This window comes from Callospermophilus lateralis, chromosome 4, assembly GCF_048772815.1.
Source record: "Callospermophilus lateralis isolate mCalLat2 chromosome 4, mCalLat2.hap1, whole genome shotgun sequence".
Lineage (NCBI taxonomy): Eukaryota > Metazoa > Chordata > Mammalia > Rodentia > Sciuridae > Callospermophilus > Callospermophilus lateralis.
Window position 1 is genome coordinate 71745903 of NC_135308.1, and position 144179 is coordinate 71890081.

Here is a 144179-nt window from a genome sequence, read left to right on the forward strand (position 1 = left end):
ATACCTGATTGTGCAGGTTGTGCACTGCATATTTCTGGGAGTGTGGGGTGCACTAACATTGTCTGTATGAGTGATGCTTTGCAGTGCTGTGCAGAGCAAAATCTTCATGGCCTTATTCAGTGGCCCTGCATTGATGACCACTCTCCTCTAAACTTCCCCCACTGCTATTCTTTTCCCAGGTCTTTCCTGTATCTGTGTCTATCTGCTTCATGAATATTGTTTTTAAGAGCTCAGTTCTTGTCCTTCTGCTTTGCATTAGCCACCCTTGGTGGCTGCATCCACTCCTGTGGCTATAAGTGCTGATGACAGTCCAAACTAGTTCTCTACCCCAGGCTTTAGATACACTGCACACTTCCTAGTTCTGTCCCCAACATGTGGGTGTTCCATGGCACCTTAGACTCACCAGATTCAAAATAGGCATATCCTTCCAATAATCTCATTTCATGTATTTTTGGAGAGGTATGGGGAGAAACCAGTGAGTGGATCAGGATTCTTATCCTTCAGTAACCCTAAGGTCACTCAGATCTTCAGGATCTACCTCCTCAAAATAGCTCACAAGAAGTCTTCCAATGTTTGTAATTTCCTTAAGTGCTTTTGTTTTGGGGCTCATCATTGTTCTTGGATCACTATGAGAGCTGCTTTCCCCACCCACCTCATTTTGCTCACCCCCCAACTCCTCATCATCTGAAACCAATGTTCTTAGATGTGACATGGGGTCTCTTACTTCTCTAACTTCTCACAACTGTGCAAGACATTCAGAACTTTAATTGATGCCTGTTGAATGAACTGCACGCAAAAGTGTGGATCGAAGAACTAGGAAATGCCAAAATAGCCCCTCCTTGTTTGGAGCTAATGTTTTGATTCTCCCCAAGTTGGAAAAGACGGATTGAATTCTTGATACCTTACTTCCACAAGAGAAAGTGCCCTTGTGAAGGAAGGCTTTGGTAGAGGAGAGCACACTGTCCTGCGGGGTGCAGTGGTGCACACCTGTAATCCCAGCAAGTGGGGAGGCTGAGGCAGAAGGATTGCAGTTCAAAGTCAGCTCCAGAAACTTAGAGAGAACCTGTTTCAAAATAAGGAATGGGCTGGGATGTGGCTCAGTAGATTCAATCCCTGGTACCAAAAAAAAAAAAGGTGTTTTCTTTTTTATTTTTTTGATACCCGGTGATTAAACCCATAGGTGCTTAACAACTGAGCCACATAGCCAGACCCTAAAAAAGTGGTAGACAATCACTCTATCACTGAGCCACAACCCCAGCCCCCCCCCTTTTTTTTTAATTTTGAGACAAGGTCTTACTAAGTTGCTTAGACCCTCACTAAATTTCTGTGGCTGGCTTTTTTAAAAAAATTTTTAAAATTTTTTACTTGTATATGGACACAATACCTTATATTTATGTATTTTTATGTGATGCTGAGGGTGGAATCCAGTGCCTTACACATGCTAGGTGAGTACTCTACCACTGAGCCTCAACCCTATCCCCATGTGGCTGGCTTTTGAGCAGGAAGGATCTTCCTGCCTCAGCTTTCACTAGGATTACAGGCATGTGCCATCATGCCCAGTGCACTGGAAAAAACCTTGAAATGAGTTAGAAACCTTGTTCAGCTATTCAGTACAGAAGGGAGAACATAACTCCTGGAAAGGGACTTCTGAAGAGGGTGGGATATATCCTTAGCAGAGGATCCTTAGCACCCAGGGCTCAGGCTTGAGCAGTCACATGGTAGTGGGAAGAAGCTCTGTGTAGGAAGCCCTGGCTCTAAAGACAAAACTGCAGTTCGGCAGCAGAGCTTCCATGTAGGTAGTGAGGGGACCCTGATGCTGAGTTCCAGGGAGGGCAGCATGTTAAGGTGGTGACAGGGTCTGGGGATGTGGCTCAAGCGGTAGCGTGCTCGCCTGGCATGCGTGCGGCCTGGGTTCGATTCTCAGCACCACATACAAACAAAGATGTTGTGTCCGCCGATAACTAAAAAATAAATATTAAAAAAAAATTCTCTCTCTCTCTTTCCTCTCTCACTCTCTCTTAAAAAAAAAAAAAAAAAGGTGGTGACAGGAGGAGGAATCATCTTAGGTATGAATGATCAGTGATAGCCTTGACCCTTGATCACCAGTGGCACTGCAGAAGCCATAGATATCTGAATGAGCTGCTTTCTGGTGCCAGAATGCTGCACTTGTATTGGTCCTGCTCTCATTTGCTCAGACTGGGAAGAGAGAGTATCAGTGCAAAATTCAGCTATGGCTAATGGATAATAAATCAGAAGAGGACTTCAGCAAATAGTGCACTCATGCATATACACACTCACAAAAGGAAATTCACAATGCCAGTAGAGCACAAATGGTCTTCTAGAATGAATAAACATGATTTCTTAATTAAAAATTTCATTAAGACAAAAAGTGAATAATGAGAATCAATGTTCTGAAAAATAAAAAAAAAATACACATATAGAACAAGTGTCAATTGAGGTAAAAAAACCAAACAGACAAGGGATTAGGAGAACAGATCTGGGAAACCTTGTGCACAGAACAATAGACATTCCAAAGGAAAACAAATGAATAGCTGGGCTGCTGGTGGTGCATGCTTGTAATCCCAGCAATTCCTGAGGCTGAGTCAGGAGGATCTGAGGCTGAGTCAGGAGTTCAAAGCCAGCCTCAACAACAGCGAGTTGCTAAGCAATTCAGTGAGACTCTATCTCTAAATAAAACCAAAATAGGGCTAGGGATGTGGCTCAGTGATTGAGTTTGATCTCCAGTACCAAAAAAGAAAAAGAAAACGAGTGAATTAAATAAAAAATATAAAATGCTTCTGAGCTCAAGCCTCGATTGAAAAGTTATACTGAGTTTCATGCAAGATTAGAAAAACTGGGTTCCCCAGGATATTAGGGTTCTGAAATAGCAAAGGCTGTGTAGAGACACCTACCCCCCAGAGCAAGGTGGGCTTAATTACCATAATAGATGGTAAGCCTGGGTTGGTAAATAGGCACCATGACTCATTAAGACTATTGTGATGGGTTAATAGACCACGCTGTTCCCAAGAGTGAGAAAGGTGGGCAGCCAATGAAGGCATCACGAAAGGCTGAAGTCAGCACCACAATGGAAAAAGTGACCCTTTGCCCAGATTCAAGATCTGGGCCAGTTATTGATTGAAGGGCAGGCTAACGCTCTTTGAAAAGAACCAACAGAATAGAGGAAGAAGGGGATTGAGAAGGAGAGATGAGGGGAGGGCATGTAACGTACTGGGGAATGAATTTTATCAAATTATGTGATGTCCATGTTGAATATTGCTTCTATGAGAATTATAATACACTAATCACAATAATAATGAAAGAAGGGAGATCAGTAGAGTAGAGCAAGAAGACCAGGGGAGGGAGGAGGAGAGGGAAATGTTGATCAAATTATATGCCTGAACTTGCGATCCTCCTGACTCAGCCTCACTCAGCCCCCGGAGCTGCTGGGATTACAAGCATAAACCGCCAGCCTGCCCAGCTATTCATTTGTTTTCCTTTGGAACATCTATTATTTTGTACACAAGTTTTCCCAGATCTGATCTCCTAATCCTTTTTTTTTTTAACCTGAATTGACATCTGTTTTTGTTCTAAATGTGTATTTTTTTTTAGAATATTAATGGTACTCATTATTCACCTTTTGTCTTACTGATTTTTTAACTAGAAAATCATGTTTATTCATTCTAGAATGAATATGGCATAATGTAAATATGGCAAAATGAAACCCACTTGTGAATAATTATAATACACCAATTAAAAAAAAAAGAACCTGTGATACCACTAGGATATTCAATAAACACTCCTCAAATCTTCTCTAAAGAGACCTATGGCCATATAGCAGAGTAACCGACTGGGAAAGGAGATGCCCAGGTCTTCAAGGAATCTAAAAGTTCATTTTGACCTTGCTTAATATAGTAGGGACTGAATGGAAGCCAGGAAGTTAATAGAATCCTGACTCAAGTCCTTCTTAGTGTGGTTGTTTCTTTCAGCCTTTAGCTTTTTCTGATTAATACAATGAGTTATTACTAAAAATATTGTTCTCTTTCAGTTTCCCAGACCGGAAACCTTAATTCCCAACTCTCCCTCACTCCCACATTCCATCCGTGATATCAGAACCTTTCAAATTCATTGTTTAATGTTATTATGTAGCTTTTGCTATATATCAATAATAGATTTAACCTAACATGTCACTTATAAAGCACAATAAAGAATGCTATCAATATAACAATAAACAAGAATGTTATCAGTAACATTGAAACTGTGCTTCCCGTTTGTCTCTTTGCCATTTTCTCAGAAGTTACCACTCTCTCGCTTTTTTATAAAATACTTTTATTATACATGTATATTTCCCACATTTATCTTTGAGTTTTCTAAAAATGGCACTATTCTGTTCTTCCCTGGATTTGCTTTTACTTATTTGAAATATTTCAAAGACTCATTCATATTTTAATGTACAGCTGCACTTCACAAATATACCACGAATTATTTGTTCTCCTATTGGTAACATTTAGGTTGTTTCTATTTTTAGCTATGATGAGCAAATCATTGCTATGAATATTTTTGTAGCTGTTGCCTAGTGCACATGTGCAGTAGTTTTTTTGGAATATACTGAGGGATGGAATTGTTTGGTAGTATACCAATTGTTTGGCTATGTACCAAGGGGAGGCATTGTTAATATTTAATTTATTAGGTGATGAAGATTTCCAGAGTGAGTATGCCAATTTCCATCCCTACCATCAGTGTATAAAAATCTCCATTGTTATATATCACTCTGGCACCTAGAACTATTGAGTCCAACTTGTTATCTGACTGGGTAATGTTGGACTTACTAATTTTTTCATTCTAGTGACTTTAGAATAGGTTTTTTTTTTCATATGTGATTTTATTTTATACTTCTTGAATTCGTAGAGATTGAGCATCCTTCCATATTTATTTCCTCATATACCACCATATTTCCTCTTTATTATTGCCCCCTTTTTAATTGAGTTGTGATTTTGTTACTAATTATTAGAATATTTTTATATATTCTGGATACTAATCCATGTGAATTACAAATAAATTCTCCCAGTTTATGGTTTGTATTTTCATTTTCTTTCTGATATCATTTTTTTTTATTAAACAAGTTTATTATAGCTGAATTTCTTACTCTTAAAAAATGATTATGGCTTTTTTGTGTATATATCAAAAAGCAAAAGTCCTTGCTTTTTTTCAAAGTCATAAAAATACTATCCTATTAATTATTCTGTTAATTATTTAGCTCTTACATTTAAAACTTTAATCCATGTCAAGTTGATTTTTATTTATGATGTGAGGTAAGAGTCTATTTTCTATACCTCACATTTTTTCATATGGGTAATTGTTACAGAATTATTCATTGAACAACTTTGCTTTTTTCTAGTACTCTGCAATGCCACCTGTATCATTTATCAAGGGTCCCAGGGTTTCTGGCTTTTTCTTTTGTATCATTTATCTTTTTTTTCTATCTTTGTGCCAATACCACCCTGCCAGAGTGCTCTAACTTTTTCATAATCCTTGGCCTCTGTCAGAGAAAATATCTTCCCCCAGTTTATTCACTTTCAGTTAAACATTCTTTTAAAGCATATGTGTGTGTATACACACACACACACACACACACACATACACACATTTATTTGCAAAGAATTTATAAATTCCATGAAAAAACTGAATGTGATTTTAATTGGAATTGCATTTAGTCTGTAGATAAATTTGGGGAGAGCTGGTATCTCTACAATGATTTTTTTTAATGTTTATTTTTTTAGGTGTAGATGGATACAACACAATGCCTTTAATTTTATGTGGTGCTGAGGATCGAACCCGGGTCCCGCCCATGCTAGGCGAGTGCTCTACCGCTGAGCCACAATCCCAGCCTCTCTACAGTGATTCTTATCTTCCATGAAACTTGTATATATATCTTTCAATATACTTAGATCTTTGTTATTGTTTTAATGTAAAGTTTTATAATTATTAAATTTTTTAGGAATTTATATGCTATTATAAATTCTGTCTCTATTATATGTTAAGGTTCTTTCTGGCATATGAAAATGAAATAGCTTTTCTCTATAATATTTATATTCAGTTTCTAAATCCTTTGACAATAAATTCTTTTGGATTTTCTACATGGACAATCATATCACATAAAAACAATAGCCTTTTTACTTTGTCCTTTCTAACCCTTATATCTATTGTCTAACTTTTTTGTTCTTTTGTTTTTTGTGGTACTGGGGATTGAACTCAAGGGCGCTTAACCAATAGGTCACATCCCCAGCCACCCCTCCACCTTTTTTTTAAAAAAAAATACTTTTTAGTTGTAGATGGACACAATAAACCCATTTATTTATCTTTATGTGGTTCTGAGGATCAAACCCAGGGCCTTACACACGCTAGGGGAGTGCTGTACCACTGAGCCACAACCCCAGCCCCAGCCCCAGCCCCTCCCCAGTCCTTTATTCTACTTGCTCAGGTCATAAGTCCCTTATCCTGAGGAAGTGTTGCCACTTTGGGCCATATCTTTTTGTTCTACTCTGCGCTTAATGCTAGTGAAGTTTTCTAGTAATCTGAAGCTCTTATCCCTTGATACTTGCCAAATAACTTAATTCAAAATGTCACAAAGATAGATTGGGTATGTAGCTTGGTGGTAAAGCATGTGAGAGGCCCTGGGTTCAATTCCCAGTATTGGAGAAAACAAAAATTGTAACAGAAAATCATTAATATGTCACAAGGACACTTCCTGCCTCAAGTTGAGCTAATGTATCTAGCTTGTTTTTTTTTTTTTTTTTGTGTGTGTGTGTGTGTGGGTGGGGTGGAGTGGGTACTGGGGATTGAATTCACTCACCACCGAGCCACATCCCCAGCCCTATTTTGTATTTTTATTAGAGACAGGGTCTTACTGAATTGCTTAGCACCTCGTTAAATTGCTGAGGCTGGTTGAACTCATGATCTTCCTGTCTCAGCCTCCCAAAATGCTGGGATTACAGGTGTGCACCACTGCATCTGGCTAATGTAACAAACTTGATAAAATAAAAACTTAAAGAGAAAAATAGTAAACAATGTTTCTTTATAGTTTGAATATATGGGCTTCATCAGTTCAAGAAAACTTTGTGCTTAGTCCCCTAATAACATCTGGCAACTGCTAATAGGCTGCAAAACCTGCCAATACCACTATTATATATTTACAGTTCTCTTGCTTTTTGATGATTCTCAAAGCAAAATATCCTGATTTTAGGGGCTGGGATTGTGGCTCAGTGGTAGAGTGCTGACCTCACATGCATGAGGCACTGGGTTCGATCCTTAGCACCACATAAATGTAAAATAAATACATTGTGTCCCCCTAAAACTAAGAAATAAATATTTTTTTAAAAATCCTGATTTTGTACCATGTTAGAAGCAAGCACAAATCAGATAATCTCCAACACTCAAACAGAGGTGAATACCAGTACTGTCTCATTTCACATTAATTAGCCAGTTCAATACACCATTTTTTTTTTAGTTTAAATGAAAAGCATAACCTAAATTTCTTTGTTTGAACAAATGATCCAACAACGATGCAAATATCATATGCATATATTCCTATAAGAGGAACCAAAGTGCTTGGAACAGTTAACCTTGGACAAACAGAAGATGGCGCCATGATTCCTGGTTGTCATGTCCTGCACTGTTTATCTCCTTGATAACCGCCATATTTTTCTGCCTTACCTTGGGCTCAGAGGTATGGAGCCAGCCAACCAGGGACTGAACCTCTGAACTCATGAGCCAAAATAAATGTTCCTCCTCTCAGTTGTATTTGTGAGGTCTTTTTGTCACAGCAACACAAAACTAACTAAAACAATCATTATATACAAATTGAAATAACATTCAAAGTTACTGCCTTCTCTATTAATGACCTATTTGCTCTACTTTTTCTTTTTCCTTTTTTTTGAGACCACATTGCCAAAATGTCTTGAACTCCTGGGCAGAAGCAATCTTCCCATCTCAGCATCCTGTGTGCTAAGACTACAGGCATGTGCCACTGTGTTCTCCTCCACTTGTGTGTGTGTGGGTGGAGGGAAGAGAGTAGGGAGCTCATGAAAATCAAAGTGACATCTGTAGAGAAAAGGGACCAAGGGGTAGGAAGTGGGGAGGGTGGGGGGAAAGTGCTGGGGAGTAATATTGGCCGTATTATATTATTCTTTTGTGTGTGTGTATGAAAATGTAACAACCAACTCCATCATTATGTGCAACTACAATGCACCAATAAAAACATGAAAAGGAAAAAAATAAAAGTGAGGTCTTTAATGCCATAAAGTGTGGGTATGAATTCCAGCTCCACCATTTACTAGCTGTGTGACCTGGGAAGTTACATAACTTCCTTGTGTCTCAATTTCCTCTTCTGTTAAACTGGGGACTCTATGCCATGAGTTTTGTGAGTATTAAAGGAGTTAATGCATGTAAAGTATTGGTATGTAATATATTGTATTATGTGCTATTATTAATGTTGATGATGTTAATTCTGTTCCACTTCCAACACAGGTTGGGTATCCTAAACATATGGAGTTGATGAAATTTCCAGTATAAATTCAAATTCTTTATGATCTTGTCCATAAACTTTTTCCCATAGGAGTATGCTTCCCAGTTTGTAATGTTCCACTATTTCATTCCAGCAGGAGGTTCTTGACATCAGAGGTTCTTGTGGTGGTTCACTCATGGACTGGAAGATTTAATATGGCAGATAGGTCCACTCTCCTAATATTGATATATTTAGTACAGTATCAATAAAAATCATAACATGTTGTTTTCATAAAATGTGACAAATGTATTCTAAGATATATATAGAAATTCAAAGGATTAAGGATAGTAAAGATGTCCTTGGAGGACATAGTGGGAGGAGACACTTATACCTATTCACTTTCTTATAAAGTGATTGTAAGGAACACAATGTGGCATTGACAGGAGGTGGATAACAGACCAAAGAAATGGAAAGGACAACCCAGAAATAGAGGCCCTGGGCTTTATCCCTAGTACTGGAAGGAAAAAAAAAAAAGTACCAGGCACATAGTAAACTTTAAATAAATGTGCTCTTAATTTCACTCTATATTTCTTAAAGTAATTTATACTATTTTAGAAAATTAACAAGTATATAAGCCGAGTGTGGTGGTGCACGCCTGTAATCCCTGTGATTAGAGAGGCTAAGACAGGAGATTGCAAGTTCAAAGCCAGTCTCAGCAATGGTGGGGCACTAAGCAACTCATTGAGACCCTGTCTCTAAATAAAATACAAAATAGGGCTGGGGATGTGGCTTGGTGGTTGAGTGCCCCTGAGTTCAATCCCTGGTACAAAAAAAAAAAAAAAAAAAAAAAGAAAAAAAAGAAAAGAAAATAATTTAGACATGAATTCCGATATTTTGAAATTTGAATTTGCCAGTACCTGAAATTCTTTTTTTTTTTAAATTTTTTTTTAGTCAAAGATGGACACAATATCTTTATTTTATTTATTCATTTTTATGTGGTGCTGAGGATTGAGCCCTGTGCCTCACACTTGTTAGGCAAGCACTCTACCCCAGCCCCATGAAATTCTTTGAGAAAAAATAAAAAGATGAATGCATTTCATGATGAAAATAAGTGGATTTTTTTCATTATAAGACACCATAAAGGGAATTAAAGGGCAAGGCACAGTTATTTGCAGTACATGTGTTCAACAAAGGATTTATGCAAAATAAAGAACTACAAATCCATAAGAAAAAGACAAAGAATGTAAAAAGAAAATGGATGGGAAATTTGAGCAGGCACTCCCCCAGAGTTTATACTCTAGTAGAGGAAAAAAAATTAAACAGATAATAAATGCTTTTAAATGGGGCAATTAAATGGAAATATTTCTGAATTTTAGTGGTCAGAGAGACCTAAAGGAGTGACATAAAAAGAGAAGGTAAGAATATTTCAGACACAGAGGGGTTTTGAGTACCCCTCATAAGTGAGTGCATGAACTCGCAAAAAGGTTCAAAATCCTGGAGGAAGGAGAGAGGGAAGGGTGACAGTAAGTCAGGAGATAAGGCATGCTAAGAGTTTTACTGGAAGGAGAGGAGAAGAGGAGTAACTGTTCTACATTATGAGAGACTTTTGTGAAGAAAATGATTAAAAAAATTTTTAAGGAAGATTAGTTGCCTTTTCTATGATAAATCTTCTTTTAGCTAACGTTGGGAGATTGTTCCTGGGAAAGGAGAACAGTAGTCTAAGTATGTCATTGACCAATTTGTGTTTTCTTGGAGCAGGAGGCCAAATATGGGAACATCTGGAAACCATGTCATATGTCAAACGGACTATTTCCAAGGTGTGTAATTTAGAATTAGTTTTTTTTTCTAAATAATTTTTTTCACACGTTTGCTGCATGGAAATGGGAAGAGATGAGTTCTGAGCTCCAAGGGGCAAAATGCTTGACTAAAGGATGGAGGTGCCGGGGAGGTTTGTGGTCAAGCTGAGTTGTCAAGCAATTTCTTCTTTGCGATGCTTTCAGGGAATAAAGAGAAGGTGTTTGTAGAGACCCTCAGTCTTTGTGTCTATTCCTAAATATGCCAGATCTCTTTAGGAACTGGAGGTTAGAGAAGAGGCTGTTCATCAGCATTATGCTCACAAGGATGTTTCCTCGTGGTTCTGTTCAATTCCATCTTGGTGAGAGGCACAAGGTTTCCCTTCATGCCTCAAAACATTCAAGACTGTTGAGCTGATGGGACAGATAGAGTGTCCATGTCCAAGGACATCTTGTCCTTGAGAGCCTTCAACTGTGGCTCTAAATTCTTTCCTGCCACTTTGAATGGGCCTCTTCTTTCCAGGCCCTTCTTCCTATCCACTTCAAGTACCTCTTTCTTTTTCTCTTGTTCTTCTCCCTCCCTCATCAGAGAGGTAGATCAACAGAAATGAAGCTATTGAGGTATAACTCTCTTCATCTTCAGTAGGGTGAATGTTCCCTTCTTTTCGTTTCTAATTCCGCATATTTAAAATAATATAAGTGGAATAAAATTTATTTATTTATTTATTTATTTTGGTGATGCTGAGGATTGAAGCCAGGGCCTTGTGCATGCAAGGCAAGCAGTCTACCAGCTGAGCTATATTCCCAGCCCTTGGAATAAAATTGATACCATTTACATGATCTGGTAGATTAATCCACTAATATGGATTAACTGGGTGGTAACTGCAGGCAGGTAAAATGTGGCTGGAGGAAGTAAGTCACTGGGAATGTGCCTTTGGGTTTATATTTTATCACTGGTGATCTTCCTGGCTCTCATGTACTGAGCTGGTCCTTCTGCCATGATGTTTTTTTGCCTTACCTTGGCCCCAGAGCAATCGAATTGGCTGACTCTGGACATAACCTTTGAAACTGTGAGAAAATTAACTTTTCTTCCTCTGAGTTGTTTTTGTCAAGTCTTTTGGTTACAGTGCCAGCAAGCTGACTATTAATAGAGGCCTAGTTCACAGTCCTGGAAATTCAAGAGTATTGCACCTGCATCTGTTTAACTCCTTTGAGGGTCTCATGGCAGATGGCATCACAATAGTGGGGCCATGTGTGGAACAGAGGGAGAGGTCACATGGCAAGACAGGAAGAAAGAGACTGGGCAGAGGTCAAGCTCTCTCTTTTTAACAACCTGCTCTTAGAGATCTGACCCATTCTCTAGACCACACTGTTCTGTACACAAGGGTGAAGCCCCTTGTGTACATGGTCCCATCTCTTAAAAGTTCCACCATCTCTATACCACCACACTGGGGACCAAGCCTCTGGCACATGAACCTGTAGTGGACAAACTATGTCTACATCTAAGCAACTGTCTTGTTCATTCCCATATTTCCAGATCCCGGAACACAGAGAACATGTTATGCTCGAATTCAGGACCCCCAAAAGACCACCAGAGACCAAGATTGATGTAAGCAGCAAAGAGGTATTTATTGCAAGCTAGCTTGGTCCTCCGCGCACACACAGCAACTGGAGATGCTGAGGGGCCCTGAACCCAGGGTTTGCAGCAGTTTTATACACTCTTTGGGGAAGGCAGGGACTTCACATACATCATAGCATCTCTTAGCAAATCATCACATACTGGAGGAAAATCATAAAACAACTCTAAAACATGATTAGCACATTCACTGGCGGGAACAAGTTGGGTAGGGGTGATTGGTTTCTACAAGAGGGGATTCATTTGAACTGATTGGTTTAAGCCAAGAGGGTGTTCATGCTGAACTACATGGTTTCCCAACATCATAAACTACTGGGAGGGTCATCTGGCATCCCAGGTATTTCCCTGTCTCATGCTGATTGGTGGCTGCTAGAGCTATGGGTCCCCACCTAGCCTGACTGAGTCAGGGACACCTGGTGCAGCAGATCTCTCCTGTTATTTGTAGATAAACAACTTAGCAGGGTGGAATGTGCCTAGGAGTGCTCTGTGGGTCTTTCCAAAGACAAAGGTTTGCCCCTTCCTTGGACAGGCTTTGCTCTGAGGTAGAGGCTGGTTTTTCAAACACTCTATGGATATTTGCTCAATAAATGAATAAGTGAAGAAATAAATGAATAAATGAATAAGTGAAGAAAACCAACTCTAGGCCCTTTCTTAGATGTTAGTGGTGAAAAAATTAAGTTGGTCATAGTGACTTTGAAAAACCAGCTTCTATCTCAGAGAAAAGCCTGTCCAAGGAAGGGACATCACCTTTGTCCTTGGAAAGACCCACAGAGCACCCCTAGGCACATTCCCACCCTGCTAAGTTGTTTATCTACAAATAACAGGAGAGATCTGCTGCGCCTGGTGTCCCTGACTCAGTCAGGCTAGGTGGGGATCCATAGCAACCCCCTAGCAGCCACCAATCAGCATGAGACAGGGAAATACCTGGGATGCCAGATGACCCTCCCAGTAGTTTATGGTGGTTGATAACATGTTGGGAAACCACGTAGTTCAGCATGTACACCCCTCTTGGCTTAAACCAATCGGTTCAAATGAATACCCCTTTTGTACTGACCAATTACCCCTACCCAACTTGTTCCCACCAGTGAATGTGCTAATCATGTTTTAGAGTTGTCATTTGATTTTCCCGCGGTGTGTGATGGTTTGCTAAGAGACGCTGTGATGTATGTGAACTCCCTGCCTTCTCCAAAAAAATGTATAAAACTGCTGCAAACCCTGGGCTCGGGGCCTCTCAGCGTCACCAGTTGCTGTGTGTGCGCACGGAGGACCGAGCTAGCTCGCAATAAACACCTCTTTGCTGCTTACATCGATCGGTCTCTGATGGTCTTTTGGGGGTCCCGAATTCGAGCATAACTACTTAAAAGTCTGATGCTCTTACTTTAGGAACGAGGCTAGCTCTAATGTCTGGGGAAAAGTCAGTTTAGCATAGATGATATAGCTTCAAGGTTTACAGCAAAACAACTAAATTAGCAACATTTTAAAACATTATATAGATTTTTTTTTCACTTAGAATATTTAGTTGCTAAAGAGCACCAAATTAAGTAAGACTTCTTATGCTGTGAACTCAGAAAACTGGAGAGGATAAAGGGAGAGATTCTCATCTTCTAGCACTTGGGAACTCTTAAATATTTTACCTCTTTAGAGCCCAGACTCAAGGGTGAATCCTAACTCTGTACTAACTACAGTCTCTGGACAACTCCTTAACTTGTCTGAGCCTCAGTTTTTCTCATGTGTAAGTGGGGCATACTAATCCTCATGTTGCTCTGCTGTTGTTAAGATTAAGGGAGCTCAACATAAAAAACAATCACCATAAAGCCTGTCACTTTGTAAATGCTCAATAAATTGCAGCAATTACTAATAATGGTCACCAATAAATATTAACTCCCTGACTTTGTTTCAAGTCTCTTGGGCTTCTCTAGTCCTCCCAGTTAACTCTGACTTCTCAAAAGAGGGACCAAGTTCAAACCTGATTGCTAAGATCGTGCTGGCTGACATTAGTTGGACTCAGGAACTGGTTCATTTCCTGGGACAGGTGTTGCCTTTGTTCAGTCTCTACATCAACCCACTTATTTTCTGCCACTCTTATAGCACATGCATGTGCACTTGTACGTGCGCATGCGTGCACGCACTCTCATAGGAGAATTGGTAATAGTGAGGAAGTACATTTCTTATTAGTTACCAGAATCTTTTTGATATTACCATACTTGAGGTGCTGTGAATGACCATTTAATTTCTTTTTTGAATAACGAATTTCTTTCCACTTTGAGACAGTGGTTATTAAGTTATAAATACATCAGGAAGGACCAGATTTGCTGAGCCACTGAGCCTCCTGGGAAAATCCTTAGAAATCCTTATAGAAATCTTATAGATACACACACAACAGAGAGAAGAAGATCCAGAACCTGACTTGGATTCTCTTCTCTCTGTTGTTACCTTTCCCATAATTTATTGTGTAGAATGCTTTGGTGGTCCCTGTCTAGTCTCTGCAGCATCCTTCAAGATTCACTTAAGATGACTCTGCTTTCACAGCATGAAAGACCAACGAAGCCATTTTTCCTAAACAAAAGGGCTCTTTCTGTGTCTTCTCTCCATCATTATGTCATACAGTGTTGCCATACTTTCTAACTAGCTATTTTTCTTCCTGTTTTATTCCTCTGTGGTTTTAATTGAAAAGCAGCCAAATGATAAATTCATTGATAAACTTCCTGTCTCCTCTGGTGTGTCTGATTAAGACTCACTAAGAGGCCCCATGTCTCCACCTGGAGTATGCTGTGGTTGTTTTGTGTATCTTTGGAGACACAGAGAGATTTGCAGCATGTATACATTTGTTGGAGATAAACTGCTTCTGTTTTTGAAAACTGGAATTAGCTTTAGTAATTCTGAAATCTCATGCCTTTGAAATGAAAATGTCAACTGTTTAAATAATGTTCTCAAGACTAGTTTTTCTTACATAATTTCCCTTAAATCTCTGGCACAGTGACATTCATTCAATCAATAAACATAAGGTAAGTATCTATTAAGTTAGAGACACTGGAAATATAAAGTCATATCTTTCATAATGTTTAGGAGAGTAAGAGGCATATACATAAACAATTTAAGAATCCTAGGCACGAGGGGAACAGTGTTGTGTTAGTCAGCTTTTCAACCCTGTAGACAAGACCAACCTAGAGGAGGAAAAGTTTATTTTGGCTCACAGTTTCAGAGGCTCAGTCCATGATGAGCTGACTCCATTGCTCTGGGTCCAAGATGAGGCAGAACATCATGGTGAAAAAGCATGGAGGAGAAGCCCTTCTCTGCTCAAGGCAATCTAGAAGCAGACAGAAAGGGAAGGAGGAGGCAGGGAGACAAGATACAACCCCCAAGAAGCCACCTCCACCAGCCACACCCCTCCGAGTGACCAGCACAGTAGTCCTTTCAATTATTAATCCATCAAATGTGTTAATCCACTGATTAGATTAGAGCTGTCCTATAGAATCGTTCCACCTCTGAACATTCCCACATTAATATAAGAGTTCATATTCAAACCATAACTTGTAACACCTCATTCCAAACCATAACAAGTGTCTAGGAGGTGAGATGGGGCATAAGGGAGGTAAGGAGATATAAATTTCCTTTAGTCTTGGGTCCTGCCAGAGCCTCAACTGATGCCTGTAACCAGCAAGGGTATAGTGGGCAATGCCCAGATTAGGAAGGATCAATAGTAAGGGTAAAAAGAATCTGTTTACAGACTTTTTAGATGTGAAAGAGCAGATGCTTACAAAAATGCTTATTTTTGGTGTTTTTTAAGCAAGTTTTCAGGCAGGACTTTTAAGTGTAGAAAAATACCACATATGGAAGACAGCACCTATGAGGGGTGTCTCGCTTTGAACTCTGAACTTTGAAATTGAGTGCTAATTGTTCGTGGGCAACCTTGGGTTAGCTGCCCCAAATCAGTTCCTTTCTTATTTGAGGTTGAGCCATCTTCTGGGCTAGAGAAGGAACTCTGGTGGTTCTAATCTTGGATTTAAATACCTTAAGGATCACCATCCACAAGAACTCAAAATTCTTTGTGGTTGGTTAATAACATAATAAGCTTCTGACCAGAGATGGTTTAATCATGCAACTAAAGCAGCACAATCTTCGTGGCCCCTCATTGCAGCAGCTGCTTCCTAACACAAGGAGGAGCCCTAACACTGTGTTCACAAGGTGTATGCTTTTTGTAAACTGCAAAAGGAAGCTCTTTTAAATTCTGTCAGCCAAGATGCTTCTTTCTTTCCACTCCAGTCTCCTCTCTGCCATGCTTTCTCTTGCACTGGAGAGGGTCAGATTACTCATGCCATTTTTAAAATATGTATTTTTAGTTGCAGATAGACACAATACTTTTATTTTATTTACTAATTTTTTTTATGTGGTGCTGAGGATCAAACCCAGGGCCTCACATTTGCTAGGTGAGCTCTCTACTACTGAGCCACAACCCCAGCCCCCAAATCTCTTTATTTTGTTTACTTATTTTAATATGGTGCTGAGGATCAAACCCAATGCCTTACATGTGCAAGGCAAGTGCTCTGCTACTGAGTCACAACCCCACCCCATGCAATGTATTCTTGATAGCAATGCTGTCAATTTTTTCCTGCCTTGGAGAAGTTTAATTTCACACTTTAGAGTTCTGTGATTGGTGGGATGGGATGGGGGAAGATGCTGAACACTGCTTTTTTATCATGCATTATTACCAGCTAGCACATATATTACCTCCTAATGCCAACTCATGTAATCTTCACAAGAATTCTGTTTGTTAGGTTCTATTGTTACTCTCACTTTATAGACAGGCCACGGAGATTCAGAGAATTTAAGAAATTTGCTCAAAGTCACTCACCTAGAGTGTGACAGAGCTATGGGTCAAGACCAGGCAGGGTGGATCTGGAATCTGTTCTGACTACCAATTGCAGTGTACTCTCCCAAGTTCACCATGGGACCCAGCTAAATTGGTGTCCTCTCCAAAATCTTCTCTTTCATATATTTAATGAGGTTGTACAATGACATTTCCTTATGTGTCAAATGTCTTACCTTTATCAAAGGAGCGAAGGGATCGCTAGACTCTGGCAACCATATCTATGTCTCATGTGTCTAGATGAATGTGTTTTTGGTGATGATATAGAATCCAAAATTGGGTAAGAAATGGTAAACTAGGACCCCAGGAGGACAGTATCACCTCTAAGTGGCTGAGTAGATCTTCATCCCAGCTCCAGCACCTGGGTTCAAATTCCTGCTGTTTTTTCTTTTGGTACTGGGAATTGAACCCAGAGGTGCTTAACCGCTGAGCAACATCCTCAGCCCATTTTATTTTATGTTTTAAAATTTGAGACAGGGTCTTGCTAAATTTCTTGCTAAGTTGCTGAGGCTGGCCTTGAACTTGTGTTCTTCCTGTCTCAGCATCGTGAGTCACTGGGATTACAGGCATGCTCCAGCATGCTCAGCTAAAATTCCAGTTTTATAATCAAATATTATAATTAATATGTTAACATTATAGCTATAAAGGAGACAGGGTTCATGGATGGCCATGGAGCTTAGGGGTGCAAGGAACAGATGACAAGTAGATGATTCTTAGAAAACTAATAGGTAATATTAGAATATGTAGGGGGAAAATGCATGTGTGCAGTTGCTTTTTCTTTCTTTTCATTTGTCTGATTCTCAAAGAGAAATACATGGGCCTGGCAGTAATGGAGAACCTATAACTGCTGACGGGGACAATGTGGGCCCTACTTGTGGGGAGTGGAACAAGGCTGTAGGTTGACTCCAGCCTCCTTCAGTGTTTGTCCCACTGGGAACTCCAGGTGGGGGATGGGTCAGTCATGAAGCTGTCTCTAACTCTGGTGGGGATCCTCTATATGAGGGTGTGTCACAGATGCTTCCTTCCTATAGCTCTGTGCTTAATTAAGTGCTGGAAGCCACGGTGAGTGCCCTTGCCAGCAAAAAGCAATGTGAGGGCAATGTGCAAGTGCTGGGAAAACTGGAGGGAAACTGTGGGACTCTGCCCTGGCTCCACCTCTAATCTAGTTCCTAGCAACTGGGTTCGATCCTCAGTTTAAATAGTAAAGGTTGGCTGACTCTCCCTCTGGAGATGTCTGCTTTCTCCCTTGAATGCATCTCTGATCTCTGTTTTTCTAAATAAACCTTTGTGTCTTCCAAAAAACAAAAAAAAGGGAAAGGAAGCCAGAAAGAGGATGCCGTAAGATGGTTTGGGTGTACTGCAGTGGTGCATAGTGGGGACACTGAGTTTGAGAGGGTTTGAAGAGTAGGGTGGTAGCAGGTGTTGGTAATGTCATTTGTTTTTGAGGTGGAGGGGGGCTTACCTTGCATATCCTTACTTCCCTTCTCACTCTATATCTAGAGGAGCATCTGGAGGTGTATTATTTTTTTCCCATTGCTATAAAAATACTTGAAGCTGGGTTCTTTATAAAGAAAAGTTTATTAAGCTCACAGTTTTGAGGTTCAAGAGCATGGCACTGCTGAGGACCTTCTGGCTGCATCACAGCATGGCGGATGGCTTCGTGGTGCAGGTATGTGTGAGGGGGAGAGAGCAGCCATGTGGTGTGACAGGAAACCAGAGAGTGGGGAGGGGTCAGTCTTGGTCTTTTATTACAAACCTCCCTAAAGAACTAACCAGGGTACTGTCAAGAACTAAGTGAATCTCCTCTGAGGTCAGCACCCCCACTGACCTAATAGCCTCCCATGAGGCCTCACCTCTTCTCACTTCTTCATATTATTGCACGGAGGCCCAGACTTCCAACACATGAACCCTTGTCAGACAAACCACATCTAATCACTGCGGGCAGCCTCTCTTACCAAAGGAAACCAGAGTGAAGCAGCACTGGCCAAATTGGGCATATGTTCTACCTGGCTTTGGCCTTCCGCCTCACCCAGCCAGTCTTTCATTTTTGCCACCCACCCTTCCTCTTGGTGTTGGAACTAAATGGGTAGGTGCTGATGGTTTTGGGCAGCATCTGCTCCCCTCTCCTTTCTTTGTCTCCAAACCTACAACCAACCCTTAGTAAAAGACTTCTACTTCTTTTGGTCTGGGGATGTAGTTCCTGTAACTTGTATTTTGCTTTTTCTGTAGCAAGGGCTTATAATACAATTGTGTTCTGATTTCTACCAGACCAAATTCTCAATATATAAAGGGGTTAATTTGAAAAGAAATCCCAGATTTTCAAAAGTATTTATTTCGTTCTTCTTCCTCCTCCTCTTCTTATTCTTTTTTTTTTTGGTACTGGAAATTGAACTCAGGGGTGCTTAATCACTGAGCCCACATCGTTAGCCCTTTTTATTTATTTTACAAATTTTTTTTAGTTGTAGTTGGTACAATATCTCTATTTATTTATTTATTTATTTGGTTGCTGGTGGATCTTTATTTATTTATATGTGGTGCTGAGGATGAAAGGAAAGTGACTACAACATTCAGAGCGACCAAGAGAGCTTTATTGTAGCAGTGCAACAGAGGAGAAAAGAGAGAAAGAGAAGTAGAGGAGAGAGAGAGAGAGAGAGAGAGAGAGAGAGAGAGAGAGAGAGAGAGAGAGAGAGAGAAAAGAGGAAAGAGAAGAGGAGAGATGGAGAGGGAGAGATGGAGAGGGAGAGAGCAAGAGCAAGAGAGAGAGAAAGCAAGAGAGAGAGCAAGAGAGAGAGGGGCCCGGCAGGAGGGAGTTTTTATAGTCCAAATCTAATGGAGTTTCTGGGTCTGTAAGCTGCCTTGTTGGCGGGTTAAGAGCTTGGCCTACAGCGAGCAAGCAGCGGGCTGAGTGTTCGGCCTTGAGCAGGGGGGTGAAGTGCTCAGCCTTGAGAGCGGGTGGGGGCTTGGGCATTTGGGCTTGAAGCAAATAGGCGATAAAGAACCAGACAGAGAGTTTGAGTGACCAGGTCATCCTGCAGCTAACTTTGTTTGGCATGCCCTGCAGACAGCTTACTCAGCCTGTCTTGCATCTAACAGAGGATCTAACCCAGTACCTCACAGGTGCAAGGCAAGTGCTTTACCACTGAGTTACAACCCCAGCCCCCTTAGCCCTTTTTAATATTCTATTTAGAGACAGGGTCTTACTGAGTTGCAAGTGCCTCGCTAAGTTGTTGATGCTGGCTTTGATCCTCCTACCTCAGCCTCCCAAGCACTGGGATTACAGGCCACTACATCTGGTTTATTTTCTTAAGACCCCCAAATCCTGTTTTGGTATGCTAGACCTTAATGTTGACTCCTTTCTCTTTATTTCCTGGAATAATAAACTCTTTTCTCCCAATGTATCATTTGGTGACTGTCTGACAAGGGGAATTCACATAAAACACAAATGCAATAAAAACAAAGGGTTTAGAATATTTAAAGATCTCCTCATATAGCTGTAATGGAAAGCTCAGTCCTTGTCCCTAGTGCCAATTAATGCCAATTTAATAATGAGGACACAGTTTTGAGAAAAAGGAAAAAGAAGTTTTATTGCTTTGCTAGCAAAGGAGAAACACAGGGGACTCCTGTTCAAAACACTGTGACTTTCCCCATCAGGAGGGACAGAGGGGGTTTAAAGGAACTCTTAAGGGTGACATTCCAGGTGTGCTCTGGTAGGGGGTCTCATCCCAGGGCACCCTGATGGTGTGCTAGGATTCACTTGTTAATTTGAGAGATATTCACTTCCCAGATCCTCAGCAGGCATCTCCTTCTTGAAGTGAGTGTGTTCAAGTGCAATTAACTAGGGGAAGAAAAGGTAACACTATCTCTCTAATCTTGTTAGGGAGGGGGAGAGGGAAAAAGTGAGAAAAAACATTAAAAAAAAAAAAAAAAAGCCTTAGAGCAACGAGGGCTATATTCAGAAGGTTAAGGGACCACTGTTACATAGCTATTGTATCTTCTGCTTATCTATCTTCTTTTTCTTACTCTTATCACCATTGTCCATCATCTCATCTATCTAATCTATTTACTAATATCTATCTATATTTCTATATCCATTAATTTCTTTCATAATTAAAACAATGATATTTTTAATATTAGGCAAGAGACCATCCTAAGTGTGAAATAGGTATTAACTGTGATTTTAAAAAAGGGAAAACCAAAAAGAACAAACAACAGCAAAACAATTGAAAAAAAGAAAAAGAAAAACCAGGCAAAATTATACTTTGGCTCCTTCAGCTTCAGAAACTTGTCGTTGAGGGTGCTGCCATCTTGTGGCAATCCTATAAACTGCACACCCTTGCAGCCTAGAACCACTAATTCTATAGTCACAGCTATTACAAACTGGTGCTTTCAGACATTGGACAAGTCCACTAATAGATTGGATTACAATTTGACCTTGAATGTTCTTTGTAATAATTAAGTCTTTGAGCTTTTGGAACTCAGAAGTAGAACCAATAAGAGGCTATGTAAAAACCCTATGTTACTTGAGCCCTGGGAAAGAGGGCAGAGGTGGGGATAAGGCAGAAGTCAACACAAGAATCTCCTTTGCTTAGACACACCACACTACGCACCCCTGACTGATAGTGGCCTAGGCCTGGAGTGGGATGAAAGAGGCAGGTTTATTTTTTTATTTTTGGTACTGGGGATTGAACTCAGGTGCCCCGAGCAACGTCCTCAGCACTATTTTGAATTTTATTTAGAGATAGGGTCTCACTGAGTTGATTAGTGCCTCACTGTTGCTGAGACTGACTCTCTACTTGTGATCCTCCTGCCTCAGCCTCCGGAGCCGCTGGGATTACAGACGTGGGACACCACACCTGGATGAGACAGGATTCTTTTTTCCTCCTTCAAGATGAATGAGCAGTTCAGAGGAGAATAAGTAGATTTTCAGGTACCTAACTACATGATTAAAATACAGAGTTTTTGTCATTTGACTAATAGAATTTATATTTCTTCAAATAGAATAATGATAATTACATTTCTGGGTATGTATTACAAGAAATTCTGAAATGTGTACAAAATTGATGTGAAAAGATTTTTATGATAACTATTTATATGAAAAAGAATATAATGAATTTCCCTTTCTACCTTCTTCCTTATTCTCATTTTCTTCTTCCTTTTCCTCTCTGATAATTATTGACCAATTATTACCTTGAGGAAGCTAACTTTTAACATGTTCTTATTTTCAAAAGGATATGAGATGTCTTCAGACTACCACTTATCAGCAAATTTAAAACTTAAATCAGAAGACTTGGTAATGGACTCAAACCCTGAACACCTGATGCAGGCTGATTCAGAGAGAGCAACTCATCGTCTTGGTCCAGGGATGGGCATGAGACCGAAGCCGGGCCAACCAATGTCTTCTTCCGGATTTATTGAACTGGAGCTGGAAGAGAGAGCTCTTTACCTTTTGGGGCAAGGAGGAAAGAGAATTGGTCTGCAGTAGGAAATGTGGCAGCCAGTCAGGAACAAGGGCCACTTGGCAATGGCTATTTCTAGTTTCCTTGGCTTTACAGGCCAGTGAGTTGCCCCAGTCCCTTCAAGTAAGTCTGGCATTTAATTCATCTGCCTACAAGTGGGTTTCTGACCCTGGCAGCTCAGAGTTCTGATAGATAAAAGGGGTAGGACAACCTGATTTCTCCTGTCAGTCTTATCAAGCTTTTGCAATTATCCTTCATTAGTGATTTTCTTCTTTCTATTGGCTTTATCTTCTTTCACTGAGAAAAGTATGTGTAAGACTGTGATTTAATGTTATGTTCTTCCTAAAAGTGTTTAAAGCTGAATGCTAGTTTTAAGGTTTGAATGGTTAGTCAGTGTCAGTTTGAAATATTCCTTGACCTCAGTACCAGTTCTTTTTTATTGTTCTCATCTGCTAGGACAAAGAGGGCTTTTCTTCCATCCCGAGGTCCAACCTCTCCCTCTCATTCTAGATCTCAATTCCCTTTACCTGAATCACCAAGTTCTGGTAACTATGACCACACTCCCCCTTCATCTGAAAGTCTCTTCTCATCTTCATCATTAACTCTTACTTTCATGTGTGTTTGGTGCTGGGGATTGGACCCAAGGCCTTGCATATGCTAGGCATGTGCTCTACCACAAGCTACATCCCTAGTCCCACCTGACTCCTACTTTTTTAAAAACTCAACTCTGAGATTAACTTTTCTTAGGAGCTATGGCAGAAACCAGTAGTGGTCCTCCAAATGTTGTTTCCTCTTCATTCTTTACTATCAGAACCCCCTTCCTGTTCAGGGGCAGCAACATGCCCAGTCAAAAACACTGTGCTTGAATTCCACAACTCCTTACCTTGAGGCTGGTCCCAAGATACAGTTCTCTCCAACAAACAGCAAGCGGAAGTCACTGGATGTGAGTTCTGAGAAAGAAGCACTCAGCTCACAGCACTTTGCTGTTCACCCCTCTCCTCGCTTTTCTTCCTGTCTGGAATATGCTTATGCTAAGAATGGCAGGGAAGGCAGAAATAAGCTGCCCAGATCATCAACAACTTTCAGAATAGCTATGCCAGTCCTAGGCTGTCCACATCCTGACTTGTTATGTGGACATAACAAGTTATTGAACTAAAAAGAAAATATCAGTTGGACAAGTTCACTGAAGTCAGGTTCTGTTACATTCAGCCAAATGCACTTCTAATTGAGAGAAAGGATTTGCACCCCCGTTTTAGTGCTTTCCACCTGTAATGTAAGTTCACTACTTGTATGCGTTTTAGTCTGCTCTACTGATTATCATGCCCCTGTGATCAGGGGTCTGATCACATCTTAATTTTGTTTCATGCAATAAATGACATCTACTAGTTGTTGAATCAATGCTTATTGAATAAAATGAATGAAATCTGAAAGGACACCCTAGAGGGTTCTCGCATGGGATTGATTTTCCCTGCAGAGGGTATTTGGCAACATCTGATGACATTTTTGATTGTCTTAACTGGGAGATGGAAGTTACTAGATTTCTTAGACTGCACAGGGCAGCCCTTCACATCTGAGAATAATCTGGTGCATTAATGCTGAATTGAGAAGTCCTGCTGCATGGCAGTGCACCATGAATATGTATGTTAAGGATGGGGCTTTCTCTACACATACTTCTCTCAGAAAGTCAGGGAGAGGTGAGGAGATGTTCTGCATATCCACACAACAGCATATTTCTTCACTCTATTGATATACAATTTGTGGGGCTGGGGATATAGCTCAGTTGGTAAAGTACTTTCCTTGCATGTACAAGGCCCTGGGTTCAATCCTCAGCACTGCAAAAAAACAAAAACAAAAACAAACAAACAAAAAAACCCCAAAACAACAACAACAACAACAAAAACACACAAAACCCCCACAATTTTGTAATGTGATAAGTACCATTTGATATCTAAAGTTGGAGGCTGGAGGATAAAAGGATTTTCCTTTCTTTCTTTTCTTTTCTTTTTTTTTTTTGGTACTGGGGATTGAACTCGGGTACTTGACCACTGAGCCACATCCCCACTCCTATTTTGTGTTTTATTTAGAGACAGGGTCTCACTGAGTTGCTTAGTGCCTTGCTTTTGCTGAGGCTGGCTTTGAATTCACAGTCCTCCTGTCTCAGCCTCCTGAGCTGCTGGGATTACAGGTGTGCACCACTGTGCCCAGCTATCAATAGAAGGATTTTCTTTCTTATTCTAGGAAGAAAGTCCTTCTCTAAGATAGGATTATGCACTTATTTTTTTCTTCTGCTCAGGGCAGAGGATGAATGCTGAAGAATGCCTGGAAATGCTTCTGAGGTCATGACTGACCTGAGAACAGAGAATGTGAAGCAGTTAAGGAGGTCACAGGAGCTTGAATGTGAAGGAAAAGAATAGCCCTTCCCAACGCTAACAGCAAAGGTTAGAGGTGGCCCATTTTCCTTCCAGGTACGTTGAACTGGTTAGGATTCTCCAGAGAACTAGAATTGATAGGATACACACACACACACACACACACACACACACACACACACACATGAAGGGGCTTGCTATGTAAATTGGCTCACATGATTATGGATGCTGAGAAGTCTCATGATAAGTGATCTGCAAGCTGGAGAACCAGGTCAGATAGTGGTAAAAATTCAGTTTATGAAAGTGAGAGAACCAGATGGGGGTTAGGGATAGGGGCCAGTGTAAATTCAGAATCCTGAGTAATACTGATTCAAGTGCTAAACTTTGCTGGAAACATCCTTGAAGCCACACCCAGAAATAACGTTTTTTTCTAGCTATATGAGCATCTCTTAACCTAGTCAAATTGACACACAAAATCGACCATCACATGCTGCTCTTGACCTGAAATTAGTCTCTAGGTCTTCATGTCCTTACCCATCATTGGGAGGAGGCAAAATCACTGCAAGTTCGACAACCAGAGAAGGGACTGGAAAGAGAGAGGAGACTGGGTCCTAGGGGTAGGTGCCACCTCCTACGTAACCCAGGCACTCAACCCATCAGGCAGATGATACCTTCTCCTTCTTTCTCCTGGAGTTTAGTTCATGGGGTTTCTAGTCACTTTTCATTCTCACATTTTGTTTTCTTTCTGGGTTTCTGCACCCAACAACGGGTCTAAGTTCTCAAGGGAATGGTTATTTTAGCCAGCAGGGCCGTTTTGACCAAGACTTTTCCTGTCGTAAATCACCTTAGTGACAGGTGAGTGGTGGGGAAGAAAAGGTGGTATATGAAGAGCAGCATTGCTAAATTCTGTAGTGCTCTGGGCATATGCAAACTTGCTGTGGACCCCATCCTCAAACGAGCATATCAGTGGCACTTCACAAGAGCATCATCAGGTTGACATGGATGTCCAGGGCTGGGGCAGGGAGGGTAGACTAGACGAATGTGGTGTGGGGGATTGTGTGCATCTAGAAAATCCCCTAAGGTAGTTCAGCAGTGTGAAGTGATCCAGGGTGATATGTGGATATGTGTGAGGCACCCTAGGGGTTTCCTGAAATACAGAGGCTGTGGAACTTTCTAGGATGAGGAGAACTTGTGTTGGGTGTGTGGAAGACTCCTAGGTGAAGTTAAGTTTCCGTCACAGGAGAACATCACGGAATCCCTTATCCCTCCCCCTCCTCTCCAAAGGGGGCCAAGCCAAAGAGCGCCAAATTCAAAAGTTTTCCCTACCAATCCCGGCAGGACACAGCGTCCGCTTGCTGTTCCTGAGTCACCCTGACAATCAGCACCTGCCACGTCACCTACCAATTCTTCTTAAGCCAAAGCTTGCAAGCGAACACTCTCTGCCCTCTTCCTCTCTGCTCTCTGCCCTCTTCCTCTTTTTTCTCTCCTCTCTCTGCTCTCTTTCTCTTTTGCTCTGCTCTCCTCCTCTCCTCTCTCTGCTCTCTGCCTCTCCTTTTCTTCTCCTTCGGGAAGCCCCCCAATAAAATCTCTTGGTTGAATCTCTTGGGTGAGTCACTCTCCTTTCAACTTGGATTACTATGACTCAGGTATGATGTGAATATCTCTAGCCTCGTACTTAGATGTCTCCATTTCTCTCCAGCCCAACTGTCACTCTCAGTGCCTAGATAACCACCATCTCTTGCCCGAGAACCACCTCTCCATTGTGCTGCTCCACTGTGTCCCCCCAAGTCCACTCCTGTCATTGTCCCAGAGTGATTCTTCTAGACTGGGCCTCCTCAGGTCAGTTCCAGCTTAGAAGTCTGCAGTGCTCAAGCTGACACCCCAGCTTTCAGCTCAGGAGGACTGAACTGTCCTCTGCTTATTTGCTGCCTAATTGTTCATCTTTCCCTAGCTCACACTCTATGATCTTGTCACACGAACATCCTATACCTCAGAATATGACAAGATTCTCTTCTTATTTTGGAATTTTCTCCTCTCTCTACCCTGCCCCACATGACTGTGTGGCACATCATTATAAAATAAGAACAGATAGGTTTTTTTTTTTTTCCTTTTTGGTAATGCTGAGGATTGAACCCAGGGCCTTATGCATGTGAGGCAAGCCCTCTACCAACTGAACTATATCCGCCCCCCAGATAGTATTTTAACTGGAAATTTTTCTATGAATTTCCTTGTTACTTAGGGATATCTCATCCACAAACCTCATATATATATATATATATATATATATATATATATATATATATATACACACACACACACACATATTTTTTTAGTTTGTAGACACCCCACTCTCCCACTTTATGGTAGGAACTGTGTTTGAAACTGTGTCAGCTATTTCTTGCATAAGATGGATACTCAATAAATATGTGTTGAGTGAATTAAATAAAGAAAAGAGAAGCCAGGCTGGATTACAAAATTATCCTCTTCTAAAACCCAATGAAATTAATATTAAATAAAAGACTAGCAAAGCATTCACCAGCAGCAAACAAACGAGGAACGAAGGCTAACCCAATGCAATCTACTCCACAAAGGTAGCTAACACAAGAAACAGAATGTTCTAGACACAGTATGGGACCCTATCTATCTCACCTAAGGAGTTTAAGGATATAAAACATAATTATTTATGAAGATTTTACAGTTTTCACTAAACCTCATTTGGTAGCCTTATCATTTACCTCTCCCACTGGGCATAGGAAAAAAATGGCTGCTGAGGAAAATAGTTAAAATGTGCAAGAGAGTAACTGGGCTTTTCTTTGACTGATGAAATTGAAGGAGTTGGAGTCCACCCTGAAATCTGTGAGCCAGAGGGAGAGGGAAGGACTGCTACTCAGATGGGTCAATAGAGTGGAGCCTTTTTGCTTTTTGACCCAGGTTTGAAAGTGAGCCTCTGCAGGCAGGCTTGTTGGCTTCAGAGGGACCTAGATTAGTAGTGGTTAAGACCAGCTAGTAAAGATCGAGAGGCACCTTTGTGTGGGGTGGGGGTATAGCAAAATGGTCCAGCTAGAGTGGGCTGCAGGAGTGGTGGCCCCAAACACAACTCTGATTAATCTAGAAGGACATAGGCTGGTCCTCTGAACCCACCTCAGGCACTGAAGCATGAGAGAACATGAATGGGACCTGAGGTTTGTAGCTACCTTGGGACTGATGGCATAGGATCACTCTTGTGGCATTTTTCACAAGAACCATGAGGAAGATGGCAGCTTCAGTGTCTCTCTTGCTCTGTTTACTCTTTTCAACAAGTTCAATAATGGTTTTGTTCTCTTAGACTCTGGATTCTCTGAGGATGTATGCCCTAGTTCACTAAAATACACCCCTTAGTAATTAAATTTCTAAATTGTCTTCCAATTCTTAGCACATTTTATTTCACATAGAGCAAGAAACTCAAGGAGTAAAGGTATTGATAACCTGAAAGACAGGTATGGTTGAAGAAAGAAAAGTAACTAAAGAGAATAGAATTTCAATATGTAAGAGTTCAGAGGGAGCAGTTACCAGGCACGAGAGGGTCTAGGGAAGGGCCATAGGTATGAGTTGATGAACTTGAGTTTCCTCATAAACTTCAACTCATCAAGCAGGTATCAGCTTGAATATCTCTTCCGAAAAGAAGTTTCCCTTACTGGGTTTGCCCTCCCATTTACGCCCCCTCATTACAACCTCTCATTACCCACTGTGTTTTGCCTTTATTGCTTTTTAACACCTGTTATTAGATAATTTTTATATCTGATGTTTTGCATAACATCTTTCACCGCAAGCTAGATTGTGAACCCCACAAAGTTAGAGATAGCGTCTTTTATTCTCAGCCCCGGCACAGTCCTTATTCGCACCTGTGTGGAGTAGATGCTTAGTAAATGGTGGCTGTGTTGAATCCTGTTGGTGTGTTATGCATGATGCCTTGAAGCTCACGAATTTGACCCCAGTGAACATTCACACTTTGTGAGTACTTGTTATTTATATCTTCCCATGGTGTAAGACATATTTTACTAACATTTTATGTTTTACATTAAACTTTAAAATGTTTTGTAAATAGTAAAATCATTAAAAATAAGAAAAGGACGAGTACATGCATCAGAGATAGAAAGGATAAAATGGGCTTGGGGGGGTCAGAGTTCATGATATACCAAGGTATGAATTAAGAGAGTTTCCAAAAGGTCAGGAGGGTAGAGGCAGGAAGAAAAATGGTGCCAGAGGATCAGCCATTTGGAAGGAGCAAATGAGAAAGAGGTGAAGCCCAGGGACTGGTGTGGGATGAAGAAGAGGTTGGGGAGGGCAGGAGTCCATGGATCCACAACCACCAGCCCAGCTTTCAGGGCAGGGACCCTGGTCCTGGGCAGCTGTTCTGAGAGGAGGAGATTGGATCTTTAAATACCCAGTAGATATAGCCCTATCCTCATCTGGATCAAGCCCCAGGTGACATGTGTGCTGCACAGCATGGTCTTATTGGCTAAGAAAGATCCCCGTGGGGCAAAAGTTAGATTCTGTCAATCTGCTCCTTGCCCTCCACACCTCACTGTTATGAGCCCCCTCTGTGCTTCAGGTTCTTGGCTTCAAATCATTATGAGACTGGGACAAAGACCCTCTGCCATCACCTAATGATTCCCACCTCCCCACTCTGAATTCCCCTGTGGATTCTTAAGCTACTCGCTCCATTGTCTGCTGACTGGTACTTACTCTCATATTTCCAGCCTCCTCATGGTTTTCTGCTTGGGCTATGAGTTCAGTCATAACGGGCTATCATCAAAGACATCCTCCCATAGTCCAAAGGGATGAGGGTAACTGATTTTCAGCACTCTGACCTTGAATGCACCTGTAGTCAATCAGTCAGAGAGTTTGGCCCTTGGGAGTGAGAAAGTCACTCATGCTTTTGAATGCAGCCTTTCTGCTCTGGCCCTGATTATGGGACCCTTCTTTTCCGGGACCTGAGAAACATGATGTCAAAGGGCTGCGTTGCTCATATAAGGAGATATTGAAGATTCAGAACCTAATTGGTGTTTGAGCTTCAGAAAGTGGCAGACGAAGTGTCCCCGAGCACCAGAAATGGTAAAAGGTCTCTCTATTGGCTCTCAGTAAGGAGGATGTAGGGGATGTGTCTGTGTATTCCCCTCCCATTGCTGTAGACTTTGTCAGGATCCTGATGCTCACAGAATTATTTTGCAGCTGAGGCTGTGACTTTGATGTCAGGGGAGGCAGGATGGCTTTAAGCAGATATCTCATTCTCCAGGGACTGTGTTTTCTCTTTAGCACCCTGGTGGGTGCTCTAGGTAAGACTCACCTCTCTTTTCTGGGGCCAACAGCAAGTGAGTGAATACCTTGGTTAAGGAACAGGTCTCTGGAGTGATGTAACCAAAGCTTCAATGTAGATCATATGTATATGACCAAAAAGGAACTACTGTGATTGTGAATATTGGTCAGCTGGTAAGAGTGACAGGTTTTTGTAGAGAAGTGATATTTGATTTTAGACTGAGCTCAGTCAGTTTCAGTACCCTCCAATGGCTCCCTTTCTCAGGGAGCGTTTGTTTGGTCTCAGTGGCTCCCAGTTATGTGGGAACGATCAATGACTGGCCCCAGCTCAGTCTCTGGGTTGCCCCTTACACACTGCATTGCCTGGTTGTTTTTCTGATGCTTTGTAAAGGACTGTTCCATTAGGATTTCTATGTTTTATGTATTTATGCTCCTTTAGGCTGTGTGCTTGTATGTGCATGAGTGTCGTGGGTGTGGAGTGTGTGTGAGCAGTGTGTGAAAGCTTTTGTGAGGGAGAAGCGGGCCAGAAGTGGTTCAGTTGGTTGGTATGTAAAGTGCATGGTGCTGACCCCTTAAGGTGTGTGTGTGTGTGTGTGTGTGTGTGTGTGTGTGTGTTTGTGTGTATGTGCGCATGCGTGCTACTGTATGAAGATAGGCAGAGGTTCTCATATCAGCTCTAACCGGATTATAGATAACCTTGCACCTGCCTGCCTTGTTCTGGCTCCTCTCCTTCAATTCTTCAGTCTCCTCCGCTGCAGTGTTTGCCCAGTGCAGGCTCTGTGAGGAGCTTTGCCTTTGGCTTCATCTCATTCCCACCATGTCTCCTTTGTAGAAGCACCTCAGCCGTAAGATGGGACTTCTTGTTTATAGAGATGAAGTGACAGAGCATGGATCACATAAATTTCTTCCAGTCCCTGCCCCAGCACTCGTGAATTATTTCCTGATCTTGCTTGGATCCTGGCTTTTTTGCTTCCCTCCCCTGGATTTTCTGTGTTCTGAGGGGTACATTTTCTCTCTTATGCGTTCCTCTGTTCCTCTCTGAGCAGAGTCTTTCATTCAGAATGACTGCAGGCTAGGGATTGGGCTGCAGAAATTCTAGGATTTATCCTGGAGGAATAGCTCTTTCAGGTTTGGGTATGTGTCCAGGCTAAGACAATTTTTTTTTTTTTTTTGATAACAGGAATTGAACCCAGGGGTGCTAAACCACCGAGCCACTTTCCTAGCCCTTTTTATTTTTATTTCAAGAAAGGGTCTCACTAAGTTTCTTAGGTCCTTTCTAAGTGGTTGAGACTTGCAATCCTCTCGTCTCAGCCTCCCAAGTCCCTGGGATTATAGGCATATACCACCATGCCCAGCTGACTACTTATTTTTTTTGCACATTAAAATATTTTATTGTCATATTATAATATAGACTATTTAAGACTAATAAGGACAATTTTGATTCAGTCACTGCATGACTGAAACTCTATACTTGCCTGTGTTGGACATTTTGGTATTCTTGTTATTACGAAATAGCTGCTCTGAAATTCCTTGTATTTAAATGTAAGGATCATTAATGATTGTTTCCCACAACAACATGCTGTTATAGTTTGGATATGAAGTGTCCCCTAAAAGCTCCTGTGTTAATGCAGGCGTGTGGGAGGTAAGATGATTGGATTGTGAAAGCTGTAACCTAATCAGTCCATCCTAGTTTGAAAGGACTGACTGGGTGGTAACTGTAGGTGTGTGGGGCATGGCTGGAGGAGATGAGTGACTCAGGTGTGCCTTGGAAGGGTTATTATTCCCTTTGGCCCCTTTTGTGTCTTCCTCTCTCTCTGCTTCCTGGCTACCATGTCCTGTTCAGTTTCTCTACTATACCCTTCCTATCATGATGTTGTGCCTCACTGTGGCCCCAAAGCAATGGAGTTGGCTTGGCCATCTATGAACTGAGACTGCTAAAACCATGAGCCCCAAATAAATGTTTCCTCCTCTAAGTTGTTCTTGTCAGGTATTTTGGTCACAGCAATTCAAAGCTGACTAAAACATATTCTTAAAGTAGAATCACTGTTTTGTAGAATGTAAATAATTTTAGGACTTTTAATTCATGGAGATTGTCTGTCAGACATGTTTATTCCAAACTTTACTTCCACTAACATGGTATTAGTATTTTTCACAGATCCTCATCAATATTTTTTTAATCAAGTTTTAAAACTCAGTATATTAGGCAAAAACTGGTGCAAATTAACTAATTTAATTATTAATTTGTGAATTACTTGCTCATGACACTCATCCTTTTTAGTTGAGATGTTTATCATTTTTGTCATGATTTATACTGGAGCTCTTAATTCTACTACTATTTCTTCTTTTTAAAAAATTGTTTGGGGCTGGGGATGTGGCTCAAGCAGTAGCGCGCTCGCCTGAAATGTGTGCGGCCTGGGTTCGATCCTCAGCACCACCTACAAACAAAGATGTTGTGTCCGCCGAAAACTAAAAAAAAAATAAAAAAAAAAATAAAAAAATTTTAATTCTAGTTTGTTTTATATGACAGCAAAATGCATGACAATTCATATTATACATATAGAGCACAATTTTTCATATCTCTGGTTATATGAAAAGTAAATTCACATCATTTGTGTCTTTATACATGTACTTAGGGTAATAATGTCCATCTCATTCCACCATCTGTTCTCTTGCCCCCTCCCTTCCTCTACCTCCCTTTGCCCTATCTAGAGTTCATATAATCTTCCCATGCTCCCCCTCCCAACTTCACTATTAATCAGCCTTCTTATATCAGAGAAAACATTTGGCATTTGTTTTTTTGGGATTGGCTAACTTCACTTAGCGTTATATTATCCAACTCCATCCATTTACCTGAAAATGCCATGATTTTATTCTCTTTCATTGCTCAGTAATATTCCATTGTGTATATATACTTCATTTTATTTATCCATTTATCTACTGAAGGGCATTTAGGTTCCACAGTTTAGCTATTGTGAATTGTGCTGCAATAAACATTGATGTGGCTGTGCTCTGTAGTATGCTGTTTTTATGTCCTTTGGGTATAGACTGAGAAGTGGGATAGCTGGGTCAAAAGGTGGTTCCATTCCCAATTTTCCAAGGAATCTCCATACTGCTTTCCATATTGACTGTACCATTTTGCAGTCCCACCAGCAACATATGAGTGTGCCTTTCTCTCCACATCCTTGCCAGCACTTATTGTTTTTTGTATTCTTAATAGCTGCCATTCTGATTGGAGTGAGATGAAATGAGTGAGAGTAGTTTTGATTTGTATTTCTCTAATTGCCTGAGATGTTGACCATTTTTTCATATATTTGTTGATTGATTGAATATACTCTTCTGAGAAGTGTCTGTTCAGGTCCTTGGCCCATTTATTGACTGGGTTATTTGATTTTTTAGTGTTAATGTTTTTTAGTGCTTTATATATCCTAGAGATTAGTGCTCTATCTGATATGCTTGTGGTAAAGATTTGCTCCCATCCTGTAGACTCTCTATTCACCTCACTGATTGTTTCTTTTGCTAACAAGTTCTTTAGTTTGGAATCTATTCAATTTATTAATTCTTGATTTTAATTCTTGAGCTATTGGAGTCTTATTAAGGAAGTAGGGGCCTACTACTACTATTTCTAGTATAATAACAGAAACAAGTCTCTGTTATGTAAGTGTATATAATTATAGTAGTATAATTGCATCCAATTATACCAACTCATTTAGTTGATTGCACAACAATCCTTTAAGATAATAATGTGTGTGTGTGTGTGTGTGTGTGTGTGTGTGTGTGTTTGTAATCTCAAAAAACTGAGGCAAATTAAGTTAAATCACTTGCTCAAGGTGAAACGGGTGTAAGTGATAGAGACAAGATTTTATTCTATCTTCTTTTCTCTTTTTGAATCTGGATCTAAATATGTGTTTTTTAACTTTGTGCCACTATGATAAAATAACTGAGATAATCAACTTAATGTGGGAAAATTTTATTTGGTTCACAGTTTTGGAAGTTGGAGTCCATGGTCACTGGTCCTTTTGCTTTTGGGACTGTGGCAGAAGCACATGACAGAAGGAAACTGTTGACCTCATAGTGGCTGGGAAGCAAACAGAGAGATAGGAAGGGTCCAGGGTCCCAGTAGTCCCTTCAAGGGCACATTCCCAATGAACCTAGCTTCTTTCCTTTAGGATCCACCTCCTAAAGGTCTCCCTCCCCATGTACTGCAGGCTGATGACCAACCCTTTAGCATATAATTCTTTGGGGGGGGGACATATTAGATCCAAACTATAACATTCATAATTCCAATCCCTTGATAATCCAAGACTCTTTTTCCTATAGTTTGCATACTTTTATTTCCTGGCATTTAAAACAAAATTGAAATCAGATCTATTGTTTATGTGTTCTTGTAGTATGGGTTTTGGTAATCACACCATTTTGGTGGAAATTAACATGTTTTTTAGTCTCTTGTAGATTTTGCAAACTGGTAGCTGGTCTACAGTCTTGATATACTCATGTAACACTCAACCATATTAAAATTCACAGCACATTCTATCCATGCAGAAGACCCCTTTGGAGCTCTTCCCAGTCATTTCATCCCTGCCATAATCTCATTTCACTCACGAAAGCATATTTCATATTTAAATCTTACCATATTTCGTTTTTCCTGTTTCAGAAACCTTTTCAAATGGAATTATATACAATATAATCTCTTGAGACTAGCATCTTTCATTTAGATAATATTTTCAGACTCATCTATCTTGTTAATGTATGCTTGAGCCCATCCTTACTCCTTTTTTTCCCCCTGCTAATTCTTGGTTTGATTTAATCTTTCTTTCTTTCTCTCTCTCTCTTTCCTTCCTTCCTTCCTTCCTTCCTTCCTTCCTTCCTTCCTTCCTTCCTTCCTTCCTTCCTTCCTTCCTTCCTTCCTTCTTTCTTTTTGTAGTTTTAGATGGACAGAATGCCTTTATTTTATTTGCTTATTTTTATGTGGTGTTAAGGATTGAACCCAGTGCCTCATGCATGCTAGACAAGCACTCTGCCACTGAGCCACAACCCCAGCTTAATCTTTTTTCTTATGTTGGATGCTTAGTTAATTGATTTGGCCTTTGGTTTTTTTGGAATTGACTTATTTCACTTAGCACGATAATCTTCAGTTTCATCCATTTACCAGCAAATGCCATATTTTGCTAATTATTTTCTTATAATAGCATGATTTTTTATTGTAATGTTTGTTGTTTTGTTTACATATCTAAGAAACTACTGCCTATTTCAATATCACAAGTATTATTTTATTTGTTTTTTTCCTAAGGATTTTATTGTTTTAGGCTTTATATTCAGTCTATGATCCCTCTGAAGTTAATTTTTTATATCATGTGGTGAGGAGCTCCAATTTCTGTATTTTGCATATGGATATTCACTTTTACCATAATAATTGGTTGGGAAGACTATTCTTTCCCTATTGAATGGTCTTGGCACACCTGACAACATTTTCTCTAATTGTTCTTTGTTTTGGTTGTCTTGGTTCATTTGCATTTTTATGTGAATTTTAGAATCTGCTTGTCAATTCCTTCACAAAGAAAATTGAGATTTTCACAGGTATTGTGTTCATTCTTAGATAAATTTGGCCAGTAGTGTCACTTTAAAAATATTTAATTATTAATAGTCTTGAAATTCATGGACGTGAGGCACTTATTTTGGTTTTCCTTAATTTATTTCCATAATATTTTCTGGTTTTTTAGAGTACAAGTTTTGGACTTCTTTTGTTAGGTTTATTCCTAAGTGTTAACTTTTTTTTGATATTATATTAAATGAAAAATTTCCTTTAATTTCATTTTTAATTACTTATTGATAGCACATGGAAGCTCAGTGGATTATTATGTGTTTATCCAGAACCATACAACCTTTCCAACTCAGTTTTCAGTGGATTGCTTATGATTTTCTATATATAAGATCATGTCTTTGAATAGGGAAAGTTTTGCTTCCTTTTTCTCGGTATAGATGTCTTTTATTTCTTTTGCTTGTGGATTGCCCTGGCTATAATCTCTAGCACAAAGATATGGATTCTCTTTTTTTCAGATCCTCACCAACTTGTGATGTTTTGTCTTTTTCATATTAGCCAGCCATTCTAACTGGAGTGACTGGGATGAATTGATATCTCTTTGTTTGTTTTTTTTAGATAGGAGATTCATATTTTATTTCTGCAGTGACATTTTTACATTTGAATATAAATTAAATCTCTTGGTGCTTGCCCACCAAGAGATAGCTTGAATAACCAAGACTTCTGTTACCAAAATCTGTTTGTTGTTTTTTTTTGTCCTTTGGGTAGTTTAGTCAGAGGTAAGACATTTAACTGGTTCACGACAGAAATGCCCACTCCTTGGTACAGGTTTTGAAATTTTCCCTGCTTTGAGCTCATTTATAATTTCTTCAATATCCTTAGGTTTGAAATCCTCATGGTAGTTACTATTTATCAGTGTATTTACACAGACCACTAAACATTCCACCGCTATAAGAGTGAAATGTTTTTTGAGTGTAGTCTCTCCAACCTATTCCAAGCTTCTTTTAAATGGCCTCCAACGTGCTCAGTTTCAAAGCATGCAAGGTGTGGTAGTACAGACCTAAATGTGATGGTTTCCAACTGGCTTTCCTTTGTACATGGTATAAAAAGTCACTGCTTCATATATTCTCCTTGGAGGTACCTGTAAAACTTCTGCAAACTTGTTCATAGCAGAGATGGGGAACCACACATTCTGTCTTTGGGTTAAATCCAGGACTGGAAGCAGAGTTGCTGCCCTTGTATATAGTTTTTTTTTTTTTTTTTTAAACAATTGCCTCTATCCTCTGGTGTGAAATCAAATGAAGTATCTGGGTTAGTCTCAGGAATCTCTCTGTGTACATATAAGGATGGTCCTCTCGCACCATTTTGCACAGCTGTCTTGTGCAAATTCCTTATATGTCCTCCCCACGGGGCAGTGAAGCCTGCCCCCAGCCTGGAGCAACAAGGAAAAAAGTCTTTATGGTTTTAACTTGCATTTCCCTGATGATTAGCAATTCATAGTTCTGTAGCTCAATGATTTCCCAGTTTATCTTCACATTTAGCTTAATTTTTTATATTATCAGGTCTTTAATATATTAAACAAAAACTTTTAGTATATTTTATTCTACTTTTTATTTTTGGCAGGAGAGATAGCTTGAATAACCAAGCCTGCTGTTACTGAGAAAAGTCTTCTGGAACTTTCTACAGTAATGAAAACATCTATTTCCATGTCTGGGTCACCAGCTAGATATAAATTCCATGAAGGCAAGAACATTGTCTCATTATGTTCTGCATTTCTAGCACTTAGCCTAGGGCCTGCCTCTTTAACAGATAATTTTAGTATTAATAAAGTAGTTTTGTGTGAACTTTCAGAATCCCATTCATGTCCATCTCAATGTCAGATTTTTAAAAAAAACTCTCCTAGGTTGTCTCTTCTTCTACTATCTCCTTAACCTCTTTCCATTTATCTTTATTTTCTTTCTCAAATGGACCTGCCTAAGATCCATTTTTCTTTTCTTTTTTTGTTTAATAGTGCTGAGATTGAACCCAGGGCCTTGTGTATGCAAAGCAAGCACTCTATCAACTGAGATATATCCCCAGCCCTCCCTAAAATCCTTTTTAAGTTCCGCATCTTCCTAGAAGTTTCCCTCTTTTGATGTTTCAATTGTTTTCAGTGCAAGCACACAAACCCAGACTGAGGCCTGAGCAGTGTGAACGGGTACAGTAGAGACCAAATTCTTGCTTAGATTTAAAAAAATTCTCATTTTGCTGATCCTAATGCATATGATTCTCAGGAAAACTGACTTCTCCATTCCTGGCAGGGAAGCAGAAACCTAGGCTACTGGATAAGAAAGTGAGATGGCAAGAGTTAAGTTGTTTGGATCCTCATTCTAGGCTAGATTAATGCAACGGAATTTTTGTCAGCCAGAAGTCTTATTTGGATAAAAAAATTGAGGCAGGAATATAAATCTCTGTTATGCTGTTCTGCTACTCTGGAGAAAGCCTTTCAATTAGTTATGTATTGCCCCCATACTTGACAGTTTCTGGGGGTCAGGAATCTGGAGATGGTTTAGCTGGATCATTTGGCTCAGGGTATCTCATAAGTCTGCAATCATTTAAATTTTATTTTATACTGGTTCCTTTTAGTCCTACATAACATTAGGATTCATTTTGACAAAATTATAAAAGCATGTAATTTGTTCTAATTCAGTCCCCAGTACTTTCCCTTTCCCTCCCCTCTACCCTCTCCCTATTCCCTTTCTTTTATTCTACTAATCTTTTTGCTAATTACTTACAGTTTTTTAAAAATAGTGTCTTATGGCCAGGTGTCATGGCTCAGGCTTGTAATTCCAGCGGCTTGGGAGGGAGAAGTGAGTTCAAAGCCAGCTTCATCAGTTTATCAAAGTGCTAAGTGCCTCAGTCCAGCTGGGCAAAGTAACCGAGAGGTGACAAGCAACTGTGAAGGTTGAAGCAGGAATTGCTTTATTGCAGAACAGCAGCGGTATATATATCTTACTGATTTACATAAAGCATGACTCCATCAGCATTATCCAATCATAGCATTGCTCCCCTACAGATACAGCAATCAGCCAATAAGGAGTCCCCACCATCTTGATGGCTCGGTGGTGTTGCCTCACAAACCACTCCTCCTGGCAAACTGCCAGGCACCATCTTGACTTGGTCGCGGCCTCCAACATCTCCCCCTTTTTGTTTTATTAAACAACAAGTATGTGGTTTAGGGACCGTGCCTGTCTTAGGTTGTCCAATACTACATATGGTCCTTACCCATCATTGGATGGTCTGACCTCAAATCGTCAGCGTCCTGGCTTAGGTTGGTACCATTGTAATTGGATCTTACCTGTCTTTGACTACCGGCCCAACATATTTAGCCATACTTGTGGATCTTGCCTGTTTCTAGGGCCATCATGGCCTGTTCAATGACCATAGTGGTTTCTTTTTGTTGTCTGTGTAATCTACACAAACACCATAAAAACCTGCCACAAGCAGAAGGAGGAGGATACAAAATGCCACAATACCAAGCCATTGATGGCTCTAAGTGAGAAACCCTTGAAAAAATTGTACCACTGATGACACCGTTGGCAAAGACATCCTGGTACTATTAACAGTTACAATTTGTTGTCTCAATAGATTAGTTAAATTTTGAAACTTTACATTCCATGTGCCACTAAGCATGGCTCCTAGTTGTCTGGAAAGATCTGCTGCTTGAGAAATATTATCATAATGCATAGAAGTGATACACAGTTCAGGTAAGTTCTGTAAATAGCTTAAAGCAGAGGAATCCATCAATATGTCTATTTCTTCTTGAAGTAAACCGACTCTTTTGTTGAACATCAGAATTCCATTTCTAAGATGATCATTAATAATGTTTTGTGTTTGTAAAGCTTATGCTACTTGTTGAGTTACATTGTTTATTGTTGCAGCAGTTTGTACAGTTTGTGTAATAGCTATCGAAGAAGCTGTAGTAGCAGCAGCAGAAACAGCAACAGCTGTGATGATGGCAGCTGTAATTCCGAAGTTTTGTTTGGTTCTCAGTAATACTGGAAATTCTTCTATTTTTGTCTTCACTGGCACTGGGATGAAGGCAGGAATTCTGGCAATGATGGCTAAAGAAAATTGTGTAGCATTCCAGCAGGCACTAAGAAAACAATTTTCTGAACAATTTAGTACATTATCCTGAACAGAATTATTAGATATAATGAAAAGGAAAGGTTAAAGTAAACAAACAGGAGTAGGTTTGAAATCTATATATTTAGTCTTATTTATCTGTACATTGGTCTCAAACGTAGTACTAGTATTATAATTGTAAGACCCATTAAACATTGATCCTCCTTTTATAAATCCTACAGGTGAAATATCCATACAAGCCCTTTGTCCACAAAATGATCAAATATTAAGTGGATCTGATGTAATGACTTGACTAGGATTTTGATAAGTAAAATTGTTTCCTTTAAATGTTTCATTTGAAAAGGTGTTAAATCTAGGAGTAAATGTAAATCCAGGAGTTAAGTAACGGGTGGAACCTCGTTCCAAGCAACCTGACCATGTCGGTGGCCAGGTTTGTTCTGGGCTCCAACATCGCGGAGCCCAAGATTTTTTGTACTGGCTCAGTGTGATTACTCTTGCTACTAAACCTAGGAGTAACTCCTGTAATACCAGTTACATTACCAAATCCAGCATAGGTATTATTTATGGACCAGAACTTTCCTACAGTTTGATTCCCTAATCTAATGCAAGGCTGGGTAGTATTAATAACTGTGCAATCCTATTTCCTGGTGAAATTATTGAGATACCCCTTGGAGAACTAGTTATAATTTTTATCTCACCTTCATAATCAGGATCAATTACCCCAGGACTTATCATAAGTCCTTTTAGAGTAGAACTGCGTCCTAATAATAAGCCTACTGCTCCTTGGGGAAGAGGTCCTTTTACCCCTGTGGGAATGATTTGAACTCCCATCTCTGGAGTTAGTACTGCTCTGGTGGAGGTGCAGATGTCTGATCCTGTGCTCCCTCTGGTTTGTCTGATAAGGGAGTTAATGGATAATGTGTCCTGGGCACTACCCTGATGGTGTTGCTGGGTTCCTTCAATGCCCTGTATATTTGTGGTTGTGGGCCCCGGGGCATCGGGCCCCCCCTGTCTGTTTTTTGGCAATGGAGTACCCTCTACAGTACTCTGAGAACGGCATTCACTAGCCCAATGTTTTCCTCTACGACATTGTGGGCAACACCTGGTATTTTTTTTTTTTGATCATCCCCAGTTTTGTTACTTGTTTTAAACCCTCCTCCTATGGGGCAACTCCTTTTAAAATGTCCTGCTTGACCACAATTATAACATGTTTTTGGCCTGGTACCTAAAGCCTGTTGTACTCCTTGGGTTACTGCAGCTGCCAAGGCTTGCCCCTGTACCACTGACTCATTAATATCTCTACACAATTTAATGTATACATTTAAATCTTTATGTTTCCAAGGTCGAATAGCCTCCCTACACCATCTATTGGCTTGTTCATAAGCTAGCTGTTTTATTAATGGCATCGCTTGTTTTACATCCCCAAAGACTCTGCTTGCTGTTTGCATAAGCCTATCCACAAACTCTGTGTAAGGCTCATTGGCTCCTTGTATCACCTTAGATAGCTGACCTTGTAAATCCCCTTGTCCTTGTAGGGTTTTCCATGCCTTAACTGTGGCTGAAGCAATCTGTAAATATATAGCAGGATCATTCCAGCTTGTTGTTGTTGACCCTCATAAGGTCCTTCTCCTAGTAATATGTCTAAATTTCTCTGTGGATACCCGGCTGCTGCATTTCTCTTGGCAGTCTTCACACACAATTCCTGATTAGTAACTTTCCATGACAGATATTGTTCTCCATTTAGCACAGCTTTGCACATGCTAGCCCAATCTGCTGGTGTCAAGTTTAAACTTGCAATGGATTCAACCATGCTTATGGTAAAAGGGGCTTGAGGACCAAAGGCTGCTACAGCTTCTTTTAACTGCTTTACAATTTTAAAATCCAAAGCCTGGTGATATCGATGCCCTTCCACATCCTCAAGTACAGGGCATGCTAATCTTCAAGGTCCTGTCTCAGGATTCCATCTATCAATTACAGGAGGTGGGGGCCACCCAGCATATGTTGTCCCCATATACATAGGTGGAGCTGTTGGTTGAATACTTACGCCCTCTGGTGATAGAAAGGGATTAGTAGCAGCCTTTTGTTGTAACTCCTCCCCTGATAGTCCCTCCTCTTCTGAACTTTATTCCCCTTTCTGACTAGCTCGAGAGACTTCCTCTTTTACTTGGTCTAAGATGTCTTCTCCTTACTCTGTTATAGTCTGAACTGAAGGCTTTGGACTAAGCAAACAAGATCGTATCAATGTCCATAATGGTAATGTGCCAACTGGCAGAGTTCCTGGGCTTTTCTTTTCTATCTTTTTAAAATCTTCACCATGATGGTCCCATTGTGGTATATTTAACAACCCCTCCTCTAAGAACCATGGGCTACATTTTTGTATTGTGTCAACGTATGCCCTAACATGTTCTTGGTTTTACTGGGGTGCCTCCTTCCTTTAGCAATTTACTTAACACCCTTTTGGTTTGATTTTTACTAACTTCTGATCCCATATTTCCATAACAAAGACAACACAACACACTAAGATAAAATGAAACAAAAACACACTGTATCAATATTTTCTATTTTCTTGAAATGGCCATCCGTCCTCTTGCCCTATCTGCTCCCCAGGGGCGAGCAGCTTTCCTCCCATCCTATCTATTTCTAGGGACAGGCAGCTTACCTTGTCTCTTACCCCCAAGCATCCCGGAGTTCCCTGTACGGGCCACCACTTGCCACAGTCCAGCTGGGCAAAGTAACCGAGAGGTGACAAGCAACTGTGAAGGTTGAAGCAGGAACTGCTTTATTGCGGAACAGCAGTGGTATATATATATATCTTACTGATTTACATAAAGCATGACTCCATCAGCATCATCCAATCATAGCATTGCTCCCCTACAGATACAGCAATCAGCCAATAAGGAGCCCCCACCATCTTGATGGCTTGGTGGCATTGCCTCACAAACCACTCCTCCTGCCAAACTGCCAGGCGCCATCTTGACTTGGTCACGGCCTCAAACAGCTGAGCAACTCAGTGAGACTCCATCTCTAATAAAATATAAAATAGGTCTAGGGATATGGCTCAGTGTTTGAGTGCTTCTGAGTTCAATCCCTGGCACCTCTCCACCCCCACAAAAAGTGTCTTATGGATATACATGATGGTGAGATTCACTGTGGTATATTCATATATGTACAGAGGAAAATTAGGTCAGATTCATTCCACTGTTCTTTCCTTATCCCATCCCTCATCCTTCCTCTTCAATCCCTTCATTTATTCCATTGATCTTTCTTTTATTTTTTATAACCCCTTACTTTAGATTAGCTTTTGCATATCAGAGAAAACATTTGACCTTTGACTTTTTGGTACTGGCTTATTTTACTTAGCATGATAGTCTCCAGATCCATCCATTTGCCAACAAATGCCATCATTCTGTTCTTCTTTATGGCTTATACTCCATTGTATTTATAAACCACATTTTCTTTATCCATTTATCTGTTTAAAGGCACCTCGTTTAGTTTCATAGCTTGGCTACTGTGAATTGTGCTGCTATAAACATTGAGGTGGCTGTGTCACTGTAGTATGCTGATTTGAAATCATTTGGATAAATACAAAGAGTAGGATAGCTGGGTCATATGGTGATTCCATTTCTAGTTTTTTGAGGAGTCTCCATACTGCTTTCCAGAATGGTTGCACTAATTTGTAGTCCACCAACAATGTGTGAGTGTACCTTTTCCCCTACAACCTTGCCAATATTTATTGTTATTTATATTCTTGATAATGGCCATTCTGACTGGAGTGAGATGAAATCTCAATGTACTTTTGATTTGCATTTCCCTATTTTCTAGAGAAGTTGAACATTTTTTCATGTATTTGTTAACCATTTGTATTTCTTCTTTTGAGAAATGTTTGCTTGGTTCTTTTGCTATTTTATTGATTGATTTATTTGTTCTTTTTGGCATTAAGTTTTTTGAGTTCTTTGTATATTCTGGATATTAATGCTCTATCTGAGGAGCAGGTGGTAAAGATTTTCTCTCATTCTGTAGGCTCTTCACATTCTTGATGGTTTCCTTTGCTATGCATAAGTTTTTAATTAGATGCCATCCCACTTAGTGATTTTTTAGTTTATTTTTTGAGCTTTAGGAGTCTTATGGAGGAAGTTGGTTCCTAAGCTGACATGTTGGAGTGTTGGGCCTACATTTTCTTCTAGCAGTTGCAAGTTTTATGGTCTAATTCCTAGGTCTTTGATCCACTTTGAGTTGATTTTGTGCAGAGTGAGAGATAGGGGTTCAATTTCATTCTGTTATGTATGAATTTCCTGTTTTCCCAGCATCATTAATTATAAAGCCCCCCCCCCCATGTATGTTTTTGGCATCTTTTTCCAGTATGAGATAACTGTATTTATGTGGGTTTGTCTCTGGGTATTTTATTCTATTCCAGTTGTCTTAATGCCTGTTTTGGTGCCAAAACTGTTTTTGTTTCTATAGCTCTGTGGTATAAGTTGAGGTCCAGTATTGAGATTTCTCCTGCTTCACTTTTCTCCTTAAGGATTTCTTTGGTTCTTCCTCTTCTTCAATGCCGCAGTCTGGCTGGGCACAATTCAGGAGCCACTTGTCAAAAGAGCCCAACTGCCACCAGCGGCTTCCCACAAGCCTCTCAACCTCCCCCATTCCTCCTGCTCTTGAGGTCGATTGGCTGGGTCACGTGGGCGGAGCCAAAAAAAGTCCCCCATGAGCAGCTCCATAGTCTGAAAGGGCAGGGAAACAGCCCAATGAGCATCACCGCAGAGGAGCCAATCAGCTAGATGTTGCTGGGGCCGCTGTGAACCAATCATCAGCTGGCAGTCTGAAAGTTTGCTGGGGCCCCTTCGGCTGTGGCTCTCAACACTTCTTTTTATTTTTTTCAAATAAATTTTATAACTGCTTTTATAATTCTGTGAAGAATATCATTGGAATTTGATGGGAATTTCATTAAATCTGTATAGTGCCCTTCATAGTGTGGTTATTATGACAAAATTAATTCTGCCTATCCAGAAACATGGGAGTCTTTCCAACTTCTAAGGTTTTCTTCAATTTCTTTCTTTAGTGTTCTGTAGTTTTCCTTTGTAAAAGTTCTTTACCTGTTTTGTTAGTTTGAGTCCCAAGTATTTAGTATTTTTTTGAGGCTATTGTGAGTGGGATAGTGTATGTATATATATACATACACACACACACACACACACAGATTGATCATTGGAGTATAGGAACATAATTGATTTATAAGTGTTGATTTTGTATTTTGTTATCTTGATGAATTCATTTATGAGATCCAGAAGTCTTCTGGTGGAGTTTTTTGGGTCTTCTAAATATAGGATCGTGTCATCAGCAAATGGAGATACTTTGAACTCATCTTTTCCTATTTGTAATCTCTAATTTCCTTCTCTTGCCTTTTGCTCTGTTAGAGTTTCAAGGACTGTGTTGAATAGGAGTGGTGACAGTGGTCATCCTTGTCTATAGAGGAAATGCTTTCAGTTTTTAGAGGAAATTCTTCCAGTTTTTCCTCATTCAGTATAATGTTGGCCTTGGGTTTGCAATATATCCTTTACAATGCAGAGGTAAATTCCTTCTATCACTAGATTTTCCAGTATTTAGAACATGAATGGCTGCTGTACTTTGTCAGATATTTTTTTCTGTATGTATTGTGATAATCATGTGATTCTTGTTTTTAATAAAATCTGTTGAAATGGTGAATTACATTTATTGATTTCTGTACATTGAACCAACATTGCATCTGTGGACTGAAACCCACTTGATCATGGTACAATATATTTTAAATATGTATTTGTATGCAGTTTGTCAATATTTTATTAAGAATTTTTGCAATTATGTTTATTAGGGATATCAAAGTTTTCTTTTCTTTGATGTGTCTTTGTCTGGTTTTGTTATGATAACTGGTTTTGTAGAATGGGTTTGGCAGTATTCTTTCCTTTTATATCTTATGGACTAATTTGAGGGGAATTATCTTATGGACTAATTTGAATAACTAATTTGGTATTAATTATTCTTTAAAGGTGTGGTAGAACTTGGCTGAACTCACCTGGTCCTGCACTTTTACTTGTTGTAAGGCTTTTGATAGCTGCTTCAATTTCATTACTTGATATTTATCTCTTTAAGTTTTTTATATGTTCCTGGTTCAATTTGAGTAGGTCATATGTCTCTAGGAATTTGTCAATATTATCAAGATTTTCTAGCATATTGGAATATAAATTTGCAAAATAGTTTCTGATGATCTTTTGGATTTCTGTAGTGTCTATGGGGATATATCCTTTTTCATCTCACATTTTGTTTATTTGAGTTTTTCTTTCTTTTAGTTAGCTTGGCTAAGGGTTTATCAATTTTGTTTATCCTTTTAAAAAACAAAATTTTTGTTTTATTGATCTTTTGTATTTTTTAAACTCTCTGATTTTTAATTATTTCCTGATTTCTACTAATTTTGGTGTTGGCTTGTCTTTTTTCTGGGGCCTTGAGATGTAATGTTAGATTATTTATTTGTTATTGTTCTATTCTCTCTCATTAAACTTTTGTTTTAATGGATCTCAAAATTCTGTGACAGATATTTGGTCAAGTTGTTTCCATTAAAAAGTACTGATTTTAAAAACTAACAACTTAAAACTGCCACACATAAAAAACAAGATAGTCCACAGAACATTTTCGTTTCCTTTTGAAGGTTTTATGATGCAATGCTATCATTAACCAGTCTTTTACTATTAAACTTAAATGGCCAATTGAGACAAACAGTTCTGGACCATTCTTCCACCACTGATTAAGACTGGGGTGGCAGGTATTAGGGATAATATTCATTTAGCCTTCTGAGCTTTCTGGGAAGACTTGGTGACCTTGCCAGCTCCAGCAGCCTTCTTGTCCACTGCTTTCACACCCACAGCAACTGTCTGCCTCATATCACAAACAGCAAAACGACTCAGAGGAGGATATTCAGGGAAACTCTCAACACACATGGGCTTTCCTGGAACCATATCAACAATGGAAGCATCACCAGATTTCAAGAATTTAGGGCCATCTTCCAGCTTCTTTCCAGAATGGCAATCAATCTTTCAGCTCGGCAAACTTGCAAGCGATGTGAGCTGTGTGACAACCCAGTACAGGAGCATAGCCAGCACTGATTTGGCCTGCATGGTTCAGGATAATCACCTGAGCAGTGAAACCAGCTGCTTCCAATGATGGTCCATTTTTGCAACATTGCCACGTGGAACACCTTTGACAGACACATTCTTAACATTGAAGCCCCCATTGTCTCCAGGAAGAGCTTCACTCAGAGCTTTATGGTGCATTTCAACAGACTTTACTTCAGTTGTGACATTGACTGGAGCAAAGGTGACCACCATGCCAGGCTTGAGAACACCAGTCTCCACTCTGCCCACAGGGACAGTACCAATATCACCAATTCTGTAGACATCCTGGAGGGGCAGATGCAAAGGCTTGTCAGTTGGATGAGTTGGTGGCAGGATGTAATCTAAAGCTTCAAGCAATGTGGTTCCACTGGCACTGCCATCTTTCAGGGTGACTTTCCATCCCTTGAACCAAGGCATATTAGCACTTGATGCCAACATGTTGTCACTATTCCAACCAGAAATTGGCACAAATGCTACTGGGTCAGGGTTGTAGCCAATTTTCTTAATGTAGTTGCTGACTTCCTTAATGATTTCCTCATATCTATTCTGACTTTAGGGTGGCTCAGTGGAATCCATTTTGTTAACACCAACTATTAGTTGTTTCACACCCAGTGTGTAGGCCAGAAGGGCATGCTCACGGGTCTGCCCAGTCTTGAAGATACTAGCTTCAAATTCACCAACAGCAACAATCAGGACAGCACAATCAGCCTGAGATGTGCCTGTAATCATGTTTTTGATAAAGTCTCTGTGTCCTGGGGCATCAATGATAGTCACGTAATACTTGCTGGTCTCAAATTTCCACAGGGAGATGTCAATGGTGATACCACGCTCACGTTCAGCTTTTAGTTTATCCAAGACCCAGGCATACTTGAAGGAGCCCTTTCCCATCTCAGTAGCTTCCTTCTCAAATTTTTCAATGGTTCTTTTGTGGATCCCATGACATTTGTAGATCAGATGGCCAGTAGTGGTAGACTTGCCCGAATCTACGTGTCCAATGACAGCGATGTTGATGAGAGTCTTTTCCTTTCCCATTTTGGCTTTGATTTAGCGGTGGTTTTTATAACACCTATGTTCTGGCAGCAAACCCATTGCGAAAAAGCTCTATTCTCTTAATGTGTGAGCTCCATGCTATGAACTTTACTCTTAGAACTACCTTAATTCTGTCCCAGAAATTTTGATATGTTGTATCCCTAGTCTTATTTACTTCTAAGAAAATTTTTAAAATTTCTCTCTTGATTTCTTTTGCTATTATTCATCAAAAGCGTATAACTTAATCTCCATGTATTAGAATGGTTTCTGTCATTTATCATTGATGTCTAATTTCATTCATTGTGATCTGATAGAATGCAAGCATTATCTCAAATTTTTATAATCATCTTAAGGTTCAACTACCAGTGCATCCCACTCAAACTCAGTCACATTGTTATTGATAAGATTTAGGCCTTCATGGGTTGTTGAACTGAGAACAGTTCCTTACTGGCTGTTGGTTAGAGACTTCATTCAGTTTTTTGCCACATGAATCTCTAAAACACAACTCACAACATCGCAACTGGCTTCATCAGAGTAAGCAAGCAAGAAAGCAAGATAGGTCAACAAGAGAGAAGCCAGTCTTCTTTTTTATTTTATTATAATTTTTATTAGAGCATTGCAATTATACATATAGTTGGGCTCATTCTGACAAAATCATACATGCATGGAATTTGATTTACTCCATTCCAGTCCCTGGTGTGCCTCCTCTTTTCTTCCCTTTCTTCCTTCCTCCCCCTATTCACCTTCCTCTACTCTACTGACCTTCCTTTTACTTGTTAATTGGTTTATTTGTGATTGGTAGTCTATCCACATACATAAAGTTGGAATTCACTGTGGTATATTTATACATGCACATAGTGTGATTTTGTTAAGTCTATTCCATATTCTCTCCTTTTTCCTGTCCCTCCTCCATCCCTCTCAATCACCAGAGTCTTTTTGAAGCCTAATCTCTTATGTGAAGTCTCATCATTTTTTCCAAATTCTATTTGTTAGAGTCAAGTTATTATTTCAACCCACACTCAAGGTGGGGATTACACAAGGGCAAAAATACCAGGAGGCTGAAATAATTGGGGCATTTTAGAGGCGCCTGATAACTACAGTCTATTTGTTTCTAAGATAAATAAGAATGCTTCCTAAGGGATTGAAGAGGAGAGAGAAGATTCTTCCACTGGCCTGATGAATGTGTGATCTGTAACTAAGATGGGGAGGCTGGACCCTTCCCAGCTTTAGACACATTTATATCCAGAGTTTTCAGAAGGTCTGTTCCCAGTGGTGTGCCTAGAGTTGGGTCCTACCAGCTAATGAGATATAATTGTGAGGTCTTTCCAACTCCATGTTTAGTGATGCCATAAATGCTTAAATGGCCACGTTATGGGCATTATGGCTCATGCCTATAATTTTAGCTACTTAGGTGGCAGAAGGATCACAAGTTTGAAGTCAGCCTTGGCAACTTAGTGAGACCCGGTCTCAAAATGAAAAAAAAAAAAGGATTGGGGAAGTAGTTCAGGGTAGAATGCCCTTGGGTTCAATTCTGAGTATCTCTCTCATACACACACACACATACACACACAGCCACAGTGGGGATATTTACATACACACACACACACACACAAAAATCAACAAATGATATATGTCAGGAATTATTTTTTCCTCAGAGTTAATTTTAGAATATTATCAGCATACCACGTATGGTCTTCTAACCTCATGCACTGTGTCTGTGTCTGTCTTGCAGGTATGGAGCTGAGGTTGAAGAATGGAGGCCACCGCTGTGAGGGGAGAGTAGAGGTGAAGCACCTAAACAAATGGAGCAGTGTATTTAATTTCCAGTGGCACTTGACGGAGGCAGCTGTGGTGTGCAGACAGTTGGGATGTGGAGCTGCGGTTGAGGCTGTTGGAAACGCCCATTTTGAGTCAGGGGTTGGGCCCATTTTGTTTAAAAATTTTCGCTGTCAAGGGACAGAGCTAACTATCAAAGATTGTGCACAAATTCAATACAACTTAGGATATCACTCTTCCCGTGGTGTGGAAATTGGAGTCATCTGCTCAGGTAAGGCCTGTATGGTCTGGTGGGGATCCTGAGTAGGAATGCCTGTGTCATTCTTGGGAAGACTACGGAATATAGCACTGTTGCCTTTTTAGTATACTTGAGCCTTCTGTCACAGAGTGATTCCTAGAGTGTGAGGGGCTCAAAGGAAAATAAGGGCTTACTTAGCCCTAGATAGTAAAGATTTCAGACCTGAGGGTCACTCCCCGCTTCAAATCTCTGTGATGCATCTTAAGCGGCAGGGAGATGGGGAATCCCAGTCTAACTTGGAAGCTAGGTGATCTGTGTTGTGAAGCTGCTCTACAGCTATCTACCTTAGAACATGGAGATCTCTGTGAGTCTTTTTTCCTTAGGTATTTGAATGAAGCTCTGGGCCTCAGTTTCCCCTAGTGTACTTTGTAAGCATGAGGATCCCTGATTTATGGTCAGTCATGTTTTGGTAGAAGTATTCATGGTTTTGAAGTAGAACTTGATAGGAATATTTAGAAGATTGGACATAAAGTCAGGTCTAAGCCCTAAGAATCCATAAAGGGTTTATTTTATTTTTTAAATATTTATTTTTTTTAGTTGTACACAATACCTTTATATTGTTTATTTATTTTTATGTGGTGCTGAGGCTCGAACCCAGGGCCTCGCATGTGCTAGGCAAGTGGTCTACCGCTGAGCCACAACCCCCGCCCCCCCGCCCCCCAGGGTTTATTAAAATGCATTTGGGGTAAGTAATTCCTAAACATAATCAGAAGACTATAGGACATTCCTTATATCCTAGTCCTGCTATAAAACTTGTCTGTTTTCAGTTTCCAGAACCATAGGCAAGAGTCTAGTCTAGAGCCAGGAACTAACCCAAAGATATTAGTTCTCTTTGACTCCACGCATCTGAGCCCTGCTAAGTAGGATGGGTCTCTGGGACCCTAGCCAGGGCTTCAGGTAAAGGAGTATCTGTGTCTTTTCTGGGTTATCTTATAGGATGCAGCCAGTTTAGCTTTGTGGGTATTGTTGGTAGTGGGTTCTCAGATTTAACGTTTTAGGGAGTTATAGTAAAGTTAGTTTAAAAGGGATAGTGTTTTTTTTTCTTCCTACTCTTTTGATTTCTTGCTACATTGGTCCATTTGAGTTCCTGAAAGTTTAGGCTAAAGCAAATTATGATGTGAGTTTTAGAATCTCTTAGCAACTATGAGGTGTTGATGCGGGTATACCTTCAGCAGCTGCTGAAAAGTTCTCTAAAATGTTATGGTAGTGACAAAATTTACATTCTTAGGAGATAGATGATAGATAGGAGCAGCCACTAGTGTAAATCCCATCTTGCATTCCTTTACTTTTGCCAATTCTTAAATGAATCCACATTAAGTAAGTCTCTCTGGTTGGACAGTTTGGGCATGGCTGGAGGAAGTAGGTCACAAGGGTTGTGCCCTTGGGGACTATATCACGTCCTTGACCCATCCCTTCCTTGTTTTTTCCTTTTTGCTTCTTGGCTGCCATGAGCTGTAAAGCTTTCCTCTGCAGTGCCCTTCTTCCATGACGTTCTGCTTCACCTGTGCCCATAACAATGAAGCCAGTTGACTATGGATTCAAATTTCTGTAGCTATGAACCAAAACTAATTTTTCCTCCTTTAAGCTGTTTACATCAGGTATTTTGGTCACTGTGATGAGAAGCTGACCAAGACAGAAAATTGGTACCAAGAAATAGGGTCATTGCTGTGACTGTACATGAACATGTGTTTCAGAAGCCTCTGGAATGGTTTGTGGGAGGAATTTGCGAAATTTTGGATCTGCAGGCTAGAGAGCCTTAGAATGTTGTATGTGGATAGGGCTTATTGGATGATTCTGGAGTGAGCTCAGAAGACCAGAATGCTAATAGGAATGCAGATAATAAAGATTGTGCTCATAAGGTTTGAGATGGAAATGAAAATTCTAGTGGGAATTGGAGTAGGCTATTTGTGTTGCATCTGGCAAAGAACTTGTCTACATTTTATCCATATTCAGAGACTATGTGAAACTGAATTTAAAGGTGATGGATTAATTAATCTGGTGGGGAAAATTTCAGGGCAGCAAAGTATTTGGACAGTGGCATGGATATTGCTGGAAAATTTTAGCCATATTTAAAAGGAGAATCGGGAGCAAAAAGCAGATTGGAAAGATTTGGAAAATTTGCTGTTTGGTCACAAAAGTGGGTATAAAATTTGGGCCAAGGAAGTTGTGGTTGCTGAGGAGATTAGAGCCATTAAAATGAAAGGATTACTTTGCAACAAGACAATGAGAAAGAAGCCTGAGGTTATCTAGAAATCAGGGAGACCATACCCATGGAATGCTCAAGGGCCTAGAAATGAAATTTCATTTGAAAGACTTTACTTTAAGAGGAGAACACTGGCTGCCTTGGAAGATGTTTCCGTAGGAATATTTCATCCATGCTCAGCCACCCAGGCACTCAGAGACCACTGCAGCCATGCCCAGGGGGACCTGGACACTGCTTGGGTTGGCAGTGGATTATCATTCATATGATGTTGGTTTTTCAGGCATGAAGAATGCAAGAGTTATGGGATCACGGAAGCTTCCACCAAGATTTCAAAGAAAACACTGTGAGGCCAGACAGTGTGTCCCAGGGTCAGAATCCCTGCAGGCAGCCCCAAAGAGGGTGATGCATGAAGCTATGAAAGTGAAGCTGTAATGGAGATCCTAGGGTGTTAGCAATGCCAGGAATGAGGAATGTCTGCCAAGAAAGCTGTAAAGAACAAGCAGAGCCAGCCCAAAGGAGAGGCCTGTGGACTGCAACCAACAGGGCCAAAGGCGGCAGAGTTGGTTAAGCCCCTTGGGACTCACATCTTGCCACCAGCTGCTCCAGATGCCAGATGTAGAGCTACAGGATTTATTGTTTGCCTTGCTGACTTTTATCTTGCTTTGGTCGAATCCCTTCCTTGACCCCATTTCTTTCTTTGGAATGGGAATGTTTACTCTGTGCCATTGTTAGTTGAAGGTATTACCCTTTGATTTTTTTTTTTTTTGTGTGTAGAAGTATCCTGACATTTCTGTTTTTCTTTTCTTTTTATTTGTTCTTTTTACTTATATATGACAGTAGACTGTATATTGACATATCATATGTACATGGAGTATAACTTCACATTTTTGTGATTCTACCTGATTTGGAGTTTCTCTGGTAGTGTGTTCATATATGAACATAGGAAAGTTATGTCTTATTCATTCTACTGCCTTTCTCATTCCCATTCCCACTTTCCCTTCAATTTCCCCTGTCTAATACAGTGAACCTCCACTCCTTCCCTGCCATCTATTGTGAGTTAGTATCTACATATCAGAGAGAACATTTAGCCTTTGTTGTTGTTGTTTTTTTTTTTTTGGATTGGCTTATTTCACTTAGCATGATGATCTTCAGTTCCATCCATTTACTGGAAGATGCCATAATTTCATTCTTCTTTATGGCTGAGTAATATTCCAAGTGTATATGTATCACATTTTTTAATCCATTCATCTGTTGAAGGGCTCCTAGTTTGGTTCCATAGCTTAGCTATTGTGAATTGTGCTGCTGTAAACATTGATGTGCCTGAGTCACTATAGTATGCTGATTTTAATTTCTTTGGGTATATGCCAAAGAGTGGGATAGTTGGGTCAAATGGTGGTTCCATTCCAAGTTTTCTGCGGAATCTCCATACTGCTTTACACGATTGCACAAATTAGCAATTTCAACAGCAATAATGTATGAGTGAACCTTTTCACCAACACCCTCACCAACATTCATTGTTACTTGTATTCTTGATAATTGCCATTCCAACTGGAGTTAGATGAAATCTCTGTGTAGATTTAACTTGCATTTCTCTAGTTGCTAGTGATGTTGAATATTTTTTTAATGTATTTATTGACTGATCATATTTCTTTTTCTGTGAAGTGTCTGTTCAGTTCCTTTGCCCATTTATTGATTATTTATTTATTTACTTTTTGTATTAAGGTTTTTGAGTTCTTTATGTATCCTGGAAATTAATGTTCTGTCTGAGGTGCAGATTGGTTTGATTTTTACTGGGAGATCATAGATAAGAGCTTTTCTTGAGTCATAGAGGAGATTTTGGATTTGAATTTTTGAGAAATTCTAGAACTACTAAGACTATGGGGACTCTTGGAAATGGCCTGAATTTTTCATTGTGAGATGAACATGAGTGTTTTGGGGCCAAGGGTAGAACATTTTGTTTGGATCTGGAATGCTCCCAAAATTTCATGTGTTAAAAATTTGACCCACAATGTGACAGTTCCAGAGGTATGGCTTTTGGAAGTCATTAGCTTGTAAGGGTTTGAAACTTATCAATGGATGAATCCACTGGTGGATTAATAATTTGAATGGACAACTGGGAGGAAACTGTAGATGGTGTATTATGGAGGAAGTAGGTCACTGGGGTTGTGCCCTTGACTATCATACCTTGTCTCTGGCCTCTCTCCCTTTCTGCTTCTTAGCCACCATGAGCTGCAGAAGTTTTCCTCTGGAATGTGAGAGAAATTGTCCCCTGAAGCTGTGAACAAGGGAGGGGATGAGCAATTACAGAGAAGCATAAGACACTGTCTTGGGAACTTTGGGGAGAAATGCAGATGGTGACATGTCTGTGGAAGCTATTGTGTCAGTAGTAATTGTCATGTCAGTGGAAGCTACTGCATCTCACTACCTCCACAACTGACCTCTGCAACTTTCTGAGAATATTGGCACTGACTTTATCTTTGTCTTCCAGATCACACCCAAATTCCTTCTAGTGGCAAAATCTAACCTGGAAAAGAATTCTGGGATACTGAGACAGATAATTCTGTAGAGAGGTGGTATTGATACCAAGGAGACAGAAACTAGTAGAGTAGAGGGACTTATAAGTTCTTATGACAGGAACAGTTATGAGCAGAACTTGTTTTAGAGACTTTAGACAATCGTGGCCATCATTTCTCTTTCTTGCTCTTTACTGGATAGGATTAAGTTTCTATGATTGGATCCCATCAAAAACACATGGGGCTAGGGCTGTAGCTCAGTGGCAGAGTGCTTGCCTAGAATGTGTGAGGCACTGGGTTTGATCCTCAGCACCCCCTAAAAATAAAGACATGTTGTCCATATGTCCAACTACAACTACAAAAAAAAAAAAAAAAGGAAAAAAACAACAAAAAAACACACAGTTAGTAAGGAGATTGTTAGAAGAAGAGGTAGAGTGATTTTGATGAGTCAAAAACCAAAACAGCAAAAATTTTCCCCAAACTCCCTTAATCCCCTATAACTTATCTCAGAATTTCTATTATGTTTGCTTTTATCAAAGACTGTTTTTTTCAACTTAACAATGTATCAAAATTATTTTGGCATAAAATAGATTTTAAATTAGATTAAAAATGGTTGCTTGAAAGCCAATTTCTTGTATATATAACTGTCTAAAGGAACTTAAATATGATGTATAAGTATAATGCTCTAATAAAAATGATTGCATTATTTTCAAATCTAGAGAAGGAATAATTATTTGGCAACTCCTTTACTGAAGATTGAAACAAACTTCATGTTTCTCATAGCATAGAAGTTAGCAGTACAAATTCTGGAAGACAAGCTGCTTGGTTTCTTTCTAGATATGTAACCAGGGAAAAAATTATTTGTTATCTGGCAATATGATAGGAAAATAATGTTCTTTTATTTTGGCATATAGAATTTTATATTTGGAGAGGAAAAAATGTTTTAAAATATGTATATTATTCAAATAATTAAAATAATTTTTGCATAGATTATATCTCCCCCATTTTTTTGTAGTATTTGGGATGAACCTAGGGGTGCTCTACAACTGAGATACACTACTAGCCCCTTTAAAATTTTTTTGAGACAGGGTCTTTCTATGTTGTGAGGCTGGCCTTGAACTTGAATGTATAATTTAGCTTGTGGTATCAGTGAAAGAAATGATACCTTTCTAAAGAAGGGGTTTATCATAATATACTGCTTCTTAGGAGATTGCACTTGTAAACTTGCATTCCCTTCTGTTGTGTTATCTCTTAAAAAGCTGTTTCTTCTTTAAAGATGATGATCTTAAAAGATCATTGCGATAATGGAAATCTCACTAACACACATCATTGGAAATACAATTTATGGTCAGGTGCAGTGGCACATGCCTGTAATCCCTGCAACCAGGAGGCTGAGGCAGGAGTGTCTCAAGTTCAAGGTCAGCCTCAACAACTTAGTAAGACCCTGTCTCAAAATAAAAAAAATTTAAAGGGGCTGGCAGTGTATTTCAGTTGTAGAGCACCTCTGGGTTCATCCCTAGTATTGAAAAAAAGGGAGGGGGTATAATGTATGCAAAATTTTTAAATTAATTGAATAATACACATCTCTTGAAAGATGTTTGTCTAAGTTTGTCCATGTGCACAGTTGAAATCAATTACAAGGTATGGCCTAACAGATGCTAGGGTAACTTAAAAAAATAGTTTTTATAAATATTAAACAACTTCTTGCACAACAAAGTCATTATACATATAAGGCAAACTCAGAGCTTTTATACTTGCATTTATTTTTCCTTTAATTTTTAAAACACTACTATAATTGAATATTAAAACAAAACAATAAGAAGTGTAAGCATATTTTGTAGTCCTTCACTCATTCACTACTGCATATAAAATGCCTGCAGTGGGTGTTATTTACTGGCCCCAATAAGAGGTCTTACACTGAACACCACCTTTGCCATGTTGTTCATCATAGTCATATGCTTCTTCATTATAATGGCACCATCTTTCCTGATTGGGATCAAAGTCTACCAGTCTTACTGGATCCATTTCATCAGTTTCTTCTACTTCCTTCCTCTCAAGTAGGAGTTTTTCTAGCAGAGTTTGTCAGGAAAGAGAAAGCCATTTTCAGAAAAGTTTACCTTAAACTTGATGATTAAGCAACCCTTTCCATATGGTCTGTGATAAACTGGCATAACTTTATTTAGCACACACTTTATATCTCCATACTTCACAATCTGATCTGGATGAGAGGTGAAGACTATGATTTGATTATGAAGAGTGGCTATTGGCTTCTGGAAGCCACCTGGTGTTTCAACTAGTTATAGTCCATACACATGAAAAGGTCTTCTCCTTGTCCAGTAAAAATAGCAGGATCGGGCTGGGATTGTAGCTCAATGGCAAAGTGTTTGCTTACCATGTATGAGGCACTGGGTTCAATCCTCAGTGCCATATAAATTAAATAAATAAAATAAAGGTATAGTGCCCAAGTACAACTGAAAATTGTTTAAAAATCTATTAAAAAATCCCCCAAACCAGAATGGTTCTTCAGATCTTACACAATGATAATATCTCCTGTTTCCAGTCTTGGCTCTTGGTCTCCTTCACCATGGAATGTTATCTTCTATTCATCTTTCCATACTTTTGTCAATATGAACTTCTAGAATCTTCTCTCCAACTATCTTCTGTTGCGGCTTTGACCTCTATCTTTAGGACTGATCTGTTCCCCATGGCCCTGGGGCTCATGCACACAGAGTGGACTTGCTGAACCATTCTAGGTCCTAAGTGATGAATTCTTATTTGCATTCCAGTACCTTGGTAGTTGGGACAGCACTCTATTGCTCCTTTCTTGTCACCTTGGCCTTCACACTTGTCACAAATCACATTTTTTTTTTTTTTTTTTTTTTTTTTAGAGAGTGAGAGAGGGAGAGAGAGAGAGAGAATTCTTAATATTTATTTTTTAGTTCTCGGCGGACACAACATCTTTGTTTGTATGTGGTGCTGAGGATCGAACCCGGGCCGCACGCATGCCAGGCGAGCGCGCTACCGCTTGAGCCACGTCCCCAGCCCACAAATCACATTCTTTTGCAGAGCCAGTTCTTTCGTTGCACCATTATTAAATCTTCTAATGTTACTGAGAGCTGATACACAACAAAATTACCTCTCCTTTCTCTCTGCATCCTTCCTCCTCCTCCTCCTCCAAAAGCCATATCAAAGATGTCCATGGGGAAGCCAAAAACCACCATCTGCTCCACCCTCCTTAATTGCCTGTTCTCCTCCTTTGTCATATAATTCCCTTTTCTTGGCATCAGAGAGAACTTCATAAGCTTGAAAAATCCTTTAAAAAAATCTCCTTCATTTGGATTCTTATCAGGGTGGTACTTCAAGGCCAGTTTCCTATAAACCCTTTTCAATTATTCCTAGGTGCCATTGGGTTTGACCCCCCAAAACATCATAGTATTGTTTTCATTCACCATTTTCTACAGCTGGGGAGTGGGCTGGGACTGGTGTGGGGGAGTGGGATTTTGTTCAGCTTGGGCAGCTGCCCCTTCTCTGCTCTCACCAAATGTTTTGAAAATTTCCAGAAATGTTTTCTCTGGCTCATAATTTTGGAGGTTTTAGTTCACTGTTGGTTAGGCTATTGATTTTGGTTTGTGGCAAGGCAGTATAATATGGTGGGAATACGTGGCAGAGGAAGTTGCTTACATTGTGGTAGCCAGGAAGTGCAGGGGCCAGGGTGTCAGTATCCCTTCTAGGGCATGCCCCGGACAACCTAACTTCCTTCCATTAAGCCCTGTCTCTTAAAGGTTCCACTACTGCCCAATAGTATCACTAGCTGGGCCATTGGGGACACTTATCCAAACCAAAGCATGGTGAATTCATACTTAAGATTGTCAGTTCTGGGCTGGGGTTGTGGCTCAGTGGTAGAGCACTTGCCTCTCATATATGGGGCACTGGGTTGATCCTCAGCACCACATAAAGAAATAAAATAAAGGTATTGTGTCTACCTACAACTAAAAATTAAAAAAAATATTGTCAGTTCTTATAATACATCAAACATATTTATCCTTTTACAGTTATATATTTCAGTTATCAGCTGGTAATTTTCCAGTAATTTTATTTCTTTTCTCATATAGATATGCCTAATTTTAATATAATCAAATATATCCATCTATTACTTTGTGATTTCAATTTTGTCAGAACATTTGGAAACCCATACCTGCCACAGTCTGGCTGGGCACAAATCACGAGCCACTGAAGCAGGAACAAACTTTATTTCTGAACTCCACCAGCACACTCCACACATGCTCCCCGGGAACTCTCCTGAACGCCACGCGGCTCCTCCAGGAATAAACAACCAGAAATCCCTCTTCCAGAAATCCCTCCTCCCACACTTCCCCAATCAATGGGAACTCTCTGGTAATCCCCCCACCCCGCCCCAGAGAACTCCAAAGTAGCAGGCCGAGGTGGACAGTAAAGTTCTAATATACAACCAAATCAATCCAGCATCATCTTAATGGCTTGCCTCTCAACCAATACTATTGGCAAAATGCTAGGGGCCATTCCGTCTTGGCTGTGGTGCTGAGAGCCACATATTATAAAATATTCATCCATATTTTCTTTAAAAACTGATGACTAATTTTCACTTTTAAACTTTGATTCATTTATAATTAATTTTGGTTTGGTCAGCTTTGGTGAGGGTGGAATCTAACTTAAATTTTTCTAAATAGACTATTAGTTTCTAATAGTCATTTCTTTTAGAAACTTTGCTGTCATACTTGCCTCAAAGTTTGCATGCCTATACCGTCACAGTCCTTTACCAGAAAGCACTCTAGCATATGCACAGATAATCATGAGTATGCTCAGAAACCAGGAGATTGTGCTGTGTGAAAAATTTTACTATTTTTCATTGTTACCTTTCATTCTTTTCAAAATATGTTTCTTGGGTGACCAAATATATATATGAAAGGATATGTATATATATGTATATGCATATATATACACATATATAGACATATGTGTATATATCCATATATATATATATACACACACACACATATATCCTTTAATTTCAAAACTTCCAGCAATCATACTTTTACCTGTCGCACATCCCACCCACACTTCACTTTTTTCTTCTTATTTTCCAGGTGCTGGAGATTGAACCCTGGGCCTTGCACGTGCTAGACAAGCACTATACCAATAGTTGCCACAGCTCACAACTTCTACCACTGTTGCTTCTCACTTTTTAATCTTTTTCACAAGCATCTGTATCTAATTTTTTTTTTGTAGTGCTGAGGATTGAACTCAGGGCCTTGTTTATGTGAGGCAAGCACTCTACCAAGTGAGCTATATCCCCAGCCCACATCTGTATCTTTTTTTTATACTTTTATTTTTTAATTTATTTTTATGTGGTGCTGAGGATCAAACCCAGGGTCTCACATGTGTGAGGTAAGCACTGTACTGCTGAGCCACAACCCTAGACTGTTTCTCCTACTTTAAACAAGACTGTTTTTATCTTGTTTAAAGTAGGAGAAACGGGAAAGGATGGAGGGGGTAGTTATTAGGAAAAAGGAGCAGAGGGTGATGGAATGTGTTAAAAATGTATTTGACAAGTATTTATGTCAAATAAATATTTATGTCTTTCATCCATACTGAGACTTTTAAAAGAAATTTTATTGATACATTATCATTATACATAATAGTGGTATTTTTTTATGCCATATTAATACATGCACATAATTTGATCAATCTCATTCCCCAGTACCTTTCCTTTTCTGTCCCTCCTCCCTCCTCTCTCCTCAATCAGCTTCTTCTACTCTATTGGTCTCCCTTCTATTATAATTGTTATTATTTTGATTAATGCAGTATAAGTATATAGACAAGCAGGATTCATTTTTTGTGGTGTATTGAGGCTTTTTCAAAGTGGATTTTACAAATTATGAATTATTTATTTACATTCTGCTTTATCTCTCTCTCTCTGTCTCTCTCCTCTCTCTTGCAGTGCACAGGTTTAATGTGAAAACTCAAATACTAGAGGGGTACACAGAGAGCATAATGATTGGATTAAAGCCAATCACTATCATTCCTTAGCAATTGCTAAGATTCCTGTGTCTCAGAAGAAAAACTCCTAGGGTTAAACTATCATCAGACTCAGTGGTCTAATATATTCCCAGTGAGAACTCATTCTCTCCAGGTTCATTGATAAATCCCAGGGTTTCAACAGAGATAGCTAGGACCACTAGCACCCTTTTTCCTCAAACACTTCGGGCTTTCTCAATATCCAGACTCATCTGTGTGCAACTTTTCCCCCCACTTACTTCACTTAAGAAGTTCATGGAATTTTTTGCCATGAAAAATTATCTAAGAATGGAATGTAAAACCATAAAAATGGACTAGCTATAATATTTATATTTCTTACCTTGAGTCATCAGTCTGTCTATAGTTGGATATGCATTCATAGATCCAGGTCTCATGAGTTTTCCTTGTCCTCAGTCACTTGAAGACTGGCTTCTGGGAAAGAAAGCTGATCTAAAGTTGAGCTCCAGAAGTCTCAGGATGGCTTTCAAACCTTGTCTTACTTATAGGTCTCTTCCCTCTTGTATACTGATTTCTTTTTACCTCTGAATTTTTTCCCCATATATTTTCATACAAGTTTGAAAGCCCATCAATTGTGCAGTTTCCTTGGATCCTGCAGGTTTAGGTCCCTAGAAAAGGAATTCTCTTTTCTGACCAACACCTAAATTTATGTTCCTAGGAGTCAGCCACTCCAAATGATTTCTCTTCAGATGCTTGCCCATGGAGGTCCCATTCTGAAACCAACTTTTGAATCCGTTCCTGAGATACTGTTCTTGGGAAAAGAAAAATTTCATACCATTGCCTGTGACATGTTGCTTCCAAATTCTAAGACAGACATTCACTTGTTTGTTTTCTCTCCCTTAGGATTTGTGCGTCTGGTTGGAGGACATGGACCTTGCTCTGGGCTAGTGGAAGTGAATTCTGGAGGAGGATGGACTCCAGTATCTGATGGGAATTTCACATCACTCACAGCCCAGGTCATCTGTGCAGAGCTGGGTTGTGGCAAGGCTGCATCTGTCCTGGGGAACCTGCCCTTCAGAGAGGACACTGAACAGGTCTGGGCTGAAGAGTTCCAGTGTGAGGGGCAGGAGCCTGGCCTCTGGTTCTGCCCCAGAGTGCCCTGTCCTGGAGGCAACTGCCCTCACAGAGGGGCTGTACATATTGTCTGCTCAGGTGAGATAGCAGGACTTTAACTTCTCTGCACATTCTGTTCAGGTAAAAAAAAATGTCTGAGGTTTGCTGAAATCCTGTCTTCTCCTGTCAGAATACACAGAAGTCAGGCTCATGAAAAATGGCAGCTCTCAGTGTGAGGGTCAAGTGGAGATGAAGACCTCTGGAGGCTGGAGAACTCTCTGTGCCTCCCACTGGAATATGGCCAATGCCAATGTAGTTTGCCGTCAGCTGGGCTGTGGAGTCGCCATCTCCACCCCAAAGGGAGCATACTTTGTGGAAGGGGAAGATGAGATCTGGAGAGACCGATTCCACTGCTCAGGGTCTGAGTCCTTCCTGTGGAATTGCCCTGTGACTGCCCTGGGTGTTCCTGCCTGTGCCCATGGAAACACAGCCTCTGTGGTCTGCTCAGGTAAGAGAGGGCAGGGCTGGCTGGTACTCAGTTTGCTCATTGAGTGACATGTTTCTAAGAGCAGAGAGCATGGAGAACAGACTTCAAAAGTGAGACATTCTGAGGTGAAATGTGGTTCTTCTACTGATCATATGTATTTCAGTTCAAGTCAAGGAGTGTAAAGAGTGATGTATTTAAAAAAATTATTACTTAAGTACAATTCATAGAGAAAAGTATAGAATCAATAATTGTATGACTTGATGAATCAAAATAGAATGTACCCAGTCATGTAACTCCAATCTCAATTAACAAAGAACATTAACCAGCTCCAGAAGCTACCTTCACACCCACCAATTACTAATACCCCCCACCCCCCTAGGGAAACCACTCTCCTGATTTGCATTGCCATAGAATATTTTAAATGTTTTGTAAAATCATGCAATATGTTTTTTTCATGTCTAACTTCTTTGAATCATTATTATGTTTGTGATTCATCTATAGTTGTGTTGATGGAAGTGCTTCTTCATTCACTGTTATGCTGTGTAGTGTTCCATTGAATGACTACATGGCTGCATGTTGATCCATTCAACTAATGATGGAGATTTAAGTTTTTTTTTTCCCAATTCTTAACCATTAAAAATAGTGATGTTACAAGTAATCATGACTCAATGACTCTTGGTGCAAGTATATATGTATTTATTGTACATATTTGACACTTGGCCTTTTGTTTTCACTCTGTTAATGATGTTTGTGGGTGAGCCAAATTATTTTAACATCTCATCAACTCTTTCTTGTAACCATAGCACTTCTTATGGCCTTTAAAAGAAAATTGTCTGTCCCAAGATTCTGAGTAATTTCTTGTACAGTTATTTTTATTTCTCATATAATTATATAATCTTTCTAAAAATTTTTTTTTGATATTAGGAGTTAAAACCAGGGGCACTTAACCACTGAGCCACATCCCCAGCCTGTTTTTCTGTATTTTTCAAATTTAGAGACAGGGTCTCACTGAGTTGCTTAGGTCCTTGTTAAGTTGCTGAGGCTGGCTTTGAATTCAGGATCCTCCTGCCTCAGCCTCCAAACTGCTGAGATTACAGGCGTTTGCCACCATGCCTGGTTAAAGTTGAATTTTTAGCAAGATGGAAATATAATTTCATAGAATCAGAACTCTTTCCTGAAAAGACTGGTTCTGCATTGCATTGCCACCTCTGTCACATACAGAGTACAGACACGTCTGAGTCTTTCCAGATGCCATTCTGTATCATTGTTTCAGTGTTTATCTTGCACCAAGACCACACTACCATAATCATTATGACCTTTGATATCAGGAGTTGAAACCAGGGGCACTTAACCACTGAGCCAAATCCCCAGCCCTTTTTTTCTGTATTTTTCAAATTTAGAGACAGGGTCTTACTGAGTTGCTTAGGTCCTTGTTAAGTTGCTGAGGCTGGCTTTGAATTCATGATCCTACAAATACAAATCTTGACATAGTAAATTTGAATTAAAATAACAGCTCCAACTTTGCTGTTTTTCTTCCCATTCTTGGTCTTTTCCAAATAGAGTACATTTTGAATTAAGTTGTCATTTTCCATCAAAAAAAGCATAATGATAGTTTGAGGTTTGATTTTAATCTAAAGGTAAATTTGAGAGTAATTTGCTTTGACAATATGGAGTTTTTCAATTCATCTATGTGTTGTTTGTGTCCATTTATTTACATCCTTAGTTTTTTGGAGATTTTTTTACATCATTGATTAGATTTTCTCCCGGGTCTTCTGTCATTTTTTTTTGTTGTTTGTTTTTGTGAGTACTCCAGCTTTTCAGTTTTGTCTTATAATTGTCTATTGTTATTAGTTGAGGTAATATTTTGCTTTTATTTTGAATATTGAACTTGTGAGTGCTGTTATAATTGAGCCATAATTTCTAATCATATAATTGTAGATTTTGAATTTTCTGTGTTTGTAAATTTTCTGCAATCATGTAGTCAGCAAATTATTATAGTTTCATTCTTTTTAATTTTTATAATATTTTTTTCCTGTTATTTGAAGTAGTTTTGATGTCTGGTAGTCTACTAAGTAAAAATAGAAATAATAGATATTAATGTCATCTTTCTCATTTTAATATGCCACTCTAACAGGTGATAATTATTCCAGGTTTTATTTTTTTTCTGATAATTGTTTCTCTTCATTTTCTTCCATATTTAATCATGCTCAAATAGGATTAATTTTATGTTTTTTTTAGAAAAATTTGGCTTAATTAATTTTTCCTGTATATTTTCCCTATAATTCATTGATTTCTATCTATAATTCTCTTTATTATTCATTACTTCTTTGGGTTGAGCTTGATATTCTTTTGCCTTCCATATATCTAAAATATTTGCATTTTTAATTTTCAGATCTTGTTTCTTTATTATATCCATTAATTTGACTCCAATCACAGTTGGTTATATATAAATTTTTAGTTGTTATATGTTATCATCAAGATAAGAATTTATTGTAATTTCTGATGTTTTATTCATAATTTAAGTTCCAAATCATTAAAATATTTCTAGCATTTTGTTATTAATATCTAGCTGAATTGCATTGTGAGGAGAAAAACTACTCACCACGCTTTCAACCTTCGAAATTTATTTGTGTTCCACTATTATTTTTTATTTTTGTGGTGATGGGGACTGAAACTGGGCCTTGTGCATGTTGACAAGTATTCTACCACTGAGCTACATAACCAGTCCTGGGTGTTTTTTCATAAATGCTCCATCTGAACTTGAAAATGTATTGTTTATACTTTTTATTTCAGAGTTTTATATGTATAAATTCATCAAAGTTGTTAATCATTATTCAAAAACTTCCAGATATCTTACTCATTTTGGTCTATTTTTTTCCCATCAGTTATTGACACAGGTATGTAAAATTTCTTAATCTAATTGCCTGTTTCTTTTTCATGTTTTTTTTTCAGTTTTATTTGCTACATATATTTTGAGGCTTGTTTTTAGTTTCATACAAATTTAGAATAGGTTTTTAAGTTTTAGTTCTATGATATTCCTTTATAATTTTGAAATATTCTTCTTTATTTCTAGCAACTCTTCTTTCCATAAAGTCAAATTTGTATGACAATAATATAATCGTACCAAATTTCTCCACATGGTATTTTCCCCCCATTATTTTGTGTTTGACCTGTGTGCTAGTATTTACTGTGTGGGTCTCTTAAAATTAATGCAATGTTGAATTTTGCTCACTTCTAATATACTTTGACAATCTTTGATTATAATGGGTATATGGAGTTCATTTACTGTTAATGTATTATTGATAAATTTGGAGAAAATATGGTATATTCATTTTTAAAATTTTTTTTATTGGTTGTTCAAAACATTACAAAGCTCATGACATATCATCTTTCATACATTTGATTCAAGTGGGTTATGAACTCCCATTTTTACCCCAAATACAGGTTGCAGAATCACATCGGTTACACATCCACATTTTTACATAATACCATATTAATGACTGTTGTATTCTGCTACCTTTCCTAACCCCTACTATCCCCCCTCCCCTTCCCTCTCATCTTCCCTCTCTACTCCATCTGCTGTTGCTTAATTCTCTCCCTTGTTTTTTTCCCCCTTTCCCCTCACAAGCTCTTATATGTAATTTTGTGTAACAATGAGGGTCTCCTTCCATTTCCATACAGTTTCCCTTCTCTCTCCCTTTCTCTCCCTCCACTCGTCTCTGTTTAATGTTAATCTTTTCCTCATGTTCTTCTTCCCTGTTCTGTTCTTAGTTGCTCTCTTTATATCAAAGAAGACATTTGGCATTTATTTTTTAGGGATTGGCTAGCTTCACTTAGCATAATCTGCTCTAATGCCATCCATTTCCCTGCAACATCCATGATTTTGTCATTTTTTAGTGCTGCGTAATACTCCATTGTGTATAAATGCCACATTTTTTTTATCCATTCATCTATTGAAGGGCATCTAGGTTGATTCCAGAGTCTAACTATTGTGAATTGTGCTGCTATGATCATTGATGTGGCAGTATCCCTATAGTATGCTCTTTTAAGGTCCTCAGGGAATAGACCGAGAAGGGCGATAGCTGGGTCAAATGGTGGTTCCATTCCCAGCTTTCCCAGGAATCTCCATACTGCTTTCCATATTGGCCGCACCAATTTGCAGTCCCACCAGCATTGTACAAGTGAACTCTTTTCCCCACATCCTCGCCAGCACTTATTGTTGTTTGACTTCATAATGGCTGCCAATCTTACTGGAGTGAGATGGTATCTTAGGGTGGTTTTGATTTGCATTTCTCTGACTGCTAGAGATGGTGAGGATTTTTTCATGTACTTATTGATTGATTGTATGTCCTCCTCTGAGAAGTGTCTGTTCAGGTCCTTAGCCCATTTGTTGATAGGGTTATTTGTTATCTTATTGTTTAATTTTTTGAGTTCTTTGTATATTCTGGATATTAGGGCTCTATCTGAAGTGTGAGGAGTAAAAATTTGTTCCCATGATGTAGGTTCCCTATTTACCTCTCTTATTGTTTCTCTTGCTGAGAAAAAACTTTTTAGTTTTAAGTAAGTCCCATTTGTTTATTCTTGTATTTAACTCTTGGTCTATGGGCGTCCTATTAAGGAATTTGGAGCCTGACCCCACAATATGTAGATCGGAGCCAACTTTTTCTTCTATCAGGTGCAGAGTTTCTGATTTGATATCAAGCTCTTTGATCCATTTTGAGTTAACTTTTGTGCATGGCGAGAGAAAGGGGTTCAGCTTCATTTTGTTGCATATGGATTTCCAGTTTTCCCAGCACCATTTGTTGAAGATGCTATTCTTTCTCCATTGCATGCTTTTAGCGCCTTTATCAAATATAAGAAAGTTGTAATTTTGTGGATTGGTCTCTGTGTCCTCTATTCTGTACCATTGGTCCACCTGCCTGTTTTGGTACCAGTACTATGCTGTTTTTGTTACTATTACTCTGTAGTACAGTTTGAAATCTGGTATCGCTATACCTCCCGATTCACACTTCCTACTTAGAATTGCTTTTGCTATTTTGGGTCTTTTGTTTTTCCATATGAATTTCATGATAGCTTTATCTATTTCTACAAGAAATGCTGTTGGGATTTTGATTGGCATTGCATTGAACCTGTAGAGAACTTTGGGTAATATTGCCATTTTGATGATGTTGGTTCTGCCTATCCATGAACAGGGTACATTTTTTCCATCTTCTAAGATCTTCTTCTATCTCTCTCTTTAGGGTTCTGTAGTTTTCATTGTATAAATCTTTCACCTCTTTTGTTAGGTTGATTCCCAAGTATTTTATTTTTTTTGAGGATATTGTAAATGGGGTGGTTTTACTCATTTCCGTTTCAGAAGTTTTGTTGCTGATATACAGGAATGCCTTTGATTTATGCGTGTTGATTTTATATCCTGCCACTTTGCTGAATTCATTTATTAGTTCTAGTAGTTTCTTTGTAGACCCTTTTGGGTCTTCTTGGTATAGGATCATGTAGTCCGCAAATAGTGATATTTTAAGTTCTTCTTTTCCTATTTTTATGCCTTTAATTTCTTTTGTCTGTCTAATTGCTCTGGCTAGTATTTCAAGGACTAAATTAAATAGAAGTGGTGAGAGAAGGCATCCCTGTCTTGTTCCAGATTTTAGCGGGAATGCCTTCAGTTTTTCTCTATTTAGAATGATGCTAGCCTGAGGCTTAGTATATATAGCTTTTACAATGTTGAGGTAAGTTCTTGTTATCCCTAGTTTTTCTAGTGTTTTGAACATAAAGGGATGCTGTACTTTGTTGAATGCTTTTTCTGCATCTATCGAGACAATCATATGGTTCTTATCTTTAAGTCTATTGATGTGGTGAATAACATTTATTGATTTCCATATATTGAACCAAACTTGCATCCCAGGGATGAATCCTACTTGATCATGGTGCACAATTTTTTTGATATGGTTTTGTATTCGATTTGCCAGGATTTTATTGAGAATTTTTGCATCTATGTTCATTAGAGATATTGGTCTGTAGTTTTCTTTCTATGAAGTGTCTTTGTCTGGTTTTGGGATCAGGGTGATGTTGGCCTCATAGAATGAAATTGGAAGAGCTCCTTCTTTTTCTATTTCTTGAAATAGCTTGAAAAGTATTGGTATTAATTCTTCTTTGAAGGTTTTGTAAGACTCCGCTGTATACCCATCTGGTCCAGGGCTTTTCTTGGTTGGTAGTCTTTTTATGGCTTCTTCTATTTCTTCCTTTGTTATTGGTCTGTTTAAATTGTGTGTGTCTTCCTGACTCAATCTGGACAGATCATATGACTTAAGAAATTTATCGATATCTTCACTGTCTTCTATTTTATTAGAATATAGGGTTTCAAAATACTTTCTAATTATCCTCTGTATTTCTGTAGTGTCTGTTGTGATATTGCCTTTTTCTTCCCGTATGTTAGTAATTTGAGTTTTCTCTCTTCTTCTCTTCGTTAGCATGGCTAAGGGTCTGTCGATCTTATTTATTTTTTCAAAGAACCAACTTTTAGTTTTATCAATTTTTTCAATGGTTTTTTTTTTGTTTCAATTTCGTTGATTTCTGCTCTGATTTTAATTATTTCTTGTCTTTTGCTATATTTGCTGTTGTTTTGCACTTCCTTTTCTAGGGTTTTGAGATGTAGTGTGAGTTCATTTATTTGTTGGTTTTTTTCTTTTTTTGAGGAATGAACTCCAGGAAATGAATTTCCCTCTTAAAACTGCTTTCATCATGTCCCATAGATTCCGGTATGTTGTGTCTGAATTGTCGTTTCTCTCTAAGAATTTTTTGATTTTCTCCTTTATGTCTTCTGTAACCCATTGATCATTCAGTAACATATTGTTTATTTTCCATGTGATGCAGGATTTTTCCTTTGTTCTTTTATCATTGATTTCCAGTTTCATTCCATTATGATCAGATATGGTGCATGGTATTATCTCCATGCCTTTATATTTACTAAGAGTTGCCCTATGGCATAATATATGATCTATCTTTGAGTAAGATCCATGTGCTGCTGAGAAGAACGTGTATCCACTTGATGATGGTTGATATATTCTATATATGTTGGTTAAGTCTAGGTTATTGATTGTGTCATTGAGTTCTATAGTTTCTTTATTCAGCTTTTGTCTAGAGGATCTGTCCCTAATGGTGAGAGCAGTGTGTTGAAGTCACCCATAATTATTGTGTTGTGGTCTATTTGACTCTTGAACTTGAGGAGAGTTTGTTTTATGAACGTTGCCACACCATGGTTTGGTGCATACAAATTGATAATTGTTATGTCTTGTTGGTGGATGGTTCCTTTTAACAGTATATAGTGTCCTTCTTTATCCCTTTTGATTAACTTAGGTTTGAAGTTGATTTTATTCGATATGAGTATGGCCACTCCTGCTTGCTTCCGAGGGCCATGTGAGTGGAATGATTTTTCCCAACCTTTTACCTTCAGCCTGTGTATGTCTTTTCCTATCATATGAGTCTCCTGAAGGCAGCATATTGTTGGATTTGTTTTTTTGATCCAGGTTACTAGCTTGTGTCTCTTGATTGGTGAGTTTAGTCCATTAACATTTAAGGTTACAATTGAAATATGATTTGTACTTCCAGTCATGTTTATTTATTTATTTATTTTAGTTTGGCTAGTTTTTACTTTTTGGTTATTTTCCTCTCCCTTTACTAAGATACCTCCCGCTGTTAGTTTTGGGCACTATTTTTCCATTCCTCTTCTTGTAGAATTTTTCCCAAAATGCTTTGCAGTGCTGGTTTTCTGGCTGCGAATTCTTTTAGCTTTTGTTTATCGTGAAAGATTTTAATTTCATTGTCAAATCTGAAGCTTAATTTTGCTGGATACAGTATTCTTGGTTGGAATCCATTATTTTTCAGCGTTTGAAATACATTGTTCCAGGATGTTCTCGCTTTCAAAGTCTGTGATGAAAAATCGGCCGTTAACCTAATTGGTTTACCTCTGAATGTAATCTGCCTCCTTTCTCTCGTAGCTTTTAATATTCTCTCCTTGTTCTGTATGTTGGCTATCTTCATAATTATATGTCTTGGAGTTGGTCTATTATGGTTTTGGATGTTTGGGGTCCTGTAGGCTTCCAGGATTTGGCAATCCATTCCATCTTTCATCTCTGGGAAGTTTTCTAGGATTATTTCATTTAATAAGTTGTCCATTCCTTTGGTTTGAATCTCTGTGCCTTCTTCTATCCCAATGACTCTCAAATTTGTTTTTTTGATGAGATCCCATATCTCTTGGATAGATTGCTTATGAGATTTAAGCATCTTTTCTGTGTTGACTATATTCTTTTCAAGTTGATAAACTTTGTCTTCATTATCTGATGTTCTGACTTCTACTTGATCTAGTCTATTTGTAATATTCTCGTTAGCGTTTTTAATCTGGTTTATGGTTTCTTGCATTTCTAAAATTACTGTTTGGTTTTTTTAAACATCTCTATCTCCTGGTAAAGCTAGTTCTTTGCAGTTTGAATTTGTTTGTTTAGTTCGTTTTCAAAATATACTTTGAATGCTTGGACTTGCTGTCCCATGTCTTCTCTAATATACCGTTCCATCTGAGTTAGGTATGCCTTGATTTTTTTCCCTGTCCATGTTTCTGATGCTTCTAGGTCCTCCTGTAGATTTAAGTTGTCCTGCATTATCTGTAATCCCTTTTTCCCTTGTTTTTTCATGTTGTTCACGTTACTTTCCAGCTCTGTTTGACTGCTTTGTAACTGCTTTCTCCTATACATTTGTTTTGGCTTTGTATTTCTCTGTTGTCTCTCCTTTGTGGTGGGCGATTATGCCTAGAGATGTTGGGCTTTATTGTACTTTAGAGCTGATTCATTCAATTTATAAAGGGCTTCTGGATTTTGTATGCATATAGTGATTTGTTGTTTGTTCTTAGGACTTTAGGTTAGGTGCTATGAAGGTATAAGGGTTAGTATGTCTAGGCTACTTTAGAAGATTGCTCTACTGAAGGGGGATACTAACCGTCGATTGGATCAGGGTGTTGGTAGTAGCTAGGTACTTAGGAGCACTATAGAAGGCCTTGAAACATTCACCTATTTGCATTTAGACAGATACACGAAATGGAGGACGTAATGCTTGGGATGAACGTTGGGGGGAAGGGGAAGGAAGGTGCTCTTGAAAAGAAAGAAGGAGAGGGAGATAGATAGCATAGAGGAGAATGGAAAGAACAATAAAACTTGGAAGGGGAAAGAAAGAGGGAAAAAGGGAGAGAAAAAATAAAATAAAATAAAATAAGAAATAAAATTAGGTCTTAGAGATCCATTTTCTTCTCTTCCCGTAGGCAAGGCTGTGCCCTCCAGGCTGAGTTTTGCCCTCAATGTGTCGACAGCAATCCCTGTAAGGCGGCTCCTGGGAGTCTCTCAATCCTGTTGGTCTAGAGCTGTTTCATCATTTTTTTTCACCTTTTTTTGTTACTTTTTGCCTCCTTAGTAACATTTTCTTTTTGGTCAAACCCAAATATATTTTATTATTGCATTTTCTTCTCCATTATGAACAGAGAAGATGCAAGAAATTATATCAAATTTATTTGTATCAGCTAAGAGTTGTTTTGTGGACTAAAATATGGTCTATCTTGGAGAAGGTTCCATGAGTTACTAAGAAGAAAGTGTGTTCAGATATTTTTGGATGAAATATTCTATGTATCTCTTAAGTCCATTTGATTTATAATATTTTTTAGGTATAAAGAGTTTTTACTGTGTTTGTATCTGAGTGACCTATCTATTGGTGAGAGAGGGATGTTGAAATCACTCAGTATTATCATACTGGCATTTATCTGAATCTTTATTTTGTGTAATGCCTATTTTATGTAATTAGCTGCAGCAATGTTTGGAGCATAAATATTTAATATTGTTATAACTTTCTGTTATATCTTTCACTTTACAAGTATAAAGTGACCTCTTTTGTCTTTTCTGATAATTTTGGCTTGATGTCTGCTTTGATGGTATGAAAGTAGCTACTCCTGATTGTTTTTAGGCTTCATTTGAGTGGCATATCAATTTTCATTCCCTTTCAGCCTACAGCTGTCTTTGCTTGTGAGGTGAGTCTTGCAAACAGCTTATAGTTGGATCTTGTTTTTTAATCCATTCTACCAGCCCATGTCTTTTAATTTGAGAGTTGAGACCATTCATATCATACAATGAGAATTACTGTTGATTGGAGTTTTGCCCAGACAGATCTGATAGAAACATTTCCAGGGTGGGGTTGCTGCAGATTTCTAGGAGGGGAGTTCCAGCAGCTGGATCAGGCCTTAGGGATTTTTCTGGGTGGTATCTGTTCTGGAGAAATTAGATCAACATGTCCCTAGGGCCAGGCCAATGCTGGTCTGTCCTAGGAGTCTGGATCTAAGAAGAATTCTATTCATGGGGCAGGAGAGTCAACTCTCTACAGGTCTCACACACTCTGATGCCCAGGAATATGCAGCCTTCCTCTATTCTGCCATCTTGAAACCATGCCAGAAGGTTTTATTTTGGCTCATGTTTTCAGAGGCTTCTGTCCATGGTTGGCTAACTCCATTACTCTGGGCCTGAGGTGAGGCAGAACATTATGGTGGAAAGGTGTGGCAAAGGAAAGATGCTCAGTTCATGACAGCCAGGAAACAGGAACACAGAGAGAGAGAAGGTAACTAGGATAAGATATAGTCCTCAAAGTCATGCCCACAGTGACCTACTTCCTCCAACCATGTGCTACTTGCCTACAGTTTATACCACCTCCCAGGAGTTCATTCAGCTATCAATAGGTTAATCCACTTATGAGGTCACAGCCATAATGATTCAATCATTTCCTAAAAGTCCCACCTCTGAAAATTGTCATTGCTGCATTAGGGACCAAACCTTTAACACATGGGCTTTTGGAGGACATTCTAGATCCAAACCATAATGTATTCCCTGCTCCCACACATGCACAGCCTACCCTTACCACCTGCCTCACCAGAGTTTATTATATTTGTTACAGTTGATGAACCTACATTAATACATTATAATGACCCAAAGTTCATAGTTTACATTAGGGTTTTCTTTTGGTGTTGTATATTCTAAGGGTTTGGACAAGTGTATGATGTTATGTATCCACAATTATAGTATCACGTGGAGTGTTTTCAGTCCCCGAAAGTCCTCTGTGCTCTATCTATTCATCTCCTATCCCCAATCCCTAGAAACCCCTGATTTTGAGTCTCTTCATAACTTACCTTTTCCAGGATGTCATATAGTTGGAATCAAACAATATGTAACCTTTAGAGATTAGGGTTTTTCATTAACAGCATTGCTGAAATCTATCAGGTTTCTGCTAATAGTCTTCTTGAGCCCTGTAGTAGTGTGTTTTCCAGTGCTATAACAAAATGCCCACAGCTGAAAACTCATAAAAGAGATTTATTTAGCTCAAAGCTTTGGAGGCAAAAAATCAAGGTCAGGTAGCTCCATCTATGGGGGCTTCATGGCAGTTGCATCATGGTGGGGTTATATATAAGAGGGAGAGATAACATGGTGAAACAAGAAGCCAGAGAGAGACTTGGGGATAAGGCTGATCCTTTATAACAATTCACTTTTGTGGGAATTAACCAGAGTCTCAAGAGAACTATACTAATCCCTTCCTCCCGAAGGCATCATCCCCAATTACCTAACCAGGCTCTACCCCTTAAAGATTCTACCACCTTTTAATACTGCCATGGTGGGGGTCAACCCTCCATTGCATGAACCTTTGTGGGGCAAAGCACATCTAAACCATAGCAAGGCCCTTCCAGCTTTTGACCCAAAAGTAATAGCAATATTTTAGGTAGCATCTCAGTTTTGGGATCTTGTGGGTAAAGTGGCTATGAAGATGCACATACAAGTCCTTTTGAAGAAAAGTATTTTCATTTATCTTTAGTATTTTCATTTACTTTTTAATATGGTCAGTGTAAGTGTCCCACTTAACTCTTGCTGCATAACAAAACTTCAGAAGCAACTTGGCAACTGAAAAGCAACCAACCAACAAATCAGCAAATACATTTAATTTTGGAAGATTTCATGGTCCAGAAATTTGGAAATGACTCAGTTTGGCAGTTGTCTCTTGTGGTCTTTCATGAGGTTGCACTTAGATGTCATCTGGGGCCAAGGTCATCCAAAAACCTGGGAGTGTAAGTTGGATTGCCCACATGGCGACAATTGGAAGTTCAACTTGACTAAATGTCCTTTCTAGCAAGATAGTCTCAACAGTGTCAGATTCCCCCTAGAGATACTGTCGTAATTGAGCCAGGAGGTGGCTGCACAACTTACCAGCCCTTTAAGTAAAACAGTGTTACCACAAATGCATTCTGTTGCTTACAAGCAGCTCACTAAGGTCAGGTAAAATTCAAGGAAAAAGAGGAATAGACTCCAATTCTCAATGAATGCAGTATCACAAATTTTTTGGATGTATTTAAAAACAAATCACTGTAGGTCTATTAAATATTCCACACAATAATTGCAGTATTTCTAATTTCCATTTTAAAAATACATAATATAATTGTGACATTATGCATTTAGGACTTAATGAGCTTTATTCTGTATATTTTCTCCTGGTCCTTCATTTTCCTATTTCTATCTTGTGCTGATTTCATGTGTTTCAATGCCCATCCTTTGAGTTCTAATTGAGGTATTGTCTTTTTCAGTTCTACAGATTTTCATTCTTATATTTTTTTTTCTGCCAAAATTTAAGCTTGTCATTTAATTCCTTGAATATTTTAATTATGGTTACTTAGGTAACTCCACTACCTGAGTGCTTTGAGAGTTTCTTTATAATGCCTTGTCCCCCGCCCCCTTTTTTGTACCAGGGATTTGAAACTGGACTGCTTAGCCACTGAGCCACATTCCCACACCATTTTTTTTGTTTGTTTGTTTTTGATACTGGGGATTGAACTCAGGTGCACTTGACCACTGAGCCACATCGCCAGCTCTTTTTTGTATTTTATTTAGAAACAGGGTCTCACTGAGTTGCTTAACACCTTGCTTTTGCTGAGGCTGGCTTAGACATCCTTCTGCCTCAGCAACCAGAGCCAATGGAATTACAGGTATGCATCACCTTGCCTGGCCCCAGGCCTTTCTATTTTTTATTTGAGACAGGGTCTTGCTAAGTTCTTAGGGCCTCGCTAAGTTGCTGAGACTGGCTTTGAACTATCAATCTTTCTGCCTCAGCCTTCTGAGTCATTGGGGTTACAGGTGTGCACCATCATGCTGGGCCCCCTCTTGGTTTTTGAGAAGTCTCTTATGTCTGGATATTTTTTTGTTCATAAAGTTTATTGTAATTGAAAAGAACATCCCAAGTCTATTTTGTTTTTGAAAATTTTAATGAATAAGTTATAATTGTATATATTTATAGAATACAGTGTGGTATTTTGATATTAGACATTATACATATGAATTTAAATCAACTAATATCATATCTATTACCTCATCATTTTTTTTTGTGTGAGAACACTTAAGATCTATTTTTAAACCAATTTTGATATATACAATTCATTACTATTAGCTATAGTCACAGTGCTAAACAATGAATTATGAGAATTTATTCCTCTCTTTTATCTGAAATTTTGTATCCTTAGACCAACATCTTTCCTTTCCCCATTTTTATCTATTCTCCAAGTGTATGATAACCAAGATGCTACTATGTTTCTGTGAGTTCCACATTTTAAGATATGCTTGAATAGTTTTAATTGGCAGACATAAAATTGTAGAAGTCCTTTCAAAAAGACTGCATTTGCTTCCTGCTTATTTAGGGGTTGTTATTTTAAAGGATGTGAAGTAATTAGAAGTGTTCTCCATGAGGAGAACTATTTTTAGTTCATGCTTCCGTTCATGGTACCCATTTTTCTACTTACAGGGCCCTCCTCTTTGGTTAACTCTCAATTAAACTTGTGTACTTCAATCCTGTGAATCTGGCAGAACTTCTGCTGGGGTGTTCAGCATCACAGTTGTTACTCCTGTAACAAATGCCTCAGGGAAAAATGGCTCATCCAAGTCCTTTACTTATCTCTGAACTTGACTCCAAATTTTTTGCTGCCTTGAGAGCTCTATAATGCTTTCAAAGAGCATCGATATAGTTCCACTTTGCTAACATCATTCTTAGTGTTAACTTAAAACAGAAAAGTCTGTCAGAGGAGAAGTAGAAATCTCCATTAGAAGATTAGCTCTGAAGATATGAAATGATTGCTCCTTAGAGCTTTCATCTCAGATGCCATCACTAGATTATCATCTAGTTTAATTCAGTTTCCTGCTTTCTAACCCTTTCCGTAGGAAACCAGACCCAGCTGCTGCCCCAGTGCAACGACTCCTGGTCTAACACAGCAGGCTCTGCAGCCTCAGAGGGCCACGCTGCCAACTGCTCAGGTGAGCAAGGCTCCCAGCACCTGAGCCTTCCCATTCCCTGTGCAAATGCCCACTGACATGACCCTGTCTCCCCTCAGACAGCAGACAGCTCCGCCTGGTGGATGGGGGCAGTCGCTGCGCAGGGAGAGTGGAGATCCTGCAGCAGGGCTCCTGGGGCTCCATCTGTGATGACAGCTGGGACCTGAGTGATGCCCACGTGGTGTGCAGACAGCTGGGCTGTGGAGTGGCCCTGGAGGCCACCATCTCTGCTCACTTTGGAGAGGGATCAGGGCCCATCTGGCTGGATGAGCTGAACTGCACAGGAGAGGAGGCCCACGTGTGGCAGTGCCCTTCCCAGGGCTGGGGACAGCACAACTGCAGGCACAAGGAGGATGCAGGGGTCATCTGCTCAGGTCTGTGGTGCACACTGTGCACAGGCTGAGAGGTCTGGGAGGGTCTGCAGGGTGGTGACTGAGCCCTACTTCAGGGCGTGGGGATTACTGACAGGTCCCAGGGGGAGGAGGCCCCTCCCACAGTGCCTGTCTTCCCAGCAGAGAAGATGAGGTGTTTTCATTTCCTGCAGCAGCAGCTGAGCTTCTGCTGACACAGTCATTCTCTACAGTGTCCATTTGAAAGCAGATCTCTTGCTTCAGTCACATGTGGGTGCAAAATCTGTCTAAAATCCACTGGATTATTTCCCCACTGTTGCTCTTACAAATTACTACAGAGTTAGAGGCTTAAACCTACCCTTGTTATTTTAGATTAGATAGAAATCCAACCCAGGTCTTCCTGGGCTAAACACAAAGTGTCAGTAGGTTGCATTTCTTTGAGGCTCTGGGAAGACTAATTTCCCAGCCTTTTCCAATTTCTAGAAGCTGTCTGCATTCTTTGGCTCATGGCCCTTTCTTAATTTTTTCAAACAATCACTTTGCAACTGTCTGACCATTCTTCCATTGTCACATTCCTTCTGACTATGGCCTAAAGAGGTTATTTGTTTTTAAGGATACAGGTGTAGGGGTGTGATCACATGTTTAATCCAGATAATTTGGTATAATCTCATAATGAAAAGATCCTTATCTTAATCCTCTCTTCAAAGCCCCTTTGCCCCATGAGGCAACCAGGATTAGGTATTCACAGGCTTCTAGGATGAGGAAGTGAATGTTTGGGGCTCCACTATTCTGCCACTTCACTGTCCACACTGCCTTTCTTAGGGTATGTCACATGTTTACCCAGGAAACAGGATTCAGCTTTTCCTCTTTGCAGAGCACCTAGGTCCATGTTCCCACTTGTCCATTTTTCACTACATCATTAAGGTAGAAATAGAAAGATGGGTACAAGCTGGCAAAATCAGATAAAGGAAGAAGAATTTCATTATTTTCCATGGGTTCTTTCTCAGCAGCATCAGCATTGTGTATTCACTACCTTTGAGATAGGAAGAAAAACAAAACCAAAACTAAAAAACAACAGAAAGACCAAAACATGAAGAGTTGAATGCTCACTGAACCCTGATGTTTCCCTTTCCATTTCAGAGTTCCTGGCCCTCAGGCTGGTGAGCGAGGAGGACCAGGAGTGTGCTGGGTGGCTGGAGGTTTTCTACAACAACACCTGGGGCAGTGTCTGCCACAGCCCCATGAAAGCTGTGACCTTGTCCGTGATCTGCAGACAGCTTGGCTGTGGTGACAGTGGGACTCTGGATTTCTTGGTTCCTCTCAGGGAAGGTTCTAGACCCCGCTGGGTGGATGGAATTCACTGTCGGAAAACTGATATCTCTCTCTGGCAGTGTCCTTCTGACCCCTGGAAACAGAGATCTTGCTCTGCAAAGGAGGAAGCACATATCACATGTGCAGGTGACCTACTGTCTGTTTCTGTGTTTGTCCCATCCCTGCAGGTTACTGAAGGTATTTGGTAATAATTTTATTCAACTAAAGAAACTGGGGTTAGGAGACATTAAATACATACCAACACCTTTAAGTTAGGATGAGTTTTGGGAATTAAATTCCACCTTGGTCCAGTTCTTAAACCTGTGATCATTTACTCTGAAATGTGTCTATACCAGTCAGACAACTGCTCAGGTCAGTCTGTTGGCAGAAAATTGTTGAGAGCTCTGTAGGTAGAGACTTAATTCCAGGCCAGAGAACAGAGAAGAGAAGAAAACATAGCTACTGCCCTCGTAGAGTTTATACTCCAGTGCTGGCAACACTTATTACACAGAAATCTGAGTGTCATGAAGAAGTAGAAGATGCTGGACCAGAGTTAGAGACCACTCTTAGGCAGACCCCACCCCCCTGCCTTCCAGTGACCATCCCGTTGAAGAGGCATTTGTTTGTTTTCATCTGCCACATCACAGGGAACTCCTGAGTGGTCAAGGGGCCCCCATATAATACTGATTGCATCTATGTCTTCTCAGAATTCCAATCATATGATATCTATCCTTTTATGTGCGCCTCCATCCTACTTTCACAAACCAAATGCTAGAATTTGGAGTCCATTATCATCAAATTCCCCTATATCCTCAAAGTTATCCAAACCCAACTCTTCTCAGAAAACACTGGTTTCCCTATCAACCGGAGGCTGTTTCTCTTTTAATATACTTCTCTCTTGTAAAAAGCATTGCGTAGGTTTAGTCCTTGCTCTCACTAGTCATTTCAGCATCCAACTACTTTGAATGCTGTGAAGTGGTCAAATCCTGTGGGTTAGTTTGTTGCTATCCTCCCCATCCTTTTGTTTGTCCCAAGCATCAGGCTCACCAGAGTCTTCTTTGTTTTGCTCCAAGGACCATTAGTAGTCACTTTAATAGCTTTAAATACAACTGAGACAACACCCTGACCTCTCATTCCATTGAGTTTCTCATCTCTAATCACCTTTCCTTCTGTCCCACTTCTGCCTACCCATAAACTATTGACCATCAACAACTGTCTTTCTTGGGTTCATTGTTCCATTCTCTGACCATTGTCTCTTAACCTTAGAGTGCATAACATAGAATGCTGCTTTTCTCATAATTTTCATCTTCTTTGAGACACCCAGTTATTTTTTTTCCCTATCAGTTTTTCAGGTCATTCTTTCTATGATTCCACATAATTTTAACCAGATTAAATGACATGATCCAACATTATAATCAACCTCCTTTAAGTACATTCAACTCCATTGCTTCTTTATCTGTCTCACTCAGCAAACACAAGGATAAAGTCAATTAACTACTACTTGCTTGTACTAGACTAGTGAAAAGGACTAGAAAAATAGTGCATAGTTACATTGCTGGTTTAGTTCTAATGGCCACTCCACGCTGCCCACAAATTCTGTGTGTTTTTTCTGGCATGTTTTTTTTTTTGTTATCGTTGTTGTTGTTTTGTTTTTTTACTTGCTCTGTCTTGATGCTATTTTGCATATTGCTATTTTGCATATTGCTCTGTCTTGAGCGATTTTGCATATTCTCTGCTGCTATCACCTCCACCATCCTCTTTTTTCTTTTGTGTTTCACCATTCTCTCTTGAATGAGATCCTGCCTTACATATCACTGGGAAAATAGAAATAGTCAGTTGTGGATTCATATTCCTTTCTTCAAGTCTAGCAACTCTGTGTGTGTGTGCTCTCTGCTTGGTCCCCAGGATCAGGCCTTAATCCTTAACATTGGACAGTTCTTCTCAGGCTACAGATCCTAATCCCACTCATTTTGTGGGAAGATTTCCCTGCTTCAATTACACCCTCTTGCTCTGTATCACCCATTTCTTCCTGTCTCCTGATTCACTCTTGTTGTTATGGTTGGATATGGAATGACCAAAAATAGCTCCAGTGTTAAAAGCTTGGTCTCCAATGCAGTAAGGTTCAGAGGAGAGGCTTTTAGGAAATGATTGGATCACGAAAGCTGTAATCTCATTGTGATCCATCAAATGATTTGCTAAATTTGAATGGACTACTGGCTGGTAGCTGTAGGCAGGTGAGGTGTGTCTGGAGGAGGTACATGCCCCTGAAGTAATGCCCCTGGGGACTATATCTTGTCTCCTCTATTATATGCTGAGTAGCACCTACCTACCCCATACCCTTCCACCATGATATTTCTGTCTTGGAGCTGGCTCAGCCTCAATTGAATCCTCTTATATTGTGAACAAAAATAAACCTCTAAGTTGTTTTTGTCAGGTATGAAAGTACAAAATGATGCAAAGCTTATAATACACCCATCAATGTACCTAAGGGCTTGATTCCTGATATCTTGAGAAGCACACAAATGAGTATTCTTTCTCTACCTTACTTCCTTCTCCAGCTGCTGCCCTCTTTATCCTTCTGCCTCCTCTTCACAACCCCACATATTTACCAGTATTGCCAATAGTCTCTGTCTGGGTCTACTGTGCTGAACTCATTTCAGTTAGGTTTTAGATCTCATCATGCCTCAAAAGTGGTAAAAAAAAAAATAACAAACTCAGGCTTAAAACATAGGCCTGAGTTTGTTATATTGTTCTTGACATCTTAGTAGCATTCTCTTTCCTTCTCAAAATTATTATTATTTTTTGCTTTTGTTACTCTACCTCATTAAGTTCATATGCTGTAACTCCTTAGCTCAGATTCTAGATTTTAGACACTCTAAGGGATATGAATAAGATCTCTACTTTTTCTTAGTTGTACTCTCATCCTGAGCCACATGGACTTATACGACATCTATATGCCAACTTTTCCTAAATATGTACCTCTACAGCTTAGCTCTGCCTGTACTGAAAATTCTTGTATTCAATTGTTGCATGACATCTTCACTTGTATATATAATAGGCAACTCAAATTTAATTTCTAAAAAAGAATGCTTTATTCCACCCTTCTATGCTTGCTCCTAACCCTTTCTACCTGCTATATTCTCCATTGCAGTAAATGTCACTATTGCCCAGTCACTTAAGATCAATACATAGTAGTCAACCTCATTTCTTCATTTCCCTTTTCCTCCACATCTCATATCATAGCAAACTCTGTTGCTTCTATCCTCAAGTATATCCTTAATCCTTGTACTCCTTCCATGTCATTGTCAGTCCAGGGAAGATCATCTGCTGCCTAGATTAAACAAGTGTCTCTGGTGATCACCTACTTCCACTCTCTTTCTTCTATAATTGATTGTCAACCAGAGAGGTGTTTTAAAAATTATATCATTTTCTCCTTGATTATAAGCCTCCTTTCAGATGAGCTTAATATGAAATCCAGAACACTTATCCTCTTTTTTTTTTTTTTTTGGGATACATGAATAGACTAAATTTATTACTTATCCTCTTTTTTAAAAAAATATTTGCTTTCCAGTTTTTGGTGGACACAATATCTTTATTTTATTTTTATGTGGTGCTGAGGATCAAACCCAGCACCCCATGCATGCCAGGTGAGCACGTTACCGCTTGAGCCACATCCCCAGCCCTATGCTTATCCTCTTGACAAGGTCCTTAAGACCTGTTCTACAGCTTTCCTCTCCTGTTACTCTTCCACTCATGTACATATTGACTGTCTTTGTTTCATTGAAGAGGACAGTGGGTTTTTTTTAAAAAACGAAACAAAACAAAACAAAACTGTGTTGTTTTGTTTATTCCCCAGGAAACTTTCTTTCTAATGTGTTCTCTTCTTAGGGCCTTTGCACTATCTGTCTTCTTTGCTAAATATTCTGGAAATTTTAAAGAAAAGTTGGATAATTAAATATGTCAAAATGTGTTGCAGCCATAAAGTAAATAAAAACAGAAAAGTGCCCATTAGATTAGGTGATTAGGTAATTGTATGCCACTGAGCATCCTAGTGAGGATTTTAAACACATTTTAGAGTGGAGAGTTTGAATGGGGTGCAAATCAGAAATAAAAGTACCAAAGAATACTAAGTAGATGAAAACTGTACAAAGTCCTTTTGAAAAGCAGACTATGAGGGTGAAAGAGTGAGAAATATGGTGCTGGAAATAGATTTATTTGATTACCAAGTAGATTAATGCGTTGATGTGGGTTGGGTGAGTTGCCTTTAAAAGTAACACTGGCACATTTCATTGTGTGTCCCAGGTGCAAAAACAACTAGAAACTGAAATGCCAGGGAAGCTGTGGTCAGCATATTGTGCTTAGACATTGAAGGACTTCATCAGGAAAGAGGGAGGAGATTGTTCATGAGATGTTCCAGGGGACAGAGTTGTAACTGCTGCATTGAAATTGTGGGGGGGGGCATACTTGGGTTTACTCTAAGAATAAATAACAGAAGAACCTCATTCCTGTGAGGTCCACAAGGAAGGGATGGCCAACCCATATCCTCTTAAACCCTCCCATCTTTCTCTTCTTCCCCAAATAGGCCACACTTGCTTTTGCTAGTTTTGTGCATAGAGGTTTGTGCAAGGAGATTTATGTTCCCACCAGTTTGTATTAGGCTTAGAGAGAAACCATTTCCTTTCTATTTTACTTAAGTTACAAAAACATTATTTATCCATTATAAGCAAGAAAGACATGCAAAAATGTAAAAGGATAACTTAGTCATATCACACCATCCTTTGTCTATTAATATTACCCTGAAGTAAATAGGATAAATAAACTGGTAAGTACCATTTCCTTCATTTTCATGGAGAATAAATTATCAAAATTATCAGCAACTCCTACCATATCACTTAAGATAAAAATGAATGAATTGTGAGAATTGCCCAAATATGCAGCTAGGAAGAATGTGATGATAAATATTTGAGAGGCAGATGTTTATATTCTCTTCTGTCTCTCTTTCCTCACTCCCCACCCCCTGACCTTTTTCCTATGGCAGCTAAAGAGATATTAAGCAGTAAAACTGTATACTAAATATTTTTTTTCCCTGAAATAAGACATTATGAAATGAGAGGTAGGCATGTCTACCATCCTGAAGGTGATCAACCACTCAAGAGAAGTCCTGCCTTCGTTTTCAGAGATGTTCCTGCATAAGACAGATGTGACAGGATAAAAGGATAATAATATATATCAATACTGGTTTTTAATAACAAGTGCCATGTAGACATTTATTTTCTTGGTATTATTTTGCATGTATATGTACTTCTTTTGGTTTCAATTTTTATAACTTTTTGTTTCTATGTTATCTCTGTGAACTCTCATGTATTATTTTTTTCCTTAATATATTTATTTGAGTTTTGTGCATATATTTTGTTCTTACTGGCTAGTTATTGTTCTACTGTTTTTTACCTGTTTTTTTTTTTGTACCAAGAATTGAACATATGGAATGCTAAATTATTGAGCCATATCCCCCCAGTCTTTTTTTTTTTTTTTTTTTTTTGGTACTGGGGATTGAATTCAGGGGCACTCGACTACTGAGCCACATCCCCAGCCCTATATTTTTAAGAGACAAAGTCTCACTGAGTTGCTCAGCAACTCGCTGTTGCTGAGGCTGGCTTTGAACTCCCATCCTCCTGCCTCAGCTTCCCTAGCCACTGGGATTACAGGTGTGCGTCATTGACCCTGGCCCTAGTCCTTTTTTTGTTTTGAGACAGGATCTCTTTAAGCTGCTGAGGCTGGCTTTGAACTTGGAATTTTCTTCCTTAGTCTCTTAAATTGCTGGGATTACAGGTATGTGCCACCATGTGCCATCATGCCTGGTGCTCTATTACTTTTATAGAATAGAAATCTTTTATTCTTTTGATCTGTTTTACAGTTTTCTATTAAAAATTAAGTGTAACATTAAACACAAATTACTTTTGTGATCATGCATTAATTATATTTTTAATGCCCAATATTTATTACCACAAGTTATGGACATCAATTTATATTTTATTTATTACCTTACTGATTAGCAAGAATGTAAAGGAATTGCTTTTTAGCAGAATAAGAGTTCTTGAATAAATGGAGAATAAAATTTGTCCATTCAATAAATATTTATCAAGTCCCTATTCATAACATTCATAGAAGGGCTGGGGATGTGGCTCAAGTGGTAGCACGCCCACCTGGCATGTGTGGGGCCCGGGTTTGATCCTCAGCACCACATACAAAAAAAAAATGTTGTGTCCGCCGATAACTAAAAAATAAATAATAAAATTCTCTCTCTGTCGCTCTTTCAAAAAAAAAAAAAACAAAACAATTCTGATATGTCGTGATGTTGATTTTCTAAAAAAAACAAAAAAACAAAAAAACATTCATAGAAGATTCTCCACATATATGTGGATGTTCCAGACACTGTCTTGATAGTAGGATCAGCAGGAATGATATAGGCAAGGCAAAGTCCTTCCTCTGGCAGAGTTTACATTGTGGGGAATGAGTGAGAGAGGGCGAGTACAAGACAACACGTTTGTGTTTATGTTTGTTCAGAAAATGGGGAGAGTGAAAAAATGGAAACTGATAAAAATAATGTCAGCTGCTGATAGGGATATGCTCCAGGAAATGTCTTGGTAACGCAGGACCTTAGACTGTGTGTGAAGCCTGATATCTCCACCTGTCACTTGATCTGAGCCCAGGACTTTCAAGAACCTTGTCCTGGGCAGGACCACTCCAGTTGACCCTGACCGGTGTGTCCTGTCTGCTCCTGCAGGAAACCGACCCAAGAGCTGTCCAGCCACTGCTCCCTGCACAGGTACCTCATCCCCTCCCACCTTCCCCATGGCTTCCAGGGGCTCCTTTCCACCCACCAGGGAGTAAGTGGAGGTGCTGCTGCCTTTTCAGACAAAGAGAAGCTCCGACTCAGGGGAGGAGACAGCGAGTGCTCAGGGCGAGTGGAGGTTTGGCATGAAGGCGCCTGGGGCACTGTGTGTGATGACTCCTGGAGCCTGGCAGAGGCTGAGGTGGTGTGTCAGCAGCTGGGCTGTGGCTCTGCCCTGGAAGCCCTAGGGAAGGCTGCGTTTGGCCCTGGAAATGGAGGCATCTGGCTGGACGAGGTGCAGTGCAGGGGCAGGGAGCCCTCCCTGTGGGCCTGTGCTGCAGCACCCTGGGGACAGAGTGACTGCAAGCATGAGGAGGACGCTGGTGTGAGGTGCTCTGGTGAGTAGCAGGATAGGAGAGGGGGCCAGGGTTGAAGGAGTGTGTTTGCATCCAGAGGGCTTCCAAGACTACTTTGCTACCCTGAGCTCTGGCTGTGGAAGGCTGTGCCTAATCTCCTGGCTTCTGGGACAGAACCATGTGCCAGAGGTAGTGGGTGGGACACAGTGACATTCCCAGAACCATTTCAGTGATCTCATTTTCCTTCTCTTCTCTTCAGGTGAAAGAACTAGAGTTTCTCCCAGCTCTAGAAGTAAGTGGTTCTTCTGCTCCGACCCATGTGATAAGGGAGACATATTTTCAGAGTCCTGCACTATGAAGTCTACGTATTTTTAACACAATTATAGTAGGCCTGATGATCAGGGTTAGAACAGGCCATGCAGTTTATTAAATTGTAGTAGCCAAGGGCTCCAAAGCCTCACCAATGTTCACTTTACAGAAATTCCTTAAAACCAAACTCAGAAGATCGTTGACATAGGTCAGAGCAGGATCTCGGGGGATAACATCTTGGGGTTCAGGCAGATCCATTGCATCTGAGCTAGGGACTTCATGGTCCTGAAGAATCAAGAGATGGCCAGGGTATTGGATTCTCCTGGGCTTATGGTCTTCTCCAAAGACTCATGATCCTTTACCTCCTCAGGCACCAGTTCAGTCTCAACCCCTGTCCCTGGTATCTCCTCCTTACCTGGAATCCTTTGCATCATCCTGGGAGCCCTTCTCTTCCTGGTCCTTATCATCCTTGGGATTCAGCTGCAGAGATGGAGAACAGAGCGCCCAGGTGGGAATTAGGGATGTTGTGACCTGGAAAGTATTCAGGGAGAATGGTAGAACCGTTGTGATTCCTTCAAAAGTATGTTTGAGTCTCCATTCTTATTATTTGGGAAACTGCTTTACATACTTTTATCATTTAAAGCACTGGAATCCTTAGTCCTGGGTTAAATATGGAAACTCTGAAAAATAATGGCTTCTTGTATGGACAATGTCAGTGGAGATTGAGTATAGAATCCAGGTAGAGTCAGGACCCATAGTTTGAACTAACAAAGCAGAAGCTAAAGAAAGGGACTCTGGTAGCCCAGAGGAGTGTCTCCAACAGGTTTTTCTGTTGGTAAGGGAAACACCTCCAGGAGCAATCTCTGAACTCATTCTGCTTTCCTCAGACTTATCTACTTTTGAAGATGCTGTTGATGAGGCCCTGTACCAGGAGATAGATTACCTCATGAATCCAGAGAACGAGGACCTGCAGGACAGCCCAGGTGTGTTCCCTACCCTCCTTTCTGTTCACGAGTTGGTCATGGGTATGGCAGTCTTCAGGGAGCACAGACCCCATCACTACCCAACCTCATATGGCTGTCCTCCTCCTAAGGCAGGAGCTCCAAGCCCTCTCTTACAAATCCAAAGCTTCCATATTTCTTCCGAACCCTGACACGTGTGTTTGCCTGTGATGTTTTTCTCCCTACCAGGAAATCTGTCTGATGACTCAGCGACTAAGCTGTCATATTACACAGGGCACCATGAGGAGAATGGAGAGCCTGAATCTGCCCCAGGTAGTAGAGACAGGTGTTCCCTTGAATGGTGGGGTGAGGAGGAGGTTATGATGTGAGAAGAACATCTTCCTGTGATTAGGATGGAAAAGATATCTTCTGTCCAATTAACAACTATTTTTCTTCCTCTCTGACCACTCTGTCATCTCAGAAAGGGAAAGCTCAGGTGCAATTTTCTCAGTATCCAAAGCTACTTCTATGGGATCATAGACATGTATCAAATGTATTATTGTAAATTCAAGGGCTATATTTAAAAGAATAGCATCTGAACCTGATCCTATAAAAAATTCCATGGTGAGAGAAAACATTGGAAGTATGATATTGACCCTGAGATATAGTAACATATGAATAATTTTGTGGCTTATGTGAATATTGAGACAAAAAATTGATTATTCCTGGATACATAGAATGTGTAGTGCCTATATTTATCAACTACCAGGATCTCTTTTCTATAGCCAAAAATGTCCACTCTAGACCTTTCCCCAAGTGGTCAATGTGGACAGCTCTTGGAATGAGGCATGTTCAGGACAGCTCTGTGGAGATGAGAGCCTAAGGCCAGCAGAGCACTTAGGTGTATTGAAAACCCAGGTCTCCTGTGATTGGGATTGGTGGGATTACTTGTATGTGCAATGGTTGAAAGCCATGCTTCCCTTTATCTCCTCCTGCCTCTAATGGCACATGAACAGCCTGGGTTCTCTTGGTTCCGATTCATTGCCTGCAATTACAGATGTGTACATATTATGTGTTTCAACTCTGGGTCATATGCCAGAAAATAGTACCTGACACTTGTAGTACAATAACTTTTGTTGATGTTTTTTGATATGAAACACCATTTTAAGAAAATGTTATTTATCATAATATATTGGAATATTTAGAGCATTTATAGGGTTTTTAAAAATATTGAGATCAAATGTATGCTTTTGGAACAGCCTTGGTATATTAATATGCCTATATTAATTAGCTACTAAAATCTCAGCTTTAGAACATACTTAAGGCATCACCTAGTCCAATGCATATTTTGCTTTTTCACATTCTTCTTCTTTTATTTTCAGAACTACTGGGACAGCATGTCAGTATCACAGGATATGGTTATGATGATGTTGAAGAGTTAACTGTTTCTGAAATTCCTTCTGTCCCTGGGATGAGTGAGAAGTATTTTTTCCTAGAAAAGGGAGGAGGTGCTAGGTATTCTTATTCAGGTGAGTGGACAGCTCTGTCTACAGTAGTCTTACTTCCTTGTCATGGGAAAGATGACAGTGAAACTATCAATCATCAGCTTTTCTTTACTAGAAAAGAATAGTCATAGAATAGTCTCTTTCTTATAGTGAAGAAATTTCAACCCTTAATTACAGCCATTGCATTCTGCATTAATAGAGGGTAATATCAACTTCAAATGTTTGGTTACATGGTTTCCCCGAAACAAAATTTTATAGCTCATAGATTTAACTCACATTTCTATTTAAAGACCTCTCAGATTACTTCTCATGATCTGAAAGAGTCCCTATATTTGTTGTCAGAACACATATGTTTTAGATTTAAAAAATTGAAATAAATCCAAAAAGTTTCTGCAACTCATACAAACATGTCTACATCCAACATGTGGTGGGCAGCGACTCAGGAAACACAATATGTTTCTCCTTTCAGAAGAGATGAAATAGCTGAAACAAGCCAGGAACAGGGAAGAGCTCATGTAGGTATATGAGGTTAGAAGGAAGAGACTGTTTTCTCTCATTATTTCAACGGACATATGACATTTTCCTCTAAGACCAGGCTTGCTGCTTATGTATGGGTATTGGTGGGGAAATGGTAGACTGGGATGTGGTTGAGCTGCCCTCCTTGGGCATCTGCCAGAGGACCCAAAATGTTTTCATAAATACTTTGTCAAGTATTTGACAAATAACAAATTGTTATTGAGATACTGAAGAATCAAGACAAGTCATCTACTGCCTCCATTTTTTAAGGAATCAGTCTAGCCTGCTGTGGAAGAGAGTGCCCATAGCTCTTTTGTATTCCTTACTGTTATTGAACCATCTCTCTTGTTGACATCAAACCAGATTTTGCACAGAGCCCTCAGAATGAGGCAGCTCTGTCTGGCCTTTCAGACAAGCTCTGGGCCCACGTAGGTATTTTGCAGCCACTATGTACTTGTCTTTCCTTCTATAAGAGGTCTCTACTGCCTTGTCACTGATGAAACTTGGGTTTTCCTTACTGTTTCAGGCACCTCTCCTCAGTCTCCCAGAGAAGCTGTCAACTCTAGCATGGAAGGGACAGGATTCTCTCTGTTCCTGGGACAAGAAGACCCTGGCTATGATGATATTGAGCTTGCTGCCATTTAGTTCTATTTTTTGGAGCAATCAAATCTTCAGAGAACCCGTTGTGATATTGTTTCCCAAAACAAAAGAGAATTCTGTCTTCTTCATTACAGTATAGTTTGTACATTTACCTACGATGGAAGAAAATTATTCATAATAAATGATTCCATGTATTATATTTTCACAATCTCTTTAAAAGTGATATTGTACCTGATATGCAGGTGAAGTAAAAGAACTTTGCCACAATATAGTTCTAGCTATTCCGTTATTTCCATCTTAAGTGTTACTGCATATTTATACATATATATATTATATTTCCTCAGAAATAATAATATATCATATATGTAAAATATATGATATGTTCATAAATTTTAACATATATTCTACAGTTTTATTGTTTTATGCCTTAAATAATCATATATATTTTATTTTTAACTTTCCACATTTTTTATTGGTGTATTATAGTTGTACATAACGATGGGATTTGTTGTTATATGCTCAAACATTCACACAAAATAATAATATAATTTGGCCAATATCATTGCCCAGTCCTTCTCTCTCCCCACCCTCTCCTCCCACCCCTTGGTCCCTTTTCCTCTACTGATCTTTGGAGTTTCATTGGATAACCCCTTTATTTTAGTCATATTATTTTTAAAAAATGTTTATTCTTAAGTTTTAGATGTACACAATATCCTTATTTTACATTTTTATGGTGCTGAGGATTGAACCCAGTACCTCATGCATGCTAGGTGAGCATTGTACCACTGAGCCACAACCCCAGCCCCTAGTCATATGTATTTTAAAGAAAGAGGAAAAATAAGAACTTTCTTTTTTATGTTTGCTGTTTTTAATTCTTCTAGATCCAGGTTTCCATCTATTGTCATTTTCTTTTAGCTTGAAGAATTTTCTTTAGCATTTTTGTAGTGAAAATTTGTTAGCAAATTCTCTCATTTAAAAAAAATTTAAAAAAATTATTGGTTCTTTTAGTTATCGTCCTATTGTCTTTATTCTGCCATTATGTTTGAAGGACATTTTCACTGTATATAGAATTTTGTATTAGTAACTTTTCTTATGTCACTTTGAAAATATTACATTGTCTTCTTTACCTTTATCTTAAAATATTTAATTGACAAGGAATATTCATGGTATACAATGGCATGATTTGATATATGTATATGTTATGTAATGATTATTTCAATAAATTACTTAGCACATTTATCACCACTCATAATGTATATTGGATTTCCCAGAACTTTTTCATCTGATAAGTGAAAATTTATACCCTTTGGCCAACATTTTCTATTTTCTTTGCCTCTAGTCCCTGGCAACCTCCATTCTACTCTCTGTGAATTTAACTTCTTTAGTTTCACATATAAGTGATATCTACAGTACTTACCTTTCTTTGGCTTATTTCACTAAACATAATGTCTTCTAGGTTCATCTATGTTACAACAGACATGAAAGAATTTCTTCTTTTTGGGGGACTGAATAGTATGCGTGTGTGTGTGTGTGTGTGTGTGTATGTGTGTATTTCTCTCTCTCTCTCTCATCTATCTCTCTCTCTCTCTTTCTCTCTCTCTCTCTCTCTCTCTCTCTCTATATATATATATATATATATATATATATATATATATATTTAACCTAATTTTTGACAAGGGAACCAAGAATCTGCAATAGGGAAAGGAAAATACCTTTAAGTGAAGATGTTGGAAAAACTAGACATTGGCATGCAAAAGAATAAAATTGTGCTCTTGTTTTACACCATAAACAAAACTTCACTTGAAATGGATTCAAACTTTAAATATAAAGTCTGAAACCCTAAAATCCCTAGAAGAAAACCTAGAGAAAAATCTCTTTGGTTTTGGTCTTGGAGTGATACTTTTGGATCTGACACCAAAACACAGGCAACAAGAGTAACAATAAGCAAGTAGGACGACAACAAGCTGAAATCTCTGCACAGTAGAGAAAACGATGAACAAAATGAAGAAGCAGCATGTGGAGTGGGAGAAAATATTTACAGACAATATATCTGATAAGGAGTTAATATCCCAAATATTATAAGGAAATCATAAAGCTCAATACTAAAGTAAATAAATAAAAACAAACCCCCAATTTATGTGCTTATCTATGATCTTAGATTTTTTTCACCTGCCAGATTTATGCCTTTCTTAATCCTTTTGCTATATTTTCTATCAATCGAATGTCTTAATAGGTTGTTGGTGGTGTGTCCTTGGAGAAGGCCACATGCGTGACATTCAGGGGAGTTTGGAAATAAAGTTTGTTCCTGCTTGAGTGGTTCGTGATTTGTGCCCAGCCAGACTGCGGCAAGTTTAAAATAATAATCTATAATTATTTTATTATTAAAGTGTGAATTTTTATCTGTAAAAATTTAAGTTTGTGTGAAAGGATATGTGGATAAGAAACTGATACAGGAAATGAACGCTTGAGTAAATCAGAAAACATAATAAATCATAAAAAAAGTCTTAATAATTCTCTTTTAGTTTTTTTAGTTTTATGCCGCAGTCTGGCTGGGCACAATTCAGGAACCACTTGTCAAAAGAAATGAACTTTATTTTTAGAACACACACACCAAACCACACACTCCTCAGGAAAAACCCTCAGAGCCCAACTGCCACCAGCGGCTTCCCACAAGCCTCTCAACCTCCCCCACTCCTCCTGCTCTTGAGGCCGATTGGCTGGGTCATGTGGGCGGAGCCAAAAAAGTCCCCCAATGAGCAGCTCCATGGTCTGAAAGGGCGGGGAAACAGCCCAATGAGCATCCCCACAGAGGAGCCAATCAGTTGGCAGCTAGAAGTTTTCTGGGGCCGCTGTGAGCCAATCATCAGCTGGCAGCTGGAAGTTTGCTGGCAGCTGGAAGTTTACTGGCAGCTGGAAGTTTGCTGGGGCCCCTTCGGCTGTGGCTCTCAACAGTTTTACATTCTTTTTTCTTTTCTTTTTTTTGTGGTGCTGGGGATTGAACCCAGGCCTTGTGCATGCAAGGCAAGCATTCTACCAACTTAGCTATATCCCTAGCCCTATACATTCATTTTTTTTTTAATGTGGTGCTGAGGATGGAACCCAGTTCCTCAAATGTGCTAGGTGAGTGCTCTCACAACCCCAGCCCCTATACATTCTTTTACTATGCTTTCATAATTGTTCTAGATATTGAAACATGCACCTATGGCTTACTGAAGCTTTGTACAAGTTATTGCTTTTATCACTTCACTTAACGTTAAGAAACTTAGTAGACTTTTAAAGCCTTTAAATCTAAACTTCTTGCTACAGTACCATATGAAGAATATCTAAGAAGAAAGAAAACTTAGTTATACAATGATATATAAAACTTATACAAGTTAAGATCAGAAATGTTGTTGTCCCTCACAGAAGACACATGATGATATATAACCATGATATGGGAAAATTGATTCAATTATTGTTTTTACAGTCTCTTTTGGAAGGAAAATATAAGATAGTTTTATATTTGCATGTATATATACAACAGAAACAATGTGTGTATATATATTTATTTGTAAGTGTACATTTTTTTCCAGCTCTATTCACTGAAAGGATCTATTAGTAATTAAATTCTAGCGGCAATAAGCAAACCAAGAGAAAAACTGGTTCATTTTGGTATTGGTTTATGTGTAACATACTTGTAAGCATGCTTAATTCTAGAGCACAGAAAAATAAGATGAACCAGGATCATCTCCTTTTGCTCTAAAGTAACAAAGGAGAGAGAATTCTATAATAGTAGTGGAGAAGCTCCACAGACTCTCTCCCCAGAGAAATATTGGAACAGATGAAAATAGTTTCTTATAAAACCATAACAACCATTTAATATTTCTGGATATTGTTCTAAGGGCATAAAGCAAATGGAAAAACATTCAAGGAAATTGACTAAATAAGAAAGCATGGCCTAATGCTCTTGAACTAAAACCCACATCTACTCTTCATCAGAGTATAATGGAAGTTGGTGAATGCAGCTGAGAATGCCAGGCCCTCCCTCTGCCATACTCTCATCATGTATTGCAGTGTCTCCCCAGGTTGGGTGGGCTATCGTAATTTCTCATCCCCTCCAGCTAGCTCAGAGGTTGAAGTTCCATGCTGAAAAAAACAAGAAAGGACAAGATACTGCAATTGTCCAGTATCTTGGTTATAAGGGAGGAGTCTAAGCCCAAGGTAAGTGGTTTTTACTCCCATCAGTGGCAAGTGCTGCATAGGGGTTTTGTTCTATAAGAATAGATTCATAGTTGGCCCTGGGATAACTAACTCTGTTTGGAACAGAATGTGAAGACAAGTGGGACCATACGAAAACAAAGAGCTTTTACACAGGAAAGAGAACAGTACACAAAAGAAAAGGCAACCCATACAGTGGGAGAAAATATTTGCAAACCATATATCTGATAAAAGGTTAATATCCAAGATATATTGGTTGTTCTCAAAAACAGTAGATATATTTTTTTCTTGGTAAGCAATTAAGAGGATGCTGTAGTTTTACAAGAACAATAAGCTAACCATAGTCCAGCTAGAGATTAACCAAGGAAAACAGGGCAATAGATAACCAAAATGAGCACTCTTGGTGTCAAAGCAAGTCTGAAAAAATGGTGCAAAGACGACTGTTTCAAATTTAATTGGATCAGACGGTGGAGATATTTATAACCCAGGACTTTACTGTGACTTAGACCAAATTTAAATTTTTGCTATATTTACTATTCTAAGTTCAAAATTTTGTTTTTAAAACTCTCAAGAAATATTTTACCTTCTTATTTTCTTATAAGTACTGTTGCTATTGAGAAGTTTAGAATCAACCTGATTTTTCTTGGCAGATGATGTTCCTTTTTCTCTGGAAATTTTACCTTGCTATTTTAAAAATTTCTCTATATTTACCTTGACTTGTTATTTTCATTTATCTTACTTGAGAGGCAATCTACAAGTATTTTTTTCGTTCTTAAATGGGATGTTTTTTATATGTTATCTATTCCTAACAAAATGGTGAATTAATATAACTGACTTTAGTTGTGTGTGTGTGTGTGTGTGTGTGTGTGTGTGTGTGTGTGTATCTGTGAAATTCCCATCTCTCAGTTCTTCAAATTTCCTTTTTTTCAGGTTTATGTTTCTTCCCTTCTGGGGATCCTGATAAGTAGATGCTATCTCTATGTTCTTTAGCACTTCATTGATATTTTCTACCTCTATTATTTTCTCTGGCCTTCTTGGTAGATTTATAGTTCAATGCACCAATTTGTTCTTCAGCCTATCTATTGTTCCTTTTTTCACTGTTTAGCTTCTCAACTTAGTAACCTTTGTATTTCCCTGAGTCACAACATAGAAAGTAGTGTAGGTTGCTGCCACAAATTTCTGTAGCTATAGCACAAGTAATAAAATGAATTAGGGAAATGCAAATTAGAACTTTCATTGTCTCCCCTACAGCCCTCTTCTGAGCTTGATGCCCTTCTCTAACCCAGCCACACTCACTGCTCTCTCACTTGCCAGGTTAGAGTAGGCTTCAGTTCACCCAAGGAGAGATTCGCCCTAGTAGGTCTTGAATACCTATTCCCATATCACTACTATTTCTCTAGAGTTGATTTTGGGAGTGGTCAGCCCCTGTTAGTTTAGCATTTTGTAAGAAATAGGGAGGCATGGTGTATAAAACACCCTATCCAATTTAAGAAGATATGTTTAGAGAACATGCTATAAGTTGTTGTCATTTTGTGAGCCAAACTACATGAAATATTATTAATTATTATATCAAATTGAAATTTCTCAAGTTAAATGCCCCTTTATCTCTATGATTGATCAATGGTGATCAACTAGTTTAAGAAATTCTATAGGTGCTATGGATCTTTCAAAGCACTCAAAAACATACCCCACAGTTACCCCACAATTTTCTGCCAAGTAGAGATCAGCAAGGCCTCTTACATTACTGTTAATCAGATATGACCAAAGGTGCAGGATGTTTTTCTGCTCATCATTAGACACATTTGCATTTATGACCATAGTGGTATATAACAGGAAGGAAAATCTTGCTATATCAAACAGTTACTTTTGCATTCAGGAAAAGGGGGTGGGTTGTGGGTAGTAGTAGCAAAAGTTAGTGCTGTTATGTTTGTTGTATTACAGTACTTCAGTCAGTGTCCAATTTTTATAATTAGATTTAAATTCCTTTCCTGAAGTCTGCTATGTGAGCATGGTGCTTGTTAGCACTCACAAACCAGACTTATCTGCTAAACTGCTGTTGTGTTTCTATATAGAAATTGGGCAGTTCCTCTTGGACCAGTGCAAGGCTGGCCTCAACTCAGATTAGGCAAAATGAGTAAATTCTGTTTGACAGTTTCAGCTTGTGCATGAGACCTCAACTATGAGAATCAGAAAATCAGACTGGTAATGATTACTGGGAACATAACACTTTCCTGTGATTTTCTGCTCATGAGCAAAACTTAGCATTCTAAGTAGACAAAATTTTTCTGCTTTGCCTCTATTTGAAAAAAGTGTGTTTTAATGGATTATTCTCCTGTTACCTCTCTATACCTGAGGATGGAGGGGGTCAGTTTCAAGAGGCTTATGTAAGCCATTTCAAGAGGCTTATGTAAGCCATTTCATTGTAAAAGAAAGGAATTAGAAAAGGCCAATAGAGAGAGTAGACTAAGTAATGGTCACAGAGTGAACATAGAAAGAGATCCAAAGAGAAATTCCCTTGAGTGAAGGGCTGAAGTATAACAATAGTGGGATATTAAGATTAGGTTGATTTGTTAAGATCCATGTCTTTACTCTTAGCTCTCCTTTAACACAAAACATCAGTAAAGGTGGGTTATGTAAAGAAAGCTTTTTTTAAAAAATATTTTTTTTAATTGTAGATGGATCCAATATCTTTATTTATTTTGTGGTGCTGAGGATCGAACCTAATGCCTCACACATGTGAGGCAAGCACTCAACCACTGAGCACCACTTCAGACCCCAAAAGCTTTTAAGAATAATATTTTAGAGAAGGAAGAAACAGTAAAATGTTCATATATTAGGTAAAACTGGGCAGGGAAACGATAGGAGGAAGAGAGAGGAAAGGCAGAAATAGACTAAAAATTCAAGTGGTTAGCTCACCTAGCATGCGTGAGGCACTGGGTTCGATCCTCAGCACTATATAAATATAAAATAAAGATATTAAAAAAATTCAAGTGGTTAGAAGCATGATAGTTCAAACACATCTGAGAGCTGTTAGAAATATTCCAGAGTGTATATAGGGATAGTGATTCATCTTCTTGTTATCTGCAGCTGATGCCCAGAAAATGGTTGACTCTGATAATTTTCCTGTGAAGCTTAGGAAGTCTGACCCTACTCTGCACAGTGTACTACTCTGTTCTATTGACAGCAGGACAGAAATTACCTCATTCCCCTTCCCTTCACCGACAGGCATATGTTGGGAAGTGGGGATAAAATTAAATAAATACTTTTAGCATTTAAAACTTATCATTTGACTTTTCTGTACCTCTGGCTTGAACCTAGAGGATTACTTCACTTTGTTCAAAACACATAATTTGAAGAATATAGAATAATTTAGAGAGAGTATTACTTCTTACAATAAAACTATTTCCCAAGATGTCATACATCAGTATCTTCTAGGATATGAGTGGAGATGAATATCCACATTCATCCTGGTTACAACATGCTGAGGAAACAAGAACAGTCGAGAGCCCAACAGAACATCACTAACTCCAACTGTAACCCACTGCTAGGACTACTGTTACCTACCAAGAAAGAGGTGAGTTTATGATCTTTTCTCATAGACAGAGAAAGTGAACTGGGAAGAAACAATTATTTCTCCAGCTAAAACCCAACTGTGCTATGGGTTCACTTGAATTTGTTTACATTTTTTGATATCAGTATAGGGAAGGGGGAATAGCTCAGCAGCAGAGTGATTGCTTAGCCTGTGCAAGGCCAGGGGTTCATTCTCAACATAGAAAAGATAAATAATAAAATAAAATGGAAATCAGTATAGTTGAGAATATATGAAGGTCTTCATTGAAAACTCTTAAGAGACAAATGCTCATTATCCATTGGCAGATATGAGATGCTCAACCCAATAACTCCACCATGAAAAGGCAGAAATGTGCTTAGAAATACATTGGGAAATTTATTTATTTTATATATATATATATATATATATATATATATATATATATATTTATAAATGTCTTTATATTTAAAATATATAAATTTATTTACTTATAAAGAATCTTCACAACTAACATTTCAAGTTAACAACTTAAAAAATTCTGTTTATACCTGAGTCTTGTATTTTCCTGTTCCAATTTATGTTTCTGAGAACATTTTAGATTTCCAATATTTTCGGTTAGTTTATTTTTACAGGAAATTCTGTTACACCTGCATCTGCCTTTATGAAACCAAATTCTAGTCATGATGGGGGGAGGGAACAAAATTATGCAAGAAAAGATGATGTAATAGCATAGAACAATTCTGGAATATTCAGGTGTTTTTATTGTGACATCATCTGTGGGGAGAGAAAGAGCGGCAGTTGGCATCTTACTCAGTCTGAGCACAGGTTACTGGTCTAGGATTTCACCCAGGAGAAAACAAACATCTCTGCATTATAGTAGCCATATTATGAATTCTATGAAAGAAATTTGTGATGACATTTCTAGATGTTCACAAAGATTTCCCAGTTACACAGAACTGGTCTAAAAGGACCAAAGAATTTATTATTGGTAAACATATAAAAATGGACACAAGTCAGCATTATCCTATCTGGACACATACTGTGATGGATTCTGAACCTCTACCCTGGACCACAATGTAACTGTGTCAATACAGGTACATTGGGATTTGGTATGGCATTCCACAGGCTCTGTTAACATCCTCACATATGGGGTCCGCTTCATCACATCTGGGGTCCGCTTCATTCAGGAGTTTCTTCTCCTCTGAGAATGTGAAAAAAAACAGATAGCAAATTTAGGGTCTGATTATAGTTATGACCCAGAGACAAAATAAAGCTCTCTAGAGTCATCAGAATCAAGGGCAATAAAAGCACAGCAACCTAGGGATACAGATTGAGATAATTTCTACCAAACTTTAGATGCATAGGACAATATCAACTATTGATCAAGAAGTCTGTAAAGAGCTGTTTCTCAGTCTGTACAATTAGGGAAATGGAATCAGAGAAAGGAATTGTGAACAATGTAGTTTTCCCCTGACAAAATCTTAAGGAAATTGATTGCAGGAAGGTTAACTCCATTACTGTCTCTTCTTTAAGGGCACAAAGTGACAAAATCTTGGCTTCCCAAATGCCCACAGGGATAATTCTAGCTTTTCCTGAAAGTGCTCAAATGGATACTGCTGCTATGATTTTTATCTTCACAAGGGACAACACCACCTTGACATAGGCTGTGGTTTATTTTGGTCTTCCAGCTCTGAAATTCTGTGGATCAGGTGTGGCTTCATGGGCACTGTGACCTAAGCAATTGTACAATGCCCCCTGCTTAGAAGGTCTGGTCCTGGGGGAACTGTTCCAGACCCGCTTCAAAGTTTTAATAATTTTTGAGCATTTTCATTTTGCATCAAGCTCTGAAAATTATATAGCCCGTACTTCTATTTTGAGTGTTAAAGAACTTTGGATTAATTCACTTGCCCCAAACCTGCCCCGCTGCAAAGAATACACACTTACCAAGGTAATCTTAATATATTAATAACTATATAGTACCATAATACTTTGTAAGTGATTTGTCTTTTTAATGGTATTTCTCACTTTGGTTTTTACATTCTGAATTGGCCCCAAAATATCATAATCCATGTGATGGCTGTAACTGGGTGGGAAGATATGATTTCAGTATCAAAAAAATGCATAGATGGATGTAACTGTAGGAGGATGCCTTTCTCAATCTCGAATTTCTTCCTATTCTCCCCAAAGGTGTCAAGAAATAACACAAATGACTTGGGAAGGTGATCCTGTTAAATTAAAAATCATGAACCCACCCCATCTTGCCTTTGTTGGGAGGATTGGCAATTAATGGCTCAACCTCATCTTCCCAGGAAATAAGTCTAGGCTCCTGGATACGGAACCTGCTTTTTACCTGTGTAGGAGGAACTGTCCTCTTGGGTACACTGAGGCCCATGACATAATTAAAACACAGAGCTGCCAGTTGAAAAACTAAGAATTTCATGATGATGACAGGTGATCTAGAAACCAAGCACTATGGCATGCTGTCACTAGATCACATTTCTCTGAAAGTGGTCCTGGGTGTCTCTATCTCATCCATTTCACATATAAAGCTCAGAAGAATTGAAGGTCTTTCATTTTTGTAATTATATTTTCTAGTTTTTTTTTTATCTGTCCTCTGAGAGGAGAAAAGGGTCCCTGGTAGAAAGCACGGAAATGGGGTGGAACATTTGGATCTAAAAGTGATTTCTGTGTGACTCTGAGAAGTCCCGTTACCCACTTTCAGTGACTTCATGTGTGCCAAACTATTTGGCTAGGCAAGCCCAGTGATCCCTTCAAGTAGTGATAATCTCAAAGTCTGAAATTAAAGATACTCTAAATTATTGGTAGATATGCCAACTTCAAAATTTTAAACAAAATGTTCACCAAATCCTTGTATCTTTTAAAAAAATGATATTCAAAAAATTCTCCCACTCTAAAATTTTGTGACAATTTTTTTTGGTCAAATCAGATGTTTTGTTTGGGAATACAGACACATTATCTCCACATGAACACATATCTGAAACTATCTGAACAGTTAAGGATATGAAGAGCCCAGACCATTTCTTCTTCTCTGGAGTCAAAAGGCAGGCACAGATCTCTGTCTGTCTGTATCTCTCTCTCTCTCTCTGTCTCTCATACACACATAGAGTTTAAACCAGCTGGAGAAATGCCCCTTAATTACTTGAAGAATGGTCACCCAGAAGGCAGACTCTCCCTCTCAGAACATGGAGGTTGCAACTTCTCAAAGCTCTATTCCTTTCAGTGTCTCTTTTACATTTAGCCATATCCTATCTCTGTTCTTATTCCCAAGAGTGGATTTGCCCACATTGCATAGGACATTTCCACAAATAACAATCTCCACACTCCCATTGCCAGTGGCAGCTTGGCCACTGCATCATCAGACAGTAACAAACATTCCAGGATAGACATGAGCAGAGAAGCTCACACATGTGGAAATGAGATTTTCAGAACAAAAACTCAGCCTTGAAATATTTTCTTTCCAAAGAGAAGACTCAATGTCCATAGAAAGATCTATGGTATCTTGAGACTAGAAAGTCGCTTCTGAAGTGGGATTTAGGAATGCCATGTGCAGATAGTGGACACACAGATCCTGTGAATCACCCCAGATGATGACTGTCAGAGAAAGCATGCTAGGGAGGACAAGGAATATCCACCTGATTGCCAGCTCTTTCTCCTCCCTGGTCTCATGGTCATAATGGATGACCTCACATAATGCTGCACACAGAAAATATTCATATGGAATCAAAATTGAGACCAAGTCACTTTCTGAAACACCTTCATATAGACCACATGAGGACTGTGGGGTTGCTCTCAGAGCATCAGAGGCCACTTTGTTTTTATGGTTTATGTGCATACTGAAAATTCCTGGCCAAGTCCTAACCTATTCCAGTCCTAACCTAGTTTCTGTTCTTAGGCTGCCTGCTGAACTTACTGTCATCATACATGACACCATCTTTCCTTGGCACTTCTAATCCAAAGTCACCGAGGCATGGGGTTCAGAGAAAAACAAGCATCATTTCCCAGAAAATGTAGTAAGGATAGGATGCAGATTCAGTAGGCTCATCACAGTGGACCTCTTCTTACCCATGGTCTACTGCTCTCCTTATCCCAAACTCTTGGTGTTCTTCAGTGCCTACCTTGATAATTTTTCTTTCTGAACTGATGAATCAGCAGGAAAATGAAAAAAAGGAAGAGGAAAGGTCCAAGGATACAACCATATACAATTGATATAAAGACGATCCCAGGGATAGGATTTGTGTGGATCATTTGCAAAACCTTATTTTGACAATGGGAAGAACATGGAGAATCTAGCCCCTTGCTGTTACCTGTTGGTGCTCAAGCTGGTGAGGTCACAGCTTCAGGCACAATGGGAGATTGTGAGAACCCTGAGGGAACTGGATCTCAGTTCCATCTCATGCTGTCCTAGGTGTTTAATAAGAGAATGCTCATGAATACCTGGAGGCTTCATAGTTGTTACAAAGTTGCAGGTTCAGAGGCACAAATCCAGCACCTTCCCTCATCTGAGCAGGGAAGGAGAAAGCTCAGAGTAATGCATGGTAAGTGATCTGTCTCCCCAGCTGTTCTGTACTAAGTCAATCCAAGGAAGGGAAAGTTTTTCTTCTGAGAAACTGCTGATCTTTCATTTTGAAGGACTAAGGATCCCTCAGGGTATATACAGACCCATATGTTCTTACTGGTTGGAAACACAGCACCATATCATTGTTACTAACTCAGCTTAAATATATTGTGCCCCAGAGGACAGACTCCATCCTTGTGGGTATCATCTCTAAGCTGATGCTTCAGCTTTACCTTCAACAGGCGTTTTTTATCACTTGGTTAAAACGGCAGATTTTGGGTAGAAGGTAGGATTTGGGTTCCATGATCATAAAATCCCTGCTAAATATCCTTTGCTACAAAGTAGATTCTTGGACTGAAGCAAAGTGGTATAGGATCCCTTATCAATGGAATACACCCTTAATAAATCCCCTCCAAAAATGCAGTGATGTTGTCTGAACGTTGCAGGCAATAAAGACCAACCTACACATAAATAAGTGCAGGTTTTACTCATACATTGCTGGTGGGACCCCAAATTGGTACAGCCACTCTGGAAAGCAGTATGGAGATTACTAAAAAAAACTAGGAATGGAATCATCATTTGACCAAGCTATCCCACTCTTCGGTATAGATCCAAAGGATTTTAAATCAGCATACTACAGTGATACAGCCACATCAATAGCCTATGGAGCCAACCTAGGTGCCCGTCAACAGACAGAAGGAAAAAGAAATGTGGTACATATGTGATGGCAAAACCAGACCTGGTTGTGAAATGAAATTATAAAAAAGGTTATGGTAAGAAACCCATGCCTGGGGAAGTGGTCAGTTCCCCTCCCCTCTCCAGCCTTTCACCAGGAAGCCTGACTGTGGGTCTCTACCTTTTGGATTGTAGATAACTCACCCTGGGAGTCTGATTACTTTCCTTTGAAGTATAAATGCACCCATGGAGGCTCCTGAACCAAGGTTAGAGATTTATGGAAGGCCTTGGAGGCAGAGCCAGTTCTTCTCTTTATAGCACTTTGCTTCTGTAAACGTGCTTCCTAATGGAAACCCCATGCACAACTGTATCTCGGTAGACTAGAAAATTTATGACCCCAGATAGCCCATAAATTATTGTGAGAAACAGTAGAGGGGAGCTCAGAATTTGGAGTTTTGTTTTCCTCTGGGCCCGCTGCATAAAATAAAGTTTGGAGTTCTCCTTCTCTCCGAGTGCTGCTTGCTGCTTCTGGACCAGTCTGTTTCCTGCAACATATATACACAATGGAATATTAGTCAGACATAAAGAAGAAGGACTTTATGACATTTTCAAGTCAATGGGTGGATCTGAAGTCTATCATGCTAAGTAAAATAAGCCAGTTCTAAAAAGCCAAAAGTTCAAATATTTTTGCTGATATGTGGAAGCTTACCCACAATAAGAGGGGAGAGTGGAAGAATAGATATTCAACAGATTACATGAAGGGGAATGAAGGGAAGGGAGGGGATAGGGAAAGGAACGGCAGTGGAATGAGTCTGAAATAATTTTCCTATGTATATATATGAATACACCAAAATAAATCCCACCATCCTGTACATCCACAAGAATGGGGTCCTCATTAGAATAAAATATATTGCATACTTAATTATATCAAAATGAATTCTATCATGTATAACTAAAAAGAATCAATAAAAAATAAGTGCTGATTCTTTTTATTTTTCTTCAGGGAGGGGAGAAAGCATTTATTTTATTTTAAATGAAAGTGCTAATTCTTTTTAAAAATTTTTAAAATTTGTTCTTTTTTAGTTATACCTGACAGTAGAATGTATTTTGACATATCATACATACATGTAGTATAACTTCCCATTTTTGTGGTGGTCCATGATGTGGAGTTACACTGGTCATGTATTCGTGCATGAACATAGGAAAGTTATGTCTGATTCATTCTATTGCCTTTCCCATTCCCATCCCCTCTCCCTTCCCCCCAAATCCCCTTGTTTATTCCAGTGATTTTCCCCTCTATTGTGAGCCAGCATCTGCACGTTAGAACATTCAACCTTTGCTTTTTTGAGATTGGTTTATTTCCAATAAATGCTGATTCTACTGAAGAAAAATCACTGCACTTTCTAGGGTGAAAGAAGAGGACCCAATCCAGTCACCCTGCCAGACAACTTGTGGGCATCTGTGTGTTTGGAGAAGATGACAGGGCTTTGCTTTTCTCTCTGTTATGGTTTAGATTAGAGAAAGTTTAGAGGTGAAATAATCGGGTCATGAGGTTCTTAATCCAATCAGTGCATTGATTTTTTTTTTTCGGATAGGGATTAACTGGATGATAACTGTAGGCAGATGTAGGGTGCAGCTGGAGGAGGTGGGTCTCTGGGGACCTGCCTTTGGTGTATATATTTTCTTTGTGGTGAGGGGACCCTCCTCTCCTCTTGCTTCCTGGTGTATTGTGCAGAGTCATCTTCCCCCACCACTCTCTTCTATCTCAATATTCTGCCTTGCCTTGGGCCCACAGCAATGCAGTGAATGACGATAAAATAATAGATAGTAAAATAATCAGGCAGTCAGGATAAAGGACCCCATTCAACCACACCTAGAGGCTAACCCGTAGACATATTAATGAGCACCAACAAGTCCTTTTTCAAATGTACAATACCGTGAGGGTAACCTGTGGGAACACCTCCAGTCACCTCCTATGTCCCAGAGGTGGAAAACGGAAGTTGAGGGTGACCTCAGGTGGAAGTTATAAAAAGGAGGATGGAAGTGAGCCTGGGGTAGTCAGGGTGCTTTTTCAATACCAATTTTACATAGATTTTGCTCCATGCTCTGCCCAGAATCATATATAAACTCCTAAGCTGGCACACCAAAATGGGTTTTTCTGCTATTAGGTCCCCTTCTGCATGGTGGGAATTCTATCTTTTTTCAAATAAATTCTACTCTGTTTACTCTTCCCTTCCATGATTGTCCATGGATTTTATTCTTCAAAATTTGTGAGACAAGAACCCAGAAGAAATTGGTGAAGTGGGGAACCTAGTCTCATCTCAAAACTCTGGATTCATCTTGGCCTCTATGGGACCTTCAGAAGGGTGAGTGAAATGAACTCTAATGCTCTATCACTTTGCTTTTCTTCCAGGAGTCCTGTACTCCAATTTGTACATTGTCTCTATCAAAAATTACCGGGACCCTGTCAGCCAGTTAAAAGAGAATAGTGGGGCTGTCAGATTTAAGATTCAGGGGAAAGGCTTTGCTGGAGTGAGGCTTATCAATCCCTCTCTGCCTTTGGTGGAGAGAATGTTGGTCTGATCTTGCCTCAGTCATGGCCATCATGGGAATCCATTCACTGAGAAACTGAAGTCTCTTTTTGAAGCACCGTAAGTCTCTGGCCAGTACTACTCTCTAGTGTGAATGCAGATGGTCGAAAGCCAATGGATTGGCAATGGAAGCTCCATCTCGGCTTTAATCTCTTTTCATGGCCTTTCGCCTGAAGGTGGAGGGAGGATCTCACTTGGTAGCACCCTGGATCCCAGGCTGAGGTAGCTTCTCAGTGTGATCTGAGACTCCAAGGTAGAGCAGCCTTACCTGTCCATCTACCAGTGTGTGAGTGAGTTTCCTCTTTTTCTTTGCTTCTTTTTATCTGCCTTGTAGCAATCTCCTCAGGAAAAATGGAGCTCAATCTCAGATCCTGTCTGACCAATACTTGGTTCTGCCAGTTTACACTTTATCAGACTAAGATAGTCTTTTCCTACTAGGAAGAATAATAGGTCCCTAAAATTTAAACTCTGCCTGTTTCCCTAGGAAAAGCTCTATAATCGCTCTAAGACATTCTGTCCACTGCCCCCTACCTACTAGATTAAGTGTAGGGTCACAAATCTTGAGTCTATTACATTGTTTTTCAGATGGGTAACACACCATCTGGCACAGAACTTGGACATTGGGATTCCTTTGACACTCAAACCCCGGGGAAGGATGCCTAATGTTTACTATACTCAAGCTTGGCCCAAATACTAGTTGGAGGACAGGGAGAGATTAACTCTTGAAGGGAGCATAAACTCTAACACCACCTTACAGCTAAAGTTGCATGAGCAATTGCCCCAAACAGTTCAGACCAAAGAGAAAAAAGTGCCAACTTTAAATCCAAACCACTGTGGCACTTTCTCATAACTTTGGGTTTTATTCCCTAAGTTACAGAAAAGGGTCCGGAAAAGCCAACTGCTCTAGTCCTAAACCTTTTGAAAACATTTAAGAGGCTACTTTGATGACAACATTGCAGCAAGGACTTAACACAGTAAGCCAGGAATATCAGGGGACACCCTAATTCTCAGGGGATATTTTTTTCTCTCCAGATGGGCACAGGGGGAAAAAAACCACAAAAATCCTGTGTATGAGGATTTCACAGTCTCCCACATTCTTTTGATATCTGGGCTAACTCTAATCTGATCCAAAAGTGCATGCTGATCTGATAAATGTGTCCTGCATACTCCTTTTTATTAGAGTAATTTTGGCCATTTCATTTTTTTGGGGGGGAAAAATCTTTTTTGAGCTCAATTTTTACTGGTGAACTCACCTCCAGTTTTGTGCACCTAAATGTATAATCCTGATTTTTCTTCCTGCTGTATTTTATTCAGAGGCCAATTTTTTCAAGGATTAGTTCTCAATTACCTTAAAAAAACTCCTTTTACAAAGTTCTAAGGAGAGCATAAACCATGGTGATGTTGGGAACAAATCTTATGGTCATTGAGGACAAATGGCCACCTAAACCTTGATTTCAGTGTCTGCCATGACCGTCAGAGTTTATGACTAACATTTCCAACTATATAGGCCTACTCTATGTGTAAGTCATGTGAAGTCTGATTTGCTCTATTTTAATTTCTAAAGACTTTAATAGAAACTTGAGTGAACATTTGTAGCATTTTCTCCTATCTGTGGAGATCTAATACTTACTAAAGAACAACAAAATTTGTTTCCTGTTTTATGTATGTGTGGACATCTGTGTATTATATTGTTGTGTCAATATGTGTGCTTGTATCCATATATTATGTACATGGGATCAAAATTGGCTTATAGGTAAATGAGTACTCATAAATTTAATTAGTGGATCCAAATGACTTTTAAGTTTATTTGACTTATATAAAGCTTTAACCAAAGGGTCAATTAATATTGGTAAGAATAAAAGACATCTTTGAAGTTAACTCACATGTTTTTCTAGGTGGTCAGCCAATCAAAAATGTTTTCTAAAAAATGTCCATTGCTTGTAGGATTTTTTTTCCAGCAGGGAAAATGTGGCTATACTTGTCTGATATCTTGATTTTCACAGATAACCTTAAGTTAAAGTTAGAAATGAGTAAATTAGATCTAACAAACAGCATTAATCTTCATAAATGTGTTTGTTAAAAGAGACATATGATTGATTTGCAACAGCTAAATATAAACTCAAATACTTTTCTAAATTCTGTAAAGTAACGCATTTGGATTTTTCGTGTGTGGGAGGGTGTGTGTGTGTGTGTGTGTGTGTGTGTGTGTTTTGTGGTGCTGGGTATTGAACCCAGGGCTTTGTGCATGCGAGGCAAGCACTCTACCAACTGAGATATATCCCCAGCTCTGTCAGGTGTGTTTTTATAGATTCAAAAATGGGATAACAGTTTAAAGATTGCTTTGTTCTGGGTATTCACTGAAAGCAAGGTTATGAAGAGTTAAAATTCTAGCAGAGTTTAATTCTATGTGCACAAAGAGTACAAAAAGTTTCAACTGTGTCAGGTATGGTAATGCATGCCTGTAATCCTAACTCTGGAGGTTGAGACAGGAGGATTTTGGGTTCAAATCCAGCCTGGGAAATTTAGAGAGGCTCTGAGCAACTCAGTGAGATCCTGTAACTAAATAAAATATTAAAAAGGGCTGGGGATGTGGCTCAGTGGTTAAGCACCCCTGATTCAATCTCCAGTACACCCCCCATTTTTAAATTAAAGTTACTCGAGAGTATTTAATCTTGTTAAAAAGGCATAATTTATTTTAATTCAGAAATTTCACAGATTGTTTCAAAGTGTAAATTTATGAAAGTCATAAGTATAGCAATATATTTTGGTTAACTTGTTGGGTAAATAAGCTCTAAAATGTGTAAGCTACAGAAGGCTTATGAAAGGTGAATCTCAAAAATGTTCATATGTGACTTAGTTAACTATAATCAAGTTTTACTAAAGTCAAATTTTAATATACTGATACAGAGAAAATATAATTCTCTAGGTTTAACAACAGGGTTTCTTAAAACATTGATATGCTTATCTATTAAGATAATTTCTAGTGGCTGTTAAGTTTTGTTAAATAGGAAAACTAAGTCTTATGAATTTGGACCTATTTTAAAGTCCTTTAAATAATATCACCATCACTGGTTAAATAAGCAACTTTTGTTATTTCAGGTTGACATCCTAGATATGTATGTCTAGAGAGAATATATACTAAATTCTCAGGGTTTGTCTATGTGCTATATAAAAGTTTTAAAAATTCAGGAAAGTTAACCAATAACTACTGCCTCTTTTTTAAAAAATAAATTTTCAATTTTAAATCTGGTTTACATCTGTTTGAGTACATAAAGGCTTTATCATATTAATGAGATGCATTTATGTATCAAATAAGACTTTCTGGTCACTAATACTGTTTCTCTTGATAATTTCATCTTTTTTGTATTTTTATTGTAAAACTTTATAACTCTGTTGCTTGTTGTTTCTTATCTCATCTGAGTGAGTTTGAGATAATAAGCCATCACCTACAGGACAGATAGGTGCTACTTTCAGTAAACAAAAAGGGGTTACTATAAGATTGTATCATTAACGTACAACCCATTACTCTCACTTTAAAACTAATAAAACTGGCCTACTGGATGTTTAAAACCAGGGGACCCAAAATTAAGGAAGTCAAAGGGCAAAGAATAACCAATATTTCTCTCTTGCCCTTTGTGGTCAGCTTGAACCCAGGGAATGAGGGGGAATTCTCTAACAGCTTTGAAACTCTGGGCCACATGACCTCCAATCAAGGGGATTGATGGGACTCTATAGAAAGGAAAACAACAAGTACATTTGCTGCAAAGAGGGGAATAATTGAAGAATAAAGTGCCTAATGCTTCCAAGGGAAGTCACATGAGGTCATCAAGACTTTGACCCTTCCTGGTAGATAGCACTATAGAAGCTTAAGAGATATTTCACAAGTTCCCTAGAATGACACCCCGAGGAACCTCAGCTGACTGTTAATAGTAGGTAAGAAAGATGTTTTGACTCATTTGATCTTAAAAACCTGGCAGAAAGGTTTAACAAAGCAAGTTATATATGAATATTTAAAAAGAAAGATAATGATTCTTTTAGTGCAACTTAAGATGCACACTTGCCATTTCTCTGAAAAGTAAAGTTGAGAGGTTATACAGCTAAAGAAAATCTCTCTACTAGACAGACGTAACACCAATACAAAGGCTGTTTTACAAAAATCAGATGGCATTATAGCTCAAGAGGAATCCTTAAGCCATTGTGAAATCTTAATGTAATGTATATGTTTCTAACAACTTTACTAATGTTTCCAATAAGAGGCCCTCACTCACAAATCAGTGACATGTTAGTCCACACCCTAAGATTTAATAAGTCACTTATAGTTTTCAGGGACTGGTTAATAATAATGGTTACTTTTGTGCTAATTATTTCATAGAAAATAATGTTTGCTCTCTTGTTTATTGTCTTAATATGACTCTTGCTCTATGAATGCCTTGTCCATTACCTGCCATGAGTTACCTGCCAACAACCACCATGGACCTGTGAACTGCACTGATGTGTGAGATGCCCAAGCTCCAAATGGCCTTACCCATGGAATCCAAGACAAAGCACTCTTTCTACTAGGAGTCTTTAGACAGGTCTCTGTGGAAGGACCCTGAATGCTGTCCTTTTCAATACCCCTTTTCAGCCTGAAGCAACTGGAATGTTCATTTTTACTCTAAAAGCATTTAGAGTGCCTTCTTCAGAGGGGGGGAAGGAATGAAGATAAAATAATAGATGGTAAAATGACTAGGCAGTCAGGATAATGGACCCCATTTAACCACACCTAGAGACACATTAATGAGCACCAACAAGGCCTATTTCAAATGTAAAAGACCATGAGGCTCACCTGTGGATTTACAGCCAACTCCTTTGTCCCAGTAGTGGAAAATGGAAGGTGGGGTAAATCCAGGTGGAAGTTATAGAAAGGAGGATGGAAGTGAACCTGGGTGGCAGCCAGGATGATTTTTCAATACCTATTTTACATAGATTTTACTCCATGCTCTGCCCAGAACTAAAAATAAACTCCTAAACTGGCACACCAAAATGGGATTTTCTGTTATCAGATTCTCCCACATGGTGGGAGTTATGTCTCTTCTCACTCAAATAAATCCTACTTTGTTTACTCTTGCCTTCCATGATTGTCTATGAATTTTTTTTAAATCAAAGTTTGGAATACAAGAACCCAGAGGAAATTGGTGAAGTGGGAAATCTAGTCTCACCTTAAAACTTTGGTTTCAGTCCATCTATGGACTACGACTTCTGAAACCATGAGTCCCCAAATAAACCTTCCCTCCTTAAATTGTTTTTGTCAGATTTTTTGGTTTCAGGAAAAAAAAAAGATTAAAACACTCCCCTATTGGTGTTGATCACTTCTTGAACTCTGATATTGAGGATCCCCATATTTTCTCCTGTGTTCCTCTAGTTTTTTAAGAGAGCTCCCAGTGGAGTGCCAGGAAGAAGATATTATGAGTGTGAGGTACCCTTGTTTCTGCTACCTCAATTCTTCCAGACTGAGAAGGCAGCCCACACTTTATTATGAACAATTTGTTAGAACTTTATCTTATGTCATATATACATATTTGAGTAGACCATTCATTTTGGAATTTGGATTCCTTGGATGATGTGTGGCTTCAATTACAAGAATAAACTGAAAAAATAAAAAGTTATGATTTTGTAGTTCATTTGCTTTTCCTCATTTTTGAGGCAGGAAAAACATTTTAATTTTCTCGATGCACTCAGCAGAGGTAGGAGTCTGGATAATTGTTATTTTCTAGTTCTTATCTGTTCATGTCAGACTTCCATCATCTGTAGATTTATTTCTATTGTTTATTTTATCTTCCACTACTTTATTCTCTCATCATTCCTAAGCAGTTTTTATTGAATTCTAGATTTTTCAAAAATAAGCAGTTTTGTTCCTATTGAAATTATTTTGCTCCAGAAAATAAATCTTTGAATTTTAAAGCAGGAAGGCAGATCCAATCAGAATAAATCAGTTAGGTAATTTTGTTAAGGCTGAGACTAGTTCTGGTTTACCTCTTTTTAGGGTTTAACCCTCCTGAAATTTCAACTAAATCTGTAGTTTAGGGGATTCCAACACTTGGAAGAGCATGAGTTTTAACCTTAGTTTCCACAGCATCAGGTATCCCTTGAAACTAAATATTTTAACACTTTAATTATTTTTTTAAACACCCACTACAATTAGCATTTATACCTGTTCTTTTTGTGACCTGGGGTGTGTGTATACGTGACTTAAATGTACTTATTTTTAATTACCTAAATTCTTGACCATAGTTTTGATGTTTTATTTTACAACCATTATGAATTTTAAGTTTGGTTTAGTTCACTGTAATACCTTGGGTTATAAATTGCTCCACAGCATGTGATCCAATTAAATTTAGGCCTTTTGAACCCTTAATTATCTATTTCTCTGTTTTTCTATACTTATCTTCCAGGTGTACTATGGTTAACTTGTTGATCTTATGGAACTATAATCCTAGGTAAAAGTATGGCAGAGAGGGGCCTTGTACCTACTAGCTTCCATTATACTGAAATAAGATGTGGAGATGAATCATGATTCAAATATTTTAGACTCATCCTTTCTTACGGTATGCATTCCTTGAAAAAATGTTTATGTACGTTAAATGCCTGTTTTGTTTTTATAAAATGTAATTTTCACATTATTATTTTAGAGCATAACAAGATGGTCCTGGTACATCTTATTCTTCTCTGCCTTAGAATCAAGCATGGTTACAAGTATGGTATCTATCTATCTAATCTATCTATCTCTCAAGACCAAAATAAAGAAAGTTTGTCTGATTTGGCTTATTGCTTGTGGTAGTCACTTCTAGATCCTCTCAATGGAAAGAGATGCATGGGCTCTCTCTCGTCCAAAAAGGAGGTCCATGGAACAGGGTAGAGGAGAGAGTGGCTGCGTAGTCAGGAATCAAGACCTCTGGAGACTAAGCTGGAAGCAGTTCTGATTTTATTGTGTAGTTACCATGTATATATACTTGGGCAGTATATGGGCAGATTATGGGCAGCCACCAATACAATTCTTTGCCAACTCTCCTTGAGGCAACCAATTGAGGAGTGGGCTGCAGAGCAAGCACTGTGACTGCAACGTGTAGTCTTATGCCCAGGGCTGTGCCAATGGAATAAGCGGTTTACCACTCATGCCCGTAGCAGGAGGGGAGTGGTTTGTCACTCAGGTGCACTTAATGTATGCCAAGTATGCAGTACTCCATGAACTTGTCCCCACAAAGAGATAGAAAAATGAACACACAAAAATAAACATATACACACATCATTTCTTTCATGTGATATCTTAAGAAATTAAACTTACAGACTTAATGAGTAGAATGGTGGTTGTCAGGGTGCATAGGAAGATAAAATGGAAACACGTTGGTCAAAGGGTCATGTTGGTCAAACTTTCATTTATAAGATGAGCAAGTTCTGGGGAATCTCATGTACACCATGGGTGGTGGTAGATGTGGCAGTGAATTTGATTATGGTTATTATTACACAATGTATACATATATAAAACCATCACATTTTATATCTTTAATATATTCACTCCTTTTTGTCAATTGCATATTTTAAAATAAAAACAAGGAAAAATAATTGAATGATATTTCTTAAGTTATATAAGAAAAAAATAATATATATTCCAAATATGTTGAAAATATCCTTCAAAAATGAAAGCAGATTGCAATTAACCTAGTTGTTCTATGTGCATCTTTGAATATGCAACAGTGATTTTACTTTTATATATCTAGGTAGCATATAACTATAAAAGCTCTAATTAAAATCTATATATCTATAAAGATATATGAATATATGAAATTTATATATATATATATATATATATATATATATATATATATATATATAGCATTAATTTGAAAAAATATAAATAAACAGAAAAAAGACCAGTAGACTAAAGGAAAGGGAACATGGGATAGAAGGAGGGGGGAGGGAATGAGGAGGTACTGGGAACTGAAGTGGAAAAAATTATGTTTCAGGCATGTATGATTATGTCAAAATGAACCCCAATACAATGTATAACTTTAAAGAATTAATAAAACCATACAAGTGAGGTGAGATAAATATTTTATTATGAATGAAACATAATATTCATTAGTAGAATTTTATTATAAATGAAACATAATATTCATTAACAGAATTTTGCTACAAGGAATAACAAATAAAATCCTGCAGAAAATGGCAGATGGACACCTGAATCTAAAGGAAGTAATAATAAAGACTGTAAGTGACAAACACACAGACACAAACAACAACAAAAATAATTGAAAGATACTTATTTTTCTTAATTTTATTTAAAATGCATATGATTATTTGAGGTAAATATCATAAACATATAATATGATTAAAATCCACATACTTTTCATAAATATAAAACAACATTGGCACTTAGGAAGGGAATAAATCAAACTATATTGTTGCAAAGTTCTTACGTTTTACTTAAAGTGTTTGTTATGGTTTAGATGTGGTGTCCCCCAAAAGCTCATGTGTGAGACAATGCAAAAAGGAGAAATGATTGGGTTATAGCCTTAACCTAACCAGTGAATTAAACCCTTTTGCCATGATTTTCTGCCTCACCTTGAACCCTGATGAATAAGAGCTGGAATTCTATGGACTAAGTCCTCTGAAACTGTGAGCCCTCAAATAAAATTTTCCTCCTCTACAATTGTTCAAGTTGGATCTTTTAGTCACAGTGGTGAAAAAGCTGACTAAAACAGAAATTTGTACCAGAAGCAAAGTAGTTGCTATGACTAACCTGATCATGTGGTTCAGAAGCTTTTTGTAGTTTTTTGAAATTGGTGGGAGGAATTTTAAGATGTTTAGCAGTGCAAGCTGGAGATGCTTTAGCTTGTTGTAAGTGGAACTTAAGGACTAATTCTGGTGGGAGCTCAGAAGACCAGAATGCCAATAGGACCACGGACAGTGAAGACAGGGACCAAGAGGTTTCAGAGAAGGATTCTATTGGAATTGGAGTAGAGGCCATTCCTGTTATACTCTGGCCAAGAAATTGTATTTTGCTTGTCTCCTGAGACTCTCTATGATGCTGATTTTAAAAGTGATGTACTACTTAATGGGCAGAAGAAATTTCTAGGAAGCACAGCATTCAGGTGATAAAATGGATATTGCTTGCAGCTTTTAGCCAAATTTGTTGTGATAATCAGGAGAGAAAGCAGAGCAGAAAGATTTGGAAAACGTGAACTTAAAGGCAGAAATAAAACTGGGGCTAAAGAAGTTGCAGTTGTTAAAGCTGTTATCACCACTAAAGAAATGCTATAGAGAGCCCACCTGCCCTGAGCCACTGCGGCCCTTAGGAGTTCTGAAGGCAGAGCCAGCCCAGCTTTCTCGCGTCACAGCTGGGAGTTGTGGGGGAATGCCACCCCACACCCATGTGGAGAGCCACCTGTGCACAGAGTCACCCTGTGCTGGGGTTCCTGAATCACCAAAGCATGGCTCCACAGTTCAATATCAGAAAATATATAGGCTTGAGGCTGCCACTGCCAAGAAACTGAGATATTGCTGCTTCTATAAAGAGACAACAATAAGGATCTGGTAAGATGTCACCAAGGGCCCTGTGGCTGGCTGCACCAGAGATGTCTTTACTAGGGGTGCTAACAGTTATCCTGTTGCTGAGGTAACAGGAAATCTTACATGGGGTTGCCTATCTCTTGCTTCTCTTACTAATAGCCAACTTCTTATGATTATCTTCTCACTAGTCATATAATCTAATATCTCCGTATTCTCACATTCTACCTCATAAACATCTCAGCCAACCTCCCAGTCCGCCTTCCACCATCAGAAAATGTAAACCATTACACAAACCTATTGATTATATGGTTGAAGATAACTGAACTCATCATTTCTGTTTATAGTGACAAAAGTGTAAATGTAAAAATAGAAGCTAACTGATATTTGGCTGCACGTTGGGTATATTGAATGCTATAATATTAATCTCTCCCTTAAAAGGTATTGGTAACTTGTGGGCACACTATAAAACATTGGGACAGAAGCTGTAATACCTCAGATCTATACTGCAAGAGAGGAAGTCACACAGACATCATGAAAAAACAAGGGAGGAAAGTGTCCCAAACAAACCAAGACATTACAACAATAAAATCCATAGATAGTGAAGCAGGTGAAATATTAGAGAAGGAATTCAATATATATAACTAAAGTAACCTAAGTGAGCAGATACAGGCAAAAATTGAACATTCCAACAAAGAGATAAGAGAACAAATTTAGGTGACCATTGATCACACCAACAAAGAGATAAGAGAACAAATACAGGTTGCAAGAGATTACTTCAAGAAAGAGAGATACTGAAAAAAAAACAACAAACAGAAGTCCTCAAAATGAAAGAAACAATAAGCCAATTAAAAACTCAATAGATAGCATCATCAATAGACTAGATCACTTGGAATATAGAACCTCAGACAATGAAGACAAAATATACAATCTTGAAAATAAAGTTGACCTCACAGTGAATGTGATAAAAAAAACCATGGACAGAACATCAAAGAATTATGGGATACCATCAAAAGACAAAATTTAAGATTTATTGGAATAGAAGAATGTTCAGAGATTCAAACCAAAGGAATACACAATCTCTTTCAATGAAATAATATTAGAAAATTTCCTAAGCATGTAGAATGAATTGGAAAATCAAATACAAGAGGTCTATAGGACACCAAATGTACAAAATTACAACATATCTACACCAAGACACATTATAATGAAAATGCCTAGCATACAGAATAAGGATAGAATTTTAAAGGCTGCAAGAGATAAAAATGAGATTACCTTTAAGGGAAGACCAATTCAGATCTCAGCAAATTTTTCAACCCAAACTCTCAAAGCTAGGAGATCTTGAAATAACATATACCAAGCTCTAAAAGATAATGATGCCATCCAAGAATCTTATATCCAGCAAAATTAAGCTTCAAATTTGATGATGAAATAAAAACCTTCCATGATAAATAAAAGCTAAAAATTTACAGGAAGAAAGCCTGCACTACAGAACATTCTTGGCAATATATTCCACAAGGAGGAAATGAAAATCAACAATGAAAATCTGCAAAGGGAAAAACTACAATAAAAGAAAAGTCAACCAAAGGAGAAACCAAGTCAAGCTAACTACCAAAAATAAACAAAAATGTCCAGTAATACAAATCATATCTCAATAATAACCCTAAATATTAATGGCTTAATCTCATCAATCAAATGACATAGGCTGGTAGATTGGATTTTTTTTTTTAAAAAGACCCAACAATATGCTGCTTTCAAGAGACTCATCTTGGGGCTGGGGATGTGGCTCAAGCGGTAGCGCGCCCGCTTGCCATGCGTGCGACCCAGGTTCGATCCTCAGCACCACATACAAACAAAGATGTTGTGTCCGCAGAAAACTAAAAATAAATATTAAAAAATTCTCTTTCTCTTTTTTTTAAAAAAAGAGAAACTCATCTCAAAGGAAAAGACACAGACTGAAGGTGAAAGGTTGGGAGAAAATATACCATTCACATGGCCTAAGCAAGCAAGCAGAGGTTTTCATTCTCATATCAAATAAAGTAGACTTCAAGCCAAAGTTAATCAAAAGGGATAAAGATGGACATTTCATACTGTGTAATGGAACCATATATCAACAAGACATAACAGTTATAAATATATATGCCCCAAATAATGGAGAATCTACATTCATCAATGAAACTCTTAAGTTCAAGAGTCAAATAGATCACAACATAATAATTCTGGGTGACTTTAACACACCTCTTTCACTTCTAGATAGATCGTTCAAACAAAAGCTAAACAAAGAAATTAAAGAACTCAATAATAGAATCAATAAGTTAGACTTAACTGACATATACAGAGTATATTATCCATCAACGAGTGAAAACACTTTCTTTTCAGCAGCACATGGATCTTTCTCTAAAATAGACCATATGTTATGCCACAAAGCAAATCTTAATAAATACAGAAGAGTAGAGATACTACCCTCTATTCTATCAATGGAATGAAGTAGAAATCAATGATAAAATAAAAACTAAAAGCTACTCCAACACTGGGAGTCTAAGTAATATGCTATTGAATGAACAATGGGTTTCAAAAGTTATCAAGGGGGAAATTAAAAAATTCTTAGAAGTAAGTGAGAACACTGATAAAATGTATTAAAATCTCTGGGACACTATGAAGGCAGTGCTAAGAGGAAAGTTCATTGCATGGAGTTCATTCCTTCAAAGAAGAAAAAGTCACCAAATAAGTGGCCTTACATTACATTTCAAATCCCTAGAAAGAGAAGAAGGAATCAACACCAAAAGCAGTAGTAGAAGGAAATAATTAAAATTAGAGATGAATTCAATCAAATTGAAAAAAAGAAACAAAAAATTGACAAATCAAAAGTTGTTGGTTCTTTTAAAAAATAAATAAAATTGATAAACAATTAGCCATGCTAACAAAGAGAAGAGAGAGAAAACTCAAATTACTAAAATCTGTGATGAAAAAGAAAATATTACAATAGACACTACAGAACTACATAAGTTAACTAGAAATTATCTTAAAAATTTGTACTTCAATAAAATAGAAAATATTGAAGGCATTGTCAAATTTCTAGAGGCATATGATATGCCCAAATTAAATCAGGATACTATACATAATTTAAACAGATCAATTTTAATTGATCAATTTTAAGCAAGGAAACAGAGGACACCATCAGAAAAGCCCAGGACTGGATGGATGGATACACAGCTGAGTTATACAAGTTATCAAGGGAGAAATTAAAAAGAAGAACTAACACCAATACTTCTCAAACTATTTCATGAAATAGAAAAAGAGGGAACACTTCCAAACACATACTATGAGGCCAATATCACCCTGATTCCAAAACCAGAGAAAAACACATCAAATAAAGAAAACTTCAGACTAATAGCTCTAATAAATATAGCTGCAAAACTTCTCAATAAAATTCTGGCAAATCAAATACAAAAACATATCAAAAAGATAGTGCACCATGATCAAGTAGGGTTCATCCCAGGGATGCAAGGTTAATTCAACATGCAGAAATCAATAAATATAATTCATCACATCAATAGACTCAAAGATAAAAATCATCTGATCATCTCAATAGATGTAGAGAAAGTATTTAATAAAATACAGCATCCCTTCATGTTCAATATACTAGGGATATTAGGAATATAACTCAACATTGTAAAGGCTATCTATGCTAAGTTCCAGGCCAACATCATTCTAAATGGAGAAAAATTGAAAGGATTCCCTTTAAAAACTGGAACAAGACAGGATGCCCTCTTTCACCACTTCTATTTAACATAGTTCTTGAAACTCTAACAGAGCAATCAGACAGATGAAAGAAATTAAAGGGATATGGATAGGAAAAGAAGAGCTCAAATTATCACTATTTGCAGATATGATTTTATACCTAGAAGACCCAAAACATTCCACCAGAAATCTCCTAGAACTAACAAATGAATTAAGCAAAGTAGCTGGACATAAAATCAACACCCATAAATCAAAGGCATTTCTGTACATCAGTGACAAATCCTCTGAAAAACGAACTAGGAAAACACCCCATTTACAATAGCCTAAAACAACAACAACAACAACAACAACAACAACAACAAAACCTTGGGAATAAACTTAACAAAAGAAGTGAAAGACCTCTATAATGAAAACTACAGTACACTAAAGAAAGAAGTTAAAGAAGACCTTAGAAGATGGAAAGATCTACCTTGTTCTTGGATAGGCAGAATTATTATTGTCAAAATGACCATACTACAAAAAGCACTATACAGATTCAATGCAATCTCAATCAAAATCCCTCTTAGAAATAGAAAAAGCAATCATGAAATTTATCTGGAAAAATAAGAGGTCCAGAATAGTCAAAGCAATCCTTAGCAAGAAGAGTGAAGCTGGTGACATTACTATTCCAGACCTTAAACTATACTATAGGGCAATAGTAACAAAAACAGCATGGTATTGGCACCAAAATAGACCTGTAGACCAATGGTACAGAATAGAGGACACAGAGTCTAACCCACATAGCTATAGTTATCTTATATTAGACACAGGCACCAAAAATGTACATTGGAGAAAAAAACAGCCTCTTCAACAAATGGTGCTAGGAAAACTGAAAATCCACATGTAACAAAATGAAATTAAACCTCTATTTCTTTCTATGCACAAAACTCAAAGTGGATCAAGGGCTTAGGAATTAAACAAGAGACATTGAGACTAATGGAAGAAAAAGTAGGCTCAAATCTCCATCATGTTGAATTAGACCCTAACTTCCTTAATAAGACTTATAGTGCAAGAATCAAAACCAAGAATCAATACATAGGATGGATTCAAGCTAACAAGTTTCTTCTCAGCAAATAAACAATCAGTGAGGTGAATAGAGAGCCTACAGAATGGGAGCAAATCTTTACCACAAGCACTTCAAATAGAGCACTAGTCTCTAGGATATATAAAACACCCAGAAACCTTAACACCAAAAAACCAAATATCCCAATCAATACACGGGACAAGGAACTGAACACAGACACTTCTCAGAAGAAGATATACAATCAATCAACAAACATATAAAAAAGTTCAACATCTCTAGCAATTAGAAAAAAGTAAATCAAAACTAAGATTTCATCTCAGTTCAGTCAGAATGGCAGCTATTATGAAGACAACAATAAATGTTAGCAAGGATGTAGGGAAAAAGGCACACTCATACATTGCTGGTGGGACTGCAAATTGTGCAGCCAATCTGGAAATCAGTATGGAAAACTGGGAATGGAACCACCGTTTGACCCAGCTATCCCACTCCTCAGTCTATACCCAAAGGACTTAAAAACCGCATACTACAAGGACCCAGCCATATTAATGTTTATAGCAGCACAATTCACAATAACTAAATGGTGGAACTAACCCGGATGCCTTTAGTAGATGAATGGATAGGGAAACTTTGGTATATATATACTCAATGGAACATTACTCAACATTAAAAGAGAGTAAAATCATGGCATTTGCAGGTAAACAGATGGAGTTGGAGAATATAATCCTAAGTGAAGTAAGCCAATCCCCCCAAAACAAAGATGGAATGTTTTCTTTGATATGAAGATGCTGACTCATAATGGCGATGGTGGGGAGCATGGGAGGAATGGAGGAAATTTAGATAGGGCAAAGGGGAGGGAGGAAAAGGGAGGGGGTAGAACTGATGGTGGAATGAGATGGACATCATTACCCTAATTACATGTAGGAAGACATGAATGGTGTGAAAATACTTTCTGTACACTCAGTGACTTTAAAAATTGTGCTCTATATGTGTAATACGAAATGAATTGCATTCTGCCATTGTCTATAACAAATTAGAATAAATAAATAATTTAATGAAAAAATGAATTAAAAAAAAAAGAACTGCAAGACAATAGTGACCTTTATCTTTATAGATTTGTGTTGGCACTCTTATGGGTATAGCAAATTTGAATCTATTCTGTGGATATTCTAGGACTGAGCAGTTGTGCAAACCTTTTAATGTTACTGGGAGCTAATGGTATCACTGTTGGAGAAGAAAAATTCTGGTTAGAATAGAAAGATGAAGGAAGAATCTTGTTTTGTTGGACTGGGATTAGAAGTTTATGAATTGATTTATATTTTTGCTCTGTCTGCTCAGTGGCCTTAAAGTAATTTTATCCCAGTAGGAAGAGCTCATCTAGGCCCAGACCTTGATTTACATATCTCACTTTCCATTAAAATGAACCAGGGGTACAAAGTAAGCCTGGGTAATTTTGCTAGAAAGTAAAGAAGAACTAAAAGGCTGAAGAGCAGGGATCTCAAATAACACAACAGCTGGTTTGATGGTGATTCAACTGCTCAATTGGAATGGAATTATTCTATTCTTCTCTCCGATTGGCTTGTCTTTAGTCTCTCTTTTTTTTCTTTTTGGTACTGGGAATTGAAATCAGGGGCCCTGGACCACTGAGCCACATTTCCAGCCCTATTTTGTGTTTTATTTAGAGACAGGGTCTCATTGAGTTGTTTAGTGCTTCACTTTTGCTGAGGTTGGCTTTGAACTTGCAATCCTCCAGTCTCAATCTCCCAAGCTGCCACTGTGCCCTGCTGTCTTTAGTCTTATTTAGGAGTCTTATCTGATTATCAAATCTGTGGGAGTCCAGCTCCCGCAGGGGGTCTCAGGAGACAAACGGATGGTGAGGAGTCCGCTCGCTGGGGTGGAGAAACAACACAGACACAAAAGTGAAGGTGCTGAATCCCAATCTTTACTTGTGAAGTTAATCATATATACTTTTCATTTTGGCAGGTTCACAGTATTTTGTGGTTACAAAACAGGAATCCTTATTCAAAGAAACAAAATATTACGTAGCTACAATTAGATAAGAGGAATCTATTTTGACTTATGCATAAGCAAGCATTTTTACTTTCAGTTCGCATTTTGCTTTAAGCTATTTCTGCTTAGTTAGCTTTTAATAATAGTTAGAAATGTCCTAGACTATTGGCCTATACCTTGACTATTCTTTCTTGACTTACTGACTAGAATCGGCGCTGAGGTTATGGCAAGTGGTTAACTTGAAAAGAGAGGCTACTAATTTTAATCAAACAAGAATAAAAGCACCAAACCATTGTGCACAGGAACAAGAACAAGTTGTCCAGTACTAAGCACTAATCTGTCTTCTTAATATTAATTTTTCTTCTCTAGATTTTAATTTAATTTCTCAAAAACTTCCTTGACTGTTTTTCCTACAGGGGGTTTCTCATTAAACATTAACAATTTACGTTCCACAGCTGAATCATTGCATTTAGGGCAAACAGATTTATTCTTTAGAAGTAGTTGCATTAATTGTGAAAGTCATGTTTTTTCCTTCATACTTAATGATCATATGAGAAGTCACAACTATAATTATTAACAGAATACAAAAACAAACCAGTCCATTCCCAGAAACATAGTGCACTCCTCCAGAGGATGGCTGCCTTGCGACATCCATCTCAGTAGGGCTTTGCCTTTGCCTGAGTCAGGGGAGGGGCGCTGCACAAATTATTCTCACTATAATTTATGCCTTATTTTTTATATCATTTTAAATAAAAAAATTTACATCTTATTTAAAGTTAATGTCTTATTTTTATGTTCTAGAAAATGCCAATTGCAGATCCTAGTCTTCGTCTTTCATCTTGGTCTTGACTCATATGTGTTCTCTTTGTGTGATAACTGGGTTTTTACCTACCCTAGGTGTCTGACTGTGTTTTGACTGACAGTTGTCACATCATGAGGATGTGTTGATTTCCCTTTCTCATCCATTGACAACTAGAGGACTGATGTTGCAGAAGCAAACTTTCCTTGTAATTTGGTATAATTTTTCAAGTTCAATTTTCACTGCTTTTATAAAAGTAGAAATGAAGTACTTTGCAGTTATTAATAGAGGAGATGACTGAGTGGCAAAGTGTAATATTAAACTTTCCAATTGTTCACATTTACACATGTACTTCTTTGTTCATTTCTTTCACCACATTGATTTCACAGTGGCGAGTAGATTTTTTATTGTGGTTATGTAATTGTTTACATTTTTAAATGGATACTATTTTTTAATCTTAACTTTTGACCATTCACAAATAACCATCCTGATTTTACTCAAAAAGAAATAAAAATTAACTCCTCATTTAGTAATCTCTCAGTAACATTTAGTCTCTCTGCCATTTTAACTCTGGACCTGTCACATAATGCATATAGCTGCTTGTGAAAACAATGAGGAATTTATTTCTGTATAGTTATATTCTTCATTGATATCTTGGGAGGAAATAGGTATAAAAATTTTATTCTGCCAATCTCCATTACATTTTCTTTGCCCAAAAATTGTTCTTGATTTGGATTTGTAAATTATATTCCTGGGTTTACATTTAAAGGAGAAATGAATATGGTTGTCTCCATATTTCCCCATTGTCTCAGATCAGTTTACCTTACTCTGGTGCACAGAGTTAGCTGGGATCAGTGGGTTTGTATAGACTTAGATCAGAGGGGGAAATGACAGTAACTTAGCTCTCCCACTGAAGTTGATGCAAAGTTATTTTTCAGCTCTCTTTAGAGTAAGAGAATCAGGATCTCAATCAAATAACTTCACTTTTCTTCATTCAGGCTCTATTCAGAGTCTGATTGTTTTAATAGACAAGGCTCATTTCCTTTCAATATTAATGCCTCTCCATGGAAACAGGGTCTTCTCTGACACAGGCAATTTATTCTGTATAGTGTGGCTTGGACAATTGTCAACAATTAAAACTCAGATTTTCTCCAGAAAGTTATTACCACTTGGAAAGACCCAAGTAAATTTCTCTAATAGTTTTCATAAAAAGATAAAAAGTGATGTTTTTGAAAAGTCTGTGATCATCAATGAATGATTTTGTATTAATGTTGATATGATGAGTTGTGGAAAGGTAGCCCCAGTGGTCTGGAGCTGGGCTATGAACATGGGCCAAGGCTGTAGTAGTGTCTGCCACACCAGTGTGGACCCAAGGCACTGCAAGCCAGGGCACAGGAGAGCCAGGGGACATGGATCTATCATGCTATGGAGGTCTGTCTGGCCTGATGTGGATGCCTGCTCCACACAGGCTGCAGCCAGAATCCCTGAGCATCCACTATCCAATGACCTCAACTTCCTGTTTCCTGGCCAACAGTGAGGAAAAGGAGTGGGGGCAGGTCTGAATGGAAATTCAGACTCAGGAGTTAACCAACAGCATTAGTGCTTTTCCAAACCCTGATTAGCATACATTTGGACCAATAGCATTGACCCAAGTGCTGTATAAATCTCTAGACTAGCACACACTGCTGGTAACCCCTACCTGTGTCCTCTCTTGCCCTTATAAGAGTTCTATTTTTTAATAAAATAAGTCCTACTCCTTTCACTCTTACCTTCCACGTTCCATGAATCTCATTCTTTGGATTTGCAAGACAAGAACATGGAGAGAAGTTGGCAGTGAGTTGCTAGAGTCTATTGCAACACTGGAAGGCATATCCCCCATTTAGAGCTCCAATACCGAGAGCTGTAACACACCACTCAGTGGTTGTAGAGAAGAAATAAGATTTGCCAACTCCACCAGCATCCCTTGATGTAATTAGCTACTTAAACTAAAATGGGTTTTCTTAGCTGCAGAGGCCTGCAGCTTGCACAGGCCCCAACCGGCCAGCAGAAGTGGAGAATCAAATTTTGTCTTGAACTCTAGTTTCAAAATTAGCTTTGTGTGAGTTAGCTAGAGTGCATGTCATTCCTGTCTGTCCTATGTACTTGAAATATATAGGACACAGGAATAGAATCAACTCTGGTTTTATAATTTCTGGAATAAGGAATGGTGATAGCAAAAGTTGGTGAACATTTAAGACATCCACTATTAAAAAGGTGATAGGGCTGGGGTTGTGGCTCAGTGGCAGAGCATTGCCTCACACACGTGAGGCACTGGGTTTGATTCTCAGCAACACATTTAAAAAAACAAAGCAAAACAAAATAAAGATATTGTGTCCATGTATGACTAAAAAATATTAAAAAAGATGATAAAACACACAAAAATATTTTTCTGGAGTGAGAAATTTATCTACTTAAAAATCCATTATATTCAACATTGCAAAACAAATAATATGTAAATATTGTCCAATAGAACTCCTAGTCATTAAGTGTCTGATTATGACGTTAATCCAATTTAGTTTACTGGATTGATAAGTGATATGAAAAGCATACCCCTCCCCTCCCCCACCCCACCTCAAATCCTCCAAAACAATGCAATTAAAACTGGGAGAAATGGGGTAGGAAAAGGTGAGTACCACAAGGGCCATTCCAGAGACATGTATAAAACACATATTTGCAAAAGAATCTTACATGCTTAGAAAACAGTTTGTTATTGATTATTCTTAAAACTGACTGAATGTGTAGCTAATGAGGCTCAACATGAAGATAGAATTCCAAATGTGGATACTTCATATCCTAAGCTAAGGGCTTTGAACTTTTTAATATAGTGAAATATTTCCAAATTTTGAATTATAGATGTATATGGAAAGTTTTTGAAAAATAGTTGTACATATTGTTTATGATCGTAGAATTTTTTTCATAATTTCATGTACATTATTGATAGGAATATACATTTTATTTTTAAATAATATTTAAGTTAAAAAAGAATAGAGAAAGTCAGACTCAGAAAGTCAAAGTCAAATGTTTTCTCTCATATGGGGAAGCTAGAGGGAAATAAGGAAATGTATAAAGGGGGTATCCCAAGAAAATAGAAGTGAGTTCAGTGGAGTAGAGGAAGAGAACTGAGGGGGGAGGAGGAGGGACAGGGAAAAAGAAGAAATGCAGGATGAAATTGACCAAATTATTTTATGTACATATACGGACATACCACAGTGAATTGAGTATCTATGAAGCACCAATTAAAAATCAATAAATAAACAGAATGGAGACCAGTGGAGTAGTGACCAGGAATAAGGGAAAGGGAGGAGAGGAGGGAAAGTGGAAGTACTGGAGATCATAATGGAGCAAATTATATTATATGAATATATATATTAAAATGAACCTCATTATCATGTATAATAAAACACTAATAAAAACATAAAAAAACTCATAAAGGAAAAGGGAGAAATCACAAAAAATAGTAAAGACAATATTGACTTAATATTACACAGAAGGCAGATATGGAAACATTCATTCTGCTTGCATGTGTATAACTAAATTTTGGAAATGGCTGTAGAGAAAAATGAGCCTGTAGCATAGAGAATTGCAGTGTTTAGTCTGCATACTTACTCCTTTCTGAGTCCAATAAATATGTGACCGTCTGGGGTGGAAAAATTTCATAGTATGTACAGCCACTTAGAAAGTTTTTGCAATTCTGGGAAAAACTTTGTTCAGGACTGCATTTCAGTTTTATGATATTCATGAGAAGAATGAATATCTGTCCATCTAAAGGAAGCAACTATGGGACAGAACTGTGGGAGATCCCATGTGAGATCCATTCAGTTCAAACACTGAATTTTCAGAGGTTGCTGAGAGTAAATGTACTCACATTAAGAGAATTAAACTCATTTTTGAGGCTCAGAGTATTTATTATGTATAAGAAATACATGTAAAACATCACTGAAATGAAGACAGAATTCTCTTTTATTAGGGAAAAATATCATAAGGTGTTCTCTGCAGACTTGGTTGCTCTAAAAAATAGCACTATGTGGTGTTAGGCTCAACATCATCATATCCAGGGTCATCTTGTCTCAGGACCAATGAGGATGCTGTCTCTTCTGTGTTAGAATTATCAGCTTCTCTGAGAGACTGAGGAGAGGTGCCTGAAACAGAGATTCTTGGTTTCAGTGGTGACAAAATGACAATACAGAGACCTCTTGTATGATGAAAGACTAGTTGAATGGCTACAAAATATCTATGGGGAACCTGAACTTTTCTGGAAGGATTAATACAGCTACGTCACAGGAACTCTGCTCTGTGCAAATGCCTTCATTTCAATGAGAAGGAGGATGGTAGAAGTGCCAAGAGACATGAGCACTCTCTCTTCCATACTAGGCTGATTCCTTAATCACTCCAAGCAGAAGATGACCTCTCTTGATTTCTCAGTACCTCAATAATAGACCACACTTGACCTCACAGTATTCATGACAACAATTTGGGTCCTTTGGCAGATGCTGAAGGAGGGAAGCTCAATTAAATTCAATAGTTTCCTGTTTCCCATGGACCACATGCCCACGAGCAAGTAGAAAGCCCAATCCCAAGAAATAACACCATATGTTATCTGAAACAATAAGACAAAAATCATTCCTTCTAGCATGGAAATTTCAATATTCTCTAGTTAAGGCTATTGCACATTATGCATTAATAGTGGGAAATGTCAACTAGAAACATTTAGCTATGTGCTTTCCTCAAAATAGGTGAAAGGTTGTTCAGTACACAAAAATCAATAAATATAACTCACCACATAAATAAACTTAAGTACAAAAATCACATGACCATCTCAATAGACAGAAAAAGTCATTGACAAAAATCAGCACTCACTCATGTTAAAAACATGGAAGAGGCAGAGTGTGGTGGCACGTGCCTGTAATCCCAGTGGCTTGGGAGGCTGAGGCAGGAGGATTACGAATTCAAAGCCAGCCTCAGCAATGGAGAGGTGCTAAGCAACTCAGTGATACCCTGTCTCTAAATAAAATACAAAATAGGGCTGGGGATGTGGCTCAGTGATTGAGTGCCCCTGAGTTCAAGTTCAATCCCTGTTACCCCCCCGCCCCCCCCAAAAAACATGGAAGACACTAGGAATAGAAGGGAAGTGCCTCAAACTCATGAAGGCTGTAAGTGAAAAACTGAAAACCAACATCATAATGGATGGAGAGAAAATAAAAGCATTTATTCTAAAATCAGGAGCAGGACAAGGATTTAAACTCTTGCCACTCCTATATATTTCTTGTAGTTTTAGCCAGAGAAGTTAGGCAAAAGGAGAAAATTAAAGGGATAACAAAGGGAAAACAAGTAAAATTATTTTCATTTGCAGATGATATGATTCTATACATATAAGACCCCTAAATCTCTACCAGAAAACTTTCAGAAATGGTAAACAAATTCAGCAAAACAGCAGGACACAAGATCAACATACAAACATTCATAGATTTTTCATGTTGAGTGCTGTGTTGCAAACTATAGTCCCAGCAGTTGGAGAGGCTGACAAGAGGATTGCAAGTTTAAGACCAGTCTCTGCAACTTAATGAGGCCCTAAGCAACTCAGTGAGACCCTGTCTCAAACAAACAAACAAACAAACAAACAAAACCAAAAAGGGCTAGGGATGTAGCTCAGTGGTAAAACAGTCTGGTTTAAATTTCTAGTAACAAACAAACAACACCAAAAAACAAACCAATAAAAAGAAAAACCAAAATCTGAGACCAAAAGCAAAACTTAATAGATTTGCTATATACCAATAGTGAACCAAATACAAAATAAAAAACCCCATAAAAATGATTCCATTCATAATATCCTCTAAAAACCAAAAACCAAAACCAAAACCTGGTAATAAAGGGTAACCAAGGTGGTGAAAGACCGCTAAGATAAAACTATAGATCGCTGAAGAATGAAATTGAGAAAGATCTTAGAAGATGGAACGACATCCCTTGTTCTTCAATTAGCAGATTTAATATTGTTAAAGTGGTCATACTCCCAAAAGCAATCTACAGATTCATTGCAATCATCATTAAATATCAATGACATTATTCATAGAAGTAGAAAAAAATCAGTCCTAAAATGAATATGGAAGAATAAAAGATCCAGAATAGTCAAAGCGATACTGAGGAAGAAGAACAAGGCTGGAAACATCACAATTTTCAATCTCAAATTATATTACAGTTTTATAGTAACAAAAATAGCATGGTACTGGCATAAAAACTGGCAGAAATAAGCCCAAATAAATATTTTCTTCTAATACTTGACAAAGGTGCCAAAAACATATGTTGGAGAAAAGATAGCATTTATAACAAATGGTGCTGGAAAACTGGATGTCCATGTGTAGAATAAAACTAGATTCCTATCTCTCACCCTGAACAAAAGTCAACTGAAAATATATCAAAGACCTAGGAACTTTGCAACTGGTAGAATTAAAAATAGGCTCACCTCTCTAACATGTTGTTATAGGTACCTTATTAGGACTCCTAAGACTCAAGTAATAAAAATCAAGAATCATCATGTGGGATGGTATCAAATTAAAATGTTTCTGCACAGCAAAGGAAACAAGAGCATGAAAAGGGAGCCTATGAAGTGGGAGAAAGTCTTCTGTCAGCTACTCCTTTAACAGGGGATTAATACCTAGAATAAATGAAGAACCTAAAAAGTTAACACCCCCCAAACAATTAACCCAATCAATCAATAAATAGATGTTTCTTAAAAGAATAAATACAAATGACCAACAAATAATGTCTCTAGCAATCAAGGGAATAAAAATCAAGACTACATTGTGATGTCATCTAGCCCCTGTTAGGATGGCAATCATCAAGAATACAAATAATAAATGCTGGTGAAGATGTGGGGTAAAAGTACATTGTTGGTGGTATTGCAAATTAGTACAATCATTTTTGAAATCAGTATGGAGATTCACCAAAAGACTAGGAATCACAATATGACATAACTCTCCTTTTTTTTTTCTGTACCAGAGATTGAACCCAGATGTGCTTAACCACTGAGCCACATTTCCAACCCTTTTTAATATTTTATTTAGAGACTGGGTTTTGCTGAGTTATTTAGGGCTTCACTAAATTGCTGAGGCTGGCTTTGAACTCCCGATCCTCCTGCCTCAGGCTCCAAAACCCCTGGGATACAGGTCACTCCTTAGTTTTTATCCAAGGATATAGGCATATCAATGTTTCTAAAATCACAATTCACAATAGCCAAGTTATGAAAATAGCATGGGTACCTGTCAATAGATGAATGATAAAGAAAATTGGCAAATATACAAAATGGAATTTTACTCAGCTATAAGAAATGAAATTATTGCATTTGCAGGTAAATGAATGGACTGGAGAATATCATGCTAAGTGAAATACACCAAACTGAAAAATCCAGAAGTTGGATATTTTATCTACTACACAGAAGCTGGGACAAAATAAGGGAATAAAAAGGGGGGTATCCCATGAAAGTAGAAATCAGTGGAATAGAGTAAAAAGATTGACATGGAGGGAGGAAAGACAGCAAAAGGGAGGAACTATGGAATGAAATCCACCAAAGTTTGTTATGTATATATATAAATATACCACAGTGAATTTCACCTTTATGTATGTCTATACAGCACCAGTTTAAAAAAAACTATAAATAATCATAAGAAAGATTGGTAGAGTAGAGAAGGGGGAGCAGAAGAAGGGAGAGCAGAAGAAAAGTGGAGTATTAGGGGTTGAAATGGAGAAAACTTTATTTCATGCATGTATGACTATGTCAAAATGAACCCTACTATTCTACTATTATGTAGAACTATAATGTACTAATAAAACATTAAAAAGTAAATAAATAAGTGTTGGTGAGGATGTGAGGAGTAAGAAACACTCATACATTCTTGGTGGGACCACAAATTAGTACAATCACAGAACTAGGGTCCCTGCTATTCCACTTGTTGATATCTATAAAAAGAGCTGAATTCAGCATATTACAGTGATATAGATATATCTATGTTTATAACAGTAGAATTCACAGTAACCAAGTTATGAAACCAGCCTAAGTGTCTGTCGAGGAATGAATAGATAAAAAAATGTGATCTCACACACACACACACACACACACACACACACACACACACACAGTTCCATTTAGACATAAAGAAAAATGGAAAAATGGATAATGGATGGAACTGGAGAAAATCATGCTAAATGAAATAAGCCAGACTCAGGAAGTTAAGGGTTGAATGTTTTCTCTCTTATGCAGAAACTAGAGGGAAATAAGAAATAAAAAAATCTGGGGAGATCTCATGAAAATACAATAACAGTGGAGTAGAAGGGGATTGAGGGGGAGGAAGAGGGGAAGGAAAAGGGAGAAACTCTGGAATGAAATTAGCCAAATTATGCTATTTGTGTGCTTGAATATATCATAATGAATTCTATGTTTAAATATAACTGTGATGCAATAGCTAAAAAAACAATAAATAAATAGAAGAAAGATCAGTTGAATAGAGGAAGGGATCAAGGGAAGCCTGAGAAAGGAGAAGCATTAGATATTTAAATGGAGCAAATTATGTTAAATATATTTATGAATATGTCAAAATGAATGCTACTATTATGAATAATTATAATTCACTAATAAAAACTCTAGAAAGCTTTCCAAATTACTTTCACATACTTGTTGTCTGAACATAGGTGTTAGTTTGTTGTGTGAAAATTGGAACAAAGCCACAAAGTCTCTGCAGCTCATATATACATGTCTCTATCCCATGGCCTGTGTGTGCAGACAGAGAACACAATATGTATCTCCTTTCAGAAGAAATACAACAGCTTCAATAAACAGAAAAATGGAAGAGATGACATCATCTTGGTTTACAAGGCTACCTAGATTCTTGTAATAAAAGAAAATGGTTCTTTAACATGTCCAAATCCATCTTTTCCATGACAATAATGCAGGACAACTGGAGAGACAGCTATCCACATACCTGTCTGAGAACACCTGGCACCACCTCCCTCTTCTGGGAAAAAATTCTTCTCCTTCCTTCCAGAGGAAGAAGGAATTTCAGAAACAGGTAACTCTTCAACATCATCATAACTATTACTGGTGGCATCTGCATGCTGCCCTGCAGGTTCTGAAAACAGAGAGTAAGTGGAAGAGCAAGATACGTGTTAGTTGTAGGAAGCCATCCATGAAATACATGAGGACCTTCTCTCACCTTGGAAGCCAAGGAGGGATAGGCCTGGCATTGGGAACTTTCTGTGGCTTTCCCAGGGCAATAGATCACCCAATGCATGACCTTTCTCTCCACTGTGCTAGAAAGGTTCCTCATAGTAGCACCAGAGATGGGCATATCCTATTAGGAACTGGTCAGCCCACCTTTATCCTAGTTTGGTAAAGAATATTCTATGGAAGGCCTTTGATGTTTCCTGATATAAATAAAGCAGGTGTGGGCTCCATTTTGTCCAGAAGCTCAATTCGTTTGATTAGCTTGCTTTTCCTATGCCCGCTTTTGAAACTACTTTCTGTGTTCTGTGATTTTCAGCCATTTTATTTCTCTTAGCTTTTATTTCTCATTTCACTGAGGGAAACCCCATTCCTATCACTTGGGGGTTACTCAAGGTGATGTCTTCAGTCTCTTCTAATGCAGAGATTCTAATAGCTGATAAATATAGGCACCATATTCCAAGGTTGTCCCAAAGGCATAATTGATCTCTGTATTCTTAGAAACCATGTAAATCATCTAAACATTTCAGTATACTAAGGTCAATAATATTTTACTAACAGATTATTCCACAAAACATCGATAAAAGTTATGCTGAGTTTGAGGCACTCTTTTCAGGCATGTGGTAGAGGGTTGAAAAAATATGTACATATCAGTGAGTCAGGGAGATTTCATCAGGATTAAGGAGAATGCATGTTGTTCATATGGCCTCTGAGGCAATGGAGACACAGTGCTGTCCAGAAGAGAAGCCTGGCTTTCTGTCTCCCACACATAGGCTATCCTACTAATTCCAATTCCAGGAGGCATGGGTTTCAACCTCCTCTACTGCTCTGCTGTCCTTAAGATCCATCTTGACAGAGCACTCCTGGACATGCCTCATCTCAGGAACTCTCCATTTTTACTACTTGGGGAAGATCCAGGATGTCTTCCTTTCTTAGGTCTACAAAGGTGTAGTCAAGAGCTAAGTGATTGATAAGTACAGACATTACACACTCCATGTGTTTCAGGGATTATGAAGATCATTATTTTTCTTAGTATCACTTAAACCACAAAATGGTGCATACATCCCTCTATTTCAGGGTTAAAACCTCAAATCCATGCTTCTCAATGTTCTCTTTCACCAAGAAATTTTTGAGATGATCAGGTTCAAATGTTCTTTTTAAAGTTATGACCTTGGGTTCTTACCATGATATGTTTGAAGTATACCTGTGACCATAAGGAAATAGCTATGGAAACTAACAGATTAGAATGTAATCTTTCCCTTTCTAGATGACAGAGAGGGTGGAGAGGAAAAAAACCAGTTGTGAACCAGACAGAAGAGACCCTTCCCATCCTAATCATAGAAAGTTCTTCTCAGATGATAACCTCCTCCTCCCACCATCCAGGGGAAGACCTGTCTCTACTACCTGGGGCAGGTTCAGGGTCTCCATTCTCCTCACTGTCCCCTGGGTAATAGGGTAGCACAGTTGCTGAGCCATTAGACATGGTTCCTAGTAGGGAGAAAACATCATAGACAAACACAGTAGGAGGTCCAGAAGAAATTTTGGTTTATGGTTCAGAAGAAATTTTGAAGCTTCATACTTGTAGAGAGAGGGCTTGGAGCTCTTGCCATTGGAGGATGCTGAGAATTGTTACAGTGGTCCAGGAATATTCCTAAAAGTTCATGTTTTAAATGATTGGTCCACAGGTTGGTGGTAATGGAAAAGGTAAAACCTTTAAGGAGCTGGGACTAGTGGGAGGTATTAAGTTGTTGGGAACATGGTCTTGAAAAGGATTATAGGATGCTAATCTCTTCCTCTTTTTATTGGTTTGTTGGTCACTATGAGATGAGCATCTTTGCCCCACTACTTGCTCCCAGCATGATACGCTGCCAGGTTACCATGGAGTAAAACATCTGAAACAACAGGGCCAGGTTACCATGGAGTAAAACATCTGAAAATGTGAGTCAAAATAAATAAATATTTCCTCCTTATAATTTGATTATCTTAGGCATTTTATTTCAGTAATGAAAAGCTATCTAATATGCCATGTGTGGCAGGATTAGTCATGTTGTCTTTGCTTACTGAAGATTCCCACACTGATGGCAAATTCATGCAAAGAAAAGGAGGCTATGGAACACACCTGGGCTGTTTAACAGGCTCTCATTTTCTGGATTTATTGAGTGATCTATCTCCTGGTACAGGACTTCATCAACAGCAGCTTCAAAAGTGGATAAGGCTGGGGAAAGCAAATGAGTTTAGATATTGCTCCTAGAAGTCTTTCCTTTACCAACAGACAAAATCTTCTCCAATGCACACTCTTGGAGATACCCTCTGAGCTAGGGACTTCATGGTCCTGAGGATTCAAGTGATGACCAGGATAATTGGGTTCTCCTGAGCTTATGGTCCCTTTCTTTATCTTTGTGATCACTGGGATAGAACTAGATTTCCTGGCCACCGCTGGATCTTATACCCAGTCTCCACTAGCACTCTTCATATGGGAAACCATCATATTTGGGGCACTGGGGCTTCATTTTTTAACCTAGGATGAAGTCATGTGTTCTAAATCTCCAAGTCCATGAAGAGAAGTTTTTCATACAATCAGAACAAGGTAAAACGTATACTTAAAAAACAAAACAACAACCCACAATTGGCCCTATATTATCCCTGCATACTTTCTGGTCACAGCATTCCTAAGCCCCACCTTGGTGCTTTGCTCTCCATCTGAGAAGCTGAGTTCCCAGGATGATTAGGACCAGAAACAGAAGGGCTCCCAGGATGATGCAGAGGATCCCAGGTAAGGAGAAGATGCCAGGGACAGGGGCTGAGGCTGAACTGGTGCCTGAAGAAGAAAAGGGCCATGAGTCTTTAGAGAGAACCATAAATAAGCTCAGGAGAACCCAATTATCCTGGTCATCACTTGAATCTTCAGGACCATGAAATCTCTAGCTCAGTCATCATAGATCTGCCTGAATCCCAGGATATTGCCACCCTAGATCCTGATCTGGGCTGTGTCAGCTATCTTCTGAGTCTAGTTTGAAGGGTTTTCCATAAAGTGAATGTGTGTGAGGCTTTGCAGCTCTCTGCTACAACTTAATAAAAATGATGGCTTCTTTTAACACCTGATCATCAGGCCTGTGTAGACTCTATAGGGCAGAACACTGAAAATCTACTCAACTCCTTATTACCTGATTCAGAGTAAAAGAACCACTTATTTCTAGGAGTGGGGCGAATTCGTGTCCTTTTACCTGGGAAGAAGAGAAGGAAAATGGAATCATCGCATTGTGCTGGTCTGGGAATGTCACTCCTGCCCACCCATCACCACTGGCACATGGTTCTCTTCCAGATGCCAAGAGTTCAGGGCAGTAGGGCAGCCTGGGAAGCTCTTTGGATGCAAACACACTTCAACCCTGTCCCCCCGTCCTGGTCCTGCTACTCACCAGAGCACCTCACACCAGCGTCCTCCTCATGCTTGCAGTCACTCTGTCCCCAGGGTGCTGCAGCACAGGCCCACAGGGAGGGCTCCCTGCCCCTGCACTGCACCTCATCCAGCCAGATGCCTCCATTTCCAGGGCCAAACGCAGCCTTCCCTAGGGCTTCCAGGGCAGAGCCACAGCCCAGCTGCTGACACACCACCTCAGCCTCTGCCAGGCTCCAGGAGTCATCGCACACAGTGCCCCAGGCGCCTTCATGCCAAACCTCCACTCGCCCTGAGCACTCACTGTCTCCTCCCCTGAGTCGGAGCTTCTCTTTGTCTGAAAAGGCAGCAGCACCTCCACTTACTCCCTGGTGGGAGGAAAGGAGCCCCTGGAAGCCATGGGGAAGGTGTGAGGGGATGAGGTACCTGTGCAGGGCGCAGTGGCTGGACAGCTCTTGGGTCTGTTTCCTGCAGGAGCAGACAGTGGGGAAGCACTGGTAAGTAGCAGTTGGGGGATCCTGCCCCAAGACAAGGCTCTCTAAGGTCCTGGGCTCAGTTCAGGTGACAGGTGGAGATAACAGGCTTCACAAGCAGTCTCAGGTCCTGGGTTACTGAGACATCCCCTGGAGCATATGCCTTTCAGCAGCTGAAATTTTATCAGTTTACTTGTTTTTTTCTGTGCCCATAATGTGAAAAAACACAAACATGATCATGCACATGCTCATATATGTACACTCAAACACACAGAGACACACATAACCCAGAAAGAAAACTTCACTAGAAAGGGACCTTGCCTAATTCCCTCTGTTCCTTCGAACAGGACAATGCCTGGCATGTTGAATGCCTTTCTTAGAAGTATGTATGGGTGACTTTCTATGCATGTTATGAACAGTGGCTTATAAATATTTACTGATTAAATGAATAGAGGAGTAAAATCTGCTGAAAAATATTTTTTTGAATTTATGCTAACCAGAAAGGTAATAAAGAGTAAGTTAATATCAATGTCTTGTGGTAACAAATATTAGACATTTATAATATAAGTACTGAGTAATCCCCAAAGTAATTTGTACTCAATATCCCTCATATTGTTTATAAAAATTACAAACATTAAAAGTATTTATCTAAATTAATTAACATTATTATTTTAAATAAATTAAAAGTATTTTTTTTACATAAACAAAGCAAGTAGAATTTAGAGAAAAGTTAATAAGTAGATAATAGTCGGTAAGATAGAAACGTTTGCATAAACAGGTAGTACACTGAGGAAAATTAACTCATGAAAGGACATAGAGGTAACATCTAGCAAGCAAAACAAAACAAAAGAATACATAAAAAAGCAAAATGACACTAAGAAAACATACATGGCACTTTTCCTAAAAAAACATCACAGGTATACATTATTCCCATTACTCTTATCAACCTCCTACCCTATGCAGAGAACATCTCTAGAAACCTCTCTTAGGTGGCTACTCACTTTCAGGATTGGATGTTTCAATATTTCTCAATATGTGGAGTCTATTGTAAGGGGAAAAATACATCAATACCTAATCTTATAATTTATTATCACTTCAGCCTCTACAGGGAAAAGAAAAAAAAATAAGGTGAGGAAAGAGAAGAAAAGGAAAAAAGTAAGCATTTGCTTTTGAAACATTTACCATCATATGCCATTGCATTCTCCTTGGATTTCAGGCATTTCCTAGCATAGGTTTGTGGGCTTTGTTTGTTTTTTGATTTTTAAGCTTCTGTATGTTCTTTGACTTTAGATTAATGGTCAAGTTATAAAAAAAATCCCAGGGTTTTTTATCAAGATATGAAATACCAATTGACAACAATTGTTCCTACAAAGTAATATGACAATATCTGTTCAAAAAATAGATAGTCTGTGATCTTACAACCATTGGCAGTGGTCTTGTGTAGTGTTACATGTGCAAGGACATTTGTTACAATATTGTTTGTAGAAGGGAAAAATAGAAAAGAATTATAAATTAATAGCAAAATGATTATGCAAATTGTAATGCTAATCTCTTAAGAATGTAACATCATGGTGTTGTTTTACAAATGAGTGAGCTCTGCTTGAGGAATATCCACAATATATTGTTAAGAAAGCCAATGTAACAATAGTAAGTATGATATAATTCCAATATTATACAACCAAATAAAAAGACACCATAGGATAAATGCTTTTATCACTATATGGTTTAAGATAGGATTTCATGAAAATAGAGGGTTGGGAAAAATTTTTGATTTTTAAGTCCATTAATCCTATTTAAACCAGGGGAATATGGAATATAAATAGATAAGAGTTTGTGCAATGTCACTAATGTACTCTCTATATTTTTATGTCTTTATATTTATTTATATGTTTATATTTAAAGACTCTTTATATTTATTTATATGTCTTCCTTGATTTGGATGAGTAAAGTTTTGGTAATTCAGTGTAATAGAAAAAATATTGTTTAACTCTACAGCAAAAACAAACTAGAGGGAAGAACATAAATCCCTTAGTGTTAAGCATGTGGCTGATTCTGTGAAGAGAACAAAAAAGAGCACAGCATAAGAGAAGATGGGGTGGCCATTCCTTCATGCCTCTAGTGCTCGTTGTCCAGACAGACAGCATTACTCATTCCCTGGGGGGCCTCACATGGAGAGGTTGTTTAGTGTTACTTAAACTTAGAATGAATCCAAACGCAGTCAGTAGTAATCTGCACCCATGAGTCATATCCCCAACCCCTTGAGTGGCTCACAGTCCCCTCCCCCTTCTATGGGGGAAATCCTTCAAAGCCTGAGAACAAGCTGACTACCTATTCCCTGGCAATTTTTGCTAATTAGGCTAATTAGAGACATGAGACATGGTTTCCAGTTGTTTCTGCATCTGGGAGCCACAAAGAAATGGGCCAGTGTCACTTCTAAATGCAGCTCACTGACACACACAGCAATATATTAATCAACTTGCTAGTCAAATGAGCTTATTTTCAGAATTAAATAGACAATATGTTGTAGAAGACAAAGACCACTAAAGACTTTTGGAAGAGTCTAAGCAACAAGTGATCTTTCATGAATTAAGATGAGAGTGGGAAGAAAGGAGTAGAAGGATTTAGGACGTGATTTCTGGTAGAGACATAGATCTTGCTACTACATTGAAACTGGAGGGAGAGTGAAATGGAGACATGAATGTAGACTGAGAATGAGTAATTGAGCATAGCAATGGCATTAACAGAGACGGGGAATAGAACAAGGAGAAAAAGTTAGAGGCAGGGATCGAAAGTGTAGGAAAAAAACCACTCTATTTTGAAAACTAAATTTGAGCTGTCTATCATATATTCAAGTGAGGGTACATTAGCAATGAAATATAGGAGTTTGGACCTAAGGGCAGAGATCAGCTATGGAGGTTTATATTGGGAGCTGTCAGTGAAATGATATAATTTAAGGCCATGAACCCCAATGAGATAAGGAAAGGAAGACAGAGCTAAGGAAGAGTACAGAGTCTAAAATTTGGATGTCTAACAAAGAAGTTCTAGTACTGTAAGACAGAATAATAATCAGTAAGTCAGACTAACCATAAGGAAAAAAACAAAAAAGCAGATAGATAGCCGAAAGTTTCTATTTTCCAGTGAAGTCTGAGGCAAGACCATCTGATGTGGTTTAAATAACAGTGAGGGGCAGATCAGTGAATTTGTAAAATGTCATGTTAGAGCAAGAGCAAGAGGACACATGAGAGAGGCACACTACAATATGGGGCCAGTGTGGAGGGCCCATCAGAGATTGGATCACAAATTCAAAGAGATAGGATAATTTTACATTATAACAGGAGACAGTACTTGTCCATGATTCATCAGTCCTTGCCTAGTCTAGTGCAGGCAGCGAAGAGGTAGGTAGTTAACTCAATCATCTTGTCATTGACTGACAGAAGAGAAGGGGAAGTTGAGTGTACCTGAAGGGGGAGGATTATAATGGGGCATCTTGTTGTCTTGGGGGTAAGAAGAACATGTGCAATCCTGAGGAGAGTGGAAAACTGATAGGGGAATCTGCATGAGGATAAAATATTTGGAAGGGCTGGGGATGTGGCCCAAGTGGTAGCGCACTCGCCTAGCCTGCACGAGGCACTGGGTTAGATTCTCGGCACCACATAAAAATAAAGATATTGTGTCCACCTAAAACTGAAAAATAAATATTTAAAAAAATATTTGGAAAAGGAGAATGAAGAATATGTGCCATAAGGAGAAGAGGCAATGGTCAGAGAAGGAACAATGCAAACAAGATCTCAAGCTGGACAGTTAGTGATGGTCAATAGTGTGGCCATACATGGAGATGGGGTGGGAGGGAGCAGAGTGATTTGAAGGGAGAGAGTCAGGAATGGAGAGGCCAGGATGTTATCTCAGTGTGTTCAAGGATGTTGGAAGCATCAGGAACAGGAGACAGAGGAGCCTGGTGAGCCTGGTACTGCAGCCTTCCTGGATGACCGGGAGTAAACAGGCTGGAGATTGACACCAACAGAACTGGCGGCCGGTGTCACCTCATGGGTCAAATTTCACATTGCTGGACATGGACAAAAAGGAAAGAAATTGTTGAAAATGACAAATAAAAGGAGGGACATTTTAATTTTAATATTTGACCCAGAAATATCCTTTTGAAAGGGACGCACAGAGCCTCCAAATGATATGGATATCATTATTTTCAGTGGACAGCCAGGTTTTTGTGAGAACATGAAACTGAAGGGGACATTACAGGTCTTAAGAAATTGGAAGATGATAGTCTCCAATTTCCAACAGGCCCCATGGAATGTTTTCTGGGAGAGGGATGAAGTGGGCATATTAGTTTGCAGTAGCATATGGATAAAGGCCAGAGGAGGTAGTATCAACCAGGACCTCTGGGACTGTGAGGAGATCAGTTCAAGAGAAACATAAGGGGAGAATAGATGCCTCATTTCCCAGCCATTCCCCATAATGTGGCAGAGGAGAAGACTAACAAACAGCTTTTCAATAGGATTGCTACTGGGGCCATGCTTTGAAGAGGCCTTGAGCTCTTTTTACCCATCCAGGTAATCAGGCATCACTTTCACCACCCTCTTTCTACTCTGCTCCTGATGGGATTTTTTCAGTACCTCAAGGTCACCATGCTTCTCACATCTCAGTATTTATAATGACCAAATGTTATAATTACTTCCTTCATTGGACATCTACTCCTCCTTTAGGTCTCAACCTAAATATGATTTATCTTTTTCTCAAATTACCCATTTCCAAAGCACCTTCTACTTTTTCCTGTCACTCACATTATGGCTGGTGTGTGTTATCATGTTGGAGGGTAAACTCCATGAGGACAGGGAGAGTATTTTATTCTTGTCTCTCCTCCTGCCCGGAATTAAGTTTCTACCTATAAGGCACTCCATTACTTACCATCAACAATCTGGCCTAAGAGGTTGTCTGACTGATGTAGAGTAAAAGGCTATGAGCTCAAAGACAACCCACGAGTACTGGATTCCCCAAGTTGTCCCTCACTCTTCTGAGGGCATTGGGTAGATGAGGTGCTTACTCCTAGCCTCAGTTTGCACATCTGGATTAAATGATCTTCATAATATTTATGAACAGTGTCCCGAGAGGTTTAACCTTCATTACATGTGGAAAAAAAACCCCAACGTAGTGATAAGATATAGCAAGTGAATACATAATTGAGGTAAAATTCCTCACTCTACTAAGGAAATATAGAGTAATTACTATAGCCTTAGACTGCACTAGCCATTTGCTTACATGGTGTTTCAGAGGATAAGTATGGGAGACCAACCTTGTAGTTGACTGAGTCACACTCCCCGGCTGGGTGCTGAGGCGCTCAGTCATAGAAATGTGGCAGACCTTTCCCCACCCTTCTTGGGTTCGAGGGTCGATGTCTCATGCATGGGTGTGTCTTGCTACAGCCCCATGGGTAAAGCTATGCTCACCTGTCCCTTTGTAATATAACCCCTTGCCCTGTTTAGGATAAAATCTTCCATGGAAGTGCTTTGTGTGTGTATCCCCTTCTCTTACTGTGTCCTTGGGTGTGGCCTACCCAGGTGTCAGTTAACCTGCTGACAGTGGACATCATGAAGATAGACTCAGCCCCCGAAACCTGACCTCTTGCCTCATTTGAATAGCTTCTCCTCAATAAAAGGGGTCAACCGCGTGCTCTCGCTCTCTCTCTTCCTGCGGACCCTTAAGGTCAGAGGAGCCATCACAGCGACCCCAAAGAAAAAGGTATTTGTGTCTCTTGTGTGGTTATTTTGCACAGCCCAATCAGCCCAGTTTTCCTGGAGTGACCCCTGAACCTTTTAGTTGTGAACAGAAACCCGGCAGATAAGTCCATGCTTCTACATGCTCAGTTTAATATCCATGACGTTTCCCACATAAATGGCTGTCAGAACAGGTTTACTTATTTCTGTCATTCATTGAAACAAGATTGTAAATTGAGGCTTAAATAATCTCTATTCAAATGTTCATCTAGTAAAACTTATTTAAACTCATTCCTTTGGTTTGAAAGTATGAAATTTCTCTAACAACAATCTGTAGAGTGAGGACACAGGAATAGGGAGTAAGTCACCTGAACACATGATATAAGCTTCCTCTTTTGCAGAGCAAGATCTTTGTTTCCAGGGGTCAGAAGGACACTGCCAGAGAGAGGTGTCTGTTTTCCTACACTGGATTCCATCCACCCAACGGGGTCTAGAACCTTCTCTGAGAGGAACAGAAGAGTTGAGAATCCCACTGTCCCCACAGCCAAGCTGTCTGCAGATCACGGACAAGGTCACAGCTTCCATGGGGCTGTGGCAGACACTGCCCCAGGTGGTGTTGTAGAAAACCTCCAGCCACCCAGCACACTCCTGGTCCTCGCTCACCAACCTGAGGGCCAGGAACTCTGAAACCAAGAGGAGGAAAATAGGACACAGTGAGCATTCAACTCTTTGTGCTGTTTTTTCTTTATCTCTAGTTACTGAGTGCTCATTGCTAACTTTGCTGACTAAATGCCCAGTAGGTGGAAAGACAAAACTTTTTTCCCTTTTACCTGTTTTAATAACCTGTATGTCTCTTTCTATTTCTATGACAATGGTGTAGTGGAAAATGAACAGGCAAGAACACTGAAGTGGGGCTCTTGAAGGGAGGGAGGCAAAGCTATATGACTAAATATATGACAGACCTTGGGAAAGAGGGTAGGGACAGTGAGGTGACAGAGTAGTGAAGTCCAAGGTATATCAGTTCCTGATCCTGGAGCTTGTGAATAGGTCACCTTGTGAGGCAAAGGGGCTTTTTAGATAAGATCAAGATAAGGATGTTTTAATAGTGAGATTATTTTAGATTATCATGAATTAACTATGTGAGCGCAATCAAATCACATCCTTAGACCTGTGTCTTCAAAAGCAGACAGCAGTTTCTGGCTCTAGTCAGAGAGAGATGTGAAGAAGAAAAAATGCTCAGAGGTGTGCCAGGTGGTTGACTTAAAGAAGAAAGTGGAAAACAGGCAACTTTAAGACACTGGAAAAGGCAAGAAAATGAATCTTCCCAGAGCCTCAGCTGAAGGCAGTCCACTGACACCTTGTCAGCTCAGGTGGACTGGGGTCAGACTTGAATTGTGTTCTTTTAAGTCATTAACTCTGTGGTAATTTGTTATGGCAGCAGTAGGAAACTAATACAGTGGGTCTCAGGATGTTGCACACACAGAAACTGAAGCATGAGGTCTGAAGTCAAGTGGACACTGAAGAGAATGATTGTCAGGAGGCAGGGATGAGAAGGAAGGAGCAGAAGCTCAGCTGCTGCATCAGAAAATGGAAGCACCTCATCTTTTCTGCTAGAGACACAGGCACTGTGGAATGAGCCTCCTCCCCCTCCTCCCTGCTACCAATTTCCCCTCCTCTGCCCTAAAGCTCAGGTACCATCCTGCACACCCTTCTCACTTCTCCCACCTGTGCACAGTGTGAACCACAGACCTGAGCAGATGACCCCAGCATCTTCCTTGTGCCTGCAGTTGTGCTGCCCCCAGCCCTGGGAAGGGCACTGCCACACATAGGCCTCCTCTCCTGTGCAGTTCAGCTCATCCAGCCAGATGGGCCCTGATCCCTCTCCAAAGTGAGCAGAGACGGTGGCCTCCAGGGCCACTCCACAGCCCAGCTGTCTGCACACCACGTGGGCATCTCTCAGGTCCCAGCTGTCATCACAGATGGAGCCCCAGGAGCCCTGCTGCAAGATCTCCACTCTCCCTGCGCAGTGACTGCCCCCATCCACCAGGCGGAGCTGTCTGCTGTCTGAGGAGAGACAGGGTCATGTCAGTGGGCATTTACACAGGAAATGGGAAGGTGCTGGTGCTGGGGGTCTTGCGCACCTGAGCAGTTGGCAGTGTTGCCCTCTGAGGCTGTGGAGCCTGCTGGGTCAGACCAGGAGTCATTGCACTGGGGCAGCAGCTGGGTCTGGTTACCTATAGAAGTGGGTAGAGAGCAGGAAACTGAATTAAAGTACATAATAATCTAGGGATGGCATTTGAAAGTGTAGGACATGATCAGTAATTTCCTATCTTCAGAGCTGATCTCTTAATGGAGATTTCTGCTTCTGACTCAGGCAGACTCTTAGGCTTTTTGTAAAATAGTAGGAATGACTTTAGGAAAATGGGAGTATGCCATTTCTGCTTGAGAGCATTCTACACCTTCTAGCAAAACTTTTGGAGTCAAGTTCAGAGAAATGTAAAAACTGGGATCAGCTAGTGAATACAATTAATAATTTAGACTTAATGAACATACATAGAATATTTCATCCATCAAGGACTGAATATACTTTCTTCTCAGCAGCACACGGAATCCTTCTCTAAAATAGAACATATCTATCTTAGGCCACAAAGTAATTCTTAGCAAATACAAAAAAGTAGAGATAACACCTTGCATTCTATCATCAGATGATAATGGAATACAATTAGAAATCAATGAAAAAAATAGAAGCTACTTTAACACTTGGAGACTATGTAGTACACTATTAAATGACCAAAAGATAGCAGAAGAAATCAGGGATGAAATAAAAAAATACATAGGAGTAAGTGAAAATAGTGACACAACATATCAAAATCTTTGGGATACTATGAAGGCAATATTAAGAGGAGAGTTCATTGCATTAATCTCATTCACTAAAGGAAAAGAAAGTCAACAAATAAATATTACATCTCAAATCCCTAGAAAAAGAACAAATCAACACCAAACACAGGAAGAGACAAGAAATAATTAAAATAAGAGCTGAAATCAATGAAATTGAAACAAAAGAAACAATTCAAAAAATCAACAAAAATGTTGGTTCTTGAAAAAAAAAATCAATAAATCCTTAGCCATGCTAAAACAGAGAAAATTCAAATTACTAATATTTGTTACAAAAAAAGAAATATCACAGTGGACACTACTGAAATACAGACAATAATCAGAAACTATTTTGAAAATTTATATGCCAATAAAATAGAAAATCTTGAAGATATCAACAAATTTCTAGAGACACATGACCTACCCAAATTGAGTTAGGAGGACATATACAATTTAAACAGATCAATTTCAAGAAATA

The 144179-nt window shown here is 38.8% G+C and overlaps 5 pseudogenes; 1 reads left to right on the forward strand and 4 right to left on the reverse strand.

The window, feature by feature from the left end:
- Positions 1–36221: 36221 nt before the first annotated feature.
- Positions 36222–38876, reverse strand: LOC143398291 (NADH dehydrogenase [ubiquinone] flavoprotein 2, mitochondrial pseudogene; annotated as a pseudogene).
- Positions 38877–46370: 7494 nt separating this feature from the next.
- On the reverse strand, positions 46371–47771 carry LOC143397706 (elongation factor 1-alpha 1 pseudogene; annotated as a pseudogene).
- Positions 47772–49482: 1711 nt separating this feature from the next.
- On the forward strand, positions 49483–105372 carry LOC143398293 (antigen WC1.1-like; annotated as a pseudogene).
- On the reverse strand, positions 56429–57990 carry LOC143397322 (dnaJ homolog subfamily A member 1-like; annotated as a pseudogene).
- A 20617-nt stretch (positions 105373–125989) lies between the features above and the next one.
- Positions 125990–144179, reverse strand: part of LOC143398294 (antigen WC1.1-like) — a 90561-nt pseudogene continuing 72371 nt past the window's right edge.